We start from the raw sequence: 144,179 nt of genomic DNA on the forward strand, positions 1-144,179 counted from the left end.
CTTGGTTGCATGGATATGCAACATTTGGATTATTTGCTTACTATTAATGGACACTTGAGTTGTCCGCACCATTTGGCTGTGAGTATGGGTGTACAAATATCTGTTCAAGTCCCTGCTTTCACTTCTTTTGTGTGTATACCCAGAAGTGAAATTGCTGAATCATATGATAACTCTATTTTTAACTTTTTGAGGAACCACCATACTGTTTTCCACAGCAACTACAGCATTTCACATTCTCACCAACAGTGCACAAGGGTTCTAATTTCTCCACATCTTCATCAACACATTATTTTCTGGTTTTGGATTTTTTGTTTGTTTTTGTTTTTGTTTTTATAGCCATCCTAATGTGTGGGACGTGGTATCTCATTGTGGGTTGTTTCTTTTTTTTGAAGTATTTTTATTTTGATTGATTTCTCAATGTATAGTTCAATAGAATGCCAGTTTTTAATGGCCAAAATTTGGTTCTACTGAAACTCCATGATGAGTGTGGTCTTGATTTGCATTTCCCTAATGATTAGTGATATGAAGCATCTTTTTATGTGCTTATTGGCTATTTATATACCTTCTTTGGAGAAATGTCTATTCAAGTCCTTTCCTCATTTTTGATTTGAGTTGGTTGCTTTTAGTTGAGTTGTAGAAGTTTTTTTTATATACTCTGGATATTAATCCCCTATCAGATATATGATTTTCAAGTATCTTCTCTCATTCCATGGATTGTCTTTTCACTCTGTTGATTAATCATGTCTTTTGATGCACACAAGTTTTTTAATTTTGATGAAGCCCAATTCATCTATTTTTTTCTTTTGTTGTCTGTGTATTTGATGTCATATTTAAGAAATCATTGCTAAATCCAATATCATGAAGCTTTCCCCCATGTTTTCATCTAAGAGTTTTATAATTTTATTTCTTAAGTTTAGGACTTTGATCCATTTTCAATTAATTTTTGTATAGGGTGTGAGGTAAGGGTCCAACTTAATTCTTTTTAATGTGGATATCCCCAGCACCATTTGTTGAAAGGACTGTCTTTTCCCCAGTGAATGGTCGTTGCACTCTTGTCAAAAATCATTTGACCAGGACTTCCTAGGTGGTGCAGTGGTAAAGAATCCACCTGCCAATGCAGGGGACACGGGTTCAAGCCCTGCCCTGGGAAGATTCCACATGCCACGGAGCAACTAAGCCCATGCGCCACAACTATTGAGTCTGTGCTCTAGAGCCCGTGAGCCACAACTACTGAGCCCATGTGCCGCAACTACTGAAGTCTGTGCACCTACAGCCCGTGCTCCACAACAAGAGAAGCCACTACAATGAGAAGCCCACGCACCACAACAAAGAGTAGCCCCCGCTCTCAGCAGCTAGAGAAAGCCCATGTACAGCAACGAAGACCCAACACAGCCAATAAATAAATTAAATAAATAAATAAATAAATTTATTAAAAAAAAAATCATTTGACCAATCATTTGACCATATAGGCCAGGGTTTATTTCTGGGCTCTCTATTGTATTTCATTGGTTTGTAAGTGTATCTTTATGCCAATACCACTCTATTTTGATTACTGTAGTTTTATAGTAAGTTTTGAAATTAGGAAGTGTGAGACCTCCAACTTGGCTCTTCTGTTTCAAGATGTTTTAGCTCTCCTGAGCCCCTTACAATTCCATATTAATTTGACGATTGGTCTCTCCATTTCTGCACAAAGGTTCTCTTGGAATTTTGACAAGGATTGTGTTGAATCTGTGGATCACTTTGGGTAGTATTGACATCTTACAACAGTAAATCTTCTGATCCATGAACATGGGATGTCTTTCTATTTATTGTGTCTTCTTTAATTGCTTTCAGCCATGTTTTATAGTTTTCAGTATACAAATATCTTGTCTCTTTGGCTAAGTTTATTTCTAGGTATTTTATTTGTTTGATGCTATTGTAAGTGGAATTGTGTTCCTAATTTCCTTTTTGGATTGTTCATTCTTAGTGTATGGAAACAAAACTGATTTTTGTGTGTTGGTTCAGTATCTTGCACGTTTGCTGAATTTGTTTTTTAGTTCTAACAGTTACTTGTAGAATCTTTAGAGTTCCTAAATCTTGATGATTTTACATGACATAAGATCATGTTATCTATTAATGGAAATAGTTTTACTTCTTCCTTTCTTTTTGAATGCTTTTTAATTTCTTTTTCTTGCCCAATTACTCTGGCTAGAGCTTCCAATAGCACATTGAATAGTGGGCATCTTTCTCTTGTTCCTGATCTTAGGGGAGAAGCTTTTTTTTAGTCTTTCACCACTGAGTATGATGTTTGGTTTCAGCTTTTCATATATGGCCTTTACTATATTGAAGAAATTTCTTTCTATTCCTAGTTTGTAGAGGTTTTTGTTTGTTTGTTTATCATGAAAGGGTATTGAATTTTGTCAAATTTTTTTTTTTTTTTCTGAATCAGTTGAGATGATCATATTTTTTCCCCTTCATTCTGTTAATGTGGTCTGTATTACATTGATTTTTATTTTTTTAATTTTAAGGATGTTGAACCATCCTTGCATCCTAGGAATAAATCCTGTTTGGTAAGGGTGTATGATCTTTTTAATATGCTGTTGAATTTGATTTCCTAGTATTTTGTTGAGGACTTTGCATCAATGTTTATAAGGGATATTGTTTTGTAGTTTTCTTTTCTTGTAGAGTCTTTGTCTGGCTTTTGTCAGGGTAATGCTGGCTTCATAGAAAGGATTAGGAAATATTTCCTCCTCTTCAGCTTTTGGGGACAGTTTAAGAAGAATTGGTGTTAATTTTTCTTTAAATGTGTGGTAGAATTCAGTGAAGCTATCTGGTCCTGGGCTTTTCCTGGTTTTTGATTATTGATTCAATCTCCTAAATAGTTATAGATCTATTGAGATGTTCTATTTCTTTATGATTCAGTTTTGGTAGGTTGTGTGTTCCTAGGAATTTGTTCACTTAATCTAGGTTATCCAACACATTGACACACAACTACGGCAGATGTTATAGCAGTGAACAAGGCATACACCATTCCTATCTTCGAGGAGCTCATTTGCCAGAGCAGGAGACAGACAACTAATAACTGTCTTGGGGGGAGATGTCAGAAAGGAGTTACTAATTCAAGGTTCATTGTGTGCTTTTGTTGCAGATGAATCCATCTGATGAATGCAAAGAAAGTTCTAAGAGCATCTTGGGCTACTTGGACCATGATGATCTGAACCAGAACAAACTGAAATGGACAGTGAGCCATGGGAACTCTGGAAGCTTTCTGGGTTTTTCTGATAGGTATGAGAGTGTGCCCTTCTTGTTGTCCATCTCTAGGATGGCCCTGTGATATTTGGGAGCAGTGAGCTTGTAGACCAAAGCTCCTCAGCTAGATGACCATAAAATTTACTATCCAGAAGGGTGCTATTAATAAAACATCAGAACAGGGGCAAACAAGGCTATTCTGGTCAAACTGAGACTGGGGTGGCCTTCCCATCCCCATGGGTTTGCAGGGATGGACATGCACAAATGCCAAGAGGAGTTGTGGTATGATAAGGTCTGGCTAGGTCTGCCATGGGTGCCAGTGCCTGCCAGGCACAGCAGGCTAAGGCCAACCAGGGTACCTATCCTGAAGCAGCTCAAGCTCTGCCTGGATAATTCCCACCTGGCTTCCAGGTCATTCGTCAGAGGACTCCCTGACACCTTCCCCCACCAGAGTAAGTTCCTCCTTTCCTCTGCATTTTCCTTCATAGAGTGTATTATCATTGCTTGTTGCATTTTCACACGGGTTTATTTTTTTCTCGTTGCATTTCCACACACTGGCCACTCAGGTGAAGTGACACAGCACATAGGGGTCTCTATTCTGCTCATGGCTGAATCCTCAGCAGCAAGCACAACGCCAGCCCCAGTAGACCCAAATGACCAACAGGTGGACAAAGGGACCAGTGGAGATCTAGGAATCTCTCTAAGCAGGGAAGACCTAAGATCTTTCCTTCCAGATGCATGGGTTTGGAAGCACATGTGTAGGACCCAACAGGTCACTAGGTTGATACCAAGTGAGGATGAACCCCTCAGCCTGGAATCAGACTCCGCCAGTCTGAAAGGCAAGGCCATAGTTCTTGCTTCCAGGCAGGTTCATTCCAGGTGGAACTGTTCACATTCAGGTCTGCCTGGACCATTTCCGGTCACTGTTCTGGGTGTCAAGAAAAAAGAAAAAAAAAAACATGCAGCCAGAGCTAAGTCACACCCAGCTAAGGGTCTGGGATGGTGGTCCCCCCCCGCCGCCGCCCTGTGCTTTCAGAGACCCCTGGGCAGAACACAGTCTGCACTTACCAGGACGGCACCATGCAGAGTGTATCAGCTTCCTGGGGCTACCATGTCAAGTTACCACACTGGGTGACTTAGGACCACAGAAATGTGTTGTCTCAGGGTTTCAGAGGCCAGAAGTCTGAGATCAAGGTGCCAGCAAGGCCATGCTCCCTCCAAAGGCCACAGGAAGGGTCTGTTCTAGGCTTCTCTCCAGCTTCTGGTAGTTTCTTGGCTTGTGGTAGCATCAGTCTGGCCTTCATAGCGCCATTTTGTTCCTTTGTGGGTATGTGTTTCTGTGTCAAAGTTTCCCCTTTTTATAGAGATACCAGATTTGTTGGGTTAGGTCCCACCCCATTCTGGCATGGTTTTATCCTAACCTAACTAATTACAACTGCAACAACCCTATTTCCAAATAAGGTCCCACTCTGAGGGACTGAGGTCAGGGCTCCAACGTATGGATTTGAGGGGGACACAGTCCAGCCCATAGCACAGGGTGAAGCATCTAGTGCAGAGCTTCTCTGACCGTCTACAGGTCCTCAGGGCATCTGTGGCCCAGGCTGTGCTAGGGAAGCTAACAGGGCAAGGAGCAGAGGACAAGCATTCAACAGCCTAGGTCCCCATGGGGAGGGCAAAGACAGGGCTCCGGGCAAAGTGGCCTCTGCAAGGCTCACTCTACTCAGTGGGGATTGAAGGGTAAAAGGGGGTAATAAGTTAGTCATTCTCAGGAAATCTGAGGGTAGAATAAGTTCCCTGGAAGAGACAGCTACTCCCAAGGACACCTATATCAGGAAAAAACTGGCACCCAGTGCAGCAACAGGCTCCCTCTGAGGCCAAGTAGGAGAGGGAAGGCGAGGAGGGAGGTGCCCAAAACTCTCTTTGTCCTTGCAGGCGGTCATATGGATGAGGGTACAACCGGTGAATTATTTCTTAACATTCTTGCCTTGGCCTGGGATTTTGGAATCATGAAAGAGCCAGGACATTAGACATTCTCTGTCAATTAGAAAATGGTAAACTGAGGGCACAGTAAACCTAAGAAGGAATATATCATCCTTGATGGCAATCGAAGCAATGCAGATGAAAACCAGAAACCCATTTTCTGTGTCATTCTAGCAGAGTCAGGTTCTGGTCAGCACTAAGGACCAAGACAACCTGCTCTCACATTCCACCCTTAGGTGGTCCTTCTGGTGAAATGCTAATCACCTATAGGGTGTGCTTGCTTCTCAGGCCGTGACCACCTGGAGACTGGTCACAGCCTCCGAAGGGCCACCAACACACCCAGAACCCTCACCCTGCAGCACTGGCTTTCCCCCTCACTCATGGATTCTCTCCATCCACTGCTTCCTTACCCTGGGCCCAAGCCTGACCCCATTCTCCACAGACCACCATCCTTCTCATCCTCCATCCCAGAGGCCCTCCCTGCCATGTAACCATCACCCCGTTTTATTTTCCTTATGTTCTTGTCTGAAATAGTCTTATTTGTACACATGTATACTTCCCCCAATCCCCAATTGTAAATGCCCATGAAGGCAGGGCCCTTGCTCTCCTCGGAGCCTTGGGGCCTAGGGCAGTACCCAACACAGACGTTCCGTCAGTTCTGGGGGATGCCAAAGTAAAGCCATGCCCAGCCACACTGGGCAAGAGGGTACACCATGGTGCAGCCCCCCGTGGAGTCGTGGGGCTATGGCAGAATAGGAAACAGTGGAGAGAGAAAGAGCCATGAAATGATTTCTAGGTGGGGAGAAAATGTTACAAAACATGTATGACAGTTTGATTATTTTCTGTAAAAAGAATTATATGTTGCAGAGAAAAAGGAAAGATAAAGGCCAAATAGTAACAATATGGTGATTAACAATATTAACAGTATAGTGATTTTTCTTTTCCTTTTTGTTTACCTATATTTTTTAAAGTTACTACAATAAACATATTACTTTTGAAACAAGAAAAAAAAAAAATCAGTAGAAGCTATTTTTTCAAACAGGAAGAAAGGGAAAAGAAGCCATCAGCCAGGAGAGTATGTGAATTGTCCCGAGGGAAACGCTGGCATCAGAATTCAGTCCCGAGCTCCAGAGCTCCAACGTGCCACGCACAGCTGCTGGCCCCTCGCTTATCTCTGGATGCCACTCCGGCCATCCCCTGTGATCCCAGTAATGTGGGAGAGACCGCCAACCTTTCCCCACGCAAGCGTGGTGTTCTCTGCCTCCCTTTGCTTCCTGCCCAGGCCTGTGCCTCCATCCCTCTCCCCTCTCCAAAACACAGGGTTCTTCTTCAGCGGGAAGGACCTGCTCCAGAGAGACACGGGGTGGGGTGGGAGGGGGCGCGGGGTGGTACGGGGAGGGGAGGGAAGTGTTGCAGTTGTCATGATGGGGAGGCACTGCTGGCAACCCTCCCTGAGGAGATGGTCCCACGGAAGAAACTTGCCAGTCGTTTGCAATGGACACTGGATTAAAAGTGCTCCGGGTACAAGTCAGGTCAGCCATATAGAGGCGAGTCCTCACTGGAATTGTGGTTTCTGTAAGACGGAAGCCCTCCCTGCTCTCCACTGCCTCGCAAAACGAGAGTAAACGAGGACTGGGGGGCCATGATACGAACGCAGAGGAACTCAAACCTACGTCCCTGAGGAACGGTGGGGTCAACACGGTTGACCAGACAAGAGGAAGGGAGGAGAGGTGTGAGTGTTTCCTTTATTTCCTCCAAATCCCAGAGCCACAGCCTGCGGGAGCAGAGGGTTAACGGCATTTGCAGTCCGCACACCTGTCAGAACCAGGAGAACTCTCGGGGCTTGCTTGGAACAGATTGGCTCAGGAGAGTGCCTGGCAGTCCCGGCCACCGGGGACCGCGGTGGGTCCCGCAGACGCGCAGAGCCCCAGCTATAGGGACACGCAGCGCCGGTGCCCAGCCCCAGGACAGGAGAGGTTCTCTGCGGTCGGGCTCCAGGAACGAACTTGAGCGATGACCGTGTGGGGAACCCGGCCCAGCCCTCGCAGTCCCAGAGGATCCGCTCGGCGCTCTGCGCGCGGAATTCGGCCCCAGGTGCCCGCGGTGTGGACACCGAGCTGGCCCCCACCGACCTCCCGCTGTCGCCTCCGACCGGCCTGCACAGCAGCGCTGGCACGCAGGGCCTCCGGGTTAGGAGAGAAGTGCGCGCGCACCGCCAGCGCAGGGAGGGAACGGGCCTGCCCCGCGTCAGGCCCCGCCCCGCCCCGCCCCGCCCCACGCACAGCCCCACCCCGCTCCACGCAAGGCCGGAAGCGCGCATCCCGGGCACGTCTTCCTCTAACCGGGAGGCCAGGCGGGCGGGGCCTGAGGCGGCCCTCCCCTCTCCGCCCCCGGGTTCCGCGCGGTCGGCCGAGAGCGCGCGCCGCAGTCCCAGCGTCTTTGATACTACGTCTTCTGACACCGCCTCTCCTGTGTGTCCCCGCCCCTCCTGCCCACCCCGCGGAGGCGGGGACACAGCCCCACCTCCCTGCACCGCCCGCAGAAGCGGTTCCCAAGGAGCCCGGCGGGCCTGGCGGAAGGGGCTGGTGTACCAAAGGGTGCCTGCAAGGCTCTGAGCGTGGGCTCCAAAGGACACGGACTGAGACCCTGTCTCCACCGCTCACTAGCGATGTGACCTTCAATAAGTTAGAAATCATCTTCGGTGCTGATAGCAGTGTCAAGCTAATAGCATTGCTGTGAGCATTAAATGAGCTAAAACACCTAGAATAGTGCTTCTAAAAAAGCGTGTCGTATTATGGTATTATCATTGAAGGTTATTACTAGAACGGGAGAGATGTACAATGGATGTTCACAAAACAAGAACCAATAAAATGTATTAAACGCCTACCGTTCACCCCTGTCCTGTGCTAAGCGCTCAGAACTCGATGATGTAAAAACACATGGGGAAATGGGGGAGAAGAGACAAATTTGCCACGCACAAGAATCCCAAATAATTTACTAGATAACGCAAGCATGACTCTCCACTCATGAGTCACTCGTGAGCCCCATGGTGGCTCTTTCAAGAGCATAGTATGGAAAGGAGTAGGGGCCGGCTACTTTACAGGTCTCTCTTCAGGGACCTGACCAACACTAACTCAGCTAGATGATCAAGGTCGCCATCAATGGTGATAAGGCATGTTAATTTTAGGTAGCCTAACCCCAGTTTGCTCATGAAAAAAAAAAAAAAAATCAGGCAAATCACAGTTAAGGGACATTCAACAAAATATCTGACTACTCCTCCTCAAGGCTGTCACAAGGTCACCAAAAACAGGTAAAGTCTGAGAAACTGTCACAATGAAGAGCCTAAGGAGACATGACAAGTAAATGTAATGTGGTAGATCCTAGAACAAAAAAGGACTTTAAGTAAAAACTAAACAAATCTGAATACAGTATGGATCTGGTCTAATAAAAAGTGTTTAATCAAGATCATATCTATTTCTTCCTTGGGCTTTTTTTTTAAATTAAATTTCTATTTCTAAGCCTGCTCTATCAGAGAATGTCTTTTTTGTAACTTTGAAATTCACACATCAGCATCAGTATAACTTGCATTTTGACTATACGTTCCTTTAGCGCTAGAAACCTGGAATTACTTGCAATGGGCAAAATATTTCTAAATTTTGGTTATCTAAGCTCTTCAGTAGCTATTTCAATTTGAATTAAACCCCAGTAAAACGTATGTCTTTACAAGGAATTTAAAAGCCACACCATCTTTATACTAAAAGAATAAAGATTTTTATTAAGCATTGTAAGTTGCATTCAATAGCCTTCAGATACACCACACCACAACCCATCTACAATCAGTCAAACCCAACAGCAGTTCATTCTTGCACAATCCATGAGTTAGGGCAAAACTCCCTTCAACTTACAGTAAGGTCCTACTCAGGTCTTGCGGGCAGGGATTGGGGAATTACATCTCATTTCTGATCACTAATGTGTGATGAAGAGCATCAGGAGAATTATATGAAAACGAATAAGAAGTGATTCTGATTTCAAAGTACATTGTTTGGAAACATTAACAAAAACATCAAAATGATATAAGTATACCTGCTTCTACTAAATTCTTGATGGGAAAGTTCTCAAGAACAAGCAATTTGTTTCCTGCTACAGAAGGGGGGGTTGTTTTTTTTTGTTTTTTTTTAAAGATCAAAGGGATTTTTTTTGTTTTTCACAGAATTTCATATTTTGCTAATATGAAGGCATAAAACAGCAACAAAGAACAATAATGCATACAGCAGTGAATACACCAGGGTAATGTTGATATTCGAAACAGCTAGATAATTTGGGGGGTTTTAGAATAAATGCAACAGAGGTCAATAATCACAAAATTTTAAGGTTAGAGCAAGATCAGTCAATGACTAAACAGAGTTAACATCTTTTATAGGACTATTACTGATTATTAGCATTTTTGTTTTGCAAATGGGCACATACTGGTAAGAATGGAAGAAAGGACAATAACATGCATAATATTAACTACACACTTTAAAAATTATGAACCATGCAGAAGTTTAGCTCAAGTAGTAGCACTAATGGTCTACGTCCGATTCAAAACCACATAGTTCATTGATCACAGATGCATGGTATTAAGTCACGAAAAGTTTCAGAACACATTGTGTTGATTTTGAAAGGTCATTTGCATCTTCTATGATTTCAACTTTATCTCCATTTAACTTGCTTGTAAAGTATGTATGATGTACTGTATATTTAAAATCAGCAGAACGGCAATATTACTCTATAATTTTTTTTAGTTTTGATAGTTGCACTTTTTTTTTTAACACAAAAGAACCACATCAACAGTGATGAAATTTAAGTAAGAAAGAAAAACTGTGGTTGTGCCTTATTTCTTTCATAATCATAAAATCAAAGCCTTAGACAAAGCTTTCTTGTGAACAGTAATGCAAAATCAAAGATAATGGCATACATATGGTGCCAAATGCTAAAAATGATATTTTAAGCTATATATACTTAAAGACTGCCAAAATTTGTTTTCTTTATAGTTCAAGAAACACAACTATAGGCTTTTGTCATTAACCAGTTTAAACTTTGTGTGTACTTCATTTTAAATGTGGGAGTCAAATGCTCTTCATTTTCTTTCTCTCTTTTTGTTTTATTGTAGCATTTTGACTACAACTGGTTAAAACTAAAAATGTGTTGTTTAAATCTCTGATATCAAAGAGGGATCCGAATTTCCAAAGTCCTCATTTTTCTCTTACGGAAAGGAAAAAATGTACATAACTGTAGGCTCTCTTTCTCTCCAGATATTCCTAAATCCTTACCCTTCCAGCATCCTTCACCCTCTATAAAAAATAAGTTTACTCTTCTTTCTTTAAGACAGCTGCCTCCAGAGCATCAGCTCTACGGCAAGCACTGTCTGTACTTAGTGCATTTAAGTGAGGATTTGTATTGCACGTCTTAGAGTCATTGTTCAAGGCACTTTCCGAGTGGCTGGGGGCCCTGGTGTCGCCAGCGCTCCCGTTCATCTGGGGAGCCGGCTTCTCCTCAGCCACCGCTCCGTTTTCAGCCAGGGACCCGTCTGAAGACACAGCAGAGGATTTAGATTCCCCGGATCTTGACTTCAGTTCTTTGGCCACTTCTTCTGCTGAAGCAGCATAAGGAGGCTTGCCCTATTTAAAATGAAGGAGAGCAAGCGATAAGGCAGTTTTTGATAAACAGCAGGAGAGAGGAGACACCGAGGCCTGATGATATTCACTGCAGATTCAAAAACAGAACACAGTGAGCGCATGGCTGTGTCTCTCACTGTCTGTACTCTCTACCCTAAGCGTTCTATACTATTCTATATATTCTCTGTACATCCCATTACATACTCTATAGCCTCCACAGTCTACAGTCTCTAAACCATAAACTCTATATACCCTCTCTAGTCTACAACCCTCTCTATCCTCTCTACGTTCTATTATATATTCTATGTACTCTAGTCTCTATATATTCTATTATATACTCTAGACATGCTCTATACAGTTGACCCTTGAACAACATGGATTTTAACTGTGCAAGGCCACCATTATGTGGGTTTTTCTCAATAAGTATGTACTCCAGTACCATGTGATCCGCAGCTGGTTGAATCTGAAGATGTGGAACTGTGGATGTGGAGAGGGCTGACTGTAAAGTTCTATGTGGACTTCTAACTGCGCAGAGAGTCAGCACTGTCCAAGGGTCAACTGTACTCTACACTTTACAGTCTATGCACATACGCTCTATAATCTCTCCCCTCTATGCATTCCATTACATACTCTACCCACTCTGTTGTCTGAATACGGAGTGGAACTGCACTACCTATCACCCTCGCTTTAGAGGTGGACAACCCTCTTGTACACCCCGGGTTACCATGTTCCCCGTTTGGGCTCAGTTTCACACAGTGTCTTCTCATTTTAGTTTTCAACCCTACAGTTCAGAAACACTCATGTAAATGTTTTTAGAGGTCAATACTACTGTCACTCTCTGGAACCTTGAGGAAAGTAATTAATATAAAAATATAGGAGGGCTGAGAAGGGGAGAAAAATAATACTGAAGACTTCAAGTATATGCTTTCAAATCTCAAAGCCCTCATTCTCTCGAGGAAAAGTCCACTTGCCAGGCTAAACACACACTTGCGGCAGTACTGCCAGTGGTGATTAAGCAGCTTCCCCATGGATGCCTGCTATAGGGGGTGCACTGAGGGGCCTGCTCATCAGGGAACCTCCCTGTAGCTATGAAGGATGCAGGAAGACTAAGAAGGAAAGCCAGCCTGTACCAGTTTGGAAAGACATGCCTGCTCTCTACAGCTAATTCTTCCCATAAGCCTAGGCCACTGCAAGGAGTCCCCTGCCACTATATGCACCACAAGCACAGGGCAGCACTGCCTCCTCTGTCCCACTGACATAACCTCTCAGAACCGGCCCCATCAGGATGGCAACAGAGACAGGAAGGCCAAAGACTCTCAGGAAACAAGCTGCCCTTCATCATCTGTCCTTCTCAAGCTGCAAGAATGGTACTTTTACTTAAAAATGTGCAACAGGAAGTACCAAAGTGAATTCACATATTATGACAATAAAAGATGGAACAACATCCCTAAGGACAATGAAATACGTCAGAAAGGCATGTCAATAAAAGACCAAGACTGCTTCCTTTGATTTTAAAACAGGCTGTAACATGACAGGATGATGAAGAGGAGCACAGATTAAACCAGGAAAAGCCATCAAGTGAGGTGAAAAATTTAGGGAAGGATTTAAAATAAAAGAAAAAAGAATTCCAGAAATGAACACTAAACTAGAAGAAACACCAAATAAACATCATAATACCTGAAAGTGAAAGAAGAAAATGTTTAAAATCAGAGAGATGAAGAAAGGGAAATGCACATTAAAACCACACAATGAGATACCACTTCACACCCACTAGGATGGCTAAACTCAAGGACAGATAGTAGCAAGTGTTGGCATACATGTAGAGAACTGGAATCCTCATACATTGCTGATAGGAATGGAAAATGGTGCAATCACTTTGAAAATAGTTTTGCAGTTCCTCAAATGCTTAAACACAGAGTTACCATACGACCCAGAAATTCACTTGCATACATACCCAAGAGAACTAAAAATGTGTCCACACAAAAACCTGTACACAATGACTATAGCTAACAGTACTCATATATTTGAAAGTTGCTAAGACAGTATATCTTAAAATATATACTTATCACAAGATATACTCATCACTTAAAAGCTTTCTCATCACAAGAAAAAGAAATTTGTAGGGACTTCCCTGGTGGCACAGTGGTTAAGATTCTGCCTGCCAATACAGGGGACACGGGTTCGATCCCTGGTTCAGAAAGATCCCACATGCTGCAGAGCAACTAAGCCCGTGTGCCACAACTACTGAGCCCACATGCCTAGAGCCCATGCTCTGCAACAAGAGAAGCCACGGCAATGAGAAGCCTGCGTAACAGAACGAAGAGTAGCCCCCACTTGCCGCAACTAGAGAAAGCCCGCATGCAGCAACGAAGAACCAAAACAGTCAATAAATAAAAAAAAATTTAAAAAATTGTAATTATGTGTGGTGATGGATGTTAACTAGACTTAATGTGGTGATCATTCTTCAATAAATTCAAATATTGAATTATTATGCTGTACATATGAAATGAATATAATATTATGTGTAAATTATATCTCAATAAAACTGGGGGGGGGGGGGGGGGAGGGACCAAACCTGTACCTATATGTTCATAGCAGCATTATTCCTCATAGCCAAAAAGTGGAAACAATCTAAATGTCCATCAACTGATGAACAAGTAAACAAAATGTAGTGTATCTAATGATGGAGCATCACTCAGCAATAATAAAGAATGAAGTCCTGGTATGGGGTACAACATGTGCATTTACATGAAACGTACAGAGGAAAGTCCAGACAGAAAGTAGATCCATCAGAGACTACAGGGGTGGGGTGTGTGACTGCTCATGAGTAAAGGGTTTCTTTTGGGGTGACGAATGTTCTGTAATTAGAGGTGATTGCTATGTGACCTTGAGAATAGACTGAATTGTACACTTTAAACAGGTGAACTGCCTAGTATATGAGTCACATCTCAAAAAAAGAAAGGAAGAGACAATAAAGGAATCAAGAGTACGCCAAACACTGAAGACAGACCCAGAAGGACCAGCACAACAGGAGCACCAGAGAGGAGAAGAAAGCAAAGCAAAAGAACTCAAATGAAAAACTAGTGATTCAAGAAAATTTCCTGACATAAAACACAATTTGAATTGCATTTGGAAAGAAAGCATTGCATACTGAGTGCAATGACCAAGAATGAGCAGCAGCAGGGCACATCACTAAACTTTGACAGAAAACAAAAACAATTTAGGCATTTAGGCCAAAACAGCAAATGACTTCAGAGGGAAAGACAATTATTATTAGTCTTTGACAGCAAAGTTTTATGACAGAAGAAAATCAAATAACATGTAAGTCACTTGAGAAGATGTGAACCAATATTTCTAACTGCTAGGAAAATAAACTTTTTTCAAATTAAATACTGTTTTCCTAAGTCCTCCGTAGGAACCCACTAAAGAAAGAGGCGCGGAGGGACAAAATGGACCAGCAGACTCAAGGCTGGTGGGGCACGGGACACAGTTATCTACAGACCCTGGGCAAATGTGACTGAGCGCAGAGTGTACCTTGGACAATGCAGACAACAGTAGCAAAGCTATTCTTTAAAAATGTGAGGATGGTGGGGGAAAGTGGGGGAAGCATACACCAACATTTTCTTTTCCTTGTTCCCAGAGATTGTGCCGCTGATGGAAGCATCAGCTATTCCCAGCAGCTGTGCATGCAATGCGGGATGCAGTAAATGAGGAGCTATGGGATGCTCTAATTTAATCATCCTCTGGGTTCCTAGGAACCAAGATTCTCAGACGGGAAGAAAGGACGTACTGATAGAGTCAATTCAATTACGGGAGAAAAAAAGCAGCAAATTACGTGTATATATGTCTGTGTGTGCACAGTATACATGAGGTGCATGTGTACACGTTTTCCCTCCAGCTCTGTTCGTAGGAAAAGCCCAGAAATGGCCATGTGGTGTACCAGAAACAACATACAGATGTAACAGAAATAAGACTAAATAAAAGCCTTATAGTCCTCAGTTTGAATTGGGAACAGTATGAATTCAATGAGAATCATACCTTTAAAAAATACAATAAAAAGAATAATGGTTGTGTGTGTGTTTACATATATAAAGAAACAGGACTCTGTGGGTCGATGTACACACAACACTAGGAACTATGACTGACCCGATGGCAGCCAGAGTCCATCGGTGCCCCTACTTGAAATGCCGTTTCCCACTAAAGAAACCAAGAAGCTAAGAGAAATGACTGTCACTGCTCTACTGGGCTGGGTGATACACCCGACAGGAAGCTACTGAAGACTAGATGTCACGGCAAAGGGCCCACTGGCCAAGGATGGGTGAGGTGAGCTACAAAACCATATGTTGACCCAGCTTTCCTGTAAGGGCTGTAATACTCAGGCACCAAATAGAAAGCGATGGGAAGCATCTCTTTAAAAAGATACCCCAATAAATAAAGAAAAAGAAATAATGGAATGAGAATATCTTCACTTTGCAATGTGCAGTATATGAACAGATCAACAGGTCCTCACACAAAAACAGATAAGCAGACAGGAAAGCATGCAGCTCCACTACAGTCTTGCCATAGGGACAAAGCACAGACTGCTGTAGCATGGAGACCCAGCTACCAGCAGGCAAGAAAGGTCAGAGCCACATGGTGAACAGCACCGTGAGCGTGCAAAAGCCAGAAATCTGTAGGTGAAGTAGCCTGGGTTGTCCTTCAATAGATAAATGAAGGAAAAGAAAGGGAGGGAGGGAAACCTGATAACTCAGAGAGACTTAGAAGACACAGCAAACTGTTAAGAAAAATGAACACAACTCAACATTAGTGTCTAGGAACGCACATGTGAGTGACAAAACCAGAAACAGACAAGGGAAAAATAACTGAGTGTAAAGTTCCGGGGCTGTGGTTATTTTGTTCAGAGGGAGGCAGAAGGTTAGTGTTGGGATTGGGCCCATGAGGGGCTCTTGGTATGGCTGGGAAAATGCTATTCATCACATGGGTGATGGTTACATGGCTATCTGACTTATAACTCATTAAGCTACATTTGTGTGTGTGCCATTTTTGGTATTTAGGTTTTATATTAAAATAAAAAATAAAAGTGCTTAAGCAATACAGGGACACATATTCCCCACTACTAGCCCAGGAAAGGCCCCTGTATCCACCAAGGATGACCATAATGTACAACCAGTGGCATTTTTATAGGATGAGCTCTGGAGAACCAGTAAGAATGAAGTTCTCCTCCCATCTGTAAACCTGTCGAGAGGCTGAGAGTGCCTCTGCCTCAAACGGGCATTTTGGTGAAGGCTGAGGAAGGTCAGGGAGGGGCTACAGGGGAGCCAGAATGGGCTGAGAGCTGAGGACCTCCCTCTTGCTGGATGCTGTGCTGCAGAGAGGGGCTGCCTGGGCCTGCTTTCAGGAGAGAGACTGCCTCTGTACTTGACTTGTTTGATGTATTCATCAAAACAGAAGCTACCAAGATGCTAAGGTCGCCTGGCAAAGGCGAAAGTTTTATTTTCTCTTGGCCAATAAAGTTTCCAAATATGGGTTATTCATAAATGAGTCACAAGAGCATACTCCTCTTAATGTTTACAAGGATACTATGGAGAAAACCTGTATACTTTGATTAAATGCCATAATTCAATAAGTGAGACAATATAATACAGTTAGGGCTGATTGGTGTTTTTAAAAGATCATTCTCAAGGGGAAATTCATCAGAATCCAGATCCTAAAATGGAATATCCAAAGCAAAAGAAAGTTCTAAATCCTTCGTGAAGACAGACATGTGACTTTATTTTCTAATGAGCTCATTCTTTCAGGCAAGAGCTAGTCAAGATGGTCCAGGAGGAAAAAAGATACACTGTTCCAGCATTTAAAGTTACAACTGTCTTTTAAATCCTAAATAATGTTTTATAATATAAACAGCATGAATAGCTCCTGGACTATTCTCAGCTAAATCCCTATGTGCAGCACGTGAACACGAGATCATGCTCTCTTTCCACAGATGATGCTAAAAGCATCTGAGTTTGAGGGAACGTGCATTTGGTAAGCACCACATGCCACTATCGTGTTAGAAGCTCAACAGCTACAGAAACATTCTAACACCCCTCTTCTCTGGACACAGGCACTGAAACACTGGCCTGGGAAGATAGGCACTAGCACTATATCGTGTTCTTACCTGAATCGCACCCTGGTTTTTATAGCCTCTGCCATAGTACCTTCCACCTCTTCCAAATGTTCTGATCACTGGAGTGGAAATAACTCCTCTTGGACGCCTAAACACACAAAAGAGGACAAAAACAAACATATTTAAACCTGTTACGGATAACATTTAAACATTTAAAATAATATAAAATGGATTTAAAGGTGTCTAGTCTATGCTATAAGCAGCACAGACTTATTAAATCATGGTCATACCAAAGATTTATCCCAAGTAATAGATCTTATGTTTTTGGTCCATATCCAGTGTGTCCAATTTAAAAAATAATGCACTTCAAAAATGTTCTTTTTTTTTAAACATTAAGAAATGGTTAATAATTTGTGGATAATTATTTAATAATGGATTAAATTATATATATAATGCTATATACAATGGAACCCTATACAACCACAAAGAATGATGTTAAAGAAGAATGTATTTAATGATATAAAAATGTTTCTAGTAAACTCGTGATTAAAGTAACAAGTAAGAGGCTGTTTTTTTTTAATTTGTACATTTTCATTGTTCACAACTTACCCTCTTGCTGGTCCTCCAACAGAAACTACCTGTAGGGGGAAAGGCCCACGGCCTCCACGGCCCCGTCTGCTCCCAGCCCAGTGGCCAACCACGGTGCCAGCTATTTCAAGCTTCCCTCCCTGAGAAGGTATAGGTTGGATTCCTGCACAAAAGTAGATGAAAAAAATCTTTACAATCACAGAAATAGCTAAGAGAAACAAGCAAGCAATTTCTTTTTAAAAGTGGTTTCTATTTCGTATGAAACCCCTTTCTCTTGTTTTGTGAAGACTTCTTGTTTATTATGTGAACTATCTACGCACACAGTTTGATTTTAATGGTTTTAAGCTGTTGTTAAAAATACACCTGAAAGTAAGACAACTGTGTTGGCTCTTCAAAGAACCCATGACCACTGAAATAGGTTACAACCGCAAAACGAGCACAGCTGTTAGGTAGAAATAGATCCAATAAAGTACTGGGTGCACATGGTCCACCTTCTAGGTTACCAAGACGGAAAATCTGCCAACTCAGAATGTTTTTCTCTTTGGGTAATTACTTACAAGTTTAGTACCTTAACCAACCATTACAGAAATTAGTCAGTAAAGCTAGGCAGTTACTTCTCATTGTATTATTAAATGACAATTTCCTTAGGCAGGGTTACAAATATTCAGTGTACTCACTAACTTTTATTAATTATTGGTAGCCTGCATACTCTATAAGAAAATTCTCAAACAATTAATTGATACCAAAATTTCTGATAAAAACAAAACAGAACCTCAAGCATCTTCTTTTCTGGCAGATGGAAAGGATTATAATAAACTCTCCATCACCTTGGTGTTAGTCATGATGCTTAATGGCCAAGTAGCGCTGTCCAACAAAATCTACAATAAGCTTTACATTTTCTAGTAGCCACATTAAAAAAGTACAAAGAAACAAACACATGAAATAAATATTAATAACGCATATTTTAGGGACCTCCCTGGCAGTCCAGTGGTTAAGACTGTGAGCTCCCAATGCAGGGGGCACGAGTTCCATCTCTGATCAGGGAACTGAGATCCCATACGCCACACAGGGCGGCCAAAAAAAAAAGTATATTTTATTTAACCCAATATATCCAAAATAACATTAATTTCAACATGTAATCAATATAAAACAACTACTGAGACACTCTGCATTCTTTTTTCTGTATTAAGTCTGTAAAATCAGATGTGTGCATAGGATACAGCTCGGTCTGGATGGGCCACGGTTGAAGTGCTCGAGAGCCACATGTGGCCAGTGGCTACTGTACTGGACAGTGCAGATCTGAATTCCAGACACAAGTTGGTGGAAGTTAGGAAGCAGGTGCCTCTTGTCATTTCAGACTAGAAAACCACTTCTGACCAAACAATGTTCACAGTCAGGGCTCCCCTCTCCCACCCTCCCCCGCACCACAGTATTTTATCACAATTGCAGGCCAGCATGAGTTTCCAGGCAAGGGTTGCAAGAAGCTGAAGCTGATTGTGAAGCAGAGCACACACGTTACTGTGCACTGCGTGACGTGCAGTAACAGGAGGAAAAGCACCCTGGACAGCCAGGAGAACTAAGGGGAGGCAGGAAAGGGGCATGCAAGTCCAGAAGGAGAGGAGAAGTGGCTCCCACAGCTACGGAGAGAGGGCAGAATTCATCTGTGAGAGTCTTACTGCTACAAAAGTTGTCTCTAAGTAGCTTCTGTAAGTACACAAGTAACAGCTGGAAAAATATTCCTGGTCAAGAAAGGCTTGCCTATCCTAAAAGTTCTTCAAAACTGTATTTGAGTAATTCTATAATGTAGACTTGATAGCCACGTTGAGATCTGCAGTCCCAAAATGTGGGATTTATGACAAAATCACAAGTCATGGGTTTCAAAGTACAGCAAAATCACAAGATAGTATTTCAAAACTAAATGTTAAGACTTTTTCCCCTCCCTTGCAAGCTTAATACATATGAGAAGAGAAGCAATGGGAATTGAAAATAGACTATTTATATAACTGATATTAGATCTTTCTTTAAAAATGTTTCTATGAAACATACTGTGATAAGCTTTTTTATGCCAAGAATTGTACAATGAATGCCCTTAGAATCTTCTATACAAGCATCATCCTCTTTCCTGGAGGGGGGCTGTTAGGAAATACGACAGGAAAAAAACATCACTGGGTATTACTGGGCAGCCTGTTCTATCACAGGAGGCAATGGTTAGGCAGTCAGGTGCACAGAAGAAGGGCTGTGTGTGGACACACGCTGGCCCACTAGAAGGCAGAGATGGGCCACAGCAAAGCTGCTGCAGAGACCGGGGGGCAGGCGGAGGCCGGGAGAAGAGCAGCAGAGAATGCCAGAGTGGGGACCTATCAGGAAGCATACAGTGCTGGAGTGAGGACAGACGAGGAGGAAGAAGAGCCAGAAGGAGCGGGAAGCTGCTGGCGCACAGAAGCTCTAGGAGGAGATGTGGCATAATTACCGCCCTGTGACTTGCTAGTCCTGCTGCTGTCACTGCCTGAGAAGGCTCCGCAGTGTCCTGCTGCCGTCGCCACGCGGAAGGCACGGTAAGCGCCTGTCGCTACAGTTTCCCCATAGGGGCCTCCAAAGCCACAGACTCCTGTGGGACCCGGGTGGAAAGAGATGGGAGAAGCCATGAGGAACTGGGTTCGAGAAGAGCCACCAGTGGGTTTTCGGGCAGAGCGACCCCCACGTCCTTCAGTTGTTGTTCTTATACCACCAGCTGCCAGGGGGGAGACTTCTGACCCCTCGTGTGACCAGCAACACCGAAATGTCACCTTGCCTGCTCTTGGAGGAGCCTCTGGAGACTGCACACTATTGCTGTGGGCTCTGCCACAGGCTTGGGAGGCGGCCTTAGAGGAGAGCTCCGCTGACCCCACACATGAGCAGAGTTTTCAGCTACACTGACCAATTTTAAAATCTCATCTCTGCACTAGCTTTTGTAGCTCCCGCTCCCTTTCCCATACATAATCTCTTCTGGGATCAAGTTTGCTCCTTTCTAATGTGAAGAGCTGTTGCTGCAAACTTCCTAACTAAGCCTGACAATTATTTACAAGGTCTCAACACAGCAAGATATTATTGTCCACTAAGGAGGCCTGCACACTGTATGTGCGTCTGTCTCCCCACACTAGCAAGTCCCTACAGGCAGTGGTGGACACACTCACCTGCAAAGCCCCGCCCCCGGCCCTGGGCTGGGGGGACAGGCCCGAAGTGCCGTGGGTACACGGAGGTGGGGTAGAAAGGCAGCGCCGCTGGCGGTGGGAAGGGGAGCGGGTGGCTCTGCCGGGAGAAGTTCAGCCCTTCCAGGATACTCTGCCGCATCTTTTCTACCTTGGCAGCTTGCTCGGCCTGGAAGTCAAGGACCGCATATGAAAACTTCAAACACAAGGTTTCAATTGAAGTGGAATGAACAGGAAAGAAATAAGACACGCCGACCACTGTGTCACGCCTATTCATTTACCCATAAGTAACAAAGTCACAATCCGCTCAGCAACACTTGTTTACAGAATGCAAACAGGACCCCAAAAGCAAAAGTGCAAAAAATAAAAAAATAAAAAATAAAAAGAACAGACACCGCTTCAGCTCATAATCTTAATCTTTTGAAATAAGAATTTAAATTTCTACTTTCTTAGCACATCTTCAGGTGAGAACCATTTACTATAAAATTTAGAAACTGAAAATGGATTTGGTTCTCAAAATCAATGACTTAGTCCAGAAAGATCATGCTCACAGCCTTCCTTCCACTCGTGGACCAGAGGGTAGATGGTGCCTAGTTCACATCTTTAAAATTTACTTTGTCGTCAAATTAACTTTAGGTCAGGTGTTTTCTGTATTATACAGAGAAGAAACTGAGGCACAGAGTGACAGATGCTACTCAAGGGAAGCCTGGAGCTCTCTGAGACAACAGCCCAATTGATCTGTCTGTGGGGCTGCTGTGAGATGACTGTTCAATAACCTGCACAGATGTGGACAATACAACCTGTGTATGTCAAACTCCACTGTGAAGAAACATCAAAAACATTCAACTCGAGTGTCTTTTGTTAATAAACACATAAATACGTATACCAGCAACCAATCTTTAATCAGAGAACTTGAAAATCTGCTTACTCTGTAAATCTGTCTTTAGACTGAGCTTGACTCAAGCAGCTTGTGGGAGGATACATGTTCTGTAGTCTAAGGTTAAAGAGCTTGCAGCACATGTGAGCTTCTTTTATACAAAGGGACAAGATAACCTGATAACCTACTTCACTTTATTTTTAAATTAGGATTTTAAAAAGTACAGTCAATCCTCATTATTCATGAGTTTCACATTTGTAAACTCACCCACTTGCAAAAATCTATTTGTAACGTCAAAATCAGTATTCCAGGCATTTTCGAAGTCATTTGAAGACATTTGCTAAGTGGGATAAAGTTTGAGTTGCCACCTGCGGTTGAAGAAGGCACAGCGTTGCCTCCATGTTTCAGTTTTTATACTGTAAACATGTGTCCTGTTCACGGTCTCCTTAGTGCCACACATTTTTCATGTGTGTGTGAATGATTCTGCTGTCTGAAATGGCCCCAAGCGCAGTGCCGAGTACTGCCTAGTGTTCCCAAGTGCCAGGCTGTGATGTGCCTTACAGAGAAAACGCATGTGTCAGTAACATGAGCTTTGTTGAGGCTGAGTTATAGTGCTGCTGGCTGTAGTTCAATGTGAGTGAATTGATAAAATATATGCATTAAGAAGTATTTAAACAGAAACACACATAAGACAAGGTCATGTATTGACTGGTTGACGAAGGTGATGTGATGGGAGGCTTGCGGGAACCTAACCCCATATTTCCCTTAAAAGCAAAGGTTCGGTATTTGTTAATTCAGTGTTCTAGGTGAATATACAGAGTATTAATTACTGTGAATAATGAAACTAAGCATATATCCTGAGCTCGGGCTCATGTGGGCACTGAACTGACATTCAGCTACACACTGGGCTGGGCCCCATCTAAATCAAATTCCTGTTGCACAGGCTCATTACAAACTCGGTAGGAAAGACAACCGATTAGCCAGTGAGCGTTATTTCATTCTGGTTGGAGGTGGCCACCTCCTCCTCCCTGCCCCGCCCAGCCTGCTTTCCTTCAACTGACCTGACCATCACAGAGGTCGATGAGTGGAGTCTTTTCCCGGCTTGCTTTGAGGAGTTTGGACTGGAAGAGCTTTCCATCAAAATACATCCAAGGACAGCAGTGTTCCCAGGGCACTGGCTGGCCACACGCGTCGTTTGCAAACAGGGCCATGTCCACGCCGCTCATGAAGAGAGCTGACAGCTGAATGCCTCGGGGGTCGAGGTTCTCAATCTTTAAACGGAAAAGAGTGATTTCTATGGAGTAAGAGTACTACAGTATCCAATTCTTGCAATGTCTGACTACAACTCTCCACAGGTAATAAAGACGCCCCTCAACCAAATGCCCCCTAAGCACCCCTACCACTGCCTTACAGTGACTTAACATCGATTTGTCTGAACAGAAAGATTTTTTATGTTATTTAACAAATTTAACAAACTTTAAGAGGCTGTTTTATAAACATACGGAAATATTTCAATTTGGAATTTGTAAAGAGTTACACAAGTGTAAAGTAATCCTGTATTTAAGGTGGACACATGACAAAGTAACACATTATTAAGTCTCCTTAGCAGTTAAGAAGCCCACAATTCATTCGTGAAAGAGAATTTTACACTGCAGATTCTCAACACTGGTAATATATTAACAGAAATGTTGTAAAAAGGAACATTCTATTAAGATTCTGCATTTTTCAAGTAGTTACCGTAAAAAATTACTTGGTATAATTTCATTCTAAAGTTTGTACTTTATGTTTACATTATTTTATATTTTAATATTTTAGATAGCAACTTATTAATGAGACTGTCAAAATGTTTTAGGAGAAATGGAGAGCTTATAAATGAAAGAACACAACAGCAAAAACACTGTATCTGAACCATGCAGACTATCAGAATCTAGAGACTTGTATCTCTGGGTTCTTCTCACTCAATCATTGGTGCTGTGAGCCTTCCTTTGTACACACAACCCTTTCTTCTAGCATCTAATCTGTAGGATAAGAAACACTGACAAATACAGTCAACTCTTGATTATCTGTGAAGGACCTGGTTTGTGGATTATCCAGGACTGAGTTTTAACTGTCCTGGTTTCCGTCTTCCCACCTTGCATGCTTATTTTCTAAAGTGATGGTATCTCGAGAACGCAGTCGTTATGGGTACCAGATTCAGCAATGCCTAACTGTTGCAGGTAAACTGGCTTTTCATTAAAGAGAAAAAAGTGATTTTTTTCTGTGATTCCAGTGCTAAATACTAATGACTTTATGATTATCTGACATTTCGTGCTGTCATTGTCAATATTCCCCATTCAGCTAACACTGTGTTTTCCAACTTTTTTTTTTTGCAGTCAATGCAGTAAAGAACTTCCTGAACCTGGAGAACACCTCTCCCAGCCCACCCCTGCTGGCTCCTGCTTCCCCAATGTAGTGTCGGAAAGGGGAACTAATAAACATGTTCAGCTGAGGGCAGGTGGGGTCAGGATGATAGAATTAGATGCCTTTTTACATTTATGAGCAGAAAGGAGAGAGAGAAAGGTCAAAATGGGAAAAAAAAAACAGTCACCTAACTTACTTAGACCCCCGCTGGCCTTGCCTTTCTCTGCACTGCAGAAAGGAAGTGGAAACTCCTTTCTTCTGAGTCTTGAGGCAGAAACAGGGAGTTTCTCCTCCCTAAACACTGACACTGTGGGAAAGTGGCAAGGCAGCAGTGCCAGCCCAAGCTTGGGGGCCGCCTGTGCAGACAACCATCGCCTGGCCCCTCTGCAGGGACGATGGCAACCAGGCCTCCAGCCGCGCTCTCACTGCCAGCCCGCAGGCTTCCAGGTGAGAGGAGGGAGGCCCCGGTCAAGGCTGGAGGAGGCAATGATGGAGCCGATGCTACCCTTAAGACGCCTGCTTCACGACAAGTGCCAGCAGCGTGCTTCCGGGGAAGCCCAACGCTGCTGTCTTTCTCAGTCACTCATGGTGCAGGTCACACCCACCCTCAGCCCTTTTTTAACTAATGTAGCTCAAAACCACTTTGGGCAGAAGGCCACCTGAGTGCTGAGGCTGAGAAGCAGGAGATGGTGCGTGGAACACAGAAGCACCCTAGTTAGAACAAGTAACCTCCCACTGAGCCCACGAGAGACGTGGATAAGTCTACGTTATCCACACACGCATATATTTAAATGGCCTCATCATTAGTTGAAGAACTGTGTTTTTATGGGTTTCAAAAATGATTTTCAAGTCAATGTTGTTTTAGAAACAACTATCATTAATTCAGTAGAGAAAAATTCTGAAAATAAAAACTGTCTAAATAATGTGAATAAAATCTCAACTGCTGTGTGGATTTTGCTTCATTAAAAAATTTTTAATTACTTTACATGCTGTTTTAATTTCATTCCCTAAATGTTAATTATACACGTAATACTATCTAATATTTATGGGGCACTTAATAAACATGTATCAGACACCACTCTAAGTATTTTTCCGTATATTATTTCATTAACATCTCGACAATCTCATGTATGATACTGCTGTCAGTCCTCCATTTCATAGATGGAGAAACTGAGTCACAGAGAGCTCAAGGTCACAAAACTGACCTGGCAGCACCAGAATCTGAACCTTTGATCATAGAAATGGCTGCAATATTCACATTCCAACCTCACTCCCTTATACCACATAAGATAAAATATTCACCATTATTCAAAGTTCCTCAACTAGAAAAACAGTGAGAAAATTTTCTGATCTTATAGGAAATACAAATATGGAATGCACTCTGGCCAGTTAGTTCAAGAACCAAATTCCAGTGAGGTTACTTTGTCCAACTTCTAATTACTGGGCAACAGACTCTTACTTTGACTTGTCATATTTACCTATATGCATAACAACTCTTACAGGTATCACAGACATGCTGCACGTCCCTAATACTGTCTTTAAAGCTCTTCATTTTCCATCTTTTAATTCTGCACTTGGCATGTGAAACTGTTAAAAGAATTTAAGGCAATTATAGGAATGTCAAGAGCAAGGGAGAAAGAAACTGGATAAATATTAAAACTGTACGAAGGTCCTTCTCCTCATCGTTTACCCACCCTCCTCCAAACACAGTGTCAGTGCTGATTTTACCTTGATTATTATGTTTGTGCTGGTAACCTGGGAGAAGCACCAAAAAAATACACCAGGGAAGAAGTGAGGGCCATCAGTCACTGCCAGGGACCCTCAAGGAGCCACGCAGAACACTCAATTGTTCACGGTCGTGGCGGGAGGACAGAGAATGGACAAGATGAAACTCTCGCAAATTCATTTAAACCAATGGTTTCAACATCTTCTCCCACCAAACCTCCCATCAGAATAGCCATCAAGAGGCCAAACTGTCAAAATCAGATCTTTTCTTTCTCTTCTCCTCTTTATTCTCAGAGCACATAATGGACAAAAATGGGAGAAGAAAAACAGGATCTGGGCAATCCACAAACTGGATAATGGCCCCTAAAACAACAACAAAAATCAAGAGTTGACTATATCCTAAACAGGAAAGTGGTGTTTTATAGAAAAGCATCATCACTGCTTTTGAAATTTACTTCTCTATCACTGAATTTTGGGACCCTCAGTCTCTGTATAGGGATTTTTGTTCATTTAAATAACGATTATTCCTATCAGTTCTCAATCTGACAGCTGAGAGGATCTTTGATCTTAAAAAAACCCCAACTATTTCTCCCCACAGTGAATGCTGTCATTTTCCCTTCCAGCTCTTTCAGAATTTACGGTGCTCATGAATGAAGCACTAACGATGCAGGCTGTCCTTGGTGAAGGGAGCACGGACCTCCAGACCAGCAAGACCCAAAGGGACAGTGGTGGGCTTGAAGTGACTGCACATAAAATGGGTCTTTCTAAACACAGCTCTAGAAATGCCCGGCTTTAGATGAAGAATCAGGAGAAAACCATGAAAGCACTAAGACCTCAAAAGAACCAAAATGAAAGCTTAGAGTGCGACTCTCTTTCAAAAGTTATATCCTACGTGTTGATCCAAAAATGAAAAGGATATGGGAGAAGATGAACTTTGAGTAAAAGCAAGTTGATGGTGAATAAGGCTTGGTGGGCATACCTGATACCTGGCGGTCTGATTTTCAGAACTGGGATGTCAATACTGATGTAATAATCTAAATAAGAGAAACAGGAAGTAGAGGTAGAGGGATGGCACCACACTCTAGCAAAAGTATTTACCACACCCCTGAGCACAGTCTGCTGATGAAGATGGTGGTGATGGCACCACACACTAGGACACAGGGAGGGAGAGCCTGCACTCAGTACCAACCTCTCGGGGGGACACCCGGCCAAACAGTCTAGAACGAAAACTTAAAGTCAAAACCATTAAAAAATAAAAAAATTCTGTCTAACAAACAGAAAAGCTTAAACTACTAAGTAAAGAATCCAATTTGAGGTAGATTCTCCTAAGTTTGGTTGTCTTTAGTTTAGCTTGTTTCCAAGCCATCAGAAGCCTGAGGCAACCACGGAGGACGTGGGCTCTGCAGTTCGCTGGGTTACTGAATTTAGCTCAGTAATTTAGGGAACCCAGAGATTTACTGAGCCCCCGCAGGAGAAAACTGAAAACCCATCAAATAAGCCTAAAACTCTTCTGCAGGGAAAGAACGCCTTCATAAAGAATGGCAAAAGGATCTAAAAGTGAAGGCGATTTTGTCAAAAGAGATTACTTGATTACAAATCAAATTTTGTAAAAAACAAACAGAAAACAGAAATAACAACAAAAAACCAATGGCAAAGAAAAAAAACCAAAACCCTGTACATTAAAAAGAAACGGTAGATCCACTAATTTAGCTAACTCTGAAAAGTCTTGAACTTTCTAAAATTTAGTGTAGCAATTAGAAAGCAAGTATAGCTACGTGGACACAGTGACTAATAAAAGTGCACTGAAAAGATAGGCACACCAAAAAATCAGGTAACAACATGGAGAAAATTAATACTGTCAAAATAATTAAAGAAAAAAAGGAACACTAGAAGGGAAAATTAAAAGGAACACGATGTTAAATGCTGACTAAAAGGGCACACAGGGATGATGACATAACATTGTTCTTCAAGTGGTTTTTTTTTTTTTTTAAAGGGATTTACAATACTTGGAGGGCAAAGACTATTTTTTAGAGAAAACGAATGTTGTATTTAGGAACAACAGAACGAAACAAGAAAAAGAATCCGGGCCAGATGTTAGTAAATTCTTAGGACCAAGCCCTCCCAGGGTTTGGGATCCCCACCTGAAATAAAAGGCAAGTTTATTTCCTGATGTGAAAAACAAGAATAAACACCCATTGGTAAACAAGGGAAAATCTTTATCGAACAAAAGTAGACTTGACTGTTTCCATAACTGGGAAGGAAATTCCTTTTGCCCTGAAGGCTCTAAGTTCATGTCATTAGTATTGCTAGTTTAGTGCACTGAGCGACTCCTCGGTGAGGTTAGCTGTGTCTCATAGAACTCCAAAACAAGACTTCCCAAAACGAGGAATGAGGCTTGTCAATTACCTTGAGCTCCTGCAGCTGATCAGGCTCGTAGAGTTTGGGGGACAACGCCTGTGCCAGGAAGGCATCCAGCTCCTGGCGACGCAGTATCCGTGCTCCAGGCCACTGCACCATATACCTACAGCGGATGGACAGAGAGCGTCTGGTGTCAGGATGGAGCAGTCACCAGTCACAGGCACAGCCTGATCTTCAGGTTCTAAAGAGACTAAGGATGACACAAGCTAAGAAGGCCTCTATGGATTTCTTACCCAGTAGCTTTTCTGTTTTCACTGGATGATGCCAATTACAAGTGGAAACCTAATCACCATCTCGGCTGATCAGAATGTTTGATTTTGAAGTAATTACAAATAGCACACTAAATCTGGACACACTGCAAACCAGTTGGTGATTTTTTGATACAACTTTACTTTTGTGAGGTCTTTAAACTCGGAAAATATATGTTAAGCACCAATATATATGATTTATATATTTTAATTCAAGACAGGTACCTGGGTGGCAGGCCCTGGGTCCAAATAATAAGCAAGACTTATCTCCTGACGAAGAGTAAGTGGTATGTAAACCGTCTGCACAGAAGGGCTCTGGCAGTGGCAGGCGAATGCCCTGGGGTTGAACAGGAATGGACAGCAGGGACAAGAACTAAAGCTTCAGCCTTCCGAACTGGTACCTGCAAGCCCTGAGGACACACAGACTTACTGGGGCCACCCTGGTGTGGAAGAAAATCAGTTTCTAAATCTTCAACTTCCATTTGCACTATCTGCCTGCGAACTTCCAGGTGTCCACAGTCCCTTTTCTCTACCCATCATCTCCCCTTCACTCACCTTGCTGCACAGCACTGCCCCAGTGACAACCTGCAGGGCACGAAGCACAACCCCAAACAGGATGTGGCTGTGAGAGAGTGAAGGGCTACCCACTAAGAACTTCGCCATAAATCTCACTGCATGTCCAATGGTTCCTAAGTCTCTGTGTTCAGCACACTTGAAGGATGACCTAGCCAAGTTGCCAGCTGATCACCAAAAATAACTTCTGGTGATAGATCCCTATGTGAACTCTGGCAAACAGCTTAAAAGAAGCCTGGAGAACTGTGACACGCCTAACAAAGCTCTTTCCAGTACTGTCTGCCCAGAAAGGTTTCTCACTGCTTAAAGTTTAAGTCAACAAAAGTCAGGATCTGAGTTGATGCAGAGCCCTCTCTCATTTCTGTAATAATTAACGTTCATCCGCAGGAACTTAAAAGGTGAAGGAGGAAGTTCCACCCGGCTAAGAGAAGTATTTTCAATAAAAATCCCGATAGAAAAATGAAAGTGCTCACCAGTGCCGAGCACTAGTCTGCGCATTTACAACACTGACTTCTCAAGTGTGCACAGCAACTCTGAGGCAGGAGCCATTGCCATCCCATTCTAGAGATGGGTAAGTAGTCTAGAGCCCACACACTTCATGGTAAAACTATGCAGAAGCAGAAAGGAAACGCAATTTCAAGGTAAAACAACAGTGGACGTTAAATCGCTATGGTATTTAGATTTAATCAGATATATTTAAAAGAGCGATGTAGAAGTTTTACTTCATTAAACTGTCAACATTTACAATCGTTTGAGTGCCAGAAATCTTAAATAAAACAGTCCTACTGAGTTTTAACTAGGGCCTGATGCAAGAAACAGCAAATCTGAAGAAAGTCTCCCTAATTTTCCCTGAAAAAAATTATTGTGGAAAGATTTTGCTCAGTATACAATGCTCTTTGCCTAAGTATCCATGTTATACATTCTTTTTATTTTTATTTCTTATTTTTTTAAAATTGTGATAAGATACATACAAAATTTACCATTTTCACCATTTCTTAGTGGACAGGGCAAGGGCATTCAGCACATTCACAGTGCTGCACAGACATCCCCCCGCCATCCATCACTACAACTCTTCATCCTGCAAACCCGTGAAACACTAACTTCATCCGCTAGCCCTAGGCTAGATGCTTCTTTAAAAATAATGAATCAGAAAAAGATTGTTTTGGAGACAAGCTGGTTTTCTTAAGCTCTTTCCTGGTTTTCCTGGCAGCAAAGACTCTCAGCACTCAGTTTAGCTGCAACAACAAGTCTTTTGGGTTAGAATACCTACCACTTGCTCCATTTTGGCTTTCTATTTGCAATCTAACAAAGTTACTCTTTATCTCTTTTTCAGTGTAAGCCTTCAGAAAGCCTTCTGGATGGAGAAAGAGTATGAAGTGTATTCACAAAGATAGGCATGTACACAGATAGCTTAAACACCAGAGAATGTGGACGGCACCAATGGCACCGCAGTCAGGAGCAAAGGTGAGAGCAGTAAACTGGCCCTTGGCTATCTCACGCGTTCACGCTATTCCTACCTGTGCACTGACAGTGTCTTCAATCCCTTTATGCTTCTCAGCTTTCTCTAGACATTCTTTTCCATGTCTTCTTCCTGGGTTGGGCCTTACTTAAGCTTCCTATCATGGAAGTCTGAGGGTATCTGCAGTCCCCCTTAGTCACCTCTCCTCTCACTGCCCTTTAGAAGCATGGAAGCTGGAACAGAAGCAGGTCTCCACGTCACTTAGGGGACCAACGTGGTCCACGTCCAACTGGCACAGATAAGGAGCTGGACCCTGCCTATGCTCCTTGGGGTGCTGGAACAGGCTGCACTTGTTTGGGGGCTCAAGCCCTCTGCCTCCCTTGTTTTATTCATTAAGTTCCTCCAGAATGTAACTCAGTCTGTCTTCTCAGACGCTTTCGTGGAAAAGGACCTCATCTGTCTGGTCTCGGCTGTACCCCAGCAAGACTGCTTTCTGTTCTGTTCAGGACACTTGCTTCACCTTCACACTGAACCTCTGCTCAGTGCTGGTCCCTCCTCGTCTTCACTCCAAGGATTCTAGAGATTTGGCTGCCACTCTCCCCCTTGTCTCCTGATTGCTGCTGTAATGTCATGTTTAGAACATATGTAACACACGGGTGCTGGCATCACTAGGAGAGCATAGAGAAGACCACCACCTCCCGGCTGGGGTAGGCTTGCCCCAGAGGCAGAAGCAGAATCTCCTCATGAAGGAACACCAGCCAACCTAGACTGAGAAACAGTCTACCCAGAGGTTGACACACTGCACCCAGGGGCTGGCTCTCTGTTTTTAAACACAATTTCCTGGAGAAGCCACATCCCTTAGTTCACATGCTGTCTAAAAGACGTATGATCTGCAGCTCCCTGGTCTGCAAACAAACCAGTGTTTGTTTACTCTTCAGAAATATCTGTACATCAACCCAAAGAAACACGAGAAGCTGTCTGAGATTGGAGGAGACAAGGCATGTGAGTGCAAACACAAGGCAAGACTCTGTTGCTAATAAAGGATGTTATTGGGATAACAGAAGAAACTTGAGTAGCAGCTGTAGATGAGATGTATCAGTATTATTTTTCTGATTTTGATAATGTCCTTTTTTTAAGGAAACATAAACTAAAGTGTTTAGGGGTAAAGGGGCATCACACTCACAACTTCCATTCAAGGGATTTAGGACAAACACACAGCCACGTGGAGAGACGAGGAGAATGCCACTGCAGTAACACATTAATATGTGGGGAATCCGGATGAAGAATAGCCTCCAACTCTTTGCACTAATCTTGCAATTTCTTCAAGTTTGAAATTATGTTTAAAAAAAAAAATTAAAGGGGAGAGCCTTTGTGATGATGGCCCAACCTTGTGACTGCTGACATTTGCCCTGCCCCAGCCATCAAGGCCAAGGGTCATGCTGTGTGGCCTCCAACAGGGCCTTATCATATCTGGGACACAGGCTCTGACCCTTTGGTGCCCCTTCCCCCAACTTCAGCAGGCCACTGTCACACAGCTGCAATTTCTCCAGAGAAAGACCACTGGGCCATTGGCCCTAGGCCAGAGCCTGTCCTTGTCAGGCCCTTGGAGACATACGCCAACTCTCTTACTCACGCGCACCCCCACCCCTCCCCTGGCTCCAGGCCCTTCACACTCTTCACCCCACGTTCTTAGCAGGCCATACCCATCAATCAGAGGCCACGCAAGGTATCCTTCTTTACCTGCTTCTCCCTGTGGCCCAAAACACTCATAAAAGTAGAACAAATTCTCTTAGCAGAAGTGGACCAACCCATTTACTGGTGTCCTGGCCCCAAATTCCTGAGACCTGTCCCACAAGCCACTCCCTCTCCTCTCCCCAACCACCTCACCTCAACAAGCCCCTCCTCCTCAGGATCTGAAACTGTGTGAGTCTTTCCGAGTGGGAAACCCCATGGCTCCAAGCCCACAATGCACACAGCAGTCTGTACAACCAAGCACGTCTTCTGGCTTCCACCAGAGCAGCAAGTACGAGGGAACCTGTGCTGCACTCACTGCAGCTTCTCGACACCGCAGAGATGAGCACGGGAAGGGGTCACTCAAACGTGAGATTACTAGTTGCATTTATTAACCTTTGCAAGTTCTAAAATGAGTATGTTTTGTATAAACAACTACAAAAAAATAAATATGGGGACCAGGACAACTCAGAAATCTGGAAACTTTCCAAAGGCCATATGAACAGAGCCTAAAAGAGGCAGAGCTGTTTCTGGGGTAATGGCCAAGGAAGGGCCACAAGGACCGAGATAAAGAGTGGGACCCAGTTACACTGTCCCGTCTGCACTTACCAGGCAACCCAGTGCCCCAAGAGGCCCAGTGCGTGGAGAGACAAGACGTGAAGGCACTGCCATCCCAGGGAGCATGAAATAACGTGAGCACTGTGCTCACATCGACACCACACTGTCCTGCACTAACACACAGCTGCTTCGGGCCCAGGGGCGCAGCACACATCGTCCTCACTCAGGGCCTGGTGGGACTTTCAGGTCAGGATGGTAGATGGTTAGCTGTCTACCCACTAGAATAAAGGCCACACATCATTTTAAATTTGGAAGACAGAAACACAAAGTAACCAAAATCATCACTGCTAATTTGATTTTAGAGCACCAAAGTCCTACTCTTAATGTTTTGGCTGATATAAGATGTACTCTCCATTAGAGGAGACCAGAAGAGGATTCTAAAACCAAAATACAAAAACTAGTCTTTCCCACTAGCTAATCCTCAATGGAGATAAAGATAAGAAACTGACACAATATGCTAATTTTAGTCAACCTTGATTTCATTAAGGAAAGGCTTCTAAATAAGTTACTGGCCTTAAAGTCTGTTATGGATTTAAGAATCTTCAAGAAATAAACACCTGACTAAAGCTCTGCCCCCATCCTCAGGAAGCAGGTGAGACCCAGTAGGGGTCAGGGGACCACGGATGAGGGGCCAGCCCAGGGGGATGGGACACAGGGGCTGGGGCAGGTGAAGGCCTGTACGGCAGCTGGGCCCCAGGCTCTCACTGTGTGTCAGGGTCAGAGACCACACTTGGGAAGGGAGAGCTAAGATGGGCAGGCTGAAGATATCAGAAGTGGAAGTCTACAAACATGCAGTTGTCTGTGTGCCTGCATGCATACCGGGAAGGTCTGGGAGCAGCGAAGCTGCCGTCAGAGCCTGGTGTCCAGTACTGACCCCATCACTAGAAATCACGGCTTCCTGGGAATAGGGGGCATCCAAGGTGAGGCCAGAATCTCTGCAGAGAGGTAAGAGAGTGCACACAGAATGATGAAGACATTTAAGAACACGGAGGCCAGACTGATACGGCCCCCAACTGGCCCAACAAGTGACAATGGAGCACCAAATTACATGATGGCAGTAGTGGACCACAAAGTCATTGATGAAGCCAGGAGCCAAGGTTGATATCAATACACTGAAATCTGAGGAGCAATGGAAGGTTTACACAAAGTGCCTCCCATGAGATCGTATTAGTTACAAGGGGGGCAGAGTGGCTTTGCTGGAGAGCCAGGCAGATGCCCCCTTTGCCAACTGGCCAGAGCACAGAGCCACAGCCTGGACGAGACAAGAAGCAGAGGAACAGCTCTGTCCTCCACAAGCATCTGCTGAGGACAAGTGGGACTTCACCTCCAAACACAAAGAGAGGCTCTGAAACAAACCCTGAAGTTAAGATAGAAATAAAGTATTAATGTTGAGTGATCCTGATGGCTGTATTGTGGTTACATAGGACAGTGTCCTTGTTTGTTAGAAAATCACAAGTGTTTTTTTTTTTAAAAATCAAGTACTTAAATAAACACACACACACACAAAAACCCACATAAAAAACCTCTTTGTGTTATACTTGCAACTTTTTCCTAAGTTTGAAATTGGTTCCCGCCTCCAAAAAAGAAAAAAAATCTCAAAAAACTAATTAACCTGATTCAAGTATGCATGCCGATTCAAATTAACTCCAAACCGCCAACAATGTCCACAGAGGCATTTGTGGCCCACTGGCTGAGAGGGTCTGGAGGCACACAGTGCCTACATCTGGGTTTTTAACCCCTCTCTCCAAGGCAGGAGCTAGCCCCTTAGGGACGGCAGGTTCCAGGGCAGGGCAGATACAGGATGAGCCTGGGCATCTTCTGGTGCCAGAAAGCGAGGACATGCTAGGGGGACAAAGGACATAGGAGCCACTGGATGAGCTCCCAAGGCCTGAACTGGAACAAACTGAACAATCAAATATCAGGTTATATCAGTTTATAACCCTAGGAAGAGAGAGAACCACGAGTCCAGATCTACATGTGATTAAATAAATGAAAGAGAAAGAAGAGACACATTTTCCCTAAAGAACAATTACAAATAATACATAATATAGTCCCCCAGTAGCTTTTAAAATTTTAACATTTAAAGGATAAACTATGTTTAAAATCATTACATCTACATAAAATACAGGTCCACCAAATACATCCATTCTATAAACATTATATAGCATCAATTCAAATCCACATTGCATTTACATGGCCTATATTTCTATAATATATGACAATATGAGATGAGGACAAATTTCAACCGACAACATGATTCATCTGGAATAACCCCCATGTACTTCATACAGAACACATCTCTGAGAGACGTCTGTACAAGCACCTGCTGGAGAACACGCAGTGGCTGAAGCTGCGGCTGGCTGCACCTACCGTAGGACGCAGCACAGCACCGTGAGATGAGTGGGCACGCTGGCTGGGTTGAGCATGGCTGGTGTGTCTGACCTCATGCAGGCCAGGAAGGCCCTCATTCTGCGGTTCTTGTCCTCCACCGCCTTCCCCAGCCAGAGTCTCTTCAGGTTGGGGCAGGTCCACTCCCTGAAGGCAAGAGCTTCCACCAATTCCGGAGTTTGTGGAGACTTCCCTTTGTAAGCTGCCCACTCTTTAATGATCACTGGTGAAACTACAGGAAGGAAAATTAGAGAACCATTTATGCCCTATCTCAGCTACTTGAAGCCTAACAAAAACAAACAGCTCTCTCTAATAATTACAGTATGAAGATGTCACTCTTGTAATAACAATGCATTCTGTTATTAGTAAGCCATTGGTCATCAAGCCTCACCTCTAATCCTCATTTTGTTCTCTACTCTATGCACTTTGGTGACTCATTCAGATTTTCAGTCAGGCCACCGGTAAGTTTCTTCTCAATTAAATCAAACTAGATTTCCCCATATAATTAATATGTATAAGTCAAGAATGTTAGGTAAAATTTGTTTTAATATTATAAATCCATTAACAGTTTTAGTAATAACAATGGTACAACTTACAGAAGTATGTGATTATCAAAGAAATCCATGGAAAATCCAATTTAGATAGCTAATCTTTTTCTACATGTTTTTACTAATTAGATCTGAAAAATAATTTGCATTTGGTAGCCACTTTACTTAAGGTCCCCCTACTTTAGCAAATTAACTGTTACACTCTATTTTAAAGACTGGTAGGGACAAACTACCATGTAGTGAGATCCCCAAAGCCCAATAAAGGGGCAAGTGGAAGCGACAGTCCATGTTTTGAAACCTCAAGTGAAGTCAGCACACAGTATTTCTATTCAGCAAGACTGAAGACAAACTGTAAAATTCCCCATTGCACCTTAAAAAAAAAAATCAAGAAGTTCTAAGTTGATATCATACAAAAAATGACCTTTTTTTCCACAGTAGTTTTACTACTATTAGCATCAATTAATTCTTAAAACACACAAACATGTACATTTTCCCACATAATTTCCAAACAACTTAAGGGAAAAACCATGATGGGGGAAGGAGAACAGTGGAGATAAAGCATACTGCAGAGAAGGAGGTTAAAATTTCTCACCAAAGTGCAATGATGCAAACAGTCTGATAGTAAAATCTGGGTGTGCATTTTGTAACAAATAGCTCATTCTGGTCAATAAATATCAGAACCGAAGCAGGGCCCCATGGAGCCCCGGGCCCAGAGAGCTGCTGGCATGCGCCCCTGCCCCTCCCATGGCTGACAGCTGGTACAGAAACCAGGATGGTGTTATGAGTCTAACGCGGTCTTGGATACATCAATTCTATCCAAATAACCAAACCTCCTTCCTGGGCTCATTTTCCCTATAGTAATAACACCTGAGGCAAACTGAGATTGTGAAGAACCCAAATCCTGACAAAATTAAACCAGTAACTGGCTCATCTCTACAGCTCCACCCCAAGTCCAATGTCATGAAGCATTTCAGGAGTCAGATACTTGGGTATACACAGTTGTTAGCAACAGGAAAAGCAAGCTTTGCACAATCAACCCAGTGAAGCCAAGAGCCAGTGTGCTGCAGAGGAGTGCCGTGACCAGCCTTTCTGCAGGGACCAACTCAGAGGGGCAGCTGCTCGAGCAGGGGTGCCAGTCAAGATAATTTCTGCAGATTTTCTTACAAAAAAGCAATTACTTTGTCATTGGGAAAATCCCTTTAATTTACATCTGAATATCTTAGTGTTTAAATGTTAAAAAAAAATTTGAACTTAAAATGTTTATTTTAAAGTCCATCAAGTCAAAACAGAGATATACATGTATATTTAAATACATGTGTTTTTGAATTTACCTATATTTTAGGTGCCAGACACAAAGTCACAAGGTCCCCGTTGTCCAGCAGACCCTGTCCTTGGACTCACAATCTAGCCACCCACCCCAACGCCTGCCGAGCTGCAGCACGCACAGCTCCACACATCACCCACTCATATGCAGAGGGTGGCTGCCACCACCGCAGGGCCCTCCTAGGTACAGTACACCACCCGTTTGTCCCACCTGCAGTCTCAGAGGCTGGTGCGCTGTCAGCCCCAAGAAAACAGGTGAAAGAAAGTTACAACATAAGCCATTAACCAGTATGCTGCATTTCTATTACATAAGCCCACAAAAGTTCATTTTCACGCCCCTCCAAGCAAAAATGCATAAATCTATTTTTTCTATGTAACATCTTCACTTTGGTGGCAAAGATTTATTTAATGGAACTAATTAGATTTTATCTTTGGTTGTTAATCTGGATTAACAACCTAGTGAACCTAAGGTCTCTCACTTTCTTCCTGTCAAACACACACACATGCACACCCACCACACGCGCACGTACACAGAGTATAAGTTTACTGCATCTTAAAAAACTCAGGTTATAGTGCCAGGAGTCTCCTTTGACTTTTCTCAAGGAAGGCATTCCTATTAAAGCTATCCTCGTCTTTATCCGTTTATTTCTTTCCCCTTTGTCAGCTCTGCTCTTGCCTCTTTAATTAATTTAAGCAACCATTTTACTTCATTGTTTTCATTCTAGAAATAAAATTTTGGTGGAGGATTTTCATTCTCAAGTTCAGAACGCTTCGACCTGTGCATACTTAATGTTCCATGTCCTACATCGAGGATAAGTGGAGGTCAGAGGTGCCAGCAGTCCCTTCACAAGTGTCTGTTCACCTGAGTGTTCCCTGAAGCTTCCCTAGAGAGCTGTCCGTACTAGCTGGGGCTCTACGCAGCCAATGTGCCTGACTTTACCTGGCATGATGCTGTGTGCTCAGAGCCTGTTCAGCCTGCAGAGGCTGCAGATGAGCACACACTCATGCCTGAGGACCACCCACCTGATGCTCATGAACTCCCGTGTCCTATGGAAAGCGCTGCCCCAATGCCAGCAGGAACATGCAGTCCACACCCACCAGGAGCACAGGACAGGGCAGGGGAGACTGCAGCTAAAGGAAGTATCAGATGTAGTAGCTTCCTCTCATATTCTAAGCATTTTTGTTATTTATCTGCACTATTCATGACAAGAATGGCTCAAATGTAATTTAGGAAATACATGTCTTTATCAGAGAAAATAAATGTGCAGTAACAAAAAGCTTTGCTCCAAAAGCAAAGATGCTTCCGATCTGCTTTGTTTTTTAACTTGTATCTGTTTTTAAACAACTGAAAACTTGGAGCTCTTTTGCATACACCACCACTTAATGGTGGAACCTTTGGCCAATCACCTAACAGATATTTATTGAGCACCTACTATGCCCTGGGTGAGGTAGGAAAGGCACCCAGGGCTCAGGTGCCAATTCCCACATGCCTGTGTGAGAACAAGGGTCTCCTTAAATTCTGAGGCCTGGGTCCCTCACTTGTCTCACCCTGGCCCAGCCCATAAGCTAGGCACTAAAAAGGGGCCAACGACTCACTCTGTAGCACTATCTAGATGAGGAAACACAAAGGCACCTTGTACACCTGTTGTATGTTTACAAGTGTGTGATACCGACTTATGTTGTATAGGTTCATTACATTAGATCAATTAAAGGTTAGTGTTTATAGATTAATGAATTCCAAGGGACATCCCATTTTCAGGCTGACACAGGGTAGCCTCTGTGCTACAAGCTTGCCCGATGGGGTGGCTGGTGCACACACGGTAGCTTCTCTCCCTCTGGCTCTGGGCTCCTTCCCAAGTTGCTGTTGCCCAGGAGGGGAGGCTTGGTCTCTGATTCAGCTCACAAGAATAAGCAGATGCGAAGTAGCCAGCTAACAGCAAGTAATCTGGGCTCTTCTCATTTTTGAAAAAAACCACTGGTTATACAGGGATTATCCAGATGGTACGGGGCAGAGGGATTATGAGAACACTTCGAGTGCATGCAGACAAGAGCGCTGGGGTGTAAAACCCTCGCTGTGAAGGCACGGTTTTAGAAAGACATGTTCATGCTGCCTTGTTAAAACAAGAATAAGAAAATCCCAGAGGTCAGCTAACCCAGCTACTGTCCATGAATAAATCTCCCGTGTGTCACCACCAATAAATATTTATCTTGTCTTTTCTACGGACAGGAAAATTCAGGATTTCAACTGGAATCTATTTCAAAAAAACTGAATATGAGATTGTCTTCCTTTCCAGAAACTAAACTGAATTTTTATATTGGCAAAAACAACTCCAGGGCACCAGTTTTCTGTGTTACCGGAGGCTAAATGTATAATGTATTTTCTTTACCGGAAGTACCTTTTCAAATACAATTTCAGGGCAGAAAACACTATTAAGACTTAAGCTGTCAGTAAAAACCCAATGTTTTCCATCAGACATTAATCATCTTCTACTATTTTCACATTTACGCACATGACAACCAGCTACCTTAGAAATCTGTTATAATACGGATTTTGGGATCCATCCCAGACCAGGAGTAATAAACATGGTTTCATTTTGTAAGCCTATTTCCAAGACTGGTAGTGGCTGCCTATAGTGCCGTGTGACAAAGTATGTCTCTAAGCTCAGTGCCAGAGCAACTAGCAGTGCCTGTTATAAGGGCTTAGGAGTGAGAGTGGCAGCACACACACAATACAGTTACAGGTAAGGAAAAAGATGGACACATCTTCTAATACTATAGCCGACTGCACCTTTGGTCTGTGTCTGTGCAAGTGTGTGTATATGGCGAGGAGTCACTGTTTTCTTCCCTGAGCTCTCCTCTGGAGTTAGAGGGGAAAAAAAACCCTACACATGCAAATAAATAAAAACAAAACTCTAGCTCCTACATATCAGGGCAGAAACAGAAAAATGGGTGCGATGGCAGCTGGTCTATTCTGCCAATGGGAAAACTGCTGGTTAACTTCCAAGCAGCGCCGTGTGCAAGCTGTGGGGGTCCAACTAGCCAGCCACCCATTTCCTCACACTGACACATCTCCGAGCACCCTCCATGATTCTCAAAAGTAAAAGACTGTGAATTTTTTTCCGTAAACCTTTCATATCTGAGGCTGGGGGTATCCTACTGTCCGCAAACATATACATGCGCAGTAGGCCACAGGGCACACACAACATGGTGTTACATGGTGTTATAGACGTGTAGTAAGTCAGCACTGTTTCCAGTCTTCATTTTTCCCATTTACGTCATTCCTACTACATTAGAAACCCCAAAGCTCAAGGACCTATGACATAAACATTAATCCAAAAGAGTACCGTCAAACACTGCCTGTCACACAACATTGCCTTCCCCCACCGCCATCTCTTGAGTTCAAAGTTCTGTGAGGAAGAGGAATTTTGCTAATGCTACTCTGAAAAGCTTTGAAGAATAAGGAAATTCAGGTTAACGTATAAAGAGTCCTCATAAAATCATAAGAAAAAAATCTTTACGATAACCAATTTTCACACATATGAAAACAGCACACTAATACTGGTCATATTAAAGGCTTGTGGGATCCCAGTTCTCCGACTAGTGATTGAACCCGTACCCCCTGCAGTGGAGTCCTAACCACTGGACAGCCAGGGAATTCCCAAGCCTACTTCTTTTTTTTTTTTTAACTTAATTTTGAAGTACCGAGGAGACCTGTAAAAAACAGAAGCCAGTTTTGTTAAGTGGATAATAATTTTTAAATGTGCAAATCACTTCCTGGATTTTTAACACTTCAGCTATAGCTGAGGCGACTCATTAGCCTACAGTCTTTTTAGAACCTGAGCCCTTTCTTCTGGCCCCTCCCATCCATCACTGGGGAGCACCTGAGGGAACCCCAGTGCCTGGGTGGCTGGGGGACACCCTTGGGAAGAGTCACTAGAGTGCTAGAGCCCAGAGCTGCCTCCAGGGCAGAAGTGCATCTGAGAAGCAGCCACGGCATCTGGACCCAGGTGCCTGTCTCCAGGGCCAGCCTTTACTCCAGCAGCTACAGAGACAGCTAGCTCCTGGTCCCGTCTCTCCCCAAAGCAACTGCCACCATCACCACCCAGCACATCTGGGTGAATCCGCTTGTGTGGGGTCAACAGTCTTCTGCTGAACCCACTGGCAGGACTTCGAACTCCACAATAGTGGCTTCAGCAGCATGCTGCCACAGTAAGGCAAGGATTCTTATTAATTTCCTAAAAACAAAATGACAGAACCTAGAAATGGACAGAAAGAAACAGAAAAATAAACTGCCAGCACGTGATTCAACATGATTTTCAAAGGCTGGAATTTTTTAAGGATCTGATTGTAGATATCCTACTGTAGCCATATAATGACTTTAAAAATGAAACTTTGGTAAGTCATGTGAAAATTCACTGTAAATTATGAACATTTTACCATATGCCTTAATCAAGAGATTAATTTCCATATGGATATATGTCTTATATCTAATGAGAGTTAAGTATTTTTGAACAACCATGTAGACTTCAATATGCCCTTTGACTAGCTCTGACAACAAAGCCCTCTTGGGAAAACTCTTGACTGTCACAGTGACCACACCAGGAACACGCATCTGTACGCACAGCATTCTGAAGCCATGTTAGATCAAAATCCTCACATTCAGAAGTGGCTGCATCACCCACTTGAGAGCAGGTGGATTTACCTGGAATCCACCCAGCTCGGTTTTGGGGAGGCAAACGCAGCCGGCATGTGGGGAACAAACTTGCCCCAAGGACCTTCTGGTGCACTTCCACATGGTTTATGAATCTCCTGCAAAGTGCCACTGGTTTCAGTTCATCTACATATGGTCTAAGAATAAGTGTAGATAAAACAAGATTTTAACATACTTTAAAATCTTGTCAACTAAGAACTCCAGAGAAAATGTTCACGGTCAGCCTCTTTTTGGCATGACCAGACGTTGTTTTCCCATCGCATCCAGACCACCAAGAAGCTACAGCATTTTCTCAGTAAGAACAGTAAAATATGCACAGCAGATGTTTCAGGCATGGAAACCTGAATCAGTGGCATCATAAGAGTCAGTGTTTCCCATTGGCCAAAAGTAACATAGCAATGAGAAACAACTGTGTCTATCCCATCCTTAAAAAGAAGGCAGAGGAATGGGGAGGGGAGTGGAGGCAGGACAAAAGGAAAAAGACATGCCTGCCAAATCCTCTATGAAGCTACGGCCTTCTCCTACTCACCCCACCCTTCCCCCATCCACCTTACACTGGTACACCTTTCTCCTCTTTTCCTTTGTCTTCCCCTGGGCCTCCCTGCCTTCAAATGAGGTCAAGGCACCTCCATCCAGAACCTCACAGAGCTCATCTGAGTCACCCAAGACTGTACCACCCCCTCTTTCTTCTTCCCTTAATCATACCATTCCCCACAACTCTTCAGCGCCAGCCAGAACTGGCCTGCCTCAGGCAAGCCAACCCCGTCATTTCTCTGTGAGAGCAGCATCGGGCGCTCTGCTGTGGCTTGCACGCCCAGCCCTTCACCATGATGTGCCTCTCTCTTGCTTATGTTCAGAGGATACTGGTCCATTTAGTCAGTAGTCTCCCCTGGCTTCTGCTTCCCCTACTGCCTGCTAACAGGCCAGCCTCTCCCAGGCTAGAGAGACACCTGTACCACCCAGGTACAAACTGATGAGGGAGCAGAGCATGCTGAGTGCTGCCAGCTGTGTGCTCCACAGTGTTTGAAAGCCACGGACTGGCAGCAGGGCAGGACAGACCCAGACTCTGGCACCTGCAGCTCACCTGTGACACAGAACTCCCTGAATCAGACACGAGGGATGGTGGTGCTCCCTGCTGAGGGCACGAACAGAGCACACCAGCCGTATTCAGGATGCTCAATAAAGCTGTGAGTGCTGCAACGGGGAGCCCAACCTGGGGTCCACCTGAGGCTCCCCAGGCTGTGAGCACTGAGAGCTCCTGAGGAGTTTCCGCATAAAGATAACTCTGTGTCTGGAACACACAAGCAAATGAAAGACACAGCCCGTGACCGTGAGGCCAATGTGGTGCCGTGGAGCCGAGCACACGGCAGGAAGCAGGGCTGCACGGGGCCCTGCAGCACTCGGCATTCTAGGCCCCACAGAGACCCACGGGGCTACAGGGACTAAGACGGCAGTGAACTGAAGTGGGGGTCACAGCTGCGGGGCTGGGGGGCCTGGGCAGGCCAGCACGGAAAACTGACCAATCCCAAGTTAAAAAGGACCTTCTTTTCTGAGCAAATAAGTCACACAGTGTGAGAAAAGTGAGGATTTGTACATCCAAAACGTACTGGGCCTTTGAAAAGAGTGTCCACTGGCAACACTCGGTGTTTCCCGTGGCGTGTCCAGCCCTGGTCAAGGCGGCGGAAGCGTCAGCTGGAGGAGGCCCTGCGGAGCCGGCATGACCCTTCCCAGTAACAGCCACACAAACAGCTCAGCACACTCTCAGTATGAGTATCTTCAAGCAAGGGTAGTGACAGATGGCTTCATTTTAAAGGCTTACAGAATCACAACTTTGTCACAGTAATTAGAAACAGAAACCTTAAGAATCTATAGAACCGAGTTTTTAACATTGTGAGAACCTCTCTGGTTTTGAGTTCCAAAGGTGAGACCCACTCCACACCTGTCCCAGAACTGGTCAGCTTCACCCGTGTTACCACGCTGGCACTGACCAGCCACACAAGCAGGTGTTTTGTCATTAAATATCCTTAGTTTAGACGATGATCTAATAATCTACAATTTTCACACTTCATAACATTCTTGAGACTACATGTTTTGGGAAACTTTTCTATATCTTCTACTAAATAAACAGTGACTTTCACATTCCCTACATTAGCAGATACCATTACCTCGAATAGAAAGGTATGATTTTCCCCCCAGTGTCACACCGGCTCACTAGAAGATGGAAATACTCTGACCTCAACTTTCGCCAAAATTTCAAACACCAGTTTCTGTCTTTCCACCTCCCCCTCCACCCCCAGATTCGATCAGCCGGAGGTCTCCGAGGGAAATCACTACAAGTCTCCTCTCAGCTTCAGGGACGTGTGCTGCCACACACTGAGTGCACAGAGGCGGCCCAGTGCACAGCTGGTGGGACCTCCCCAGGAACACTGACTTCTGGAAAAGGCGAACCACACCTCGTGTTCACCAGAGCAGACACTGCTGTCGCTCTGCCTGGGACGTGCTAGCCACAGGAGGACGGCGGTCGTCAGGACTGTTTCCAGATCAGTGTGTTCAGTTTAAAGCGTAAACCTGCTGTTTTATCATTTCACTGAATAAACACCATTGCTGGGATGTTACAGAGGAAAACAGCCCGTGGTTTGTCCTCCTTTCCTAAGAGCCCCGATGAAGCCCATCTCCTTACGTGGGGACTCTCAGGGCGAACTCAGTCACGATCCTTCTAAGGCTTTAAAAATGCACAAGAGATTATGAAGTACCGAGGAAAACAAACAATGGATTTTACAGTACATACATTCTGGTGGAAGTCTGTTCTTTCTAAAAGCAAGTCTCTCAGTTTTCTTTCTGCTTTCTGCCAAGCTAAACAGGACTCCGTAAACATACTGACGAACTGGCCTATAGAGCAGGGCGGCGGGAGGCAGGTCTTTGCTGGCTTCATCTTCAATAGAAACAGCAATTTTGATTTCACCCTTTGCATGGAAGAAAGCAGAATAATATTGCACATTTTTCATGTTGCATTTACAATAAACTCACAGAAATATACTGTATTATCTCCAGTTAACGAAATTACAATTCTACTCCAAATCAATTGCTTAACAAGTTGTCCACATCGAGATGTTTAGGGAGAGTTCACTCAGCAGGTTGTAGTCAAAACATATGCTCAACAAGTCAAAATAAAATCTACACTGTTTTATTTTTAATCTGGAACCAGGAACAAAAGAAAACCATGTAGATGATCCCAAAGTCTTTGAAACAGTTTACATAGATAACATCAAACAACAAATAGAAGGGGAAATGCTGAGAAGTGGCAAATTTTATTTATGAGTCAAGAGAGCCATATGTAATGAAATTCATAATTTTCAATGACCTATATAAAATCTAAGAAGTGAGCACCCTGAAAACAAAATGGTCACAAGTTTTCTTCACCAAGCTCTTCCGTAAAAAACTTCTGTATACAAAAATGATCTACCTAAAAGAACTCTTTTAAGTGTTCTTCATTTTTAAAGTGTTCTGCACGTATCAGGCCTCTGCCTGTATCAGGCCTCTGCCTCAGTGCAGCAAGTACTCAACAGACGCGTCGCAATGAACGAGGGGGCACGACAGCCACCGGGGGCAGGAAACGAAGGAAGCCCCATTCTGTTCATCACCCCATACCCCTCTGCCAACAGAGCAGGGGCTTCATTGTGGCTCTGGGAGACAAACGACTGCTGCCACCACATGCACCTGAGACCACTGCGAACGTTCTGTGGTCCTGTCTTGAATATTTTACGTCATCAAGGTACATCTCAAGACACCTCACGAGGAATTTTATTTATGCATATTCATAACATAAAGACATATTTATGACCTCCAATGTCTATTAAGTTTATTGATATATACTTTTAATCATATCATTTCATTTGCTCTTTCACATAAATTTAATTTCAAAATCGGTCTTTTATCAGAACCTTCATACTCATTAACCTAGTAGCTACATGTGGTTAACACTCATCTAGTGAGTATTTACTCTCTCAGTATTATGAGACTTTGGTAATTCTCTACATTCTTACTATGAAACTTCGCTTCACTGCAAATGTCTCAGCCTGGACACACCAGAGCTACTCAGCTCCCAGGAAACAGCACACATTTTAGCCTAAACTTTTCCCAAATACACTGAAAAATTTTAGCTGGCACCTTAAAATCTGAATATAGTCGAGTTCACTTTTCTCAACCACCGTCATTTTATCAATACTTGCCCCTGAAATCAGTGAGTATTGAAGAGAAGGACAGGCAGTTTGCATCACTCAGACTGATTTAACCAACAGTCCCCAAGTCAGATCCACCAGCATGGCAGGGCACAAACAGCAGGGGGTCCAGGGACCTTAGTTCCCAAACAGCCCCAAAGAGAAAGGACACACTCTTCCCAAAACTTGGGTTCCTTTAAACTTAGCAAAGTCCTTTTCCCGCAACAGTAACTTTCACTTACCCTTATAATTTATGTTGGACCTGAAAAATAAAATGTTTACTTTATAACCATAATCTGAGAAGCGATACCACCCATGCATACCCATATCAAATAACAGATGAGACTCAGAGGCAATCACACTTTAAAAGTACATTAAAGGGCCTGAAAAAATAGTACTGGTCTTCTTGTCATTTATTTTATAAAATATAATATTCTTTGCATCCTTTAATTTATAAAATATGAAAGTGAGCAGTTCAAATTAGTCAATTAATGGTTAAAGTCCAGCTCAGGAGTGCTGCGGAATGGGAGTAACTTTTGTATTTACTGACTCCATTCTACAAACCATAGATGGATTGCAGAAAATAGGAAGAAAAAAGTTTGATTATATATGGTGGTCTGTATACAGATGAAAACATGTTAAAAATACACAGAGTAATGAACTAGTTCTGCATGAGAAATCTGGCCACCAAGTTAACTTGTTAAATTTTGGGTCTATGATTATAAACATAAAGACTACAAATCACTGAGGAAATTTAAATACACATAGATCTATACAAGACACCAAGATTCAGAAACAATTAATGCCATACTGTATACCTGTTTAAGCATACATTTAGTTAAGATACTAATAAAGTGACAAAGTCCTGTATTCCAGTTTTTGCTCTAAGTGCTCAGGTAGGTAGAGGAACACGTCAAAGTACATGAACTGCTATCAGCCCCTCAGAAGCTGGGTATTTCTAGGACAGATGATAAATAAGATATTGTATGTGACATCACAATTAAACTTGACATTACAGCATAAACATGGTGTGGGAAATTTTGAAATTAGAACTAAAAAGAATAAAATTACAAATCAGAAAATAACATGATGTGCCATAAATTACGAGTTTCAAAAATATTTTGTATTAAATTGAAGAGGAAAATAAGACTTTTCCCAAATTCTTCTTTTATGGCATTTATAGGTATAAATTTCCATCTTTTTTTCCCTCAAAGTTTAGAAAGGGGAAAATGAACTTTGTTTCAAATAGCTTGTAACATAAAAAGCAGTTCCAAAAGGAACAAGGACACACCCCACAGAAGTGACCACTGTGGGATGACAGCCACACCCACAGCCCCTGTGCGTACCTTTGTCAGGACGTGGAAGATGTAGGGGTACATCAGCCCCTTCTTGTGCCGATGCTCAGCCACTCTCAGCACCTCAGGCGCTACGGGGGGCAGGGGCGGGGTGGTGATGTCCATGTGGTTCCTGGTGGGCATGGACAGGAGGCATGGAATTGGCTGAACAGCGCCAATCTGGCTCCCCTTTCCTTCAGCAAGCTGGCTGCCCGAAGAGGCAGTGGACGAACCTTCTGCCTACAGAGCAATGAGTGAGAGGAGAAAATGGGTTCATGTCACATTTCCATTCCTTTAACCTGTCTGTCCACTTGCAACAGAAGAGTCCTGTCCGGAGAGATGTGATTAACAACTTCACCAATGCGGACAAACAAGGGAGCTCTGATCCTTGGACAGAAGAAGTGGTGAACGGACGCCCACTGTGCCTGTGTTGGGGGTGGCGGGGGGAGCCTGGAGGACTGCTGCAGCTTCTGCTGGGTGACCCCACCTACAGCTCCTCCCGTGGGGTCCCTGTGGGGTGAATGGCCTCCTGTGTTGCTAACCCTGGTCCCACCTGGCCTGCTCCTATGTTTCTGCTTTCCTTGGAGACCCTTCCTAAACTAAATAGGCATCACCCTCTCAACAGATGAAAAAAACTAATCCTCCAAGAGGGTATGTCTATTGTCCACGGTAATGAGATCACTAGCTCGTGAAACTGGGACTCAGAACTACGCCTGAGCCAGGCCTGCTCTTCACCACCACCACCAGCTGTAATTTAAAGAGGAAACAAAAACCAAACCTCAGGCATTCGCTTAGGTCATTTTAAAAGCCCCAAATTAAGTATACGTAGAGAACTGTCTACCAAAAATTAAAACCAAAGGACAAGCTAATACCATTAAAAATGATGAGTCAGATCTACGTATACTGACACAGAAATACACGCATGGTAAATAGGTGAAAAACACCCACTCTGTAACAACCAATCACCAAAATACAGAATGGACGACATGAAGAGGAAAGAGTGTGGACACTCAGTGATTACCTCAGTGCTGCACTTCTAAGAGGCAGCAGGACCAAGGCAAGGAAAGGCAGAAGGAGAATCTCAGTTTTCTCTTTACAAACTTTAGCAAAGTCTGAATTGTTTACCAAGGGCAATTATTATTCTTGCAGTAAACTCTTCTTTCTCATAATAAATCCTAGAATAGTAACTGCCCACTGATTGACTGTGGCACCTTAAAATATATACATTTTGCTGTTTTGAAACAAAATGTATTCTTTACAGTGGTATGCAATGAGTGCTTAATTTTATCCTTTAAAACACAAAGTGCCAAAATCAGTCTTGAGAAGAATAACTCATGGATAACTCATGAGTGTTTTCTACACCTTCCATTCCATCGAATGTAGACATCAACAACTACAAATGCTTCTGGAGGTACTTTGCAAACAGCAGGTAGCCAGAAAGCATCTCTGTTACTCATCTGCAGGATAATCATTCAACAGTGAGAATACTTCAGAGTTTTAAACAGATCTCTAATATTCCATCACCTTATATAAAAACAAGCCCTCTTCCAGCCAGAGAGACCAGCTCATTCTAAGTGATCATGTGTGGGGACAGATGTGACTTTGTAAGTTAAAAAGGTATTTCTAGAGATGAATACTAACAAGTAGACATGGAAAAAGAAAAAGGTGAATATTAACAAGTAGAAATAGAAAAAAAAAGGAAAATAAAATTTAGTTTATTTTTATTTTTCATATATACATCCCAGGTGCTTTTCTCACTTAATCATCATAAAAACCCACAAGAAATGAGGGCTCTGGAAGGCTATGCAGCAAGCAGAGAGAAGAGGATCTCTACCAGGTCACCACCCTGCCCTGTGAGAGAAGACAGGCTGGGGGCAGCACAGCCCTGGGGATCCTCCTTTCCCTCTCACCCCACCAATGTCTTACTCAAAATTAACGTGCTTTAAAAAAGAGAGCGAGCGAGCATTTTACTTTAAACCAATCCCTGGCACTGCACGCTGAGAGGATGGGAGCTTGGAAGAACAGAAGGCACAGATGCACTACCTTTGTTTGGTCTCCTGGGTCTCCCCGTGCTTGAGGCTCTGAATGGCTTCCTGTCTTCTCCCAGCCAATTTTGTTCCCACTGATATGGCTGAACATAAAATGAACAAGAATACTGATTAGTATCAACCACTTCCCACACATGCTCGTGATAAGAAGGGCCTGCACTGAGCCTACAGACGCAATGATACCTTATGCTGTACTGATCTCACCTCCCCAACCACCTACCCCCAGAGAGAATCCTATCACGGGAACACTTTCCACCTACTTCAAACAGCCAGGTGGTAACTACCCAGTGCGGAAGAGAAATCCAGCACCTAACCCACGTCTCGCAGCTGCGCTTAAAGCTGGTCTAGGATGTGCTAGCTCCATGGGGTACAGAGGAGACACACTCCAACCTCTGGGAGCTCAGTCATCTTGGAGAAGTAAGATAAGAAATCACATTCAACTGACAATTATCAGGCAGTAGAAGATTAAATGTTATCTGGGTGACAATTCATGGGGGCATGAATTCCTATTCATAGAAGGGGGCATGGGGCTACGCTGGTGATAACTCACATGAACAAGTCGGGGCGGGGGGGGGGGCATGCCTTCCAGGCCCAGGGGGAAGGAATGCATTTGGTGAGCTCATGAAACAGGGAGTTAACAATCTTATTTGGGAAATGACTTTATTCGGCATAGTAAAAGTGGGAAAAAGATAATGGGGAAGATTACAGAGTATCCTGAATGCCAGAATGAGGTATTTCAATCAGTGTTCTTACAAAACTGTAGGTTATGACCCATTAGTACCCCAAGAAAACAATGTAGTGGATTTAACAAGTATTTTTTAAAAAATGAAACGGGGACCTCCTTGGCTATCCAGTGGTTAAGACTCCGTGCTTCCACTGCAGGGGGCACAGGTCTGATCCCTGGCCGGGGAACTAAGGTCCCACATGCCGCACAGCACGGCCAAAGACAAAAAAGAAAAAGAAAAAAAAAAAGGAAAGAAATGGAATAGATCAGATGCAGTGAATGTGGTACGAATAGTATTATTTCAAAAACTCTTTGTGCATGTGTTATGGGCCACAATGTAAAAGAAAATTTACTCTGGTACTCGGGCAAATTTTGTGAAAAGCACTATCCTGGAGGGAGGAGGGAATCTAGAGGGGCTTGGGCAGGGGTAGGGTGCTGGCGAGCTGTGGCGATGGCCTGGGCCGCTGCGGGCATCCACCCTTTGCTTGTCCCTCCCCCTGCAGGGCTCCACGCCAAAATCATCTTCTAAAACCAGTGCTGGCCACAAGGCAAGCCAAGCCAACGTAGAGAGCTTTTATTTGGCTTGCCTTTCTAACTGACTTGCATGACAAACAGAGAGATTTTAAGACCTGGTAATTTTATCTTCCAATCGACTTCATTTTAGTTCTATTAAAAAAAAAAAAAAAAGAAGCAGTTGCAAAAAAGAGGAGAGATGAGAAGGCTGTCACATCTTAAACCAAGAATCGTGTCCCATGTTGTGGTATTTCGGAGTCTAATTCCAGCTCCTTGATGCCAGTCACGGGATGGGATACCCCAAGACTTCCGCATGAAACAACGTAGCCCAGATGCCCAGTTATCCAACACCCAAGGCTCCGGATCTTCAATGAGGACTCAGAGAAACCACTGCGCTGTCCAAGTTTGCTACTCATGTGTGTAATCTCAGGCTACAACTTTACAAAAGCAGACGAAACCCTAGTGATGAGGAGAAGGCATAAAAATAAATATAAGTATTCCAAGAGGACAGTGATCCATCCTGTCGAAAATCCAAGAGTAGAGCAGCTACTACATGAATGAATAGGTAAGAAGCTGAACAAACTGATTAGTCAATCAATGATTCATTGAATGTCTACTGGTCAGGACATGTTATGTGATAACTGTGCCAGGATCTGTGAAATAGGGAAATAGAGGGTAGACAATCTTGTCATGCACACGTCCAAAGTGGGTATTCCAAGCAATGGGGAGGAAAGGTGAAGTGGTTTAGAATGTGGTATAGAGTTGATTAGAAGGTTGGTGATGTTTATTCTGTGAAATTTTAGAACAAATTACTTGGATACTCATGTTTTATAAAGAAATATAACATTTGTTACCTACAATTTTAAACATTTAAGTATAACACATCTACAAAATGCACACGTGAACAGCTTAATGAATGTCCACAAACTGAACACACCATGTAAGCAACCAAACCAAGACGCAGGGCTGACATCCCGGAATCCCCTTCCTGACCTGCTCCAGAGACTTCCTCAAGGGTGACAGTTATTCTGACTTCTGACAGCAAAGACCACTTCTATCTGGTTTTGAACCCATATAAATAGAATCATGTACTTCTACATTTTGTGTGTCCAGGAGTCTTGGCTCAACAATATTACTGCACACAGTGCTGGTTTGGTGTCGGTGCTGCATGCATGCCAGTGTGGGGCCATGCCACAGCTGGGTCTACAACCCACCCTGCAGGAGAGCCCTGCCCTTGTATTTTCTATTGTTCTTGTGTTAGCCTTTGGGGAGGGAATGCAGTGAATCTCAGCAGAGTCTAGTTTGCACTTCTCTGATAATGAAGAAGATGAGCATCTCTCCACACGTGACATCTTCCTTTCCGGTGCACCTGCTCAAACACCCTGCAGTAAGTGGATAATGTGCAGATTGTTCTTATGAACTTACAGAAAGTCATTAAATGTTCTGCATACAAGTTACTGGTCAGGTGTATAGACTGCAATTATCTTCCAAGCCCTGCTGGACTGCCACCCCTCCCTCTTTATGAGAGACTAAAGTTTTTATATGTGATGCTTCATCTTGGCTGCAACTGGGTGCAGCCCTCCCTGACCACCCCATCCTTGCTATCTTCGTTTCTGTACTTTCGTCATGCCATGCATCATATTCAGCACTATTTCTAATTACCATTTCTTTTCATCACTCAATTATAAACTCCATGAAGATAATAAGATCTTATAGTCACTACCGAACAGGTACCCCATAGCTGAATGAATAAATCACATAACTATAGCCTAAAGGTATATGGCAAAGAAGGTATAAAACCTGGGTTTTATATGGGTACAGGGTGGGGGGGAGACCATGCCACACTGTTCAAGTGGAAAGCTCATCCCACTTAAGAGCACATAGAATTTTTATTTATAAATCTTAGTTTTATTTTATATAGATAATCAAACTACAAAATAATGTCATAACTAAACGCCCATAAGATCTTTCAACACTGTACTATAAAATTTAAATTCTGCCTGAAAATCATCTTGACAATGGCCAAATTTTTTAAAGTCCAGAATATTTCAGTAGGATAACTATATTCCTTTACAACTTGAGAAAACAAAATATTTGAATATAACAAATGCCTTGCTTTGAAGAACAAGATGGATTTGAGATTTCACAATATTTGTATATTCCGTTAGGTTCCATTCTACTCAACTTCTCCCACCTCATAATCACACTTGGAACTGCTAACCTTGACGTGAAGTTTCATCAGCAGCTGTGCCCTGGGGAGACCTGCTGAGACCCATGCAGGTCACAGGGAAATGGACGGGCTGGGATGCCTGCATGTGTTCTTGAGTTGAAGTTTCCTGCTCACTCCAAGGCACAACTCTCTGCTGCTAAAATTCAGGTTCAGAGAGAAGGAATCCACTCACAGCCACAGTAACAGTGACTGGATCCAAACACAGACCCACCATCCCAGACACTACCACATGCTATTACCAAAAAGCCACCAGACGCACTTATGATGCAGCAGGCAATCAACGAACTACCCTCACACCCAGATCAATGGCGGGGAGAAAGGCCAGCACCACACCACTAGGCTCTGTGGACTCTCCAGAGGCAATGCAAGGCCTCACTGCACTCCAGGATACCTGGGGCTTTTTCTGCACTAAAGCTGGTTGGAAGTAGACGACTGCCCTAACCACTGAACTCTCTCATACACATTTTTGTAGTCTGCAGGCTGGTGATGCTAGGATGAAAACAGACTGGTATCCATCTACACCAAGTGTAAAAGTGTCTGACCTGCCACAGTGACTTCTCACTCATGCCCCTCTGCCAAGGGTGTGGTTTGCTTTTGTGGAACAGAAAAGGAAGACAGCACTGACCACAAGCTGGCTTACTTGTCAACAGGAAAAAAAGAAAAGGCAAATAAAACCAAAAGGGAAGAAGCAAAACATGAAAGATCAAATCCTCAGTAACACTATCTAGTGTGTGTGTGTGTGTGTGTGTGTGTGTGTGTGTGTGTGTGTGTGTGTGTGTGTGTGTGTGTGTGTAAGGTCACAGATATGGTTAAACCATGTGAAGCTTCAACAAGTGTGCATACATTTTCACTTCTGTCTGCTCCCCAACTCAGGAATAGAGAGAGACTTGATCCACAGCCTGCTCTCATTCAACAGACCCCCAAGAGTTCTGAGGAGGAGACCTGGCAGTTAGGTTCTTCTACTACAGCAGGTGAAGATTTGAGCTTCCCGATAGGGGAAGCCACAAGATTTTCACATACAAACACCCTCAGTACAGTTTCCTTATGCCACAGATTAAGCTGGTGTCACACACTCAGATTCTTTCATAAAAAGTTGGTAACAGAGAGGTACTGGTCTTGCTCCTATGAAGCAGTCAGATGGGGCTCTTGTCCCAAATGCTACTCTTATGTGTTTGTCAGGACTTCTCAAGCTTCTCCCACTAAGTGAAGGTTCAGAGACACCGGAGTCAGATGAGATCAACAGAAAATGCCTACGAGGGTCAATGGATGATGAGAACATATGTAGACCCTCTCCCTGTGACAACAGAGATAATGATTAATTTTTACCAAACATAAAAGTAATTCAGAATAGTTTTTCTGAGAACATATTAAGAAATATTACCCTATGTTAAAAAATTAAAATATAAATGTAAAGTAGCCATTTGTCTCACACAACAGTATAACAATCTGAAAGGAAAAATCTGCAGCTTTATTTAGCCTGTCTGGGATGGGTACCCTAGAGCAGGGTAAAATGTAATTGTCTTTGCAAACCACACAGTTTCTTTGGATAGGCAGCCTGACAGGACTCAAAGTAGAATACCAGTATCACTTAAAGGAAAAAAAGAAGCATTAGAAAAAGCATGTTTCCTGGGACACCAGATCAAGGGCAATAAATGAAATTCCTTAGGTATTTTACATTAAGAATGAAGTAAATGTTTTAGTATTTTATTGGACCCATCGTTATTTCTTAAATAATAGTGATAGCTGTCACTTACCGTGGTTACTCATCAACTGATTTAAATCACGTACACCCCAGACAGCTCCCATTCATGTTGGGTGCACTGGGCCCAGGGAGCTCCAGGTCACACAACCCCAAGTGGCACCCAGACCTGGCAAGACAAGCCATGGGAGGTGGGGGGACTGGGTCCTGACAGCACTGGTCACTGTGCTGTGGACTGTCCCTTGGGCACTGACAGCAACCTTCTATAGCGCAGATCCGGTCCCACAGGGACCACACGGGGGCATGCAAAGCTTACACAACAAGATGCCACCGAGACACGATATCTTGAAATTGATGTGTACGTGAATGTACAGGGAAAGAGAACAAATCTATACAAATGAAGTCACAAAGCGGAGAAAAATTAAGTTAGTCTTCTCTCCTAATAGGATGTTTAACTATCCAATTAAAAATGTAAGTAATGACATGCAAAACACTGAAGCAACAGGCAGTGTGCATATACATATTTACATTTACATATACAAATAAGAATACACACTTAAATAAGTATAGTAAGTATAAAAAGGAAGACGAGGAAAAAAGGCAAGTTGCTGTCCCTAAGATCTCATCACTGTAAAAACCCTATGTTAGTGTATGCAGTGAAAAATAAGGTGTTTGAATATTCACCAATCTTTTGAAAATAGTTGTATCTCTAGAGGTGGGATCATGGGGGATTTCCTACATCGTATTTTCTAATGTTTCTATTCTATAACTGTGTATTGAAATGGTAACTAGAAAGAAGATACAAAACAACTGAAAACTGCAAATTAGCAACCTCGGATCAGACTCAAATTCTAAAGGCCAATAAATCTATGAAAATACTATAAACACCTCCACAAGAATTCAACTGTAATTCTTAATTCAACCAAAACAGAATTACAAAGGTTTGACAAAGACCAGGAAAGAAAAGCAAGAATACAGCCTGAGGGTTGTTTTTTTTTTTTTTACATTCTAACCAAGAACAGAGGAAGAAATATATGCTGATGACACTCTAAGAAAAGGAATAGGAGAAAGAAGTTATTTAGTTAGAAGGCAGCACATTCCTTTCTTATTTTACTTTAAAATAATTGGTCTTGAACAGCTGCCCAGGTACCAGCCTACATCCTCTGACACACACAGAGCCATAGCAAGTGCAGAAGGCTGCGTGTCTCCCCAAGTGAAGTCACCAAGGAGACGCAGGCCAGCTCTAGCCCTGGCCTCGCAGCTCACCTCAGTCCTGGTGAGGACATCCGACTCACCAGAGCTGTGCACAGGGGTCTCTCATAGCCCGAGACTCCTCATCCAGCACAGGCTGCAAACTCTACAGGGGCATGTGTAGACTTCAAGAGGACAACCCAGGAAGTCCCTTCCAGCAATGTGATGGGATACACACCTGAACACTCCCAGCTGGAGAAGCTTAAATGTCAGGTAAGGAAACAGGGAGGGAGACAAAGCACAGGGCCTGCCAAATGCAGGCATGTATGCCAAGTGCGCACACACACACATCCAGCACAGGTGCCACCACCTGCACCAGAAGTCCAGCCAGGAGGCACTCTCACACCTGGCAGCTCCTCTACAGGACACCTTAGCACGCACTTCCTTTCACATCCGAACACTCTTTGGAGTGGTGCATGGTGTTCCCGGTAAGGACTGTCTCTGCTGTCGGCATTTGAGGCATACACATGTCTTTTGCTCTTAAATGCTCCCCCACATCCACCCTTGCACACAGACGGTGCAAACCCTCCCAGGAGGAACATCCACAGCCCTCAGTCACCCGTAGGCCGTGCTGACCACAAAGACCAAGGACCTGCCAGAAGAGCCTAAACCTCATGTCCGACCAACTCCACCGGTGGCCCCCCCCAAACTTTATCTTTAAAAACCAATGTCTGCCAATTTTATAGGTTAAAAATGTACCTTATTATGTTTTAAGTTGCATTCCTTTGATTTTTTTTTATTTTTAGTGAGAGTGAACAACATCCTTTCATGTTAGTGAACCTGTGTTTCCTCTGGGAATTGCATGTTTATATTCTCTGCCATATAAAGCAGTTATCTTTTTAAATTGTAGGAAGCTGGGTGTTTTTTTTGGGGGGGGCTTATTTGGGGGGGTAATTTTGGGGGGTATTTTGGGGAGAGTTATTCTATAACAGTCCCCATTACCCATCAGCACCATCCTTTAAAGAAATGCCACTGCTTTTCCACTGGGGAAATGAGGCTATTTATTTTGTGATCTCCCACATTCAGGATTATTTCCCAGTACTGTAAGGAATGTGGTGGAAGGAGTGCAAATGCCTCAGGGGATCGAACAGATAAGGGCACCCGCAACCAGGGCTGATGCAGGCCTCCTCCTCTCTACTGTGTACACTGGTGTCTTAGGGGAGGGCAATTACCAATGTTTCTACAGTTGATCTGCAGAAGGTGGTGTGACCAGAGGCGCTTCAGTTCAGCTGTGCACTAATTTCCCCAGCCAAATGGCCTGGCCACCCAGACACCTGTCCACCCCCAGGGAAAACAGCACCCAGATAAGAGCAAACCCATTTCCAAAGAAACGTGGGGATCTTTCCAGCCCCAGGACCATTCGAAGCAAATCCTGTGGATGCGTCCCATCCCACTCAGAGGAGAATTCAGACTCTACGCCACCCAGCCTCCACCTCACTCGACACCGCAGCCACACTGGCTTGCCCCTCTTTCCACCCCACACTCGTCCAGCTCTCTCCCCGCTCTGTCACAGCTCAAACCCTGCCTCTCCAGAAGCACTCCCTCCTCCCAGTCCCACTGGTCTGGTGTTTGCTCCGCCGTGCTCACCACTTGGGTCTACCTGCTCATTTCCCTGCAGACCTCCCACCACCACGCCCTGTCTGTGCTGCCTACCACCATGCTTCACGGGTAGACGGCAAGCACTCAAGTGTTGCCTGGTTAAATGGATGGATTTCTTTCCATCAAGACCATCCTAAGAGCACAGAGTAGATCCAGGGGTCCCTATTTAAGGCCAAACCAAAGGTAAACCAAATCCTGACTTAGTGCCCCTACTTAGTTTCTGAACTAGGAGAGCAATCCTCTGTCCTATGCATGGCCTCAAAAGTGTACACACATAACTTACTCAACCTTACCCTGAAGAATCCTTACCCTGAAACCATGAACACTGCCCTCAGCATCCTGGCACAAGTACAGGACGCCCACAGTCAGGGCTGACCCCAGGTCCTACTCCGCCTGGCTTAAGACCCTGAAGCCTCTAGTACAAGCTCCCTATCCCCTTTTCCTTCTCTCTTTCCTCTCAATTTAAACACATCTTTCTCTTATTTGTTACAATAAATGGAAAAACAGATTCAAGGAAATGAAGACATTGCTAAGCCACATAACTTGACCCAGGCTTAGCAATCTTTCAACTCCACATTGTGGGTGTGCTCTGCCTTTTTCACCACAATTCACAACACGAGAGGGTGAGATGCCCATGCCACCCCCATGTATGGAGTTCACCTTCCAGAGACACCTCCCAGAAGACGCAGTAAAAATGCCCCGAATCGGGCATACAGGCAGTTAAATGCTACAAAGCTCAGAGGCAGGAGAGAAGACTAAGACGGAAGAAAACTTCCAGGGAAGGTGACACTGCTCAGAACCTCTGGGAACAGGGCAGAGTTGCGTATGCACAAGAAAAGGGAAGGGCTCTCAGGCAACCTTATTCATTCAAGTTCAACTCATATCCTAACAGGGCAGCTTGCCAAACTAAGTAGGCAACTCACATTATCTCTGCATCCCTACCCGAAGGGACAGGATCGCCACTGGACCTCCCCAGACCAGGGCCTCTCAACGCTCATCACCTGCACAGGACTCTGAGCCACAAAGAGTGGCTTTGTGTCTTATTTCTACCTGTGTTTCAGAGTCTAGAAAAAATGTTTCTTACTAAAATGAACCTGCACTACAGATACCTTGGTCTTGCTGACATGAGTCAATTTTTAAAAGAAAACTCATAGTTCCTTAGAGAGTGAAAGGGCTCCTGAGACATCAACTATTCTCAAACTTCCCTGTGCTTTAGAGTCACATGGTCTCATTTACACATGCAGGTTTCTGAGCCCCACACAGCAATTCTCATTCAGCAGGTCTTAAATATCTTTCTAGAAGGTTAAAAGTTTGAACGCTAAATTAAACTTTTTACTCCATTTTAGAATTTTAGGATTGCACATACAGTAAACATTTATGGATTTTATGTTTCTCTGTTCCACAAAAGCAAACATCCCTGGATGGCAGCAAACTCCTCAGTAACTGCCACCCAAGGTCAGCAGACTTAGTGCCCATTTTATAGATGTAGAAAAAGAGGACAAAAAAGGAAAAATCTCTGGCTTCAGGTGACACACCCGTAAGAATTTGCAGGAAGACTAGAAACTGTGTCTCAGATTTTCTTACAGCATAAATTGACATAGCAGTAACTAGCCCTGGGCATCTACTGTGAATTAGAGTTCAAACCAAGGAAGAGGAGATGCAGACGTATAGAAAAGAAAGACTCTCCCTTTCTTCTTTTTAATCATGTTTCTTGGAAACGTAAGGTTATGTAAAGGGAGGAGGACTGTGCATTTAAAAACTTTCCAGATTAGATTCTAACAAATTAAGTATTTGAAAATTCATTTACTCAGGGGGACACACTGTTTAAAACACTCCTTCTACAGGGAGAATTCCAACTTGGGTCTGGCAGCTTTCTATGGTTTTGGTTGGGTGAATGGTTGCTATTTCAAGAACAATCCTACGAGCTGCTGAGGTGGGGTTCAAGTTGTTGAATTCAGGAGGAAAGGAAACTCTGATTCCCTTTCGATCCAGGAGCCAAGAGACTGAAAGCCACAAGAGACTAACTTAAAATGCTTTCTAGGGGTGGGACTAGAGGACTCACAGCCCAAAAGAGAGTAAGGGTCAGGTAGAATTTGACCAGACAACTTCACCACCTTTGATGTTCACACAAACTAATTTTCCTAAAACTCCACCCGAAAAGAGGCAGGGCCCAAGGCTTTGGGCTGGCACAGTACAGATTTTCAACCTTGGAAGCCCCAAGGAAACATCTAACCTTTTCTCTCTGTCTGAGGACTCTCGGTCCAAGCACAGAGTAACTGTCACCTACCTACAACAAGCAGCATGTTGGAGCACAACCAGGGGCCGGCCAGCCAGAAGGCGGCGTCCGTGGGGACTACAAGCTACTTAAGACGCCCAGTGCAGCTGCTACACTGCCGGGAAACACCATCTACTCCACACACCACTCACTTCGCGGCTCCCCCACTGCCTTCGTCGTTGTCTGAAGATGATGACGTAGAAGAACCAGGAAAGTACGCTGAGTCCACGTGATTGGGACTGCCACTTGGAGCTGGGTTGATCGGGGAGGACCGTTCATACAGTGGGGTGTGCTTTCCTTCGTGAGGAATGTTGCTGTAGTTCTGCTCAGTCAGATTCTTTCCGCTGGTTTCCAAGGTGAGAGCTGGCTCAGCGAGGCTGTACGGGTGTGGACCCTGGCCCGGAGCACCTGAGCTGGGCACCTGGGGGGCCTGAAACAGAGGGTACAGGTCACGCATGCACACACACTGCTTGCACAGCCCAGAACACATTAGCATTACCTGGCCTTGGCTAAGTCTTAATTCAACAAACACTGTGAAGCAGGTGCTTCACATTTTGTGAACTTAAGAAATTATTTAGCATTCATTAAGATTTGATGCATACGTAGCTTTCAAGGCAGCTGTCCCCCACCAAGGCCAGGCAGACCAGCTGCAGAAGGAAAGGAAAGACCTTACCACAGGCTTTGCTTGCAGAGAGGTCTGTGGAATGTTGAGCATCTGGGGGGGGACATACGGTGGCACTATCCCAGGCATTCCAAACGGATTTGGTCTGGCTGTTTCATCAATATGGAAAGAAAACAATAAAACAACTGTGAGCAGAGGGACATTCCCCATGACACAGCAGTGGCTAGCACACATCTCCATCTGTCTTGCACCTCCTCAGGTGTGAGCACACCACTGGCCCCACTTCCCAGAAACCTTGAGAAATTCATGTTTAACGTTAAAAAATACTTAATCTTATGATGACCTATTTTATACACCGGGGCTAGAATTCTAACTTTCGAGAATTTTCAATTAATGTCTGATAGTGTTTTTGCTTTTGTTCACTTCCTCGAATGCCTGGTTTGTCTCCGTCTTTAACTTAACAGGTGTTCTCAATCTCTCTCTGCTCACTGCTGGCAATGCGGGAAGCCCTGTAGTACTCTAGGCACTACAGGAACACAAGAAGGACACTGCCCTTCCCCTTCCATATGTGAAGCAATGGAATTTTTCTATTTAAACTAAAATTAGGTTCTTAGCTACTAGCACACTTTTAAATATAAAAAGTGAAGTGTGGTAGCTGCTGCCTATACTTTTGGTTTGTTTTTCATTGCTAAGGAAACCACGATCGGTTTACACATGCATTACACATGCACTGCAGGGTCAGTAACTTGGGATTCTGTGCTCCCTTAGAAAATGGCTTTATAAGCCTGCTCGGATGTGCGCTGTCATTGGTTCTCTATTATCCTTGTGCAAACTTATAACAGTGAAGCACAGGATGGAAGCCACGCAGAGGAGCGGCCCCAAACATCAGGTAGGACTGGGCCCCACGTCAGCTTAAAGGCATGACATAAAGCAATCAACTCAGCCCGAGGTCCGGAAACCTCCACGTCCACCGTACTCAGTCTCCTTGTGGGTCTGAGGAGAGGTGGGGGCCAGCAGGGCAGTGCCCCTGACACGCGGCGATGGGGACGTGTGTGGCCCTCATGGTAAACACACTTCAAGATATCATGATTTATTAATGTGGTGAAGAGGAGGAGGCTCCTCAGGGCTTTGTTCACTTGCTGAACAGTTAAGCGTGGGTTGCCTGAGAGGACAGGATGCGCGGACCAGCCCGGGGGCCCTGCGAGACCCGAGGGTGTTGTCCGGACTCAGGCTGCAGGAGACAGAGAAAACACACCCGCAGAGAATACACAACAGACCCCACTGGAGCCCCCATGGCCCCATGGTCTCCTCCTTAGCTGTCTTTTAAAAACAGAACAAAACCAAGCCCAGAGTTGCCTCAATGTGAATGTCATTTATCAGGAAGAGTGCTTTTCTAATCTCAAAATCTGAGTGACACCAGATGAGAAACACATAACCCACAAATCACTACCAACGTGTCAAGAAAAACAAACACACACTTAATTCAACTAAAAAATAATAATAAAGTGCCCCAAACCCTCTGTCTCTTTCTCTGAAAGGAAACTGCCATTGATGCCTAACCTGGGGCTCCCTGAGCCAATCCAGTCCTGGGCCGCAAGGACACTGGGAGCACTGAGGCTCGGGCCACTGCCCACTGCCTACTGTCCCACGAGACTCGTGAGCCTCAGAAGGCATGATCTGTTGGAAGAGCCCACCTCCAAGTGCCTGGCGCTCTAGCTGGACATGCCACAGCCCTCTGATCCCAGCTCGCAGAAACAGAACGCGTGGCCCAGCTTCCGCTTCCCACTGAGCAGAGATGGCTGTTGGACAAACAGCTGGTAGCGGTGGTGGCGGCACACGTGCGCATGGGGCTGGCGGCCCGTCGACACACTTGTCCACAGGCTCATATACACACAAATGTTCACCCCACACACTCACACGCGCACACACGTTCACCACACACATACACATGCACATGCGCGTGCACTTACACACACAAGGAGACACTTCTGATCAAACAGTAAGTCCATGAGTTACGAACCTCCAAGTGTGAGATACGTGATGCTGTAACTGTTAAAGTCCCTTCCCGGGTGATTCTGAATTTTAGCCAGATTTGGGTGAAAGAGTATTACGAAATCCACTCAAGCTCTGATACTGTAACTTAAATCACTGTGAAAAGTCTAGTTTACGATCCTTTATAGCTGACCTGCCATGCTTAACTTCAGAGTAATAAGGATGAGGGGCTGGACTCCTCAGTTATGCAGCAGCATTCAAGCGAAGATGAACATTTAGGTTTCACTCTACTGGCCATTATATGCTACAAACTTCCTGAAAGGACAAACTTTCCTCAAAAACAAAACAAAACAAAACAAAACAAAACAAAACAAAACAAAACAAAACAAAACAAAACCGAAAGAAACCCCCAAAATAAAAACACACACAAAACTGAAACTTAAAATTTCTAAGCAAAGAACATTTTCTAAAATCCTATTCAATCACTGACCTCAAATAAACCTTTGAGAACCCACAGAACTATTTACTATTCTATCCTAACCTAGTCTATTACGTGAATTAATTTGTCTACATATCTCTTATTAGGCTGCAAAAATGCCGAATAAGCGAGGGCCTGCCTCTGCATACTGCATGCCTTCTTATAAACCAGTTCTTGTTCTCAATGCCCTCGTGCAGCTAAGCAGAGTCATTGTCTGTCTTCTGTGTGACAAGGACATCTTTCTCAGAAGTGACACCAGTTCACAGAGTGGAGATTAACACCACCAGTTTCTCATTCTCTTCCTTTCACAAATACTTACTAAGAGAGGTAGGCTTTTGTTAGAAAAGTATGCAGAATGAAGACAGATAAAAGGGAAAAAAAGTGTTTAATTACTATATGAAAAATATTTTCACGAATAAAAAATAAAGACTTTGAGAATAAGAGAAAGAAAGCATGCACTGCAGCCCTTATAGCTATGCTTAGTCAGCTGTGAACTCTCATAGATAAGACATGCTGTGCAGTATCCACTCCCTTGAAATACTTACTGTGCCTGTATAAAGCAACCAGCTTCTCTCTAAATGAAAATAAGACTAAAAGAAGGAATGGTGTTAGCCAAAAGACTCTACTGAAAACCAGTCAGCCCTATCTTGGAAACAAATATCCATCTATTACTGGGTATGTTACTGTGAAGATCGTACATTAAACAAACGACAGTAACAAAGTAATATTTTTTAAAAATTCTATAATTTATATGGGTGCTGATGCATGCTTTTCAAGAGTTACACAAAAAACATAGCTTTGAAAATTTAAAGATTAAATAAATCAATATATTCCCTACCATCAACACTAATTTTCAATGCTTGCCCCCACCCCAAAAAAGCACAATTTTTAAACTATGTTAACCATGTTGACATATTTACTCAACACCAATATTTACAGAACTTAAGGCACAAAGTTATATGAAGGAGATGTTTATGTCATTTGTTTTCATCCTCTCCCAAATGAATAGCTTCCAAAGGTAGGCAGCTGGGGTTGGGGACAGTGTCACCAAAACAGGACACTGGTATGGCCTATGAAGCCTGGCAGGTCGGGCACGGCCAAGGAGGCATGGTGCTTTTGGGGGCGAGGAGACAGCAATCGTCCTGGCTCTTAGAGGGCTGCACTGTGCAGCTTCTAGTGAGTACCAACTGCCAAGAGCTCAGAGTTGGGACAGCCGATGCCCACCTGGAGCCACGGCACTGGCAAGGCCCCAATGGAAGAGTCAGAGGCCACTGGCCAGGAGAGAAGCCCTCACAATGGAAGGCTAAGTACAGGGCAAAGAAAAGTAAGACCATGAATAAAGCAAGCAGGCACCTGAAAGAATTATCAGCAATGAAAAAACTTAACCTAGGGAAGCACATTTCAGGTCAATCTATCAATAAATGAGACCCTTCTGAGAACTAAAGCAGTTCAACAACGACAAGGGCCGCTCTGACTGCTTGACTGTTGGTGTAGGAATAGTCTACAGTCGGGAGATAGTCTGGTGCTTACACAGCATCCCTGGTTATCCAAATCTCTTCTGTCCCTGAGTCTGGATAGCACATGTGTGGACCTCAAAGGATACAGCCTCATTCATCTCCATCTGGTACCTGAGTCTGGCAGAGCAAGAGTCTCAATAGCGACAAATTCATTCCAAATTTTATCCAAATAAAATTCCTGGGTGTACTTAATCAGGTTTGAATCGTAGGTGTTAAACAGCAAAAGAAAAGAACTCTTAAATCTCATTCAGACACCTACACGGTTTTATAAGTCTAGGATAAATCAAGACAAAGCAGTTTCTGTCCATCTGTGGATTCTAAAATGCACAACCTAAAAGAAAAGTCTAAAGGCCTTTATTGGCAAGTCACTGATATACTGAACTGGCAGTGCCCTTCTGTTACTGAATATTGAGAAGTCACCAACAGACCTGATGACAAGCTGTGTCCATCTCAGGAAGACACACCTTGCAGTCTTTTAAACCAGACAGCAACTGAAAGATGTATTTTCAGTTCTTCCAAAATGACTAATTTGCAGGTTTTTTGTTTTTTTTTTTAAATGACATTTCAAAAACCACAAGACCAGACAGGCTATAGCACTTCATACCTCATCAACTGAAATAAACTCACTAAAATCTGAATGAAAGGTCACAGGAACAGACTGAGAGAAACCAATGATCTGCGTGGGAATCAGGGAGAAAGGAGAAAGAACAAGCGGACTTCCTATTTAATATGATAGCATCTTAGCCTGTCTCTGGCAGTATCTATGCTGTCAGGCCCCTGCATTAGTTTTAAAAAGATAAAAATCGAAATACATGCACACATCTCAAAAAAAGCAAGTGCAGAATGACAGGTACAATGTAGCATTTAATTAAAAATCAAAACACTACAATTTATTATTCCATATGTGAGGTAAGGAAATATAAAAACCATTAGAATGCAGTTGATTGCACATAAACTGTATATCAATAAAAGTTCTTAAAGAAAAAACAAAACAACAAAAAGCAAAACAAACAAAAAGCCATTAGAGGGGGACAGACATGACTTGTAGAGAAGCCTGATGTACTTCTTCAGAGACCTCTGTTAAACCTGTGTGGCGGCTACCCCGAAGCTCATGACGCTATCCTTTGTATTTTTCAGTTACACGTAAAGCCTTCCATAATAAGGAAACTTAAGCAAAAACCTTGGAAAGTGTGGGTGTATCTAGTAAGCAAAGCTATAAGAATGAATATTACATAACTTTTAAAAGAATGCCAAATTTCAAAAACTTCTTAGTAAAGTATAGCAACAGTTTAGTATCAAATACTTGGTGACAAGAAAAAAATTTTAAAGTGATCACTATAACAGTAAAAGAACTGAAAATATTCTAGATGATGACCACAGGACATGGTTAAGTAGATTACAGCACATCCCCACTGTGGAACATTAGACAAGCTTTAAAAATACTAAGGAAAAAAAAAAAAAGAATATTAGGGCAAACCATTGTGAAGTTACAGGGAAGTCCCAAAGGTACACTGTTGGGTGGGAACGGGGCAAGCTGTCTCGTGGTATGTACGGTCGGTCCCACTACGGATCCTGCAGCCTGGCTACAGCCAGCTCTGGCAGCAGGAGGCCTGTGCCACCCCTGCATAGTGAGCCTGGGCGCATGGGCAATGGCAGGTGGGTGAGGTCCTGAGGGCCATGTCACCTGGCATAGGGTGGCAGTGACAGCTGAGGAGGTCAATGGCTTGAGCCACAGGAGGAGCACAGGTAGAGTTCTAATCTGTCTCACTTCTGCCCCCCAGGCACGTGTACCTGCCATCACCCTCTACTCTGGGCAGCTCCCACCAAGGACTCTGCATGACCTGTGTCCCAATAGTGGTCTTCAGCTCAGGAAGCCCAGCAGGCACCACATCCTTCTTCACAGACTGTGTCTTCATGTTCAGGGGGGACATTTCCTGGCCATCCCCTCTCATGCTGGGAGTGCGTGCTATTGGGGAGGTAGAGCTGTATTTTCAAAAAGATGGTCAACACAACCTAGAAAGCCTAGCAACAGTCACCAAACAACAGTTTGGAGAGCACTGTGCAGACTGTGCAGCCACAGGAACCCACCTTCCCAAGACGCCAGAAAGTGATGCCTTCCATCAAAGCCACGGCCCAGAATGAGAGCCCACTGACTGGTCCTTGTTTCTCCCTTACACTTAAACTTACACCTTTCTGAGCCCTGGTCCCAAGAGCTGGGGTCCAGGAGCACCAACTACAGAGTCTAATTGTTCCTGTGAAGACAGCAGGCACCTATGTTCTCTTGTAGATGGGTCATCAGTGGTTGGCACTGAAGTCTGCCATTTGGCATTTTGTGAATCAGGATCCTCTGACTCAGTCTGGTAGAGTATGGCCAGCCTTCGGAGCCTGTCAGGCTGATGCAGGCCCCTGACCTGGGCAAGCCGGTCCGGATAAAACACCCACAGGCCTCTGAGCCAGCACCTAGGAAGTTTCTATAGCCAGAGGTCCTTTCTTTGTGGTCACTATGTAGAATCTGTTCCTTGCTTTAGTGGTGACAGCTCCTATTTCAATATGGTTCTCTTTGCACAATTCTCTATTATTTGCACATGGCGTCCTACTGCCCTGAGGGCTCTCTTGGTCCCCACCAGACCCCCACTGCTATGTTCCAAGGGACCAGGGGCCACTAGTACCTCCAACCTTCCATCTCCCTTCACAGCCCCCTCTCAACTTTCATCATCCACCTGAAAGTTTAAGCAGTTCAAACCACTGTCCCATTTCAAGCCCTACCCTTTATGGAAACAAATGGAGGTGGGTTTAGAGGACTGGTGCTGGCCACCTATCCCACCCTCTTCCCTATTTTACAGCATGGATGAAGCTGCAAAGATAAAAAAACTATTTTTCCTAGGACCCCTTGCACCTTGTTGAAGACCATGCAGCCACACACACCGCACAGGGCCTGGGAGCTGTGAGTGCCACAGAAGCCTCCTCCTCACCTCTGCTGACAACTGTTCTTGCCACGACTCTTACCCTGGCAGCTGCACTGCTCTCCCTGTGCGCCCAGCTCCATTTCCTTCCCTGACCCGAGGCACACCATCTCAAGACCTCCCTGAGTGCCCTCCACAGAAAACCTCCCCAGGCAATCCCACCTACTTCCATGGCTCCAATTAGTACACAGGGCACACACACAACAGAGAAAAGCAAGGGGACCATTAACACAAACTTGAGGGTGCTGGGGTGCAGGGGAACGTGAGCAGGGAGACAGGGGCAGGGCTCTAACACTAGTAATATTCCACTGACATTTGTTTTATTTACTGTACACATATATTGTGCACATGACAGTTTCAAAATAATTTTTAAGTTTTTACAATGAAAAAATCCTTCAATGAGCTTTCGTGGTCCAAAGTGTAAGTCTAAAATCTAAAGCCACGCACGGCCACTACACACCAGCCCGACAAGCATTCACCTGACCACTCCTTCCCTTGCTTTCCTGTGCTCCAACCACATTCTTCTGTTTCTTCTACATCCTGTCCTCCCACCTCAGGACCTTTACCTATTCTGTCTCCTCTGCATATATACTTCCTCGCTATCGTCATCTTGCTAAATTCCTACTCTACACGCAAACCTCACCTAGATGTTAATTTAATCGAGCAGAACCAAACATCGGTTTAATCGAGCATTGTTTTAACCAGGTTGGACTCCCCTGACCTTTCTGTTCACGTTCCTGTATGATTCCTAGTCTCCATCATCTACAATGGCAAGGGTGACATCTGTCTTGCCGACCACCTTGTCCAACACTCAGCATAGTGACTGGCAGGAAGTGAACACATCAAGGGCTCGTTTACTCTTTTTAAAAAATTAATGGACTATTTTTTGAGCAGTTTTACTTTACAAAAAAACATAAGCAGAAAGCATATACCTTGCATTAGTGTGGTACATCTGTTAAAACTGATGACCCAATACTGATACATTACTATTAACTGAAGTCTACAGTTTACATTAGGATTCCCTCTTGGTGTCGTGCATTCCATAGGTTTGGATAAATTTACAAGCACATATGTCCAGCATTGTAGTACCATAAAGATTACTTTCACTGCTCTAAAAATCCCATGCTTTGCCTACTCATTCCTCTCTCACCCTCAAACCCTGGAACCCCTGATCATCTTACTGCCTCCATAGTCCTGCCTTTTCCAAAATGTCACATAGTTGGAATCATATAGTGTGTAGCCTTTTCAGACTGGCTTCTTTCACTTAGTAATGTATCTTTAAGGTTTCTTTACGGCTTTTCATGGCTTAATAGCCAATGTCTTTTCAGCACTGAATAATACTCCATTGTCGGCATGTAGCAGTTTATTTACCCACTCACCTGGTGACGGATACCTTGGTTACTTCCATGTTTTGGCAGTTATGAATAAAGCTGCTATAAACATCCATGTACAGGTTTCTGTGTGAACATACGTATTCAACTCCTTTGGGCAAATACCAAGGAGCAGGATTACTGCATCTGACGTAAGAGTATGTTTGGTTTTGTAAGAAACTGCCAAACTGTCTTCAGAGTGGCTGCACCATTTTGTATTTCCACCACCAAGAAATGAGACTTTCTCCTCACCAGCATTTGGTGGTGAGGTGTTCAGGATTTTGGCTCTTCTAGTAGGTGTGCAATGAGAGCTCCTCTATTTTGCACCAAGGAAGGCCAAGAGGACACAGCACATGCTTCTTCAGACTAACTGGGCCTCTGTTTCATGTGCACGACTTTTCACAAACACATTAGGATTAGCTTGCCCCTACAGAGTCCACATTCACGGACCTGAGGGGGGCCTCTAACATCTCTGTGTTATTTGTTATTTTTAAATTCTGCCAGTGATTTTGGGGCACAGCTAAGGTTTAAGAACTATTTGATCAACCAGGGAGCCAAATATTGCCGACAACCCAATTCTGGCATCTTACTTGTGCTTACATTTAGACTGCGGATTCTCTGCAGATGGTGGACGTTAAGTGCAGTGATGGAAAGGAAAATATTATAATCATCTCTAGATCCCCAATTCCCAACAGTGTTTCTGATACAGTAAATGCTTAAAAAAATAATATTAATCTCACCAGTAACATTTAAAAAATCTATCTAGTAGATAATTCAGAAATATATATATATAAAAAATACAGACAGGTATTATATATTAATATATCCATAATCTATAATATGTTATATAATATAAATAATTTCTGGGAGTTCATAGTACAAAAATAGCATCAGCTGGAAAATATTCTTTTTGCTTCCTGAAAAAGACCACACACTATGCAAACCAGGCCTCCCAGCAACAGGACAGGGAGTATGTGCACTTTCTTCTGTAAACTCCACACCATCCAATAACAAACGGTGTGGAGATTTTTTTCTCAATTTTTTTCTCAATACTGCAGAAGGAAAAGCATGGAAGACACAACAGTCATCCCCCAGTGCCAGTCCACATGGATCTGGTCAGGAAGGTTTTTCTTTTGAAAATATAAAGAATCCTGAGGCCAATAAGGACTCTTCAAACTGTTCTGTGGTAGAACCTAAAATTCCAGCCAGATTTAGAAACCTCTGGGTAGAGTCAACTCTCCCCATTTTTATTCTCAGTAGCCATACTCTGAGTTCCTAGTATGATTCTGTAAGATTTCTTCAAAACTCTACACATATTCCACTTTCTAAAATGACTAATACAGACAGGTTCTAATGAACAAGAAAGTTATGTTCTAATGTTGGCTGTTCAAAATTCTGAATGTTTTCCTGTAGAATGATGTAATGAACTATGGTTGGAAAAGACCACTTATGACCTACCTATTACTTATAAGAATATTTCTGTGGAAAATATGTCTTAGGTTCCTGCTTGGGATACCAAGAAAGTATTTCCCCAACTCAGTGCTGCCTCTTCTAGGCTTCTGGTTTCTGTGTCAGTCATCATTCTCCACTTAGTGGGTCTCTGACAGTACATACAGACAAAACCAGTGAGTACTATCTCCAGATACTTCTGTTTTTTTTTTATACTTAGCAGAAAAAAAAAAAAGAAAACAAAACCCACAAAAGTGATTTTTACATTAATCTGTTTCTGTTGGCTCCAAATTATGTGTATCTAACTTGAAATAAACCTTCCTTCCCAATCTTGCCTCCACCTCTCTCAGTTTGACCCCAACATTTCAGGCCATACACGGAACTCCATGCTGCCCCAGACTTCCTGCCCTGTTGTGATCCTGTGCCTGTGCTTTGTCAAGTCCCGTGCTGTACACTTCAAATCACTGCATAGTCAGAAGCAACAGGAAATGCTTTACAGAAGGATTTGTAGGTACCTATCACCTACATTAACCTGCTTGAAAATATCAGTTTAAGTATCCCAAATTCTTTATCAATTACACCACTGGTCTCCATAAACCACTGAGGAAAAGTGAAAGAGAATTCTAAGAGTATTTATTTCATTTATAAAATACTTACTTCATAATGTCCTTTGATGATTTAATAAGAACATGAAAGCACTTTATAGAACAGTAAATATTTTTAAGAAGTTCAAACTTAAACCTAATTTAAAACACATCTTCCTCTTCAGAGCATCTTCCAAACTTATCAGCTCAGATTGATGCCAAATGTTAAGTCAGGTGTCTTTCTCTATCCTTTTTTCCCCCTATTTTCCTTCTCCTTAATAAATGTTCTAGTCCCAAGTCTACTGTAATGGGTGTTTAAAGTACAATTGTCATATGAGAACTAGAACGTCACTACAGATATACAAGGTACCAAGTATGTCCTTGTGTGAACTTCTTTCAGGCTTTCTGACCACTCGTTTCAACATTCACTGCTTTTTCCAGTCATCCTTCCTATAAGAACAAAAATGACACTGTCTGCCATGTAACAAGCGCTCATTAAAGCACTTGACATATACTTGCTCTTTCAATATTCACATAAGCATCCCACTTTAATAGAATAGGGAAGATGAGGCCAGCAGCCAGTGGAGAGGGGATGTCCACAACCTGGCATCAGCACCCTGCCTCTCACTTGTCTCAACAGCATCTGCTCCTGTGCCAGGAGTAAAACCGAGATGCCATGCTCTATCCCCATGACATCTCACCTCAACTGAAGTGATAGGTGGTAGCGAGTCTCCCTCCTTCCAACACTCCCTAACCCCCTTTCCAAGAGTAACCTTAAGTTACATCTAATTATTTCACTCTCTTGATTCAACAACTGTTCGTGGATTAAGTCATTCAGGTAAGTATTTGCCCACTATGGTACAAGAGCAAAGGAAGCAGGTGAGGTCTTGGGGTTGTTCATCCCTAGACTCCTGAATGTCCACCCCTGCCATTCTTGGGAGTGGCAGGGCGTGTGTGAGGAGATGTGCAGAGGAACAAATCAAGGTGACACGACAGGATGTCCAGGTCAACAAAGGCCACAGAGAAGCGACACTGAAGCCTGGCTCTCAGAAATGGGAATGCCCTGGGCATGGGAAGTCAGGAGGAGAGAGCTTTAGGTCCACAGCCAGTGCCAAGGCCCACAGCAGGAGCCAGTGTAGCACATTTCAGGCAGGAAAGAAGGCAGGGCCTGGGGCATGAGGGTAGAGGCCAGCAAGAGCAGGAGCCAGATCACGGGGGGCAGCAGGTGCACAGTTGGGAGTCTCTTCCAAGCAGGACAGGAAAACACCACTCTGGCTGCTGGGAAGCAAATGAATGGCATGGGGACGGGGACAGGGGCTGGGGCCGGGGCTGGGTAGTGAGGGCAGAGAAGAGCAACTGCCCCACCCCACTGGGAGGCCCTTTGTGACTGGGGGACTGGGCCAGCAGGGCAAACGGCCTGCACCCTCCTCGGTCACACAGCATCAGGACCGTCCACATTCCCTTCCTTGTCTGTCACCCACTCACAGAGACAGCCATCAAAAGCCTGCACTTACCTTTTATCTCTGTGCCCCCGTGTACCCAGCACATGGGAGTGCCACTGTGCTTAAATAAGTGAATGAATACTATCATGTAAAGGACAACTGTTAGCAACATTTTCAAGCACAGGATTAATCTGAAACCAGCTAACAGTCTAATTCCTCTGATGGTCTCAGGAACATGACTTCTTTCATTATATGAAAGAAGCACAAAGGAAACAACAGTTGGCAGTATGATGTCTCATAGCTTTGCTGCTCTGGACCCTAAGAAAGGTAATCTGACTCAGGAAGGAGGCTGGTACTTAGGGCTGGTGCTTTACAATCTCCCATGAGATATTCACCATCAAGCAGCCTTCAGGCAAACAGTTTCTAATTGTTTCTTATTCACCAATTTCAAATCTCTGAGTGAAATCTGATCTCTTGCCAAAAAGAGGAGACACGGCATTTATGAAGGCACTTATAGATCTGGAGGGTCTTCTGTGCCCCTGGTGCACTCTTCAAGAGGACACCTTGCAGACACAGAGATTCCAGCGTCGCCGGCATCTGCTAGCCTTGGTCCTCATGGCTGCCTGCTCTTCTCCTCCACTCTCTCAAGTCTCATAAGTTTTTTCTTGCTCTTCAACACTTCTAGGAAATACTAGTGAGTCTGCCCAGGAAGTTCTGCTACATTTATTTGTATAACTGTAGAAATCTCATTTCAAAAGAATAAACCCACAAGATTATTGGATGAGTATTTAAATCTCCTTGGTTATTGCATGGTCAGCATCCGTCACAGAGGCCTTGATTTACTTACCTAAGTAATGTGGTGGGTGAAATGCCATAGGCTTACTAGTCGCTGAATAATATCCAATTGCTCTCTTAAATCGAATAACTTTGTCATCTGTTCTAGACTGAAATAAACGCAGGAAAACCTTTGTAAATTAGTATGCCACTGGTCATGTGTATTAATATATTTTTATAATTCAGGACATGTATAATAATCTGTAGCCTTTCAAGCTAGATGAGAGTTTAGAATGACATTAAAATCGTCAAGGAAAATCAACAGATTATCATTAAAGAAACAAATCGAACATTAATTCTCTTAGAGCAATGTACTCATCAGTGTCTGACATGCAATCAGGAGACCTGAGTTCTGGGATGCCGTCCTTCAACTTTTCCTTGGCCAGATCTCTGGTGCTACCCAGAAAGGTTTTACTTTCCATCTCCAGCAACTAGGGGGGCAGTTTTAGGCTCTTCAGAGAGCAAACAGGAAGTCATACAAACTTCACTTCTACTAACCCTGACCCCCCTCGCATTCCTTACTTTCCAAAAAAGGAAGAAGAAATCCCTGACCATCACCTGAAGGGATGGACAAATCAGAGACCCACAATTCCATCTGACCCATATGATTCATCTGTCTTCTTAGTAGAAATCCCATCAAATTATGATGGAGAACCTAGGAGTGGTAGAGACCTTACCATTTGTCTACCTCAACCCCTCCTCTGTGCAGGCCAGAGGGGAGGCTAGAGGAGCTAAGTGAGGTGCCAGGCCCCCTGGCTGGCAGAGGCCTGACAGCTGGGCAAGCACTCCTGGAAATGGATGGTGTGTGCCTCTCAAGCCCCTTCCAAACCCAGCACACACCACAGCACAAAGTGCTACCCAGGAGCTTGCATTTCTACCTGAGAATGCTGGAAAACATCTTTAGCTATGGCATCCAAGTCCGAGGTATCCTGGATGTTGCGCACGTAGTCAGCCACAGCCTTGATCACCACATCACACGGTGGCAAGACCAGCTGGTGGGCACGGACCTACGAAAACAAGCACACATGTCCACACGCAAATTCCAAACACAGGGTCCAGAGACTCCAGGTGATGTTTCCCTTCTAAGGGCCTGATTACTATTCGTTTGTGAATTCTTGGCCCCAAGACTTTGGTGGTCTGAGGGTCAAGCCCTGGATCTCCCTTTCAGTTGTGGACATACAACTCAGCTGCTTCCACCTGGCTAGGCTGAAGAGCATCTGATGGCCTTCCACGACTGCTGAGATGTCTGCAACCTGCTCAGGGGAGCACAGCACAGAGAAGCCCCGGGACACAGATGCTTCCTGTCCTTCAACACCAGCCAGGAGGCTGGTGCTGGATGAACGCAGCCTAAGCATCTGAGTCCACTGCAAAAAGCCAAGGTCAGCTCTGAATGCGAGGAAAATGGTACCCCTGACTGCTGAGGGACATGTCTGGTGAAAGACACATGGAATAAAGTGTAGGAATAGTTTCTATCCAAGAATAGTTGACACCAGGAAAAGGCAAGTAAGCAATTATTTTAAAAAAAGGTTTGTTTTGGACTTTTTCATGAAAACTAAAAAATACACACAAAAAAAGATACCTTAATTTAGCAAAATTAAGGTATGCCCATGTTCTTAGAAACAAATATGAATCAGGTACTAACTCTGTTTATAACAATTTTTTAAAAATTGAGTGACAGTATGAAGTGACATTTTATTTCCTATTCAGTCACAAAGAGCATAAAGATAAAAAAGATGGCAAAAACATCTAAAGGCTTTGTGTTTCCAGAGCTGTGCACTCCTGCCCACCATACCTATGAATGTGGTCCATTACATGGCAGGAGGGAGTAGGCTGGCAGTCTGCTAACCTCAGGCCAAGCCCGTTACCCTAGATTATTCAGATGGGCCCAATGTCATCACAGGATCCTCTGATGGAGAAAGGAAGGCAGAGGAGCAGGTTTCATTCATGGGGTAAAGCAGGACTCCATCAGCCACTACCTGCTTTGATGATGGAGGAAGGGCCATGAGCCATGGAATGCAGCACCTATAGAAGCTGGAAAAGGCAGGAAACACTCTCCTCTGGAGCCTCCAGAAGAAACATGGCCCTGTGACACACTGATTTTAGCCCAGTGAGACCCACTTTGGTTGTGACCTCTAGAACTTTAAGATATTAACTTTGTGCTGTTTTAAGACTAAACATAAATAAAATAAAGGAAAAAAGGAAAGAAAAAACAAAAGAAAATTGGAGAAACTCAGTATAAACAAACAGAATGGAAGAACCTCTGGAAAAATAGATATTTATACTATTAGGGTATCATCACGCAAACTTTCAGATGCACGTGAGTATATTCAATTTCTTTTTGGAAAAGCAATTTTTTTCTTTTTTTTTTTTTAGCTGCACCACGATGCATGCGGGATCTTAGTTCCCTGACCAGGGATGGAACCTGCTCCCCCTGCAGTGGAAGCGTAGTCTTTTTTTTTTTCATTTTAACCACTTTTTAATATATCTTTATTGGAGTATAATTGCTTTACAATGTTGTGTTAGTTTCTGCTGTACAACAAAGTGAATCAGCTACATTTATACATATATCCCCATATCCCCTCCCTCTTGAGCCTCCCTCCCACCCTCCCTATCCCACCCCTCTAGGTCATCACAAAGCATCAAGCCAATCTCCCTGTGCTATGCAGCAGCTTCCCACTAGCTATTTTACCTTTGGTAGCATATATATGTCAATGCTATGCTCACTACGTCCCAGTCTCCCCTTCCCCTTCATGTCCTCAAGTCCGTTCTCTACTTCTATGTCTTTATTCCTGCTCTGTCACTAGGTTCATCAGCACCAGTTTTCTAGATTCCATGTATATGAGTTAGCATACGGTATTTGTTTTTCTCTTTCAGACTCACTTCGCTCTGTATGACAGTCTCTAGGTCCATCCACCTCACTACAAATAACTCAATTTCGTTCCTTTTTATGGCTGAGTAATATTTCATTGTATATATGTGTCACATCTTCCTTATTCATTCATCTGTTGATGGGCATTTAGGTTGTTTCCATGTTCTTGCCATTGTAAATAGTGCTGCAATGAACATTGTGGTACATGTATCTTTTTGAATTATGGTTTTCTCAAGTATATGCCCAGTAATGGGATTGCTGGGTCACATGGTAGTTCTATTTTTAATTTTTTAAGGAATCTCCATTCTATTTTCCATAGTGGCTGTACCAATTTACATTCCCACCAACAGTGCAGGAGGGTTCCCTTTTCTCCACACCCTCTCCAGCATTTATTGTTTCTAGATTTTTTCATGATGGCCATTCTGACCGGTGTGAGGTGATACCTCACTGTAGTTTTGATTTGCATTTCTCTAATAATTAGTGACGTTGACCATCTTTTCATGTGCTTCTTGGCCATATGTTTGTCTTCTTTGGAGAAATGTCTATTTAGGTCTTCTGCCCATTCTTTCATCGGATTGTCTGTTTTATTGATATTGAGCTGCTTGTATATTTTGGAGATTAATCCTTTGTCAGTTGCTTCGTTTGCAAATATTTTCTCCCATGGAAGCACAGAGTCTTAAGCACTGGACTGCCAAGGAAGACCTAAGCAACGGGTTTTTTTGAAATAATGTTTTCCAAGTTTGCAAATGTTAGCTGCCCTGTCTCCCAGGGAAGCATCTGTCTCCTTGTTCTGGTCAGTGTTTGGTGAAGGTAAATCCCATCACAATGAACTCCAGGAACTAGTAAAATTTCTGTGGCTGCACACCACAGGCACATTCCCAGCAACCCAATTTCATTTCCACTGTAGAATGAAAAACTACTGACACACACACGCTCCATGGGAAAGAGGTCCCTGGAACAGCATGTTCCAGCCAATCTGGGAGAAATGGAAGTTTTGTCCACTCCCCACCTTTTGGGGTGTTTACTAGTCCCATAGCCAGGGTAGGGAGGAGGGCCAGCTGGTGGAGGCACCAGGAATGAGGAGTCAGGACGGAAACCCTAAGCTGTCCTACAGACATTTCCCCCTTGGTGCGCGCACACCACAGGGAAGGGGACAGCCTTGCCTGAGGAGGGTCTGCAATAGCCAGTGGGCTCCAGGCCCCTGGGCAACCCCTTGGCAGTCTGAAAGCCTAAGGTTGCCTCATTATGTTGCATGCAGTACTAGAAAGGCCGGCCACTGTAGAAGGAGTTTACATATAGAACAAATGACAATTAACATGGTGAGAACAGAATTTACTGGATATAAAAATGTCCGAAATATGAAAAGGGCCTCACTCCAGCAGATGGGAGCTAATGGGGAGGTGCAGGAAGCCTCTCCCAGGGGTGTGAGCCCGGACACGGGGACACACAGGTGACTGGGTGGCTGCATACTGTCCCAGCCCACCTCAAGTGAAAATGACAGTCTGTCACTTTTGTTCCGGTGGCTATCCTTGTCTTCACTACCTCCAACCCCCAAAACACTAAGGCTATAAAATCCCTGAAGTGAACAGATCCTACAGTTAGAGGGCCCCTAAATCCTTCTGAGCGGCTAACTAACACCAGCCTGAAACTGCGTCCTTTATAATTTCCCATGGCCCGGACTTCTCCCTCCTCCCTCACACCCCACCACCCCTCGTTCCCCCAGCCTCACTCCTAATCCAGCTCAGGGTGAGTGCTCACATCTTCCTCTGAGACTGCTGGTGCTACTGCTCCCAAACTATATCTTGGCTGCTCTTTAAACGCAAGTGAATATAAAAACAAGTTTCACATATTATCATTGCTGAAGCAAAGGAACCTGATCCACTTCACTGCCGTTTGGAAAATAGCAAAGTGAAATGATTACAAATACTCTGAATCTTGGCAGTTTTCAGGGAGAAAACGGTAAACCTGATTTGTGGGTAAGGTATTATTCTAGAAAACAATATGGAGCAGCTCCCCAGCATCCTGACTTCAAGAGGCTCACATTCTTACTGGAGAAAAAAATGCTGACCAGACTCCAACAGGGCCCTCAGAGGCCACCTGGAGGAATCATGGCCCAGCTGAGGAGGGAGAAAGGCTTCTGCATCCTCCGTGGTTCTCAGAGTGCAGGCCCTCAGATCCGACCCAGTGCAGTCTTGGCGCGTCCAGACCAACGAAAAGAGTGGCGTGAGGGGGCTCTGGCAGTTTGTTGTAAGAAGCCCTCCAACCACTGGATCACTGAACACACCCTGAGGCCTAGTGTTTTCTAAAAGAGACAAGAGTAAGGAAGACATTTAAATACCACAACAGTTAAGTAACCACCAATGGCTCCGCCTTGAGCTTCTTGAAAAGCTATGACATGTATCAATATCTTGTATACATTTGCCTAAATAAAGCTGTGAGAAGGATGCTAAAACGCAGGTAACCACAAACAATGCTAAACGTGAGCTCTGCAGGTGGAAAGTGTTATGCAGATATACTGAAGCATTTAATGGATTTGAATTTAAAGTATTAAGTGTAAACAAAGAAAAATTCCATCACGTGTTATGAGCAAGGCTCATCAGCAGGCTCTCATGGAAAGGCGGGCAGGCCTGGGCTCCCTCCTGCAGAAGTGTCTGCATCCAGCCGGGGCTGCAGTGTCCTGTGGCTGAGTTCCTCTAGACTATACGACACTCCCTGCTCTCAGCACGCATTGCTTCATTCAATCTGTAGAACAGTGCTGCGAGGCGGACTCGTAAATGTACTCCCCACTTGACAGAGGAGCTCATTAAGGCACTCACATGAGCCAATGAGGTGAGCAGCTGGGCTACCACCCGACCCGCAGGCTGTTCTCTTGGCCACCACACTCTGGTCTAGTTGTCTTCTAAATCATGCCTCTTTTAGCACTGAACGTCCTCTTCTATGAAATGATGGTAGATGGTGAGTTCCTTTTCCTTCTAACATTCTTATTTAGAATGATTAAAAGTTGGCATACACCACAGTAGCCCTCCCAACTTTTTTTTTTTCCACACAGACCCATGAAACCCAAACTCCTGCTGTAGATGAAAGGAGCTACAGAAAGACTGACAACAGGAGAGGTATGAGATCAGGCCTGACTCTCAGACACATGAAGGATGGGCATGAACGCAGAGGAACCAAGGAGGGAACATTAGCAGCTCCTGCATAAACCCAAGCAGCAATACCACAGGTGGTCGAGAAGGACAGGATGAGCAAGCTGGGAAAGGTCACATTAGTTAGATGTAAAGAGAGGAAGAATCAAAGCCAATTTGCCAATTTCTAACCCGATGATTGCAAGGACAGTGGTATCACTAGCTGAGAAACAAAATACAGGATAAACCTATACAGAGAAGGTGATGACATCTCGAAGTTAGAAACGTCAAATTTGGTGCACAGGTGGAGTGTCCAAGCGGACATGACTTGGTGGACAGTGGGATACACCTGAAGTTCAGGGAAAGGGTCTCATTGGGGGAAGTACATGGGAGAGTCATCAACTTAGAGATGGCAGTTGAAACCTTAAGGGCAGATGAGTTGTGCCAGAAAGTGTGAGGATCACAGCAAGGTACGGAGATGGACCCCAGGGAACGCACACGCAACTAGAGGAAGCCAGCTCACACGAGTGTCGAGGAAAGGATGTAGAAATAAGGAACTCAGAACAAAACTGGGGTCTGGGAATCGAGGCAGGAATCTGCCAGAGGGGTGAAGAGAGCAGGATGACTGACAGGGTCAAGTGCTCCAGAGAGGCTGAAAATCATTTGACAAATCATTTGTCAAATCCACAGCCTTGGACAAAGACCCAACTGTGTCTGCCAGGAATAGGTGGGGAAGGGTGCAGGGGGTGATGAGGTTAAGCTGCTGGGGACATTATGGGAGGCTGCCCTCAGGAGACTCGAGGGTGAAAGGGAGAGTTAGGAGAACATGGACGACTAGACCACATTTACAAACTGAGGGCCAAGGACCAAAGGAGGGGGCGTCTACATAGGCGCAGGGAGTCAAGGGGATGAGGTAACACAGGGCTCCCTGGATGCATTCAGTGACAACGGCTCAAGAATGTCAGGATAGTCTAGTTTCAGGCTGGAAAAAGGAAGTAAAATGGGCCTGGATGAGGAAGAATGCAAACAGGGGAACTCTCACCATCCTTGGATAAATGTCCCCTCTGCAAGAGAAAGCAGTGTGAAACTGAAGCGCGGGTGGAAGAGATGATGAATGTTTAAGATAAATATTAAGGGGAATAAAAGGATTAACTGCTGACACTGATAACTTGGTTGAAGTTGGAGACCATAATTTAAAAAAATCAGTTTTACTGAGATATTTTACTTAAAGTAAAATTCATCAATTTTAAGCACATAATTCACTGAGCTCTGATAAATGCGTACATTAGCGTAGCCACCACCACAATTATGAAATATAATGGTTCCATCACCTCAAACAGTTCCCTGTGCCCCTTTCCATCACAGCCCTAGGCAACCACTGACCTGCTTTCTATCACTACACTTTTGCCTTTTCCAGGGTTTCACATAAAAGCAATCATATGTATTTCCTTGGTGTTTGAATTTTCACTTAAGATAATGCTTTTAAGACTCACACATATTATAAGAAAGTAGTTGGTTCCTTTCACTGCTATCAGCATTTCATTGTATGACTGTCCCACAATTTATCCGTCCATTCAGCAGCTGACTACTGCTTGGTGTGTTTGAGACTACAAGGGACAAAACTTCTAGGACACTCAGGTTCAATTATTTGTGTGAACGTGGGATTTCATTTCTTATGAGTAAATGTCTAGCAGTGAGACTGCTGCATTACATAGTAGGTATACGTTTAACTTTGTAAGAAACTGCCAGACTGTTTCCAAAGTGACCATTCTGGATTCTGCTTCCCAAAAGCCACATCTCAGAGCTGTGGGTGCTGACGTGCGCTGACACTTGGCATCATCTGTCTCCCTCATTTGGCCCATTCTCGGGGTCAGTAGTACAGCGCATGGTGGTTTTAATTTGCATTCCCTAATGGCATGGAACATCTCTTTGTGTGCTTATTGAATATTCTGTAAAATGTTCAAAATTTCACCCATCTTTTTTTTTTGTTGTGGCTTCTTACTGTGCTGTTCTTTACCTATTCTGGATACAAGTCCTTTACCAGAGGTACGTTCTGCAAATAGCACCTCTCACTATGTTGTTGCTTGCTTTTCATCCTTTTAATTAAGAAATATTTGACTAACTCAAGATCACAAAGATCTTTTCAAGGTCATAAAGATATTTTCTTTTAGAATAATTACTATATTCTTTTCATTTTTGCATATGGATATCCAGCTACTGTAAAAACCATTCCCCATTTAGTTACTTAGGGACTTCTGGTGAAAATCACTAACCATATATATATAGGTCTATTTCTAAACTCTGTTCTGCTCCATTGATCTATTTGACTACCCTTATGTCAGTACCACAGTGAGTTGATTATTATAGCTTTAAAGTGAGTCTAATACTAAGTCCTTTAACTTTGTTCTTGCTTTTCAACATCTCTGTTGCTATCCTAGGTCCTCTGCATTTCCACATGAATTTTAAAATCAGTTCTTCAATTTCTACTTAAAAAAAAAGCTTGCTTGGATTTTGATTGGCATCTATATAACAAAAGAGTGTTTTGAGCCATAAACACATACATTTCTTCATTTATTTAGATCCTTCTTTAACTTAGACCATAAATTTGCAGTGGCATCAATCAGCTGCGTGGTTCTCAAGATAGTACGTACCTTCTCTAGACAGTACGTACCTAGGGTGGAGGGTTCTGCTGGGCAGGTGAGATGCAAGAATGAGCAAGAGAAGGATGATACTGGTACAACCAGTTCAATATGACCCTTGAGAGGCCCAGGCCAGTTAGGGAAGTGAATAGAAAGAAATAGTTAATAAATGGGCAGAAGGCCCCAGGGCAGGCGAAAAAGCAAAGTGTCAGCTTCTGAGAATACTAACGATAGAAGCAGTGGAGACAAAAGGGAGAAGGGATATTAAAGTGTAAGACAGGAAATGCAGCTCTTCTGGGAGAAGACCCAGTGTACGACTCTGGGCCTAGAAGGCTGAAGGATAGTAGACACTAAGTTACTGGAGACAAAGAATATGCAGCCAAGTTGTCTGTGGGTAATCTCTAGCACACTGACCTTGCCTGAGTCTCAAAAGAGTTATCAAAGGACACCACAATGGAAGGAAAGAGACAACCCACAGAAAAGGAGAATGTTTGCAACTCATGTATCTAATAAGAGACTTGTATCCAGGATATGTTTAAAAAAAAAAAACTCTTACACCTCAATAATAAAAATTTTTTAAATGGACAAAAGATAATAGACATTTATCCAAAGAAGGTATGCAAATGGCCAATGAGCACAGAAAAAGGCTCTCAACATCATTAGTCACCAGAGAAATGCAAATGAAAACCACATCAGACCCACTGCAACAGCTAAAAATAAAACAACAGACAATAACAAGTGTTGGTGAGGATGTGGAAAAGTCAGAACCCTCACACACTGCAGGTAAGAGTGTAAACAGTATAGCTGCTGTGAAAAACAGTCTGGTAGTTCCTCAAAATATTAAGCATAGAATGATCATATGACCAGCAATTCCAGTCCGAGGTATACACCTGAGAGAAATAAAAACTCACAAAAACACTCGTACTTGAATATTCACAGCAGCATTACAACAGCCAAAATGTGGCTGAACAACCTGAATGTCCATTGACGGATGAATGGATTAAATGTGGTACTGTGTGGTTCTACACCCACACAGTACAATATTATTTGGCCATAAAAAAAAAAATGAAGTGCTGATACATGCTACAATGCGGATGAACCCTGAAAAAACATTATGCTCAATGAAAGAAACCAGACAAAAGAGGTCATGCAATTTCACTTCTAAGAAATGTCCAGAAGAGGCAAATTCATAGGGAAAAAAGTAGACTAGTGGTTGCCAGGGGATGGAGCAGGGGGAGAAGTAGGGAGTGACTGGTAACAGGTAAGGTATTCGGTTTCTTTTCTGGGTGATGAAAATATTTTAAAATTAGACAGTGATGATGGCTGCACAAAATCTGTGAAAGCTAAAGACCACTGAATTGTATACTTTAAAGGAGTAGATTTTATGATATATATCTCAATAAAACTGTTATAAAAAGAAAATTTAAAAAACATTCTAACCAAGAATGGCAGTTTGGAAGTAAACTGCCAGCAAATCCCAATTTTGTCACATGTCCTTCCGGACACAGACTGGGCTAGTCTCAAGAAAAGTGACGTCTCTGATCAAGCCGCCTAGCAGTGCTCAGAGCAGAGAGACCACTGGCAAGGTGAGGAGTGTATGTGTGTGCACTCAAGACACAGCGTCAGGAAGCTGCCAAAGGAGTCACATCTCCAACAGAAGTGATCTCTTCCTGCAGAGTGATGGAGAAGGCCTACTTATGAACAATACTGAGGTTCAGGACCCACAAGGGAGGAAATATGCTTGAATGTGTCTGCACACATTTTTTCTTTAATCTCAGGAGAACAGAAATTTTTATTCTTTTCCAAAAAATGTATTTATTTTCTTATTTATTTAATTTTTGGCTGCATTGTCTTCATTCTGCGTGCGGGCTTTCTCTAGTTGTGGTGACCAGGGGCAACTCTTCCGTTGTGGAGCACGGACTCTAGATGCACGGGCTTCAGTAGTTGTGGCACGTGGGCTCAATGCAGGATCCAGAGTGCAGGCTCAGTAGTTGTGGCACATGGGTTTAGTTGCTCCATGGCACGTGGGATCTTCCCAGACCAGCGATTGAACCCATGTCCCTTGCATTGGCAGGCAGATTCTTAACCACTGTGCCACCAGGGAAGCCCTGCACATGTTTTTAAAACTCAGAATATGCCACTTGTTTAACATAAAACTAGAAAATTCCAGGTCATGAGAAGAAACAGAGAAAGCAAAAATACCCTAGTAAGCCTCCTTTTGTTTTACTGACCCTACCACTCACCACCCCAAGCGTCAGAAGTTGGGCATTATAAACACCGTATCTTTCAGATTGCATTTGGACCACGAATCTCCCCTCCTTCTGGCCAGGCAATACATTCCAGCTCACTCAAGAAGAATTCTGCGGGCAGGCCCTGTCCCTTGAGGAAGGAGCTAAGCTGAAAGTAATCCTGTAACAACTAGGGAACACAAACCCCTCCCATGACTCTGCCCCTCCTTCCCAGCAAAGTAACTTGTGATCCACCCACAACCTGTAAAACAAACACAGAAAATCTATTCTTGATTCCCACTGATTCCAGCAGATTCCTCAGAATGCCAAGCTTTCCATCTTCACTTTAAAACCAACTGGGAACAGGGAAGAAAGCTCTGATGGGAAGATATAAACAAGCAAAAATCTTCTGAGTTCAGTCTTGTATTTTCCATTTAAGGATTCCATATATAAATTTTAAATGAGCAAAGAATAAAACTTCTTACTAATAGCAAGTTTCCACGACCTAAAAACTTAGACACAGTACTGTGAATCTGTGCACTGAAATTCCAAACTGTTAAGAATGTGCAGCTCACTGCATGCATGATGATGATAACACTATAATATTAGTAGGATGTACAGTTTAAAACAATTCTGGAGTACCAATTATCAATCTGTTAAAAGTGGTTCTCTTCCAGGAGTGCAATTATAAATAGCTCTCACTTCCACATGCATAATGTGGTTGAATTTTTCAACCTTCCAGGCCCCTAATATTATTTTCTTAGAGCCCCCAAAGTCCTTGGATTTTAGGAAGTACTTCTTAGTTCTTATGAAACTATACGATGACTTTTTGAGAAAGGTATATATTGGGTTAACTTCAGGGAACACTAACAGGCAAGCAGGAATTCCTTCGCTGGAAGGTCTTATAGTGCCCAAACTGCCACCTCTTGCAATGCCTTAAAAGGTAGAACTCAGAATAAATGAAGCCCATCTTTCTATTCCTGCACAATTTATACCCAACTTTCTTTCAAAAACGATTCCAGAAAGAGTCTGATCTCCAGCCTCACTCTAGTGAGGCTGCACAGTATGTTAGATGCATCATAAAACCTCAAGATGCCTGACATCACTCTGCTCTTTTCTCTGGAAGCTGGCTCCACAGTGTGAAACCCAGACGGGGGCCAACGTCCAGTGGATAGATATGCAGATCACTGGTTGGCTAGACTCTGATCAGCAGGTGAGGCCACTACCCGTGGAGCACCTTCAGGGAAACCAAGAGGGAGAAGATCCTTCGAGCCCAGGCTTCATCCTGAGGGCCCACTGTGAGCCTGTGCCCTGACCTTGGGAGCGCTGGGGTCGTGTGGACCACATGGTGAGACACAGATGGCTCTTCTGTCCACCTCCACATTCCTGGGGACCCTGACATGCTACTCTCCCACAACCAGACTCCCTCCTCCCTGGGGTCAACCGCCACATCCTGTCCCTAAAAGACACTGGTATAAAGGATTACTCAGTGACTTTTGTTGGCAGACAGTAAGATGTGAAAAAATATAAAGTTAGAGATAACTTCTGGTAAAACTGTAGGTAAATTTAAAACAAAACGTTCCTGATCTGACCTGACAGACTATCCTGGTATACAGCTGCCTCAGGGAAAAGAGAATGCTGGTAAAGGAAGGTGACTAAAACTAAGAGAACCTGAAGGTAGGGTTATATCAATAAACACTAAAGACTATTTAAACCAGAAAGAGAGATGTACAAGAGCTGGACTCAGAGTTTTGAGATGAGGCAGAAGCAGCAGGGGAGCTTCTGAGGAGGCATTTTATCTGGACACACAGAGGGAGAAGGAGTTCAAGAGAAACCACCTGGCCCAGGGCTGGTGGACAGAGCTAGGCTGGGGCAGGCGGAGGGGAAGGGCAGTGTGTCCAGGGGAGGGTCTCCTCTGCCTGCTTGCCACAGTTGGGGCGGTGGTATAGAGAAACCAAAATAGGACCTGAATAGCTGTACAGGAGAACACTTGTAGGAGGTCTGGGGAGAGGAAAGGAGAGCATGAAACTTGCCAAGTAGCTTGTCCAATATAAACGAAATGGGGAAGGGATTCTGGGGCAGGAAATACTTGGGGGATCATGAATGACTGCTGGGGATAAAAACTCAAAATACATAAAACTGAAGTTTAGGAACACAAAACCATTAAAATGAATACAAAGACCTGTAACTAATGTTTTGACTTAAGAAAACATTTTAAATTAAAAAACTAGGGCTTCCCTGGTGGTGTAGTGGTTAAGAATCTGCCTGCCAATACAGGGGACACGGGTTTGAGCCCTGGCCTGGGAAGATCCCACATGCCTTGGAGCAACTAAGCCCGTGTGCCTCAACGACTGAGCCTGTGCTCTAGAGCCCGCGAGCTACAACTATTGAGCCTGTGTGTCACAACTACTGAAGCCCATGCACCTAGAGCCCTGCTTCTGCAACAAGAAGCGACCGCAATAAGAAGCCCGCGCACTGCAACAAAGAGTAGCCCCTCTTCTCTGCAGCTAGAAAAAGCCCATGCAGCAATGAAGACCCAACATAGCCAATAAATAAATAAATAAATAAATAAATAAATTTATATTAAAAAACAAAACAAAACCTAAATGCCTACCCCAAATAAAAATTTCCACTTTTAAGGACTCAAAATCATAAAACAATTAAAAAACTCAAAAAGCACGTAGAGAAAGGGCACTCATGGCCACGCGCACGCTCAGGGCCAGGAGGCGTTCCTCCCAGGGCCGATCACACCACGTCTCAAAGGGCTCCCACCCCTGGCTCTAGAAGTTTACATTATTCAAAATGGCCTCCTGCTGTCCTGAACACAAGTGGAATACACTTTACTTCCAAATCTAAGAAATCTGATGCCACCTTATTAGAAGCTCTTAACATGGAAGCTGAAGTACTGAAATGCTTAAAACCTGACCAGTTGCCTTACTTCCTTTTTTCTACTGCCCTTACTCAATTTTAGGTTCTAAGTATGTTTAGCACTGCATTCCTACTCTAGTGAGCACGGTCCCTGATTAATAAAGTAGCACAAAACAGAATTCTGTCCCTTTCCTAGCCTTCTCCGTGGATATCACCCATGATCCAACCACCTCAGCTGTTTACCACTGACCACTCCAGGTTCTGCTTGTGCTTCTGAACCCACCAAGCCCCAGCCCAGCCACACTCTTCTATTAGCCCAACCAGCACTGCGGACAGTGATGCTGAAATGTTGACAGGGATAAGATTATGGTATTACATGTTAAGGGGTGATTTCAATTTATTAGATAGTAAGTTCACATAACATCAACCCTCTGTGAACAATAAACTAGTAGATATGACTTTGGTGAAACAGGCATATTTATTTAAGGATGATAAAAGGAATGCTTGAACTTGGGGATGCAAAATCAGATATCCTTAAAATCTGTGTATACAACATACTGTGTTAAAAAGAAACAATTAAAAATCAGGGACTTCCCTAGTGGTCCAGAGGTTAAGAATCTGTCTTGCAATGCAGGAACGGCGGTTCAATCCCTGGTTGGGGAACTAAGATCCCACATGCCACGGGACAACCAAGCCCACACGCCCCAACTACTGAGCACACAGGCCACAACCAGAGAGCCCACGCACTCTAGAGCCCGCACAACACAACTAGAGAGAGAAGCCCGTGTACCACAGCAGAGGATCCCACATGCCACAACAAAGATCCCGCCTGCTGCAACGAAGAACCCAGTGCAGCCAAAAATAAAATAAATATTAAAAAAAATCATAAGAAAGTTTCATAATCAACAACTAACCAAACTTTCAAAAGATGCAGTTAGTTTTATTACTGGGAAAAAGAAGACTAAAAAAGTAGATGAGATACAGACAATTCTATACAGTACTAACGTTCATGAGAAAAAAAACACATTCAATATCCCCCAGTCTTTGTTAAAATGATTAAATAATGTTACAACACACAGGAAATTATGTATAAATGACCAAAACATAAAAGTTTTGCAATTTTTGAACTCAAAGCCAGGCATGCTTTGCTTTTTAGAATGTGACTTTAAAAATCCTACAACTGATCAAGTCACTGAAAAATTATTTTGGACTGCTTCGCTATTATGCCATGAAAACAGCCAGCTAATATTTAAAATACACATGATGATAATGCAAAAAACTTGATCTGACTTAAAAAAACAACAAACAATCCTCTAAACAACTTTCAGAGAACAACACAAAACATGAACATGGACTTAATATTAAATGACATTAGGAAATTATTGTTAATTTAGTTGATGTGATAACAGTAATATAATTAAGAGATTATCCTTATTTTTAGGTGGTGGTGATATAAACCAAAGTTTTCACAGGTGAAGTGTTATGATATCTGTGACTTACTTCTAAATAGTTGAGTTAAAAAACAGACAGACAGGGACTTCCCTGGTGGTACAGTGGCTAAGACTCCGTGCTCTCAATGCAGGGGGCGCGGGTTTGATGCCTGGTCAGGGAATGAGATCCCACATGCTGCAACTAAGAGTTTGCATGCTGCAACTAAGACCTGGTGCAGCCAGATAAATAAATATTAAAAAAAACACACACACACAAACACACAGATACAAATACACTTTATAGCAAATTGTTAACAACCACCACACCAAGGTGGTGGATATATGGATAGACATTTTCTATTTCAACTTTTTGCACACTTAACATTTTTCTTAACAAACTATTAGGAAAAACACATGATAATGATGCTTGTGACCTATCAATAGATTGAGTTGGTTTTCCAATAATTCTTCAAACAGCTCTTCCCTTCTAACCTCTGACACGTGAAACAAGGCAAGCTCAATTCAGACATATGTATATGGTCTGGGGTCCTGGGAGCCTCTCACCCCTGCGACTCAAAACTATACAAACCTTCTACAAACCAAGCCTTCATTTTGTCTCAACTTATAGAAGCATAATGCTTAATAAACCTACTGAGCACAATACCTCCTCATCCACCTGACTTCGGACTGTACTTTTTCCATCCTGCAATTCAATAATGGTTCACCAGGAGCCTAGAATCAAGATTACAAATTGTAGCACTTTGTAAGTGAAAACACACATGAAGAACACTCTAGCCAATAGCAAATAGAAAGCTGTTCTCCTTCAAGGACAGAAAAGCAAAAGAAAACAAGTAATTTCTAAAAGAGGAGAAAAACTGACTTTCAAACAGAAGTTGAAAAGCCCTGTACCAAGAACTGCTAGGATAAAAAGGAAAACATCAGGATCCATCAATAAGAAATGGAAAAGAAAGGAGGTTCTAGGCAGCAAGGAACAGGATGAAAGAGGCAGGAAAGCAATGCCACTTGAACTTACAAGTATCTCAAAAGCACACTGTAAGCTAAAACACAAAAACTCCAATTTGGAGGGCAATTCCGACAACAGGAAAAGGTGCATTCAGAAACCATTCCATGCAACCTCCCTATGACTATGATGAACTGAGGCCCAGGCTGCCAGCCAGTCTAGGTCCCAACGTCCCAACTCCCCACTAACAAGTGGCAGCTATGATCACAACACTAATAGCAGAGAACACCGGAGCCGATTTACCCAGCAAAGGGAATTAAGAAAATCAGAGGAAGCCGTTCACAAGTACAACTCCAAGTTCCCTAGTGGCTCATACCAATTCCACTACTATGCTCACATCAAACCGTAAACCTTTCCACTTTAGAAAATCAAAGTTAAGTGCGTCTTCTTGGATGTTCATTACTTTCACAAACAGGAACGGGAGAAAAATAAGAAAATAAATATTAACAAAGCAGTACAAATGGACCATTTCTCTAATGAACTTGGGTCTCCTCCATCATTCAAAAAGCATTAAAACTGTAAATAGATTCTTTCAATATTAGAAAATTAGTGATATTTATCAAGATACGCTAAGATGTTGATCTGAGTGACAGAAGTTATTATCTATTGAAAAAAATTAACACTTGTAAGTAAGAAAATTAACGCATAAAAACTTTAGCTAAAAAATTTCCACTTCTCTAGGTACATGGTATGAGAATTCATCTAAGGGAATTTTCAAGGACATTTATATATTTCCCTAAAATATAGGTGCTGGGAACAAGATAAGGTAGGTTGGTTGTTTTTTAAGGTAATGTAGATTCTGAAGTTAGGGTGAAGCACGATATTGCCCATTTTGTATAAACATACAACATCATGTATACATCCTTCTACAGTAAAGAAACGCTATTTATATTATGAAAGTAATACCAAAATCAACAAATGTTAGAAAGAAAATGAGTTTGTACCTTAAGTGAGGCTAGTGGATGTTCTGGACCAAGTAAACTCCAATGAAAGGAAGCCAGATCTTCATCAGGTAGAATGTGATTTCCTGGAATACAAACAGGGATACCATAAAAGCCATCATCACAAGTGACACAATATTGCTGCATGTTATAATTCGCAGATTATCTCTGTTACTTTTAGACTTCGCAATATGACTTCTTAGGACCACCTCATTTGATACACCACATAAAATCTCCACACAGAAATTGAGAATATTTCTTCATCTTTTAATACAAAGCAACGTACAGCAGGCAGACTTCTTGCAGCTGCCTCAAATACAACATGAATTCCAGTATAGGCTCAACAGCATTCAAACTGAATAAACTGCATAAAAACCTAAGTAACTCCCCAGCACAGTATTAAAGTCAGTCTGATAATGCCAGCTGCCAAATACCAATCTGATAAAAGTTTTCATTTGTTTATGAGAGACTATGGTTCAAACTGCATCCCGTGAAGTAGGTTCAACAGCAGAGGCAGGATCTGCAGTTATAAAACCTAAGGAGGCTTAAGTGACAATGTCTGCTGCCTGTGACATGGACCAACACCCCCCTCCCATAACTTCCAGCACCACCCACAAATGGACGTACAAAGCACAGCCTACACCACCACTGAGAAGTGCCGATCAGCTCTACGCACCATCACCAGGGCTGGGTCACAAATAAGAACGGTATTCAGCCGAGAAACTACATTTTGGGGGGAACATTCTCCCTTCAATGTAGTGCTTGGATGCTTGATATACTAACATCTTTAGTTTGTTAGTTGTCTTGATACAATTTAAAAGCAGTAATTTCCTGAAGAATTCTGTGATTTTTATATTATGATTTAGTCACCTCCACTCTAAGCAGACTCATTAATCAGCTGCTAACAGAAAGCAAAACAGATGAGTTCATTTGCAACACTGCTAATCATAATACTCTAAACACATAAATACATGATACAGATGTATCCAACTGTAATGATGTCCAGAAGGGCAAAGCTAAGTCCTAACTGTCCAGTTACCGAGTTTTGTACTGCTTTCCTCTGCTAACGGATTGTATAGAACTTGACTGTAAAGTAAGTATAAAGTATCTGAGATTTGTTTTTGAAGCTTCTATCTGAAAAAACATTAAGCCAATTCCAACATCAAAAATAGTCTCTTAAAATTTGGGTCAAATAGTATTTCACTCAATCTTTCTAAAACAAAACATCTTATACAACCATACTTTGTTACAAAAAGGAGAAATTATACTTTCTATTAAAAAAAGGAAAAAATAATCTCTCATTTGAGGACACTGAAACTTTTACACAAAATCTAAACTAAAAATGCTCACCCAATTAAGAGTTTATCTATAACTTGCCTAAATTCTTTGAAGAAATCCCAAGCCTTAAATTAATTCACTACTAAATTATTTGCAATGTTACTACTAATAATTTTTCATTTCTTTTAATATGTCACAAAATAATTTAGCTAGAAAAGTATTAGTTGGCATTATCTCCCAAGAAATTTATTCAATGTTTCCCTAAATAAGATAAACAAATATCCTTCCCCAATTAGTTAAGGAATCCATATTCTAAAAGCATACAATTTTCCCATTCATTTAAAGTCGATTAATATACCCAAGTTAGTGTGTATATCATTTAAGTAAATATGAAACTTGTCATAATGTGCCCATGCACTTCATCACTTTTTAACATTTGAGGAAATATCCTTTTATATTTTAATATCTGAAAATATGAAAGTACTATATATATTTAGAAATTAGGTTTTAATCCTCCAAATTCCAAGTCATAAGAGTTCCATAAGAAAATGGACAGAAAATAGCCAAGTACTAACTTAAAGACATGTATTTGAGATTACATTCAAATAAAGACAACCTGTAAAATCATAACTTTTTGACTGCTTTGTAGTTATACAATTTGAAATGTTATCACCAAATAATATATGAAAAATTATGGCTCCCTCACTATAAATTCTAGTTGTATAAAACTTCTTTGAAATGTTTATAAAAAAAAGTCTGATAATTAGGAATTTCTAAAAATAACCCACAATATGATTCCCTCTTAAACATGACCAGATCAGGCTGCTGAGCACTGCAAAGTAGAAATTGAAAGAGTACAATAAGATCTCACTTTTCTGGAGACCACATAGCTTTCAAAAACGGCCCGTGTGTCCCAAAGAGCCCTCAATCCCATCACTGAAGTTCATGGATTTTACTCACAGGAGGGCCTTGCTCAGGACACATTCACTTACACTGTGGACACAATTTTTACAAACTCTCAGCAAAATAGACCTGGATATTCAAGTAGCTAGAAACATGTACATTCCAAGCACAAGCTGACAGAAAAGAAAAGGAAGAAATAACTATAAACTACAGACATAAAGTGATAAATATATTAGCTATTGCCAAGTTATTTTTAAGAGAAAGAAATTAATATACAAAATCTTAGTTAAAACAAGATTTCATCCTTTTTAGGTATCCAGCATAATGAATTCCGCCAAGAGAATTTTTAAAGACATTTATAATATTTACTTAAGATGCAGCCATTGGAAACAAGGTAAGACAGTTTATTTCTGTTGTTTTCCTTTTAAAGTAGGGAGAATCCCCAAAATGAGGGGAAAACATGACAGTGTTAACTTGACAGCACATTTTCTTCTATAACATACCTTATTTGTGCCAAAGGTCTAAATGTTTAATTTTCATAGTGAGAATGTGTTAACATTTGTGATTTTTTAAATGTTATTTTCCCCAAACTTCAAGTGCATGTTTTTCCACAAAATTAGCTTATCAGCCTAAGATGGCACAATTCATAAGCAGACAAGAACAAAAGCAGCACATTATCAGCAACACCAAAAACTCATGAGAAAAGAATGCTACTGACAAGAAGCCCATTCTCTGGTTCTTTTAAATGTAAGATACAATCCAAAACATTCTAGTACTGAAATAAAAAACAACAACAAAAAAGAGAATGTTCTGAGTATAGAACTGCTTTATAGAATGAATTTTCACCATGCCCACCTACCTAACAAAGCAGCAAAGATAGGGAAGCGGTTTGGGTTCAGGTCCAGCTGCTTGGCAACCTCGTGCATCAGATATTGGCTTGTGGTGAGACTTTTCCCATTCCGGCTCAGTTTTAGGGCATGGGCACTGAAATAGTAGGGGATGTTGCACAGGGCGTAATCGGAGTCGTACGCAACCAATCCATGGAAGCCGTTTTCCCTGCAGAAACCGATCACTTCTTGATGATGGTCCTCGATGCTCTGTGCAACCTGTGCAAGTGAGAAGAGTGCTTTGTCAGAGGCCAGGCACCACGGCAGCATGTGCTCAACACACACACATATCTGTGCAGAACCTGTAAGTTCCAGCTATGGAAGATATGCAAGGCAGCCAGACAGCCAAAACGGCCATTAATAAGGTATGCGGCACATTGCTCAAATAAGAGATTTCAGTGGGAAATCATCTCCTGGTCAGTAACTTATGATCCCATCCAGATTGCAAATTAATTTTCAATTGCTTTTCAAGTTCAAAGATCACCCTGTTGAAAAATAAACAATGCCAGGTGGCCCTGTGACAGTTTTTTGAAGGAAAAGAGAGAGGGAAAAAAAAGACAAAAGAGGAAAATAAAGACATGTGAAGGAGGGAGACTGAGAGAAGCCAGCCACTCTCGGTGAAACCAAAATAATTTCTTCAAAGTAGATCAAAGCAAATAGGTGAAATAATCAGAAGGATTTAAAACAAACAAAAAAAATAAAAGCCAAGTATTATCCATCACCTACCTGTCTACTAGTTACTACAGACTCTGAAGCAGTCAGCGTTATGGGATAATAATAAGAATGCACATGTTCACCCCCAAATTATCGTCGTATGTTTATTCTCTGTAAAGGACCGGGCCTGGTGGTATGGTACCAGGTTCAGGACAACTGTGAAGACTAGGTCTAAATTTACTGCCTTTTTAGTGATGAAAACCAGGAGCTGTAGCTTCTCTCTCTCTACTGGCTCTCCCATGGTGAAAGGTCAACCCCATCTATCTCTGACATACTAAGGAGGGCAGAGAAGCAACGCCCACAGAAAAGTAAAAGGCCCCTAGAATTTCTCTATTCCAGAAAACATACCAAAAGGCACTCAAAAACATTTTCCTAAAATACATAAAGTCAAAGACAATTCCTCTCCTGCTGTTGCCCACACTCATATATCCAACTCAAATTTAGCAGGGTTTTCTTTTTTCTTTCCTACAATGGATAAAGGTATTTTGGAAAACAGAATTTTAAACTTGATTGGGTGACTCAGCTGTGGAAAATTAACTCTCCATAAAGCCCTAAAGGTAAAAAACAAGTACCCTTAAACATAAACTTCTAGGACTACACTGCCCGATTTGTGGCTCTACTGAATTAAAATTAAAAATACATTAAAAATTAAGTTCAAGTGTTCAATGGTCACGTACTAGATGGACATCATTGTAGAGTTACTCTCATTTCTACTGACTTTCACCAAAATTTGTTGGAAAGTTAGTTAAAATGATTGGTCTCACTTAGAAGCAAAGCAGTCCTTTTAAAGATGCATAATTAAAGGACAATAATTTTCTGCATTCTCTTGATAAATGTTTCGATAAAATTTTGCTTTACAAAAAAAACAACATACAATTAGCTAATTACTGTTCTATATCTTAGAATAGGATGATGCTGTTTTATCTCAATCTAAAAACAGCACACTTTCACTAAAATAGAAAATTATACTTAAAAAAATTTTTTAATTAGGCCAATTTCATCTAGAAATGATAATCTCCAAGTCCATGCTCTCTACCTCAAATCATTTTACTTCGTATAACTTTATATTTACAGCAATGTCTTAAGGCATTTAAAAATCACCAGCAATTCCTGTTTTCCAGATATCTATAAATGTTAAGTCTGTGCAATCTCCTAAGAGGCCCTGAAATGAAAGGAGATTGTGAGTCACCACCCCCTCGCTCTACTCCCCTCAGAGGAGTTCTAGAAAAGGCAGCACGGCTGCTTGCTTCACAGAGCCACACATCTTGCAGAGGAGTCAGGGCAGAATTAAATGTAAGAGTTGAGTACTGTACAATCTATATTTTGCAAGAAGAGTTTATTAATGATGAGTCTTGGCTCAGATCTGAAGCAATCTTCATCCAACAACACCGGGGACTAGGCATGGGGGTTTGGAGGATTATGTTAGAAGAATTGAGAAGTCAAAATATTTTGCAGAGGTAACAACATCTCCATCTTTTTTCTATGTCCTTCGCTCCCAGCTACTCCCTTGCACTCTACTGACCTGCCACCAATTTTGAAAGAGAGAAATCAATCCTGTTAAAGACTGCCAGTGATTTATCTGCCAGCTGTAATGACTTTCCCACAGTTTTATTTACTTCTGCCTCACTGGGACTTCTGTGGTGGCACAGTGGTTAAGAATCTGCCTGCCCATGCAGGGGATACGGGTTCGAGCCCTGGTCTGGGAATATCTGACATGCCGTGGAGCAACTAAGCCCATGCGCCACAACTACTGAGCCCATGTGCTGCAACTATGGAAACCCATGCACCTAGAGCCTGTGCTCCACAACAAGAGAAGCCACCACACTGAGAAACCTGTGCACTGCAATGAAGAGGAGCCCCCGCTCTCCATAACTAGAGAAAGCCCGAGCGTAGCAACGAAGACCCAACACAGTTCCCCCCCACACACAAAACCCTTTATATAAATGTTACTTGTACTGAGCCAACTACTATACTATGATTACATTTCTCTCTCTCTCTCTTAAAAAAAAAGAGAGAGTTTATTAACCCATTCTTGTGGGAAAGTGAGGCTGACAGCCGTTCAGAACCTAGCTCTGCCCAGCTCCAGGCCAAGAGCAGTCCGGAGACTCATTCTCCCTGAGCGCCTGCTCTCTGCACCCACACAGCAGCCTGCCTCCTTACCCTCACAGCAACCCTGGAGGGGGAAAGAAGGAGGTAGCCCTGTGTAGTCGCTAAGAAGGGTGGTCAAGCAGGGGAAGCAGGTGCACTGGCTCAGAGGTGAGTGTGGTGTCTGCAAGACCCATCCTAGTGCCCCAGGGGAGAGCAGTAGGTGATGGAGTCAGAGCAGGAAGGGACAGGTCTCATCTGGCAGGTTTTCAAGGAAGCCTGTTGGCATTGTAAAACAACAGGCAATATTATTTCCAGAGCTGTAAAACCCTCATACTCTTCGACCCTGGAGCAATCTTATTCCAGGAAATAGAGCCTAAGCAATCAACATATCTGATAAAAAACGTTGGGGAGCATAAAAAGGGTGAGGATAGCCTGCTACGGGAAAAATAACTTAACATGAAGGGGCTGGGTAAATACAGCAACTACACAATTTTGTGGAGAAACTTGAGAAAAGCTTAAGACAAAATATTAAACAAAACCATTTCAGAATATAATATCCAGTACATACAAGCACATAAAACTACATCTGTGGAAAAAGACTGTAAGGGAGTAAGCAAAAACTAACACAGTTTTGCACAGTTAAGCAATTATGCTTAAAAAAAAAAACAAAACCAAAAAACCATAAAAACCCCATGTTTTTAAAGGAAAAAAATCTAATGAAAAGTTGTAACAGCCCTCATATAAGACATGTCCACACTGGCCACCTCTATGCCACCGCACTGGGGGCAAATCTCCTTACACATCCATCTCTTGCCAGACAAGGCATGCAACTACGTATCAAGGGTCTAGCTTGGTACCTGGCACACACTAAAGACTATTTATGAAATGAAAAACTCTGCGGGGTCCCAGTTCAGGGGCCCCCAGTCTTTAAATTAACTGTAAAGATTAATAAGATAAACTCTAATCAGTAGGAACCAATATCCAGTAGAGCCTTATAGAGCGGTTTCCTCTCTCTCTGGAAAGTGGGATGAAGCGCTTTCCAGAGTCACCTCCTTCCATTGACCATTCCCCAAACACAATTCCTTGTTCATTCAGAACACTTGGTTTCAGATTGTCAGTAAAAAGCAAAGTGGGACTTCCCTGGTGGCACAGTGGTTAAGAATCCGCCTGCCAATGCAGGGGACATGGGTTCAAGCCCAGGTCCGGGAAGATTCCACATGCCGTGGAGCAACTAAGCCCGTGTACCACAACTACTAAGCCTGCGCTCTAGAGCCTGCAAGCCATAACTATTGAGCCCACGTGCCACAACTATTGAAGCCTGTGTGCCTAGAGCCTGTGCTCCGCAACAAGAGAAGCCACCACAATGCGAAGAAGCCTGCACCACACCACAACAACAAAGAGAGAAGCCCCTGCTCACCACAACTAGAGAAAGCCCACGCACAGCAACGAAGACACAACACAGCCAATAAAAAAATAAATAAAAAATAAATAAATTTAAAAAAAAGCAAAGTGAATGAACTATTAATAATTCACTATGAGACTAACTTGCAAGTGATTAACAATATCTTTATCCTCCTCCAAAGCACACCTAACACTACACGAATAGTTGTCTGCCAGAATTAATCTCCTAAAACAAAAGATAAAGGAATCCTGCCCATAAGTAAGCACAGACTTCAAATCTAAAGCAAGGTGTATAAACGAATCACTCTGCTGTACACCAGAAACTAACACAACGCTGTGCTAGTTCAATCAACTATACGTCAGCAAAAAAAAAATAATAATAATAAAGCAAAGTGGAGCAATCTGTGCTCCTTGTCTTGCTCATCTTTCCTGTCTCAGGTGCCGAAGTGATATGGATGTGGAGGGAAAACAAAAAGTCCAGGTTCCAGTCCTGGCCTGATGCCCAATCTGCCCAGCTAGGAACCTAAAATTAACGAATCTTTAAGGTTCTTTCAACTTCTAAAATTCTAGTATTCTTCCCCACTGGTTAAAATCCATTATGCCATTAAAAACCACAAGGTAATAACAGAGATGCAGTCCTGTCCAACAAGTGAACAACGGAAGTGTGGTGAAGCGGCTACTCAATTAGGGAAATAAAACCCCCACATATCACCTAAATGAAAGAGTCTGGGTGATGGATACATGACTCTATGCATCTGTACAAGCGCACATCATTGTACATCTCATAAAGAGAATGAACTTTAACATACACAAACTTTAAAAAGAAAAATCAGCCAGCATCAGGGATGCTAGACCAGAATGCAAACTGACAAATATAAGAAACTGTATGTCTCAGGGGTGCCCATGAACAACTCTGAAATCACTTTCACACGTGTAAGGCTGGGATGACCTCGGTGTCTCCCTCTCAGAGAGCAGGCTTACAGATGTGCACAGGGAGGGGCTGGCATGACCTGTCACCACAGGGTTAGCCACGGAGATGTCCGTAAGAACCCATGAGTAGATGACAACACAGACAGGCAAAGAAATCATTAGAGGTAAGTGTGTGCACGTGGGTCAGTCTATAAACACACACATACATCTCCTAGCTGTCAGCAGACAGCCCAGAAGCAGCAACACCCCAGGAGAAAGAACATCTGTACTCCAATTTGGTTTCTAAATACCATTCTCCACTAAAAGGGACCAGAGCCTTTGAAAAAACAGGGTGATGCCAGGGCAGGGAAATCCAAGATGAGCCTGCAGCATCTACCTTGTGGTGCCAAAAAGGAAGGTTGTGTTCACAAAACAAAGGATGGGGTGTGTCAGGGATACACAAGAGCCCACATGAAAGATGCCCAATGACCAAAGCTGAAACAATCTGTGCAACAAAATAAATATTGTAGTGTTGGGTATAACCAAAGCCCACAACAAATGCATGAGTCCATACTGATATAAATAAATGAAATAAAGAAGAGACAAATCTTCCCCACAGAAGAATTCAAATAAAAATAAATAAACCCCTCCCCAGATGGGAGTTTAATCCCCCCCTTGAATGTATGCTGCCCTGTATGACAGCATCCAAAGAACCAAACCAGCAAAGGGGACAAAAGGCATGACACTGAGCAGACGCCCAGCAAAGATACGGAAGGAGGGCACTGCACCTCTGCAGCGTTCTCCCCAGATCACAAGAAAGCAGTGGACAGCCCCAACTGGAGGCCAGCCTACAAAACGCCTGATCACTTCTCCATAAGTGTTGAGGTCACCACAGAGACAAGCAGAGGCTGAGAAGCTGTCCCAGACCAGAGATCACAAGGAGACGAGACACCTAAAGGCAACAGGGAATCCAAAAAGGGCACAGGTGTAAAATGGAAGGAATCTGAATGAAACATGTAATGCAGTTAATGGTACTATACCAGTGCTAATTCCTAGCTGTACTAGCTCACAGGCTGTTAACACCCATGGAAGCTGAGGGAAGCATACTCAGGAACTCTCTGTACCATTTTTGTAACTTTTCTATGAACCCAAAATTATTCCCAAGTAAGAAGTTTATTTTAAAAAGATAAAAAAAACACAATAGTCTGTAAGACACTAACTGAGAGACTGCTGTAAGTTATTTCAACAGGTGAACAAAGCATTTAAAGGCCTGACAGGCAAAGTCTCCGAGAGTCTATCAGATGAAAACACAACTCTCCTCCGACACTCCAACTGAGGGAAGCAGGAGAGCCCACCACAGATGGCATAAACCTGTCAATGAATGAATGAAGCCCAACAACCAAGAATATTTGTAAGAGGCGCAGTGAGCAATTCTTCAAGACGCATGTCAAAGAGCCTGTTAAAGAGTCAGGGGCAGAAAACTGGATGGGGTGAAAAGAAGACTCTATGCAAGGTCCAGGTGGGGATAGAAAAACACCTGGGTTGCATCAAAATAGAACCTGAGAGGTAGTTAATTAAAAGTAAAAATTAAATTCCAGAGGTTACGCTTTTGGGAATCAGGGTCTAACAGGGTATCGGTTGTTCTTTCTCCTTTGAGTGTGTCATTCTTCTGGTCTGAATGCCTTTCACTCCTGTTTCCCATCTTGTATACTCTACCCTATTCCTCGTGTTCGGTTTCTTCAATTCCCTGGCCTTCCAGCTCCTGGCTCAGACTAGGCACATTACGCTTAATGAAAATGGTATCTCTAGTTCTTAATTCTTATTTTAGAAGTGAATAAAAACTATGAAATACAATGTTGGGAAGATTACTTCAATTTCAACTCCCAAAGAGTATAAAGCAAGCTAAAAAATTAAGCCTTGAGACCTACCTACTTACAGGTGATAAAGGGGTTACGAGAGTGATCCAGACTTGGAATTATGCATACATAGCCTCCTCACAGAAAACCCCAGGCTAGCAACCAAAGACCACCCACCACCTTAAAGGCACTAGGCCTTGACTGGTTTTTGCCACGGCTGCCATCACCACGACATCAAAATGCAACTTCAGATCAAGGGAGTGAAACCCTAGAGCTCCTGTGTACAGCGCACGAAGCAGTCACCGCTGACTTGATGTGTGCTTGGTAGCCACAACCAGGCTGGGAACCACCAAACACCTTGCCTCACCTCTCCACCCATCCATCACCAAGAAACATGGTACATGCAATCAGTGTCGAAGATCTTCAGTAGCTGGCAAAGCGCCCCATTCTTGGTCCCAATGAAGTATTTTGTATTTAGCTAGGGATAATTTTATGCTACTATATATTTGCCACAGAATCCTAGGCAAATATTTTTATCTCAACAGTCTTAAGTTTCATCATTAAAAAGGCAGATACATCAAAATTCAGTATTTTTTATAAAAAATAACGACTAAAAATTTCTCAAGCTTACTTTGCAAATGCAATTATTTATTAATGCTGAAAGCAGCTATGGGGAAAGTCCCATGAGAATGAAAATGTAACACCATTACTTACTCCTAATCTCCAGTGAAGAAGCACTTGTACAGGGAAGTTTTGTGTCTCTGGCACCAGGTGGGTGGACTCCACTGCCTACTTTAATACTTTCTGTACTTCCATTTCTTCATCTGCAAAAATAACAGTACTCCCCTGCCTCATACGGTAGCTGTGATGATTAAATGAGTTACTACATGTAAATAGCTCAGAAGCATTCATAAATAATAAGCACCTGATAAATGTCAGCTACTATTTATTTTTAAGTAAGCTATGTGAGAAAGGATCTGCTTCTTCATACTTTTCACGCAGGACCTAAAACACTATGAGTTGTCATAAAGAGATTTTCTGATACAAAGAAAAAATATCATACGCGGTTTTTCTTTAGAATAATTTTATAGAAGCTCAGGGAATAATGTGACACATCCTCCAACCAGCTACCAGATTTAAAAGATGTAAGTTAACCTGAACATAAGAGGATATAAGTCGACCTAAATTCTTTAAAAAAAAAAAAAATTAGGCTCTGACCTTTAACCAGCAGAATTCTAGACACTAGGTATTAAGTGGGTAAAACTTACTCAGGCGACTTACTCCCTACTCAAGTCGAGCTGAAGAGTGAGAACGTGAAAGGAAGTCAATGCTAATTTCGTAGATTTTTACTGCTGCTGTTTACTTTAAAAGAGCAATTTCAGTGTCATGACATACATTAACGTCTCTAAAAGTAAATCTCTGCTCCTCAAGAAATCTGAAATCATGGCTGAATAAACTTCTTACCTTATACAGCTCTTGGTTATTCTACAAGAATTGGTTGCAGTGCTCTTAAAAGCAAGGAAATACAATTTCTTTTAAAATAAGCGAGTGGCACGTGAAAAGATTCTCAACTTCCTTAACCATAGGGAAATGTATATCAAACCCACAGTGAGATACCATTTCACACCAATTAAGATGGCTACTATAAAAAAAAAACCAGAAATAAGCAAGTGTTGGTGAGGATGTGGAAAAATTGGAACCGTCACACACTGCTGGTGGGAATGTAAAACGGTGCAGTTGCTGTAGAAAACGGTATAACAGTTCTCAAAATATATAATTACCATATGATCCAGCAATTTCATTTCTGGGCATATACTCAAAAGAATTGAATGCAAGGACTCAAACAGATATTTACACCCCCATTTTCATAGCAATGTTATTCACGATAGCCAAAAGGTAGAAGCAACCCAAGTCTCTACTGATGGACGAACAGAGAAGCAAAATGTGGTCTGTCCACATAACAGACTGTTATTAAGCCTCGAAAAGGAAGGAAACTCTGACACATGCTACAACATGGATGAACCTGGAGGACATTATGCTCAGTGAAATAAACCAGTTACGAAAAGACAAATTCTGTGTGATTCCACTCACATGAGGTGCCTTGAGTAATCAGATTTATGGAGACAAGAAAGTAAAATGGTGGCTGCCAGAGGCTGGCAGAGGGGAGTGGGGAGTTAAGTGTTCAATGAGGACCGTTTCACTTTGGGAAGATGAGAAAGTTCTGGAGACTGAAGGTAGTGATGGCTGCACGACAGCGTGAACGTGGTTTCGTATCTGCTGACGTGGTAGGCTGACTGCACTCGCTGTACTACGCTATCTTACATTAGGGACTTGAGCATCTTTGGATTCTGGTATCTGAGGGGGCTCCTGCAATCAGTCCCCTGCAAATACTCGAGGGAAGATTGTACTTAATTTCACTGAACTTAATTCCACTTAAAAATGGTTAAAATGGTAAAACTTTTGTTATGTATAGTTTACCACAATTAAAAAAAAGATAAAATATACAATAATAAAATGAAGGTGGCACCCCATCTCCCTGTCTTCTCAGGAATCCTAGGCACTTAGCTCCAGGACATAACTTCCTACTTGTCAAAAAAGAAGTTTTATTTTTCCTTTGAATAATGACATGAGCATATACGTAATATATTATATCTGCCAGCCTGCATAAAAGGGTGAGATTTCTTCTTTGCAATCTCTTTAGCAGGTTGCCTATGATGCAACTGTGATCTGGTTCAATGCTTATTCAACAATAAAACTGTTTTCATTCTCTGCTGAAAGAGAAGAGAGTGAATGTCCTAAAAGAAGTGCAAGTTAACCTATAAATTTTTAAAATAAAAAATAAAATCATAAAAGGAGTGTTGAAACACCAACATTATTTGTATTCACCGTCTAGTCAGCCTACTATATTAATCTCCTAATGATTCAGCTAACTCCTAGCAATACTATTCTTTTTAAAAATCCAATTCCAAAATACATCAAAATTCAACTTTTGAAATTTAGAAAAATGAACCTTGGATTGATGCAAGTTATTTCAAGACGGTGACACTTGCAGACTCTTCACTGAAATATTTTACAGGTACAGGAAAATGAAACCCGTGGGGTCTGTGCTCATCCCAGCAGCCCAGTGAGGCCCTGCCAGTCCGGACTGTCGGCAGCCCTGCTCACGAAGATGAACGATACACTCCAGACCATGAAAACTCAACCCTCCAGTAATACTCCTGCCACTATATTTTCCTACACTAATTGGCAAAATACCAACAGGGTAGCTTCAGTTTTTCCAAAGAAATAAATTTATTCCAGAGACAAGTGGGAAATACCAAGTAGCCAGGGTACAAAAGAATCACTTCTTTTTTAGATCACAGATCCTTAATTACTGTAGATTTACCATCTTTGCAGATAAATCAGTGTGCCAAGTTCAACTCTACATTGGCCCTAAGATGCCTAGACACAGTGTTTGATAGAACCAGGTATAAGAAGGGAAAAAAGATGGCTAAATGCAGCCAATTTCCCTAAGCAGACATCCCTTTTATGTCTTCCACACAGCTCCTAAATTAAACCTCATAAAGGGCTTACTCAAAGATAAAGCCTCTGCACCAGGTGGCCAAGCTGAGACTGCTTATCTGTGGAACTGACTAGACTCTGGGTTTGAACACAAACTTTCTACCATCTTTCTGTCGTCACTGCCTTACACAAGGTGACTGAGTAACTGGTGAGTCTGGAATTGATTTACTTGTCCATTTCTTAAATATATTCTGAACACCTACTACCTGCCAAGTAATGTTCTAAGAGATGGATAACAGTGTTCTAAGAAGCAGTCACCCATTATAGAAATTACCTTCTAGAGAAAAAAGAAACATAAGTGAAAAAATAAACGATGGTAAACAAAAACTTTGCAGATATGAAAAGTGGTGTTCATAAGATGACCTGAGCTGAAAATATGATACTGTACTTAACCCCACATAGTCTTCTTAAGTCTCATAATGCGTATTTAAGACAAAAGAATCTTTTATCCTTTGTTGCTAGGATTTGTTTTCAAAGAAAACAGAAAAAAAAATTACTGATATTCAAAAAGTCAAAAATAAATAAATAAAACAATACCAGCTATACAGAGACATTTGGAGGATTTTAGAGTATTTCTACCTGAACTCTGATTCATTTACATCTAATTGTTCTATATATAAAACTTTGTCTATAAATCCACTGGAAAATAAATCTAATTTTTAAAATTCTAAAGTATCGCTTCCTTAGGGTGGGAGTGGAGAAAATGGGTGAAAGAGGTCAAAAGGTACAAACTTCCAGTTGCAGCTGACCCCTGGACAATGGGGAAGAAGGTGTTTAGGGGCACCAACCCTCCATGCAGTCGAAAATCTGTGTATAACTTTATAGTTAGTCCTCCATCCACGGTTCTGCATCCAGACTCAACCAACCACAGGTTGTGTAGGACTGCAATATTTACTACTGAAAAAAATCCACGTATAAGTGGACCCACACTGTTCAAACACGTGTTGTTCAAGGGTCCCCTGTAGAAAATAAATAAGCCATGTGGATGTAATGCACAGCATGGAGAGTGCAGTTAACACTGTACTATACATCTGAAAGGTGCTAAGAGAGCTTAAAAATTCTCACCTTAAGAAAAAAAAAGTATAACTGTGTGGTGATGGATGTTAGCCAGACTTAATGTGGTGATCATTTCACAATATATACATATACTGAATCATTATGCTGTACACCTGAAACTGATATAATGCTGTATGTCCACTATATCCCAATTTAAAAAAAAAAAATTAACTCCATATGATGTGGTATTTATTTCTATAGTAAATTTGTTACTAAGGCTGGAATATGTAGTATGTTTTAATTTCCTTCCATTGTATAAATTCTTATTGTATAAAACAAAATGAAAGGCAATGTAGGTCTAGAACCATACTAGAGAGAAGGTGTGTATATGTATGTATCATTTAGAAAACTAGTTTTTTTTTTAACTTCTCACCTTGGTATACTTAGAAATCTCTACTTCAAACATTTATATGGCTTTACTAAGGCCCAAAGCTTAGAATTCTTTGACTTGTTCACACCAGGATTTCCTAGCTTTGGCACTGCTGATATTTGGGAATGGATAATTCTTCACTGTGGGACTGTCCTGTGCATTGCACAATGTTCGATAGCATCTCTGACCCCTGCCTCTAGACGCTTGCAGCTGGCATGCCCTCAGTTGTGACAACCAAAAATGTCTCTAGACATTGCCAAAATCACCAGTTTCTATGGCATCAAAGAAAGTTCCAAACGTTGACATGGGAAAATGATGTAAACGAGCCCCCTGCTTCCACTGGACTAAACTCTTTGAAGGATTCCATTCTTTTCTGTTACATTCACTCCTTCCTGCCTGGCCAATAACAGGCACTCAATGTTTGCTAAAGGGACAATGAATCATCACTGGGAACCAGTCAGAGAAGAGAGAATAAGAAACTTAAGTGAGAAAATAAATCTTACTTAATGCCCACCGGATCCAGGTGTTGAAAGAAAATAATTAAATCTGCCTACATAAATAGAACAAAGCAAATATATGATTAAAAAGTTAAATGACTATACTAAACCCATAGGAGATACAGGAGGAGTAAAATTAGTCCCTGCCCCCAAATAGCTTACAGGTCGTGGGGGAGATACACACCCAAGTAGCTGTAATAAAGCTTCTGATGGGCTTTGAGGTAGACAAAAAACCCTGACAAGCAAAAGTGGGGTAGACAAGAGGGAGCAACGTCAGCAGAGCTGGGAAACGGACATTTCTTAGGGAAACAGTGAACAGTCTGGCTGGGAACATTTAAAAAATATAGTAGAAGAATTGTGAAACTGAAGGAAGGTAGAATGGATTCAGATTGCAGGAGGGTCTGAAAGCCTGAATAAGGAGTTTGGATTAATGGCTTTGTTCAAGTCGTTGCCAGGAGAACAGCTCATCTGAGGACCCTGCAGGCTGCTCTGACGTTGTGTGCAAGATGAGTCCCAATGTTGATACCAGGCGTGGGGGCCTGGTCAGATCCAAAGGCAATTCTGACTACTATCCACAGTAAGACACAATTTAATAGAATGGTATTTACCCTTAAAATATGTCTTGCATTCTGCTTTTTATTCTATTTTATTCTGCGTCAATTTTTCTAAATGCTAATAAACACCCAATAATTTAGTTTCAGAACCCACCAATGTGTTTGCAAAGCACTTGTTAGGCCTTTTCGGTAAACTTGGTGAGTTCACAGGTTGGGGATGCTAGAAATGAGGAAGAGAAGTGTAAGAGACTGCTGGGCTAGAACTGACGTGTCACACTGCAGGGACTGGCAGAATGGAATGATAAAAATGCCGAAGATGACTCTGGGTGGTAAGTGTAACTTTGAAGTGGGTGACCATGAGGCTCACACCAGCTAGGGCTAAAAGTGAAATCAGAACAGACTGGGAGAAGAGAGAACTGTGGAAAGCAAAAGCAGAAAGAAAGGGGGACAAGCAGTTTGAACTCTTAAAGGTGGTATCATTCTTCCTGCTAATTACAGGGAATAAACTCTAGCATGGCTAAAGTGAAATTACAATAGTCACTAGAGGTGAGTAACCTGAGGCCAGATCAGAGATGAGAATCGTCAGTTTGTGTGTTGAATGGGATATGGTAGAAATAATCTCTAAGTACATAAAATCAGCTGCTCAAGGCTTTGAGAACAGTAAAAGGGTTCAGGTCAGATGTTGAAAGAATATGTGCATTAACCTCAAAAGAGGTAACACTGGGGATTATGAGAGGCGTATACAACAGAGAAGGTGCACAGAATTATGGCATTTATGGAGAGTCATATTCCAGTAACTCCAGGAAATGGAAGTGCTTTGATAATCAAAAAGGATTCAACCTGGCAGATGGAAAGAGGCAGTCTGCGCTGGGTAAGTCTAACTTTAAACCTAAAAAAGGTGGGGGGTGAGGGGGATTTAGAAATGGGGGAGAGGTTTAGAAATGGGTGATAACTGTTGATAAATATCAGCAATGAAGTCACAAATTGGTGGCTCAAGAGCTGAATCTAGCCTGAGTCCATTTTGCTTGCCTTAAAGGTGTTTTTTAAATGGGATAATTTCAAATAAAAATGTGGATTTCTGACGGTCTGGCAATGTTGGCTCTATAGTCTTGTTAGGCTTTTAAAACGTGCACACTCTTGGATCTAGCAAGTGTGTGTGTGCATACCATCTGCAGGGGATGGATAAATCATGGAGCACTATGCAGGCATTAAAAAGAATAAGAACTGTAAGTATAGACATGAAAAGATTTTTTTACATACTTACAAAAAAAGCAAATCGCTGAATAATGTAGTGATCACATTAATGTTAAAAACTAAAACCATTATGATAACATATGATATATAATATAAAATATACACAGGCAGCTGCTGTGGAAAATAGCATGGTGATTCCTTGAGAAATTAAATACAGAATTACCAAATGATCCAGCAATTCCACTCCTGGGTACATACCCCAAAGAACTGAAAGCAGAGACTCCCAACAGATTTTTGTACACCTGTGTTCAGGGCAGCACTATTCATTAGTCACCATAGCCTAATGGGGAAGCCGTAAACTAAATGTGGTCCATCATACAATAGAGTATTATTCAGCCTTAAAAAAGGGAATTCTGATACAATGTTACAATATGCATGACCCTTGAAGACAGTAGGCTAAGTGAAATAAGCTGGTCACAAAACTGGTACACTTGAAGAAAATAAATATTTTTAAGTAAGTATTTTAAATGGATGACTGGGTTGAGTTATAATGTGGTCAGCTTAGTATTCCCTGATCAGTTAGAGATCTTTAAGGATAAAAGTATGCTGCTAGTTTTCAGGGTCTCCTGGATAGAAACTGTGCTACCTGGAAAAAGCAGCAGAGGCATTTTGCTATCAGATCTGACCTGAGAGTGAACTGCAGGTAGGCACACCCCCATAGCATTCTTACACAATGAAACAGAACTTTGACTTCAGCACACCACTTCCCTCTTGAAGAGGTTACTGGATACTTGTCCCTAGATGTTACTCAATCAGCAATCGCGTTTCTTCCCATATAAAATGGGTAGCAAAACACTGACGGCTAAATGAGACAGCACTGTAAGACAACACCTAGCATGGGACATGGTGCCCTGCAAAGTAGTCCCCCTACCCGCTTCAAGTACATAAAGAAAGAGATCATCATCCCAAGATCTCAGGCCACAGTCTAATCCCACATTCTTCCTGGGACTTACAACTTGAGCTCCGCTTTGTGTAAGATCTGAGTAAATACGCCAGAGCACTGATTCAGGATAGGATCTCAAGGACTGCATTATAAACCTGCACACCAATATCACAAGTCTTGAGGCAGAAACATTTAGGAAAGCTCCAGGGATTTAATGCCACCAAGATTTTTAAGTAAACATTAGTCCTCACCAAGTTTCAAAGGTTATGATGACTCAAGGCACACAAGAGGAAATGCTCCTAGTTACTAACAGAAGCCAAGTTCAGGCCAGGCAGTTTAATGACCTGAACAAAATTAGCTGCTGTGAGTGCCAACTTCTAATGGTTAAAGAAATACAATTATTACTCTAGCAAAGACATACTCTTCAAAGCAAAAAAAGATTTCTCTAAGCAAAGCTGACAGGAAATTCAGCCTTTCTGTCAGGTTTCAGAACCCTAGAGAAGGCCAATACCTTGGTAGATTTTTACAAGAAAAATGCCTCATATGCCGAACATTACGTACAGTGAGATGTTTGTGTCAATTCCTTTGCCAATTTTTATTTAACTTTAAAAAAATACAAATTATCATACAGTAAAATTAACTTTTATTTACTTTTGATGTATATGTTCTATGATTTTAAAACATACTACCAACATTACCATCAGGTTACAGAACAGTTCCACCACCCCAAAACGCTCCCTCCTGCTGTCCCTTTATATTCACACCCTCGGGCAACCACTCATGTGGTCCCCATCACTACAGCCTTATCTTCAAGAGAATGTCATATAAATAGAATCATACCTTTTGAGCCTGGCTTCTTTCACTCAACATAAAGCTATAAAGACTCATCTGAATTGTGTGTATCAGTAGTTTTCCCTTTTCAGTGCTAAGTAGTATTGCATGACACCACAGCTTAACTATTCACCTATTTAAGGATATTTTGGTTATTTCCAGTTTTGGCTATTATGAATAAAACTGCTAAAAACATTCAAGTCCAGTTTTTGTGTGAATGACAGTTTCATTAGGAAAATACCCAGGAGTACAACTGCTGGATCACATGGTAAACATGTCTTATAAGAAAGTATGGGAGCTGTTTTTCAGGGTGGCATGCCATCCTGCATTCCCACCAGCCACGTGGGATGATTCCAACTGCTCAGCATTCTTGCCAGCACTTGGCATTGCCAGAATTATTTATTTTAGCCATTCTAACAAGTATGCAGTGACATGCCATCATGGTTTTAATTCACTTAACCACTTAATGGGCATTTTTTAAAAACAGTACATACTGCTTCACTCCCTTAGAGAATGCTGAACATAGATTCTTCTGGCTCCAAATCATCCTCATAGAGTAAACCATACCACCCTCAGGGGCCACTGAAGTACACAGGGTTGTTTTCTTTTTTCTAAAGAAGCCCGAGAATTATGTGTGCTTTTTATATATAGCTTTTTCTATCTTCTCTCCTGTGAAGTGTCACTTTTTGCTATTAATGGTGCACCAGCCTGGCAGACTTTCCTCTGCACACTTTTCTCAAGGTGAGTTTAGAAATAGATAACTAAGCTTATCAGAATACATCTGAAAAGAAGAGGGCAATCTATAACGGAGAGAAGTTGATTCTTCAATGAGGAAACAGAAAGCTTTTTTTTTTTTTTCTTGTTAGGTCACTATACCAAAGCTTCCTGACCTCTCATTTGGCTGCTGAAAAATTTTTAGTAGCTACATTTCTTAGGCATTTTCCAAAAAGGTGAGGCTGCCAGGTAAGTGTCCACCAGGGAACTGAGTCATTACTATATTAAACTGTACCATTAACACTATATTGTGATTCTATATCAGGAGTTAAAAGCTTACCTAAAGCAAAGTAATTGTAGACTCAATTATATCTTGAGTCCAGAAACCTAAGTGGAAGAAATGATCTTAAATCTAGTTTCTTACTCACTCACTCACACATTGGTCAAAATTCTGAGCACCTATCAGGTAAGTGAGACATTTACAGGGGTGCAAAGATAAATATCAAGAAATTTTACAATTAAAAACGAACTTAACAATTCTTTTAAAAGATACAGTGACCGTGTACAAACACTGAATCTAATCCTAAGTAACATTTACGGTGTCCCTTTGAAAACCACTTGACTGGAAAGCTTATTATCTTTTCAGTAGTAGTTTCCATCTCTGAACAAGATAGAACTGTTAACACTCAAGGCATCTTCCGGAGATGGATCACACCTGGAAATCGGCACTGTCTTACTTCTCAGAGAGCCCACGCTCCAGGGTAGAAAATGCCAGCAGCAGCCCCTGGCTCTCACCCGAACTTCCCCAGGGACGCAGGCTAGGTCTCTGCCATACTCACAGACCAATCGCCGCTCTTCCAGCAGCCTCGACCCGCAGGCTTAGAAACCCCATCACCAATTGCAACAGGATCGGGGTGGGACTTCCGCTATCACTTTAGGCTTAACCACCACCATCTCAGCACAGGCAGGAGCACTCAGGAAGTTCGAATTTCACAAACTTTGGGACCAAGCATAGTTTCAAGTAGAAATAAACGAATGACAAACACGCTGGAAGGCAGAGTGACAAAAGTCAGAAAACCAAAGGAGCCCCCCTAAAAATTTTAAATGAAGAACAATGAAAAAGGAAGCAATCAAAACTCAAGGCAAGGGTCATTGATTTACATGTTATCTCTGCCATGGCTGCTGGGTCCTGAAGCACTCCTTGGCCTGGGTTCAGGGAGGAGCCTTCTGCCAAAAGGACAGCAGAACGCCGGACAGTCAAAGCTCTGATTACCTGAGCGTACAGCCCAAAGTGGTGGAGTCCTCACTGTGCAAAGAGAAACAGAACCTGCAAACTCTGATTCATATTCTCTTTGCCCTGACTCTGAACTACTCTTTTCATATCAGATACACATAACCAAAGACTTTTTCATGTAAACTCTAAGTCACTGAACTGACAAAATTACATCAAGTCAAACTTTATGATTCTTTGAAATCTAACACACACAAAAATCCGACAATTTCTCTAAAAACTAAATCTTACAAGGAACCTGGACCCAGCCCTGCGTTCCCAAGAGGAAGCCAACTCCACTGGCCTTGCCCAGGTCAATGCCCCCAGCTAAGCCTGTGTGACAACAGTAGGCAGGCCTTCCATCCACCCTCAGTGGCCATCTAGCCCACTTGCTCCCACAAAAAAACCTGTTGCTGTTCAAGCCCTGCTCAATTTGAAAACCAGCGTCTCATAAAAGTTCAGGTTCGTAATCTGCCAGCTTCAAAGAGTGGAAGAATACTCGGGATCTCAGCGAGGGAGGCACTGCATCCTCCAAGCCTGCAGGTATCCGCTGCTCCGGAGGTTCTCGGACAGCCTGGGGCAGCCGAGGTCCCCAGGCCCCGGGCACTCACAGCCGCCGGCCGGGCTCCAGGCCGCGCGTCCATTTTGCAGCAGGTCAGACCAGGATGGGAGAGGCGCCCGGACCCCGAACCCGGCCCAGCTCCAACTTCAGACCCCGTGCCGCTCAGAGCCCAGGCCCCAACTCCGGCCCAAGCCACGAGTCCATACTCCAACCCAGGCCCGGACCCCAGACCCCGAATCAGGCCCAGACCCCTGGGCCGCTCCGTCTCCGGTCCCCCAAACTCCAGCCCAACCCTGACCTCGGACTCCAGGTCCCGACCCGCCCTGACCCTGCATCCGAGCGACTCCGGCCCACGCCCACGCAGACCCCTGCCCAGCCCCGGCCCCCGCGGACCCGCGCCAGTCCGCCCGCCCGGCGGGCCGCACCTTGACGTGGAAGCGGATGAGCGCCAGGCGGATGCAGTGCGCCATGCAGACGGGTGGCAGGAACCAGACCTTGGGCGGCGGGGTGCCCTTGTTCTGGACATGGCTGACGATCTGCTGCGCCGTCTGGCGCTCGTTGCCCTGCCGCTTGACCCACTCGTGCAGCCGCGCCTTCTCGAGCGCGCCGTTGAAGAAGACGAAGAGCTCGATGTTGCCGCCGAAGCAGGCCTTGGCTAGCGCGGCCAGATAGCCGAGCATGTGGTTCCACTGGCCGCCGCTCACCCAGTCGGTGTAGAAGCCGCCGTAGAGGCGATGCAGGCAGTTGTCGGCGTCCACCAGCAGGCGCAGCGGCGTGTGCGGGGGCCGCTGCCGCCCGCCGCCCACCAGGCTGCCCCGGGCCAGCTTCTGCAGCTCCACCGGCACCACGGCGCTTGGGCAGTGCTTCTCGATGTAGTCCTGGAAGCCCTGCACGCCCATGGCGGCGGCGGCGGGCGCGGGGCGGCGGGGCGGCGGGGCCGGGGGCGGCGGGGCCGTGGCGCGGGCCGGGGCCGGGGCGGCGGGCTCTAGGGGGGGCCGGGCCGGGCCGCGGGCGCGCTCATGGCCGCTGCGGCCGCCATGTGCTGCCGCCTCCCAGGGCCATGGCGGGGAGGGACCTGCGCCGTGCGCCGCTCCAGGCCCAGGCCAGGCTGAGGCGGCCTAGCGCGGGCGGGCGGGCGGGCGGCAGCGGGGCGGGGCGGGGCGGCGCCTGCTGACGTACGCCTGCCGGCGGAAGGGGCGGAAGAGGCGGTGCCGCGCACTGAGGGGCCGGTACCCGGAGGCGCGGGACTCGCGACTCCGAGCCCCAGTCCCAGACGGAGGCGGACAGACCCGGGAGAGTCCGCGAGGCCCGGCCCAGGGAAGGCGGCGCCCGGACCGAAGCGGCGCTGCTGGGCCTGCACGAGCTCCTGGGAGGTCTCGGGGAGGTGGCCTCATCTCGCCCCCTTCCTGGTCTCCCAGAGCTGGTCACCCCCGGAGGCCGCATCCCCAGCTCCAGGATCTGGTCACCCCGAGACGGCCTTATGCCCGGCAGCCGGTCAGGCAGCCCTGTCCCCGTCCGCGCTCGGAGCCGGTCACCCCAGGAGGCCGCGGTCGGTCCTCGGATTCTGGTCCCCCTGAAGAGGCCTCATCGCGGAAGCCGGTCACCCCGAGGAGGCCCCGTCCCGGCGCTGGGCACCCTAAGGAAGCCCCATCTTCGTCCTCGGGTCCAGTCATTCCGAGAAGGTCCTGTCTCGTCCCCAAGGACCGGTCACCCAGAGGAGGCCCCTTCCGGTGCCTGTGCTCAGTCACCCCGAGGAGGCCTCGTCCCGGGGAGCTGGCTGAGTCCCATCCCCACGAATTGGTCTCCCTGAGGAGGCCTCAACCCGACCTTGGGATCTCGTCAACCGAAGCAGGCCGCGTCCGGTCCCTTGAGAGCCGGTCGCCTGAGAAGGCCTAATCCCTGGGGTTTGGTCACCCCAAAGAGGTCCCATCCTCGTCCCAAGGGGGGCCAGTCATCCCGAGTGGGACCAGTGCCCTGGCCGCGCTGGTGCAGAGGGAAAGTGGGCAGGCTGGTCAGGAACTGGAAGTCGTGCATCTGGGAGGGAGAAGTAAGCAGAAGCCACTGTCAGCGCAGTGTCCCCAAGTGTAGTTACTGAGTTTTAGAAATGATCACCTGCTCTCTCAACCTTAATCACCTTGGTATCTTTAATTAACTTGGGAAATAACTCTCCAGACTTTTGGTTGTTCACAAGGAGTGGATTTGTAATTATGAGGAAGTTGGAAAGGTGTTAGATTGACCCCACTGCCCGCTGGGTTTACTGATTTTCTGGGAGAAATAGGGTGGTGTGAGCCGTGACCCTCATTGAGCTCCCTCTTAGGTAGTAGGGTTCCCTACAAGTAGATCCGACTCAACCCACGCAAAGTGGTATCACTGTCTTAAGGAGCCTATTTTGTTTTCAGATTAGTAACAGATTTAATGGGCCAGACACTGAAATGACAATCTGTAATGTAGTATATACAAGTAGCCTTAGTGTCAGATAATCAGCAAAGAGACTTTAAAAACAACAGATCTGTTACAGCATGTGAAATGCCTCCTTTCTATTTAGTTCCGACTGTGGAACACCTGTCTTCCCTAACTATCGCTTTCCTGAGGCTGTGCAGCCCCTCCTTTGGAAAATGACTTAAAGCCTTCTTGCTCTTGTAGCATATTCTGGATGGAGAGCCCTTCATGACTTCTATCCGAGCTCTGCAGTAATTGCTTTTTGTTTGTATTTTTTAAGATTTATTTATTTATTTATTTGTTTATTTGTTTGTTTGTTTTATTTTTGGCTGCATCGGGTCTTCGTTGCTGCTCGCAGGCCTTCTCTAGTTGTGGCAAGCAAGGGCTATTCTTCATTGTGGTGCGTTGGTTTCTCATTGCAGTGGCCTCTCTTGTTGCAGAGCATGAGTTCCAGGTGTGAGGGCTGCAGTAGTTGTGGCTTGAGGGCTCTAGAGCACAGGCTCAGTAGTTATGGTGCACAGGCTTAGTTGCTCCTTGGCATGTGGGATCGTCCCGGCCCAGGGATTGAACCCATGTCCCCTGCACTGGCAGGTGGATTCTTACCCACTATGCTGCCAGGGAAGCCCCAGTAGTGCTTTTTAAGTGAGGTTAATACTGTAGTATATTATGCTTCAGTAAAGAGGTTTTTTGGTTTGTTTGTTTTTAACAGATTAATGTCTTAGAGAATGAAGCATTTATAAACTCAGAACTCTTAGGAGTTTGAAAGTGCTGTTTTTACTTACCTCCAGTTCTCCTCTCTGATCTTTTTTCTGGAGAAACCTCTGTAGAGGAGCAGGCCCAGACAACAGGTTCAGAGCAGATGGAGCCTGCACCCATGTAGGTTCCAAGAAGCCTTCATGCACTCTGTCCCCGAAAAGGCAAGTTGAATTTTTTCATTCCTTATAAGTTCACCTCAAATATAGGTCAGTGTGATATATACATAAGTAAAATGCTCTTGGTATTTTGTTAAGTATGTTGAATTTTTAAAAAACAGACTTTGGCAAGTTAAGCCACTTACTCATACACAAAATTAGTAATGAAGCCAGAATTTTATGTTATTTAGAAATACAGTTAGCCATTTAAAGCCACATTAAACACTGATACCCCAAATATTCAAATTTCCTTCTATAATCCACTGTAGGTTCACAAGATTAGGAGTAGTAGTTTTAATCACTCATTGTAATTTAATTTACAGCATTGCATTCCATATTTACTTTTGCTATGTACTGTTTTTATTTCTTTTAAATGTGCTTGCTTTTAACATTTTAAATGCTTTTGTGCTAGTGTTTGGGTTTCTGAGAATAAATTTATTTTCACGTTAAGACAGTATAGAGGACTAAGGTTCTGGAGTCAGACTACCAAATCTGTCTGGTCCTACCTCTGTGCCGTTGTGTAAATTACTTAAACTTTTTTTTTAAAGATTTATTATTTATTTATTTATTTATTTAGACTGCATTGGGTCTTTGTTGCTGCTCACAGGCTTTCTCTAGTTGTGGCAAGCAGGGGCTACTGTTCGTTGCGGTGCTCAGGTTTCTCATTGCAGTGGCTTCTCTTGTTGCATAGCATGGGCTCTAGGTGTGCAGGCTTCAGTAGTTGCAGCATGTGGGCTCAGTAGTTGTGGCACACGGGCTTAGTTGCTCCACAGCATGTGGGATCCTCCCAGCCTAGGGATCGAACCCATGTCCCCTGCATTGGCAGGCGGATTCTTAACCACTGCACCACTAGGGAAGCCCACTTAAACTTTTAAAACCTTGGTTTCTATCATCTGTACGATGAGGATATTAATAGTACTTACCTTTGTGTGCTTACCACACAGCAAATGCTCAATAGATGTTGGCTTTTGTAACTATTACTTCCACATCCTATAATTGTATAGACTTTATCCTTGAGAACATGGATCAGTTATCTTACTTTTTGAAAACTTAAAATTCATTTTCATAAGTGTAAAACATAAAATTCATTTATGTTTACTTTCCCTATTTAAGTATGTGCTTTCACATTAAAAAAAACAAACTCTCTTATGTTTTGAATAACATTATTAGTGGCCGACAAATATTTTATATAATCTTCAAATTCAGAGGTTGGTTGAAGTTAAATTTTTTAACTGTCAAGGTAAAAGCAAACATCTGTATTTAGAATTTAATAAAAGTTATAATATCTTCTTGGGTTCACAATATATGATGACTAATGGTTGGGGACTTTCCTATTTCCAACCACCTTTATCTTTGGACATTTCACTTAGAGCATGTGAGAAAACTTCTAATTTCACCAAGAGATTGCCCCACAAGCAAAAAAAAAAAAAAAAAAACTGAAAAAACCCCCAAAATGCTAAAAAGGACATGGCCCCATGCTTTATAAAAATTACAAAAAGAAATTTCAGAAAAAAGTTATGATTAATAGACAAAGAGAGCCAGCCCATGGTGTGCAAAAATTACCAATGTGTGTGTAAAACCAGTGACAGAAATACTTATTTTCAGCTCTTTCACATCTCAGCCAATTTAGTTTTGATCAATTCATCTACAGCCCAAAGTTAGGAAAATAATTGTGTATCTTATTTACATGATTCTTTCCAAATTAAAGTGTTTTATAGTAGAATGATAACTTTACTTAATATTCTACTTAGTTGAGGCTTCTATCCAGCAATAACAGGTTAAGCTTCCAGTGTTTCGAGTAAGGTGATTGAGACCCATGTAAACATTAGCATATAGGAGGAGAACAGCAGGCTGGGGCTAAGCATGCAATCCATGACCTTGGAAGAGAGCAAATTAATCTCTGCTTGGGATTTGAATGTGTAATGTTTACCTAGCACTAGGCTATAATCTGTTAATTGATTGTCAATTTAAATTACCTGAAAGAGCACACAGGTGTCTCTACAGTCTTGAGGATTTTGTTGTTTTTGTTTTAGTATTCTGGAATTAAAAAGTGCTTTTTGTCTTATGTGGATGAAAAGTCCTGTTGTCTTCAGAAGTATGAATTCATTTTCTCTTTCAACCATATTTTTTTAAAACAAGTATACTTTATAGTTTTAAATTGTATGTCAGTGGGAAAGTATAAGCGAATTTCATTAAGTGCAGATTTCTAGGACTCTTCAAGAATAGAGGGAGTTTCCAAATGCATGGCTGACAAACATTTTATATAATCAATTAGTTACCATCTCAGCTGAAGGGTTGCTGTACTCCTTGATTGCTAATTTTCCCTTCCCTATCTAACAACCATTGGGAGCTCTTTGGTGCCCATTCTTTCTGAAGTCTGTAAAGGATTGTATGCCCCTCTCCACCCCTTTGGAAATACACAGAGGCCTTCCCAGCACTTCCTGAGTATCCAAGACCTCTCCCTCTCCACATCAGTCCTTACTAAAATGAGAGACTCTGGCATTAGCCTGCCTTGACTCCCACCCTCACCTCTGGGAGCTGCTGAAGAGTAAATAGACAAACATCCACAGGATGCTTTGGAAGATAATACTCAGTTGGGCCTATGTTCTCTCATTTGAATAAAAGAACTTTTTAGTCATCCCTTATGGAATCCTCAAAAAAAAAAACATTTTTTTTTTTCTTGGCCTTGCCGTGTGCCTTGCAGGATCTTAGTTTGGCGACCAGGGATTGAACCCATGCCCCCTGCAATGGAAGCCTGGGTCCTAACCACTGGACTGCCAGGGAATTCCCCCTCCCCCGACAAATTTTTTTTAGTAAACTAAATTTTATTTTTAAACATGATATAAATCAAATGAAAATTTTAATTTTTTAAACCAGGAATTTCCATTCATAAGTATAAAGCCATTTTAAGATTTAATTATTTAGAGACTAGTTATCAATGGTCTATTGCATTTAATAAAAACCATAAAATTGTTTCTGGAAGGAGCAGTTCTGTCACACCAGAATATGAAAAGCACCCAGGCCTAACAAGGCTGGAACACATGAATCCGACCTCCTCCAGGGAGTCTGGGGTCTCAGACAGGTGGGAGCACATAGTCATTGTCTGGAAATTGAACTTAGGCTCCCCAGACAGACTCTGCTGCCAAAGGAAGAGGTCAGACTTGCTTTTGGAATGCACGTGTCTCTGGCAGACAGGGAGAAAGTTCTGCCTTAAATGCAGATGCCCTCAGGGTGGAGCAGTAGCCTGAGCTTGGGAAAGAGATGAAGGCAAGAAACAGCCCCTCCTCCCCTGCTCATCGCTGCCTCCTCCCCATCCCTCACTCCCTGCAGGTCCCAGGTAGGTGGTACAGGCAGCATTGGCCCAGGATGGGGGACTGAGGCCTGGAGCTCCATCTTCCACATGAATGCAACCCAGAATAAGGATTTCAGCATAGTCATGAGACAATTCCTGTTAGTCTGTCTTATAACAGATAATTCCAGTTTTGTCAAACCAAGAAGCACTATAAATATATTTTAAAATAAAAATTTCCATGTTACTAAAAAAGAAAAGATTATATACTCAATAATCTTATCCTAACATTTATGTTCCTTGAGTTCAGTAGAACTTTATGTGATGAAGGAAGTGAGCTGTACTGTCTGATATGGTAGCCACCAGCCATAGGTGGCTATTGAGTACTTGATGTACAACTGAGGAACTAAATTTTTAATTTTATTTAATTTTAATTTAAATAGCTATGTAGCTAGTGGATACTGTAGCAAAAGATCTTAGTTCCTAACAAACTGAGCAATTGCATCAGTCTGGCCCCATATTAGGTTACATTTAATGTCTCTAACCTGATGGTGAAAAGAATATGGCTCCTTTTTTGTTAATATGGGGAAGCAAATACCTGGGTTGAACATTTCACCAAAACTATATACAACTTTTGAGAAAGATATCTGGGTATCTTTAGGAAGGGAAAAGGAATGCTGAATGTCCAAAATATCATGTATGTCATGAGCGTATATCTAAGACCCTTTCTATACCCTGTCCTTAAAAGATATAGACACTCTAAAGCCATGCCTTCTGAATTTTAAGCCACTGATTATATACTGTCACTGGTGAACTACATGTTTAAAGAACATGCCCTATTTTTATTTGATCCATTTTTTTGCATTTATTTAACTCACTGCAAATCCACTTAACTACCCTAAGAAATCAGTATCTATATCATAACACAAAAGTTCTCATAAGAAACATCATGGAACTCTTTGCACCTATCAACATACACCATGACATTTCCATGACCTACAAGTCTAGAAATCTATGCCAAGTAAGGTTAATTTTTAGTAGTTTAATCCACTAAGTAGAAGCTTATTAAGCATTCATATTTTTCATATTTGTAAACTACCTATTGTGATTCAGATTTATATCTTATTCTCCACAAACTCACAGACTAAGAAAATAATTGCATACATAACTTGTATTACCAAGAAAGATATTGATTAGTACCAATGGGAAGATCAGAGAATATATCCTAAGAGATCATATAAGGAAGAAACTAATTTTAAGTTGAAGCTTCAAACTTTCACTTTCAGCCAAGATGAAGTAACAGGAACTGCCTACCTCCCACCTGAAACAATAACAACCAAAAAAACCCAGACAACATGTGTGAAACAATGGTTCTCAAGACATTGAACGTAAGTCAATGAAGGACAGAGATCCTTGAGTAATCGAAAACAAAGGAGGTGAGCCTTACAATTGACCCACCTCACTGCCTGGTGAAAGTTTCCAGGCCATGATATAAGGAAAGGAACCCACAGAGCTTGGTAGCCTCCCTAAGTTGAGGGTATGAAACTGGGAATCTAGGTTGGGCAAAATGGTTAGAATTCACAGGGCAAGGTACTGGAAAGAGGAGTGATGTACAGAGTGAGGACTCCAGAGATCTTCAGAGACTCTTCCACAAATATTCAGCTGAGGATCAAGTGAATACATCTGAGCAAGCTACTCAAGGCAGAGGAAAAAGCCATTGCAAAGACTGAAAGGATATAGTGCCTGAATTTCACAAGAGGCCAGAAGTAGTGCCTGTACCAACAGATTGGAAAATCACATCATTCAAACGTCATCAGCTAGAGTACTAAAAAGGGTCTTCCTTTAGTAGTGAGATAAAATTAACTCTAGACAAGGATTCTGGGAAGGTAATGGAATAGGAAACACCAGAAATCTGTCTCCCACCTAGACAGCAATGGCATTGGCAGACTCTGATGTAAATTATTAGGAACTCTGGAGTCTGTTGAAGACTTGAAACTTCTGGGGGAGGCTTGGATGGTAAATTTTAGTTAATTTTAGTCAATTTCAGCTCTTAGCTGCTGGTGGTAGCTACACCTCCACACCTCCAGCCACGTGGCAGGCACTGAGCAGCTTGCATGCAGCTTGCAGGAGCCAGGATAGGCAAAAAGGACCCTGTTCTCCAAATACTGGGGATCTGTGTTCTGGTCACTGATTGCTTCTTCTAATCACAGAGGTGCAGAGAAAGAGGCAGGCAGCCATTGTTGCTGCACCTCCCCACACACCCTCTCCCCCCCAACTCATTGCACACCTCTTCCCTCTAGCTTCCTAGCCTTCTAGGAAATTTAAAGGGCCAGTGCCCTTTTCTTCTGCCTTAATTTTTTGCTTTTCTGCTTTTGGGAGTGAGACATTAAAGACAGGACATTCAAAAACAACTGCATATATGGGGAAAATTAGAAAATGACTAAATGTGCTCAAAGAAAGGCTCAGAAAAGACAAGAGGAAATTATTTTACACATTAGTCTGATTCTTGGCACAGAGAGCGCCTACAACAGTTTAAAAAAAAATGATCAAAACATCAAACCCTGGTGAGTGGTGAGAATCTGATTTCCAGAGTAACCATATTATTAGATTCAAATGTCCAGTGTTCATTTAACAAAAACTCACACAAGGCATACAAAGAATTAGGAAAGTATGGTCAATTCAAAGGAAAAATATAATTCAACAGAGTCTGTCCCTGCAAGAGACCTAATGGAATATACATTAAACAAAGACTTTAAAACAACTGTCCAGACTTCCTAGGTGGCGCAGTGGTGGAGAATCCGCCTGCCAATGCAGGGGACATGGGTTAGAGTCCTGCCCTGGGAGGATTCCACATGCCACTGAGCGGCTGGGCCCGTGTGCCACAACTATTGAGCCTGTGCTTTAGAGCCTGTGAGCCACAACTACTGAGCACATGTGCCGCAACTATTGAAGCCCACACGCCCAGGGCCCGTGCTTCACAACAGGAGAGGCCACTGCAATGAGGAGCCTGTGCACCACAAAGAAGAGTAGCCCCCGCTCGCAACAGCTAGAGAAAGCCCGTGTGCAGCAACGAAGACCCAATGCAGCCAATAAACAAATAAAATAAATTAATTAATTACTTTAAAAAAACAAAAACAAACAAAAAAAACAACTGTCCTAGGATGCTCAAAGGACTATATGAAGATGTGGAGAAAGTCAAGAAAATTAGATGTAAACAAAATAAAAGTAGAAATAAAGAGAGAGAAGACCTAAAAAGAAACAAAAGAGAAATTCTGGAGCTGAAAAGTACCAGAACTGAAATAAAAAATTCACTACAGAGATTCAAAGGCATTTGAGCAGGCAAAAGAAATAATCAGTGAACTTGAAAATAAGACAATGGAAAGTATCTAGGCTGAAGAACAGAAAGAAAAATTGAAGAAAAGAAATGGAGCCTAAGGGAACTGTGAGACATCATAAAACCTACCAACCTACTTATCATTGGAGTCCTAGGAGGAGAGAGAGAGAAAGGCATAGAGAGAACGTTGAAGAAATAATGGCTGAAAACTTAACAAATTTGATGAAAGACAAAAATATAAACATTTGAGAAGCTCAGTGAACTCCAAATAAGTTGAACTCAATAAACATTTGAGAAGCTCAATGAACTCCAAATAAGTTGAACTTAAAGAGACCCACACTGAGACACATGATCAAACTTTCAAAAGACAAAGAATGAATCTTGAAAGTGGCTAGAGAGTAACAAATCATTACATACAAAGGATCGTCAATAAGATTATGTGCAGATTTCTCATCAGAAGTTTTAGAGGCCAGAAGACAGTGAGCTGATATAAACTGCTAAAGAAAACAACCAGCAACCAAGAATCTTATATCCAGCAAAACTGTTCTTCAAAAGTGAGGGAGAAATCAAGACATTCCCCGATAAACAAAAGCTAATGGTGTGACCACTAGACCTGATTTGCAAGAAATGCTCGAGGGAGTCCTCCAAAGTGAAATGAAAGAACACTCAACAGTACCTCAGAGCTGTATGGAGAAATAAAGATCACAATGAAGGTAAATACGTGGGCAATTTTTAAAGGTAGTGTTATCATAACAATGGTTTGTTATTATACCTTTTGCATTCTGCATGATTCAAGAGACTAGTACATTTAAAGAAAAAAAAGTTGTTAGTGGAAAAATTAATATTACTAAAACATTGGTTTGTAACTCCAAACCAATGCATTTAAAAGAATTATTAGTTTTTGTTTTGGACACACAATATATAAAGATGTAATTTTGTGACATCAACAACTAAAAGGGGCATTGGCTTCCTAGGTGGTGCAGTGGTTAAGAATCTGCCTGACAATGCAGGGGACACAGGTTCGAGCCCTGCTCCAGGAAGATCCTACATGCCATGGAGCAACTAAGCCCGTGAGCTACAACTATTGAGCCCGTGTACTGCAACTACTGAATCCCATGCACCTAGAGCATGTGCTCTGCAATGAGAGAAGCCACAGCAATGAGGAGCCCACGCACCACAACAAAGAGTAGCCCCTGCTTGCCACAATTAGAGAAAGCCCGCATGCAGCAATGAAGACCCAACACAGCCAATAATTAATTAATTAATTAATTAAAACAATGAAGAGGCAGAATGAAGCTATGAAGGAGCAAATATTTTGTATGTTCTTGAAGTTAAGCTGCTATAAATTCAAATTAGAATGTTATAACTTTAAGATATTAAATGTAATTCTCATGGTAACCACAAAGAAAATAGCTATAGAATATACACAAAAAGAAATTAAGAAGAATCAATATTGTGAAAATGACTATACTGCCCAAAGCAATCTACAGATTCAATGCAATCCCTATCAAATTACCGATGGCATTTTTCACAGAACTAGAACAAGAAAATCTCAAAATCTGTATGGAGACAAAAGACCCCAAATAGCCAAAGCAATATTGAGAAAGAAAAACAGAGCTGAAGGAATCAGATGCTCTGACTTCAGACTATACTACAAAGCTACAGTAATCAAGACAGTGTGGTACTGGCACAAAAACAGAAGTATAGATCAATGGAACAGAATAGAAAGCCCCAAGATAAACCCATGTGCCTATGGTCAACTAATCTATGACAAAGGAGGCAAAGATATACATTGGAGAAAAGACAATCTCTTCAATAAGTGGTGCTGGGAAAACTGGAACAACTATATGTAAAAGAATGAAATTGGAACACAGAAATTGGAACCATACACAAAAATAAACTCAAAATGGATTAAAGACGTAAATGTAGGACCAGACAGTATAAAAATCTTAGAGGAAAACATAGGAAGAACACTCTTTGACATAAACCACAGCAAGATCTTTTTTGACCCACCTCCTAGAGTAATGGAAATAAAATCAAAAATAAACATATGGGACCTAATGAAACTTAAAAGCTTTTTCACAGCAAAGGATGCCATATACAAGATGAAAAGACAATCCTCAGAATGGGAGAAAATATTTGCAAGTGAATCAACACAAAAAGATTAATCTCAAAAATATATAAACAGCTCATGCAGCTCAATCAAAAAAATGGGCAGAAGACCTAAATAGACATTTCTCCAAAGAAGACATACAGATGGCCAAGAGGTACATGAAAAGATGCTCAACATCACTGATTATTAGAGAGATGCAAATCAAAACTACGAAGTATCACCTCACACCTCACAGTGGCCATCACCACAAAATCTACAAACAATGAATGCTGGAAAGGATTTGGAGTAAAGGGGACCCTCTTGCACTGTTGGTGAGAATGCAAATTGATACAGCCACTATGGAGAACAGTATGGAGGTTCCTCAAGAAAAGAAAAACAGCATTACCATATGACCCAGCAATCCCGCTATGGGGCATATGTGCAGAGAAAACCATAATTCAAAAAGACACATGTACCCCAGTGTTAGTTGCAGCACTATTTACAATAGCCAGATTGTGGAAGCAAGCTAAATGCCCATCAACAGATGATTGGGTAAAGATGTGGTACATTTATACAATGGAATATTACTCAGCCATAAAAAGGAATGAAACTGGGTCATTTGTAGAGATGTGGAGGGACCTAGAGACTCTCATACAGAGTGAAGTAAGTCAGAAAGAGAAAAACATATCATATTAATGCATATATGTGGAATCTAAAAAAATGGTACAGGTGAGCTGGTTTGCAAGGCAGAAATAGAGACACAGATGTAGAGAACAAATATATGGACACTAAGGATGAAAGAGGAGGGGTGGGATGAATTGGAAGATTGGAACTGACATACAGGCACTAATTGTAGAAAATACATAACAAATGAGAACCTGCTGTATAGCATGGGGAACTTTACTTCGCTTTGCTGTTCAGTAGAAACTAACACAACATTGTAAAACAACTATACCCCAATTTTAAAAAAAGAAATTAGGAAGGAATTTAAGCATTTTACTACAAAAAAGTCAACTAAACACAAAAGAAGGCAGGGATGCAGGAACTGACAAGCCAAAAACAAAAACAAAAACAGAACAAACAAAAAAAGAAAACCTATAGGACAAATAGAAAACAAGTATCACAATGACAAAAGTAATTCCTCTTTAGCAGTAACTATTTTAAATAAAAATTGATTAAACTCTTCAGTCAAATGATAAAGATTGCCAGAATGGATAAAAACACATTCTCCAACTATATATTGTCTATAAGAACTCACTTGAGATTCAAAGATACAAACATTGAAAGTGAAAGGATGGGAGAAAGATTCTATGCAAATAATAACCAAAAGAGAGTGTGAGTAGCTATACTAATATCAGACAAAATACATTTTAAATTAAAAAAATCACAATACTCGACAGAGTGACCAGAAAGAAGGTAAACAAGGAAATAGGGAACTTAAACAAACAGTAAACTGACTATACCTAACAAACATATACAGAACACTTCTCTCAAGAACAACAGCACACTCATTCTTCTCAAGTGTACATGGGACATTTTCCAGGACAGACCATATGTTAGGCCATAAATTAAGTCTCAATAGATTTTAAAAGATGGATACCATACAAAGTGTCTTCTCTGACCACAACTGGATGAAGTTAGAAATCAATAATATAAGTAAAACTTGAAAATTCACGAAATTGTGGAAGTAACACTTTTATGCATCCAGTGGGCCAAAGAAGAAATCACAAGGGAAATTAGAAAATATTTAGAGAAAAAAAAGAAAGAAAGAAAATACTTAGAGATGAATGAAAATGAAAACACAGCACACCAAAACTTATGGAACACAGGGAAAGCAATACTTAGGGGGAAATATATAGCTATAAATGCTGACATTAAAAAAAAGAAAAGAAAGATTTCAAGTCAACAACCTTATTTTATAACTTAAGGAACTAGAAAAAGAACAACCGAAGCCAAAAGCTAGTAGAGGGAAGGAAATAATAAGATTCAAGCAGGGATAACTGAAAATATAAAGACCAATATCCTTTATGAATATTGATGTAAAAATCCTCAACAAAATACTAGCAAACAGAATTTAGCATCATATTAAAAGGTTTACATACACAACCAAGTGGATTTATTCTTGGAATGCAAGGGTGATTCAGCATATGAAAATTGATCAGTGTAATAGGCCACATGAACAAAATGAAGGGAAAAGACTCACATGATCATTTCAATTGATACAGAAAAAGCTCTTGATAACTGCAACACCCTTCATGATAAAAACACTCAACAAAATAGATTAAAAGGAAGCCAACTCTACATAATAAAGGCCACATGTGAAAAATCTGCAGCCAACATGATGAATATTCAGTGGTGAAAGTCTGAAAGCTTTTCCTTGAAGATCAGGAACGAGGCAAGGATGCTCACTTTCACCATTTCTATTCAACATAGGACTAGAAGTTCTAGCCAGAGTAATTAGGCAAGAAAAAGAAATGAAAGGCATCCAAATTGGAAAGGAACAGTTAAAACTATTTCCGTTTGCAGATACAATCTTATGTATACAAAATCCTAAAGACATAAAATCTAATAAATAAATTGAACAAAGCAGCAGGACACAAAGTCAACACAAAAATCAGTTGCATTTCTAAACACAAAAACTGGACAATCTGAAAGGGAAATTACAAAAACAATTCCACTTGCAATTGCATAAAATAAAATACATAGAAATTAACTTAGCCAAGAAGGTGAAAGACTTGTACAATGAAAATGCCAAAACATTGCTGAAAGAAATTAAATAAGACATAATTAAATGGAAATATATCCCATGTTTATGGATTGGAAGGCTTAACATTGTTAAAACATCAATATTACTCAAATGCTCTAGAGAGTTTATGCAATCCCTATCAAAATTCCAATGACATTTTTTTGTAGGCATAGAAAGACCCATTCTAAAATTTGCATGGAATCTCTAGGGATCCTGAATAGCTAAAATAATCCCGAAAACAGAACAAAATAACAAAACTGAAGGACTCTCACTTCCTGATTTGAAAATTTACTACAGGGGTAAGTCAAAAATTATCCACACTTTGGCTGTAGAATTTATAGAAATTTTATTTTTTCTATTTATTTATATATTTATTTATTTATTTATTTATTTATTTATTTATTTAATTTTTGGCTGCATTGGGTCTTCATTGCTGTGCACAGGATTTCTCTAGTTGTGGCAAGTGGGGGCTACACTTAGTTGCAGTGCACTGGTTTCTCATTGCAGTAGCTTCTCTTGTTGCAGAGCATGGACTCTAGGTGTGAGGGCTTCAGTAGTTGCAGCTCGTGGGCTCAGTAATTGTGGCTCACAGACTCTAGAGTGCAGGCTCAGTAGTTGTGGCTTCACAGGATTAGTTGCTTCACAGCATGTGGGATCTTCCCAACCTAGGGATCAAACTGGTGTCCCCTGCATTGGCAGGTGGATTCTTAATCACTGCACCGCCTGGGAAGCCCAGAAGTTTTAATATAATCAGAGTGTGGATAATTTTTGATTTGCCCTTGTACAATGATATACCATTTCACACCCATTATCAAAATAACAGAAATCAATGTGTTGGTGCAGATGTGGGAAAATTGGAACCCACTGTGTACTGGGAATGGAAAATGCAGCCACTGTGGAAAACAGTATGATGGTTTCTTTAAAAATTAAAAATAGAATTACTGTATGACCCAGGAATTCCACTTCTGGGTGTATGCCCAAAGAATTAAAAGCAGGATCTTGAAGAGAAACTTGTACACCCATGTACATAGTAGCATTATTCACAATAGCTAAAATGTGGAAGGAACCAAAGCATCCATTTTTTGTTAATGGATAAGCAAAATGTGGTTTATACATACAATGGAATATTATTCAGCCTTGAAAAGGAAAGAAATTCTGCAATATGTTATAACAGAGATGAACCTTTAGGACATTATGCTAAGTCAAATAAGCCAGTCACAAAAAGACAAATGCTATATGATTCCACTTATATGAGGTACATAGAGCAGTCAAACACTGGCAATAGAAAAACACCAAGAGACACAGACCAAAATTTTAAAAACCTCACTGGAAGGCAGCTTTCTGTCTAACCAAAGGACTAGAAAAACAGAAAACTTTTAGACAATAACTGCCCTACTACAGCCAAATACCACAGAAGAAACTGCACCCTGACCTCCAGCCCCACCATCAAAAGCTATAAGAGGGGCCTAGGCGTCTACCTTTGTCAGACATTAAATAGGCTCCCCAAGTTCACTACAAAATGGTTTCAGGGAGGCCCAACTAGGGATCCAGAACTTTTATCCCTGCCAGGAGATATTGAGGCCTGACCCACAGTGCCACATGAGACTACATGGGGAAGCTAGACTTCCACCTCAACCTGGTGGTTATGAGGCAACTGTCACCTTCCATGCTGGGATGGTAGCAAAAGAGGTTTAGTGGAGAATTGCCACTCATTGATAATGAGTTCAGTCCAATGCTGTGACAGTACAGGCCATGTAGGGGGCAGTAAGGAGGCACTCCTGCCCTTAGTAGCCAGGGTAGTGTCAGCAAAGGCCTAGTGGGAAACTGGAATCCCCATGCCTGCCTAGTAGTAGCAAGGGAACTGAGGGGGAACCTGGACTTCCACACCATATGACAGTAACATGTGGCAGTAACAAGGAAGAACTCCACCCCACCCTCTGCCAAAGCAGTGTTAAAAGAAGCCAACTAAGACAGAAGATTTAAATAAGGCTCAGTGTCTTATAATGCATAGCCCAAAGTTTCTAGGTTTCAAACAAATGACATATCACTTGTCATAGGAAAATCTCAACTTGAATGAAAAAAGTCAGTTAAGACACACCAACACCAAATAACAGAGTTGTTATTATCTGACATAAATTTTAGGCAACCATCATGACAATGCTCAATGAGTACCTTGAACATGCTTAAAACAAATGAAAAATAGAAATCTCAGCAAAGAGTTAGAAAACCTGAAGAGCCAAATAGAAATTTAGAATAGAAAAATTTAATACCAAAACCAAAAAGCTCAGTGAATGGACCCAATAGCAAAATGGAGGAGACAGAAGAAAGAATCAATGAACTTGAAGACAGATGAATAGAAATTACCAAGACTAACCAACAGAGGGAAAGTAGACTGGGGAAAAAAAAGGAACAGAGCCTCAGGAACCTGTGAGACTATGACAAAAGATCTAACATACATGTCATTGGAGTCCCAGAAGGAGAGGGAAAAGAGAGAAGGACTGGAAAAATAAAATAAAAAATAATGGCTGTAAATCCCTATATTTGACAAGAGATGTAAGCCACAGATTGAAGAAGCTAAGCAAACCCCAAATACTATAAACCCGAAGAAATCCATGACAAAACACAGCATAGTCAAACCTCTGAAAACCAAAGACAAAGAAAAAAATCTTGAAAACAGTGAGAGAGAAATGACATTTTACCTATAGGAGAAAAAAGAATTAGAATGGCAGCATATTTCTCATTAGAAACCATGGAGGCCAGAAAGAAGTGACAAAATGTTTTTGAAGTGCCAAAACAAAAGACCTGTCAAACTAGAATTCAATATACTTCAGAAATGTAGGAGGAATCAAGACATTCTTAGAAAAAGGAAAACTACTTGAATTTGTTGCCAACAGATCTACTCTCAAAGAATGGCTACAGGGATTTCTCTAAACAGAAAGGAAAAAATAAAAGAAGTGCTGAAACACTGAGAAAGAAGGAAGAAAAGTGAAAAGAGAAAAAAATGGAGGCGGGGTAAATACAATACACATTTCTTCAGATATCTAAATTATGAATGATGGTGAAACAAAAATGATACTAATAATGATGGTCATTTTCAATATGTGTAGAAGTAATAAAGACAATTATGTTTTAAACAGTGGAAGGTATAGGGACATAGAGGTAAGGCTTCCACACTTCACTTTAATAAGAAAAATGTTGACACCAGTAATAGTAATAAGGTATATAATCATCATTTAATACTTAGAGCAACCACTAAAGAAGTTATACCAAGAGATAAACTAAAAGCACTTTAGATAAATCAAAACAGAATTCTAAAAATTACCAAGTAATCCATGGGAAGGTAGGGAAAATAAAACAGAAAAACAAAAATCAGAACAAACAGAAAACACAAAATTAAATAGCAGACTTTACCCCTAACATATCAATAATTATGTTAGATATAGGTGGTCTAAATACATCAATTAAAAGAGATTGTCAGAGTGGATTAAAAAACATGACCCTGCAATATGATATCTACATGCAAATGGTAATCAAATAAAGCAGGAGTTGCTATTTTAATATCAAAGTAGTTGAACTTTAGGAATAAAATTACCAGAGACAGACAGAGACATTATATAATACTAAAAGGGTCGATCCACCCAGAAGAAATAGTAATCCTAAATGTGATGCACAAACAAAAGAGCTTCAAAATACGTGAACCTCAAATGGATAGAACTGAAAGAAAAGATAGACAAATATGCAAATATAGTTGGAGACTACAGAACCTCTCAACAATCGGTAGGCTAGCTAGGCAGAAAATCAGCAAGGGTCTAAAACAACAGCACCATCAACCAACAGAATCTAATCAACATTTATTGAACAAGCAACCCTAAAACAACAGAATACACATTCTTTTAAAATGCTCACAGAACACATACCTAAATCGACCATAGCCTGGCCCATAAAGCAAATCTCAACACATTTAAGAGAATTGAAAACACACAGAATGTGTTCTATAATGACAATGAAATAGAACTAGAAATTAATAACATAAAGATGAGGAAATCTCCACACACTTGAACCCTGAACAGCACATTCTAAATAACCCATGGGTCAAAGAAGAAGTCTCAATGAAATTTAAAAATAAATTGAACTAAATGAAAAGGAAAATACAACATATCAACATTTACAAAAGTCAACTAGGAGAGTACTGAGAGGGAATTTTATAACATTAAATTCTTACATAAGAAAAAAGAAAAATTCTCAAATCTAAGCTTCCAACTCAAGAAACAAGAAAAACAAGACCTAAATAAATCCAGAGAAAGTAAGAGGGAAATAATAAAGAAGAGCAGAAAGCAATGATATTAACAACAACAACAAAAAGAGAAAATCAGTAAAACCAAAAGGTTGTTGTTGGAAAGGATCAGTAAAGTTGACAACTTCTAATAAGACTGACAAGAGAGAAGACACACATTACCAATATCATATTACTATAGCCCCTACACACATCAAAAGATAACAAGGGATTACTATAAAAACTCTACACGCATAAATTTGAAAACTTAGATAAATCTTGAAAGGCATGAATGACCCAATGTGAAATAGACAATTTGAATAGCCAATAACTATTGATAAGTTTAAAAGACTGAAAAATAAAATCTACAGGCCCAGATGTTGTAACCAGAGAATTCTACCAAATGTTAAAAAAATTAACACCAATTCTACACAATCTTTTCCAGAGCATATAAGAGGAAGAAACACTTCCCAATTAGTTTTATTTCCCAGCATATGATAAGAAAACCAAAGGCAGTACAAAAATAAGAAACCACAAACCAATATCCCTCACAAATAAGACACATAAGTCTTTAACAAAAGATTACCAAATAGAGAACAAGAGTGTAAAAAAAAAGAATTATAGAACAAACAAAACCTAAAGTCAATAGAAGGAAGGAAGTAATAAAGATCAGAGAGGAAATAAATAAAACAGAGATTAAAAATAGAAAAAATAAATAAAACCAAGAGCTGGTTCTTTGAAAGGTACATAAAATTGACAAACCTCTGGCCAGGCTCACCAAGAAGAAAGGAGAGAAGACCCAAATAAACAAAATAAGAAGTTAAAGAGGAGAAATCACAACTGATACCACAGAAATTTTGAATAGCCATGAGAATACTATTAACAATTATATGCCAACAAATTTGACAACATAGAAGAAATTGACACGTTTCTAGAAACATAAACCCACCAAAAGTGAATCAAGAAGAAATAGATAATTTGAATACACTGATCAATAGAAGTGAAATAGGATCTGTAATTTAAAAACTCCCTACAAACAAAGGTTCAGGACCAGCTGGCTTCAAAGGCAAATTCTACCAAAACATACAAAGAATTTGTACTGACCCTTCTCAAACTCTTCCAAAAGATTGAAGAGGAAGGAACACTCCCAAAGACATTCTATGAAGCCATCATCACCCTGATACCAAAACCTGACAAAGATACTACCAAAAAAAAAAAAAAAAAAAAAAAAAAAAAAAACTACAGGCCAATAGCTTTGATGAATATAGATGAAAAAATTCTCAACAAAATATTAATAAGGCAAATCCAACAACACTTAAAAAGGATCATACACCATGATCAAGTTGGATTCATCTCAGTGTTACAAGGATGGTTCAACATATGCAAATCAATCAATGTGACACACCACATCAACAAAAGAAAAGACAAAAACTACGTGATGATCTCAATAGATGAAGGAAAAGCATATGATAAAGTTCAACATCTATTCATGATAAAAACCTTTATAAAAGTGGGTATAGAGGGGATGTATATCTCAACACAACATAAGCTATTTATGATAAACTGACAGCCAATATAATACTCAATAGTGAAAAGCCTTCCTGCTAAAATCTGGAACAAGACAAGGATGCCCACTCTCACCACTTCTATTTAACATAGTATTGGGAATCCTAGCCACAGCAATCAGACAAAAAAAAAGAAAGAAAAGGTATTCAAATTGATAGGGAAGAGGTAAAATTGTCATTATATGCAAATGACAAGATACTATACATGGAAAACCCTAAAGACTGCACACCAAAACTACTAGAACTGATAAACTCAGCAAGATAGTAGGATACAAGATTAGCATACACAATTCAGTTGCATTTCTTTACACTAACAATGAAATATCAGAAACAGAATGTAAACAGTCTCTTTTATAATTGCATCCAAAACCAAAAAGTTAGGTATAAACCTTACCAAGAAGATAAAAGACTTATATGCTGAGAACAGCAAAACCTTAATAAAAGAAGTTGAAAATTATTCAAAGAAATGGAAAGGTATCCCATGCTCTGGTATTGGAAGAATTAATATTGTTAAAATGGCCACACTACACAAAGCAATCTACAGATTTAACACAATTCCTATCAAATTACCCAGGACATTTTTCACAGATTAGAACAAATAATACTAAAACTTATATGAAAACATAAAAGATCCACAATTGCCAAAGCATTCCTAAGGAAAAAGAACAAAGCAGGAGGCATAACCCTCCTAGACCTCAGACAATACTACAAAGCTACAGTAATCAAAACAGCATGGTATTGACACAAAAACAGACATATAAATTAATGGAACAGAATAGACAACCCAGAAGTAAGCCCATACACCAATGGTCAATTAGTTTTCAACAAAGGAGGCAAGAATACACAATGGGGGAGAAAACAGTCTCTTCAGCAAGTGGTGTTGGGAAAGTTGGACAGCCACATGCAAATTAATGAAGTTAGAACACACCCTCACACCATACATAAAAATAAACTCAAAATTGCTTAAACGCTTAATATACGACATGACACAATAACACTCCTAGAAGAGAACATAGTCAGCATTCTCTGAAATCGTACCAACGTTTTCTTAGGTCATTCTCCCAAGGCAATAGAAATAAAAGCAAAAATAAGTACATGGGACCTATTCAAACTTGTAAGATTTTGCACAGCAAAGGAAACCATAAAAAAAAAATGAAAAGACAACCTACAGACTGGGAGAAGATATTTGAAAATGATGGAACTGACAAGGGCTTTATTTCCAAAATATACAAACAGCTCCTACAACTCAATAAGAAACAAACAAACAACAACAACAACAACACCCAACCAAAAATGGGCAGAAGACTTAAATAGACATTTCTCTAAAGAAGACATACAGGTTTTTTCTTCCAGTAGGAATCTCGCCTTGATACAGGTTTCCCCCAATTTAGGTCAAGCTGGTTTCCCGGTTATACAATATGCCATCTCCTGGAGGTTGAGGTATAGGGAGCCCTGAGAAGCCACAGATCTTGGGCACATGGCTGGAGGATCTGTCTGTCATGGCGCCTGCGTCTCAGAGAGGTTCCTGCACAGTTCTTAAAAAGCTGTCAGAGAAAAAGATGGTGGTGAAGTAGAGGGACGTGGAATGCATCCCTCTCCACAGATGCATTGGGAATGCACCGAAGGACACAATAATTTCCACAGAGAACCAGCTGAACACCAGCAGATGGCCTTGGACACCAGAAAGGACCACAAGGATCCCAACATAACTGGTAGGGAGGCATCTACAACGGCTCAAAGAGGGTGAAGCGGCGGAGCTGTGGCAGACTGGAGGGAGTGAGAAACACACGGAGGGTCTGCACCGCAGCTCAGTGTTCCCGGACCCAGACATCGATTCACAGCTGAACAGAGGGTCCGGGAGTGGGAGCGTGGGAACCGAAGAGCTGGTTTAGGGTGAAGAAAATTGTTGCCAGTAAGGTGACAGACCGAGAGGACAGGAGGGAAGAGGTTTGCGGCGAGGAGTGCCTGCCCCTGAGAGCTGCCCGGCCATGATGGCTGCTGGAGGCTGCAGGCTCACGGGCAGGGGGGAGGAGCCATGGGCATAGCCTCTCTCTCTCTTTCCACACATCTGCAACAGGCAGTGGAGAGACGCCCTGTGGGCCACCTAAGGTGCTCAGGGATAACAAGTACCCTCAGGCACTCGGGCGGGGCTAGATTAAAACCCCTTGGAATGCCGGCAGCAGGGAGGCTGCAGAGAAAAAAAACAAAACAAAACCCCAAGAGAGGCCCAACTCAGACTTTCTGTTTACACCTGAGCCACCAGCATCCCTCTGCAACAGGCACCTCCAAGCCCGACTGAAACAACAGTGCGCCACTGCTCACTCACTCCCAGGGAAAGGAGCCACTATTGTACCCTCTCCCTCCCCACACACCTACGCTTACAGACGAACAATAAAGGAACCTCTGCTGGTCACAGAAAAATGCAAAAAAACCCAAAGCGAGGAGAAGGACACTTACAGCTGAGACTCTAAGGAAACAGAAATATTAGTATCAATCCTATTGAACTGGTCCATTCTGGGATCATTCTGGATTTTTTTTTCTTTTTTTTCTTTTTTTCCTTTATTAATTACGATCTTAGTCCTAAGGGACCTACAAGTTTTATAACCTAATTTTTTAATGCTATTTTTTATTCTATTTTTATTTTTTTGCCTTTTTATATACTTCTAGTTCTAGCTAAGTTTTTGGTAGTACGGACAATATAACTCTCATACTTTCCTTTCATCCCTATCTTTTATACATTTCTATTCCTTTCTTTTTATTTGCATATTTCCAATCACACTATGCTCTTCTGTTCCCCTTTCTTCCAGCCATTTTTAGTTTATTTTATCTTAACATACTTATAAGCAACACTATCGATCTGCTCAGACTCCTTGCTCTATTCTCCAGATAACACACCGCCTTGGTATCTAATATTAGCTTTTTGTCTTTATCTTAGTTCTTAGTATAATTGTCTAATTTCATTCTGAGAATCTCCATTCTGTCTGGTGGTACTCTAGCTCTTTTCTATATTTGATTCTAGCTTACAAAATCTCCCTGGATTAATGTTTGTATGTGTAAGGTGTTATTTGTTTGTTTGTTTGCTTTTGCTTTTGTCTCTGATTTGTTCTGTTTCAGTTGTCAATTTCTGTTGGGTTTCTCTTTGAATATCTGATAGCATACTGGGGTTCTGTCAGGTCTTTCCAGAGCCTTATGTCCTAATGGATTCAGTAATTGTGTGTCTTATACATGTATGTGTTTCCTAGACTTAATATTCATTTAATCCAATCCTTGGACATTAGTCTGAGGCTTGGAGACTCTTCTGTAAACACCTCTATCGCCAGGACAAGCAACCCCAAAAGTTTGGACAACCATGAGGAAACAAAGAAACACCATGCAGGCAAAGGAGCAGGAAAAAAAACCCACAAGACCAAATAAATGAGGAGGAAATAGGAAAAATGCCCGAAAAAGAATTCAGAGTAATGATAGTAAAAATGATACAAAATCTCAATAACAAAATAGAGAAAGTACAAGAAACAGTTCATAAGAACTCAGAAAAACAAACAGCAATGGATAACAAAATAACCAAAATTAAAAATACTCTAGATGCTATAACCAGCAGAATGACTGAGGCAGAAGAACGAATAAGTGAGTTGGAAGATAGAATGGGGGAAATAAATGCCACAGAGCAGGAAAAAGAAAAAAGAATAAAAAGAATAGAAGACAGTCTCAGAGACCTCAGTGATAACATTAAGCATACCAACATTCGAAGTATAGGCATCCCAGAAGAAGAAGAAAACAAGAAAGGGTCTGAGAAAATATTTGAAGAGGTTATAGTGGAAAACTTCCCCAACATGGGAAAGGAAATAATTCACCAAGTCCAAGAAGCACAGAGAGTCCCATACAGAATAAACCCAAGGAGAAATACACCAAGGCACACATTAATCAAACTAACGACAATTAAACACAAAGAAAAAATATTAAAAGCATCAAGAGAAAAGCAGCAAATAACATATAAGGGAAAAGCCATAAGGATAACAGCTGACCTTTCTACAGAAACTCTGCAGGCCAGAAGGGAATGGCAGGATATACTGAAAGTCCTGAAAGAGAGAAACCTACAGCCAAGAACACTATACCCAGCAAGAATCTCATTCAGATTTGAGGGAGAAATCAAAAGCTTTCCAGACAAGCAAAAGTTAAGAGAATTCAGCACCACCAAACCAGCCTTACAACAAGTGCTAAAGGAACTTCTCTAAGTAGGACACACAAGGAAAGGAAAACACCTACAAATACAAACCCAAAACAATTCAGAAAATGGTAATTGGAACACACATGTCAATAATCACTTTAAATGTCAATGGATTAAATGCTCCAACCAAAAGACACAGACTGGCTGAATGGATACAAAAACAAGACCCTTCTATATGCTGCCTACAAGAAACCCACTTCAGACCAAGGGATACATATAGACTGAAAGTAAAGGGATGGAAAAAGATATTCCATGCAAGTGGAAGTCAAAAGAAAGCTGGAGTAGCAATACTCATATCAGACAAATTAGACTTTAAAGTAAAGACTATTAAAAGAGACAAGGAAGGACACTACATAATGATCAAGGGATCCATTCAAGAAGAACATATCACAATGGTAAATATCTATGCCCCCGATATAGGAGCACCTCAATACATAAGGCAAATGCTAACAGCTATAAAAGGGGACATCGACAGGAACACAATAATAGTGGGAGACTTGAACACCCCACTTACATCAATGGACAGATCATCCAAACAGAAAATAAATAAAGACACACAAGCTTTAAATGGCACATTAGACCATCTCGACTTAATTGATATTTATAGGACATTCCATCCAAAAAAGACAGACTACACTTTCTTCTCAAGTGCACATGGAACATTTTCCAGGATAGATCACATCTTGGGTCACAAATCAAACTTCAGCAAATTCAAGAAAATTGAAATCATATCAAGCATCTTCTCAGACCACAACGCCATGAGACTAGATATCAATTACAGGAAAAAAACTGCAAAAACTACAAACACATGGAGGCTAAACAATTCACTCTCAAACAACCAAGAAATCACTAAAGAAATCAAAGAGGAAATCAAAAGATATCTAGAAACAAACGAAAATGAAAACAGAACAACCCAAAACCTATGGGACGCAGCAAAAGGCGTTCTAAGAGGGAAGTTTATAGCAATACAGTCCTACCTTAAGAAACAAGAAAATTATCAAATAAACAACCTAACTTTACACCTAAAACAACTAGAGAAAGAAGAACAAAGAAACCCCAAAGTGAGCAGAAGGAAAGAAATCATAAAGATCAGAGCAGAAATAAATGAAAAAGAAAGGAAGGAAAAAATGGCAAAGATAAATGAAAATAAAAGCTGGTTCTTTGAGAAGATTAACAAAATTGATAAACCATTAGCCAGACTCATCAAGAAAAAAAGGGAGAAGATGCAAATCAACAGAATTAGAAATGAAAAAGGAGAAGTCACAATGGACACCTCAGAAATACAAAAGATCATGAGAGACTACTACAAGCAACTCTATGCCAATAAATTGGATAACCTGGAAGAAATGGATAAATTCTTAGAAAAATACAATCTTCCAAGACTGAACCAAGAAGAAATAGAAACCATGAACAGACCAATCACAAGTACGGAAATTGAGGCAGTGATTAAAAATCTCCCAACACACAAAAGCCCAGGACCAGATGGGTTCATGGGTGAATTCTAACAAACATTTCGAGAAGAGTTAACACCTATCCTTCTCAAACTCTTCCAAAATATTGCAGAAGGAGGAACACTCCCAAACCCATTCTACGAGGCTACCATCACCCTGATACCAAAACGAGGCAAAGATGTCACAAAAAAAGAAAACTACAGACCAATATCACTGATGAATATGATGCAAAAATCCTCAACAAAATACTAGCTAACAGACTCCAACAGCACATTAAAAAAATCATCCACCATGATCAAGTGGGGTTTATCCCTGGGATGCAAGGATTCTTCAATATACGCAAATCAATCAATGTGATACATCATATCAACAACTTGAAGGATAAAAATCATATGACCATCTCAATAGATGCAAAAAAAGCTTTTGACAAAGTTCAACATCCATTTATGATAAAAGCTCTCCAGAAAATGGGCATAGAAGGAAATTACCTCAACATAATAAAAGCCGTATATGAGAAACCAAAAGCCAACATCGTTCTAAATGGGGAAAAACTGGAAGAATTCCCTCTAAGAACAGGAACAAGACAAGGGTGCCCACTCTCATCATTATTATTCAACATAGTTTTGGAAGTTTTAGACACAGCAATCAGAGAAGAAAAAGAAATGAAAGGAATCCAAATTGGAAAAGAAGAAGTAAAATTGTCACTCTTTGCAGATGACATGATATTATATATAGAAAACCCTAAAGACTCTACCAGAAAACTGCTAGCACTAATTAATGAGTTTAGTAAAGTAGCAGGATACAAAATTAATGCACAGAAATCTCTTGCATTCCTATACGCTAACAACGAAAGAGCAGAAAGAGAAACTAAGGAAACTCTCCCATTCACCATTGCAATGAAAAGAAGAAAATACCTAGGAATAAACCTGCCTAAGGAGGCAAAAGATCTGTATGCAGAAACCTTTAAGACATTGCTGAAAGAAATCAAAGATGACACAAACAGATGGAGGGACATACCATGTTCCTGGATTGGAAGAATCAACATCGTGAAAATGTCTGTACTACCCAAAGCAATTTACAGATTCAATGCAATCCCGATCAAATTACCAATGGCATTTTTCACAGAACTAGAGCAAGAAATCTTATGATTTGTATGGAAATGCAAAAGACCCCGAATAGCCAAAGCCATCTTGAGAAGGAAAAATGGAGTTGGTGGAATCAGGCTTCCTGACTTCAAACTATACTACAAGGCCATAGTGATCAAGACAGTATGGTACTGGCACAAAAATAGAAAGGAAGATCAATGGAATAGAATAGAGAACTCAGAGGTAAACCCAAACACATATGGGCACCTTATCTTTGACAAAGGAGGCATGAATATACAATGGAAAAAAGACAGCCTCTTCAATAAGTGGTGCTGGGAAAATTGGACAGCTACATGGAAAAGAATGAAATTAGAACACTTCCTAACACCATACACAAAAATAAACTTCAAATGGATTAAAGACCTACATGTAAGGCCAGACAGTATAAAACTCCTCGAGGAAAACATAGGCAGAACACGCTATGACATCCATCAAAGCAAGATCCTTTTGGACCCACCTCCTAGAATCATGGAAATAAAATCAAGAATAAACGAATGGGACCTCATGAAACTTAAAAGCTTTTGCACAGTGAAAGAAACCATAAACAAGATGAGAAGACAACCCTCAGAATGGGATAAAATAGTTGCCAACGAAACAATGGACAAAGGATTAATCTCCAAAATATACAAGCAGCCCATGAAGCTTAATACCAAAAAAGCAAATAACCCAATCCACAAATGGGTGGAATACCTAAATAGACATTTCTCCAAAGAAGACATACAGATGGCCAACAAACACATGAAAAGATGCTCAACATCACTAATCATTAGAGAAATGCAAGACAAAGCCACAATGAGGTATCACCTCACACCAGTCAGAATGGCCATCATCACAAAATCTGGAAACCACAAATGTTGGAGAGGGTGTGGAGAAAAGGGAACTCTCCTGCACTGTTGGTGGGACTGTAAGTTGGTACAGCCACTATGGAAAACAATTTGGAGGTTCCTTAAAAAACTACAAATAGAACTACCATATGATCCAGTAATCCCACTACTGGGCATATACCCAAAGAAAACCATAATCCCAAAAGAAACATGTACCATAATGTTTACTGCAATACTATTTACAATAGCCAGGACATGGAAGCAACCTAAATGCCCATGAACAAATGAATGGATAAAGAAGATGTGGCATATATATATACAATGGAATATTACTCAGCTATAAAAAGGGATGAGATGGAGCTATATGTCATGAGGTGGATAGACCTATAGTCTGTCATACAGAGTGAAGTAAGTCAGAAAGAGAAAGACAAATATTGTATGCTAACTCACATATACGGAATCTAAAAATGGTAGTGATGAACTCAGTGACAAGAATAAGGACGCAGATGCAGAGAATGGACGGGAGAACTCGAGGTTTGGGAGGGGGCGGGTGGTGAAGGGGAAGCTGAGACGAAGCGAGAGAGTAGCACAGACATATATATATATTACCAACTGTAGAAGAGATAGCCAGTGGGAAGTTGTTGTATAACAAAGGGTGTTCAACTCGAGGATGAAAGATGCCTTAGAGGACTGGGAGGGGGAGGATGGGGGGGTCTCGAGGGAGGGTGGGGGGGGGAGTCGAGGGAGGGAGGAAATACAGGGATATGTGTATAAAAACAGATGATTGAACTTGGTGTACCCCCCTAAAAATAATAAATAAATAAATAAATAAATAAATAAATATAGATGTAAAAAAAAAAGTACAGATGGCCAATAGGCACATGAAATGATGCTCATCATTGCTAATTGTTAGCGAAATGCATATCAAGACTACAATGAGGTATCACCTTACACCAGTCAGAATAGCCATAATTTGAAAATCTACAAATAACAAATGCTGGAGGGATTGTGGAGAAAATGGAACACTGCTGCTGCTGGTGGGAATGTAAATTGGTACAGCCACTATGGAGAACAGTATGGATATTCTTTAAAAAACTTATATATATATACATATATATATATACAATGGAATATTACTCAGCCATAAAAAAGAATGAAATAATGCCATTTTCAGCAACATGGGTGAATCTAGAGATTATCACACTAAGCAAAGTAAATCAGAAAGAGAAAAACAAATACCACATGATATCACTTATATGTGGAATCTAAAATATATAACAAATGAAAATATCTATGAAACAGATACAGAGTCACAGATGAAGAGAACAGGCTTGTGGTTGCCAAGGGAGAGGGAGGATGTGGAGGGAAAGATTGGGAGTTTGGGATTAACAACAAGGTCCTACTGTATAGAACAGAGAACTATATTCAGTATCTTGTGATAAACCATTATGGAAAAGAATATATAAGTATATGTGTGTGTGTATGTGTGTGTGTGTGTGTGTGTGTGTAAAACTGAATCACTCTGATATACAGGAGAAATTAACACAACATTGTAAATCTACTATATTTCAATAAAAATTTTTAAAACCGGGGAAAAAAAAGTATTCTATACCATGACCAAGTAGGGTTTATTCCAGGTATTCCAGGAATACTGGACTGATTTGATACTGGGTAATCAAAATCAAGCCAAAAAAGAAAAATCATGTGATCATGTCAATTGATGCAGGAAAAGTATTTAACAAAATTCAGCCCTCATTTATGAGAAAAATTCTCAGAAAAATAGGAACAGGGAAACATTTTATTGACCTTATAGAGATCATCTACCAAAAAATGAAACAAAAAAAGACTTGTACAGTTAACATTATACTTAATGGTGAAAGACTGAATGCTTTTCCCCTAAGACTGAGAAGATAAGCATATTAGTTGTCCCTGCTTGCTATTAAACAAAACGCTGGGAGGTCTAGCCAGCATAATAAAGCAAGAAAGTAAGTAAAAGGCATACAGATGGGAAAGGAGAAATAAAACTGTTCATATTTGCAGGTAACATGATTATCAACATAGAAAAAACCAAAGAATCTACTAAAATCTCCTAAAACTAACAAGTGAATTCAGCAAGGTCACTGAATACAAAATCAGCATACAAAAATCAAGTGTATTTCCATATACTTAGTAATGAAATGTGCACATCAAAATTAAAAATACAATACAATTGCTACTTCCCTGTTGGCACGGTGGTTAAGAAACCACCCGTCAATGCAGAGGACACAGGTTCCATCCCTGGTCCGGGAAGATCCCACATGCCTCAGAGCAACTAAGCCTATGCACCAAAACTACTGAGCCTGTGCTCCAAAGCCTACGTGACAAAACTATTGAGCCCTCATGCTGCAACTACTGAACCCAGTGCACCTAGAGCCCATGCTCCTCAACAAGAGAAGCCACCACAATGAGAAGCCCATGCACCACAACAAAGAGTAGCCCTCGCTCGCCAAAACTAGAGCGAAAGCCTGTGCTCAGCAATGAAGACCCAACACAGCCTAAATAAATAAATAAATAAAATAAGTAAAAAAAACCTTGAAAAATAACAAAATTAAAAAATAAAATACAATAGCATTTATAATTGCTCACAAAAATGAAATAGGTGTAAACCTAACATAACATGCATAAAACATATTCTCAAAACTTCAAAATGCTACAGGAAAAAAAAAGCAGAAAAATAAATAAAAAAAACAAACAATGGGACCCAATTAAACTTATAAGCTTTTGCAGAGCAAAGGAAACCATCAACAAAATGAAAACACAACCTACTGAATGGGAGAAATTATTTGCAAATAATATGATTGATAGGCAGCTAATATCCAAAAATACAAACAACGCATACAACTCAACATCAAAATTTAAACAACCCAATTTAAAAATGGACAGAAGATATGAACAGACATTTTTCCAAAGAAGACATACAGATAGCCAACAGGAACATGAACAGATGCTCAACATCATTAATCATCAGAGAAATGCAAATCAAAAACACAAAAAGATATCAACTCACACCTGTTAGGATGGCTTTTATTGACAAGACAAGATATAGCAAATGTTGGAGAGGTTGTGGAGAAAATGGAACCCTATACACTGTTGGTGGGAATTTAAATTGGTGTAGCCATTGTAGAAAACAGTCTGGAGGTTCCTCAAAATAATTAATAATAGAATAATAATGATCCAGAAGTTCCATCCCTTCAGGTATATACCTGAAGAAAACAAAAACGTTGATTTAAAAAGATATATGCACACCAATGTTCATAGCAGCATTATTTACAATAGCCAAGATATGAAAGCAAACTACATGTCCACCAACAGATGAATGGATAAAGAAAATGCGGTATGTATGTACAATGGGATACTACTCAGCCATTAGAAAATGAAAATTTGCCATTTGCAACAACATGGATGGACTTGGGGGTATGATGGTGAGTGATGTAAGTCAGACATAGAAAGACAAATACTGTATGATATCACTTTATATGTGGAATCTAAAAAATAAAACAAACTAATGAATAAAATGTAAAAGACTCATAGATATAGAGAACAAACTAGTGGTTACCATGGGAAGAGGGAAAGGGGAGGGGCAAGATAGAGGTAAAGGATTAAGGGGTACAAACTACTATGTATAAAATAAATAAGCTACAAGGACATACTGTACAGAAAAAGGAATATAGCCAATATTTTATAATAACTGTAATGGAATATAACCTTTAAAAATTATGAATCACTATGTTGTACACCTGAAATTTATATAATGTTGTAAATTAACTATACTCAATTTAAAAAGAAACTTTAAAATGCTAACTAAATAATCATGGAAAAATCTAAATAGAGAGATATACCATATTCATATGGAAATACATAAGACCTACAATGGCCAAAATAACTTTGGAGAAAGAGAGCAAAAGTAGAGAACTCACATTACCTAATTTAAAGACTTACTATAAGCCTAGAGTACTGAAGGCAGTGTGATACTGGCATCATGATAAATAGATCAGTGTAATAAAATAGAGATTCCAGACATAGACCTGTACATTTGGGGTTGATTTTCAACAAAGATGCAAAGGCAACTTATGGAGAAAGGTAACCTTTTCAAGAAGTGATGCTCACAAAATTGGATATCCATACAGGAGTAAAACAAATTGATAAGTTTAATCCATATCTCACATAATATACAAAAATTAGCTCAAAAATTAGTAAAAAAAAAAAAAATAGTCGTTAGACCTAAATGTG

General features: G+C 41.9%; 1 protein-coding gene across 2 annotated transcripts; it reads right to left on the reverse strand.

Moving 5' to 3' along the window:
* Positions 1-8,956: 8,956 nt before the first annotated feature.
* Positions 8,957-112,573, reverse strand: FAM120A (family with sequence similarity 120 member A). Of its 2 annotated transcripts, XM_057719913.1 has the most exons (18): positions 112,042-112,573; positions 93,069-93,315; positions 90,032-90,114; positions 73,786-73,914; positions 72,921-73,017; positions 60,330-60,427; positions 59,809-60,086; positions 49,361-49,448; positions 47,330-47,557; positions 44,555-44,729; positions 35,167-35,416; positions 28,156-28,270; positions 22,686-22,895; positions 20,733-20,916; positions 20,030-20,167; positions 17,581-17,722; positions 17,023-17,119; positions 8,957-10,868 (listed from the first exon to the last, which is right to left on the reverse strand). In XM_057719913.1, the coding sequence occupies exons 1-18, from the start codon at positions 112,513-112,515 to the stop codon at positions 10,557-10,559; spliced, it is 3,345 nt and encodes a 1,114-aa protein (XP_057575896.1). In that variant the 5' UTR covers positions 112,516-112,573; the 3' UTR covers positions 8,957-10,556. The 2 variants fall into 2 exon arrangements, with proteins under 2 accessions (XP_057575896.1, XP_057575895.1); XM_057719912.1 differs by lacking the exon at positions 20,030-20,167.
* Positions 112,574-144,179: the final 31,606 nt, after the last annotated feature.

Source organism: Hippopotamus amphibius, chromosome 2, assembly GCF_030028045.1.
Source record: "Hippopotamus amphibius kiboko isolate mHipAmp2 chromosome 2, mHipAmp2.hap2, whole genome shotgun sequence".
In the NCBI taxonomy this organism is placed as follows: domain Eukaryota; kingdom Metazoa; phylum Chordata; class Mammalia; order Artiodactyla; family Hippopotamidae; genus Hippopotamus; species Hippopotamus amphibius.

Bases quoted from the DNA above. Each gene is read 5' to 3' on its own strand.
- FAM120A (XM_057719913.1), bottom strand. From the start codon at position 112,515: ATGGGCGTGCAGGGCTTCCAGGACTACATCGAGAAGCACTGCCCAAGC. The intron at 49,449-59,808 runs GTGAGTGGTGTG...TTTTATGTTCAG, and splicing joins GGCAGTGGGGGAGCCGCGAA to CCATATCAGTGGGAACAAAA. The intron at 22,896-28,155 runs GTAATTGACAAG...TTCCGTTTAAAG, and splicing joins ATCAGCTGCAGGAGCTCAAG to ATTGAGAACCTCGACCCCCG.